This window comes from Oncorhynchus tshawytscha, linkage group LG20 (genome assembly GCF_018296145.1).
Source record: "Oncorhynchus tshawytscha isolate Ot180627B linkage group LG20, Otsh_v2.0, whole genome shotgun sequence".
Classification (NCBI taxonomy): domain Eukaryota; kingdom Metazoa; phylum Chordata; class Actinopteri; order Salmoniformes; family Salmonidae; genus Oncorhynchus; species Oncorhynchus tshawytscha.
In genome coordinates this window covers 28,209,986-28,354,164 of record NC_056448.1, presented here as the reverse complement: position 1 = coordinate 28,354,164, position 144,179 = coordinate 28,209,986, and the positions used below count along the sequence as shown (strand labels likewise).

The 144,179-nt window shown below is 44.0% G+C and overlaps 5 protein-coding genes across 10 annotated transcripts in view; 3 read left to right on the top strand and 2 right to left on the bottom strand.

Moving 5' to 3' along the window:
• Positions 1-7,242: 7,242 nt before the first annotated feature.
• Positions 7,243-18,147, top strand: tbca (tubulin cofactor a). Its single transcript, XM_024382052.2, has 4 exons — positions 7,243-7,422; positions 13,382-13,508; positions 16,799-16,885; positions 17,753-18,147. Exons 1-4 carry the CDS (start codon positions 7,370-7,372, stop codon positions 17,831-17,833), a joined length of 348 nt encoding a protein of 115 aa, XP_024237820.1. The 5' UTR covers positions 7,243-7,369; the 3' UTR covers positions 17,834-18,147.
• A 5,233-nt stretch (positions 18,148-23,380) lies between these two features.
• Positions 23,381-29,521, top strand: otpa (orthopedia homeobox a). Of its 2 annotated transcripts, none has more exons than XM_024381317.1 (3): positions 23,381-23,508; positions 24,068-24,468; positions 28,036-29,521. In XM_024381317.1, exons 1-3 carry the CDS (start codon positions 23,472-23,474, stop codon positions 28,561-28,563), a joined length of 966 nt encoding a protein of 321 aa, XP_024237085.1. In that variant the 5' UTR covers positions 23,381-23,471; the 3' UTR covers positions 28,564-29,521. The 2 variants fall into 2 exon arrangements, with proteins under 2 accessions (XP_024237085.1, XP_024237084.1); XM_024381316.2 differs by having other exon boundaries at positions 23,381-23,547.
• An 11,116-nt stretch (positions 29,522-40,637) lies between these two features.
• Positions 40,638-53,459, top strand: wdr41 (WD repeat domain 41). The gene is made up of 14 exons (XM_024382053.2): positions 40,638-40,844; positions 40,994-41,068; positions 41,303-41,418; positions 42,459-42,507; positions 44,085-44,213; positions 44,293-44,355; positions 49,671-49,782; positions 50,054-50,116; positions 50,228-50,332; positions 51,239-51,423; positions 51,577-51,698; positions 51,901-51,986; positions 52,661-52,794; positions 52,902-53,459. The coding sequence occupies exons 2-14, from the start codon at positions 41,021-41,023 to the stop codon at positions 53,040-53,042; spliced, it is 1,353 nt and encodes a 450-aa protein (XP_024237821.1). The 5' UTR covers positions 40,638-40,844; positions 40,994-41,020; the 3' UTR covers positions 53,043-53,459.
• A 5,097-nt stretch (positions 53,460-58,556) lies between these two features.
• On the bottom strand, positions 58,557-121,541 carry LOC112219932 (high affinity cAMP-specific and IBMX-insensitive 3',5'-cyclic phosphodiesterase 8B-like). Of its 2 annotated transcripts, none has more exons than XM_042302444.1 (22): positions 120,667-121,541; positions 111,469-111,525; positions 104,333-104,523; positions 91,318-91,377; positions 91,021-91,078; positions 90,505-90,593; positions 90,107-90,185; positions 89,830-89,970; positions 89,544-89,632; positions 89,314-89,368; positions 74,914-74,953; positions 74,619-74,696; positions 73,118-73,194; positions 71,504-71,668; positions 70,987-71,044; positions 68,884-69,007; positions 67,710-67,908; positions 63,864-64,081; positions 63,429-63,567; positions 63,069-63,236; positions 60,466-60,595; positions 58,557-59,598 (listed from the first exon to the last, which is right to left on the bottom strand). In XM_042302444.1, exons 1-22 carry the CDS (start codon positions 120,946-120,948, stop codon positions 59,489-59,491), a joined length of 2,607 nt encoding a protein of 868 aa, XP_042158378.1. In that variant the 5' UTR covers positions 120,949-121,541; the 3' UTR covers positions 58,557-59,488. The 2 variants fall into 2 exon arrangements, with proteins under 2 accessions (XP_042158378.1, XP_042158379.1); XM_042302445.1 differs by lacking the exon at positions 120,667-121,541 and adding an exon at positions 111,719-111,945.
• A 17,809-nt stretch (positions 121,542-139,350) lies between these two features.
• aggf1 (angiogenic factor with G patch and FHA domains 1) overlaps positions 139,351-144,179 on the bottom strand; it is an 8,478-nt gene continuing 3,649 nt past the window's right edge. For 3 of the 4 annotated variants that reach the window (XM_024382057.1, XM_024382056.1, XM_024382055.2), the window contains 12 exons: positions 144,017-144,179; positions 143,616-143,747; positions 143,335-143,535; positions 142,014-142,443; positions 141,668-141,779; positions 141,444-141,495; positions 141,244-141,345; positions 140,995-141,166; positions 140,756-140,835; positions 140,294-140,421; positions 140,044-140,143; positions 139,351-139,816 (listed from right to left, as the gene is read on the bottom strand). The exon at positions 144,017-144,179 is cut by the window's right edge and continues 61 nt beyond it. In XM_024382057.1, coding sequence (XP_024237825.1) covers positions 139,601-139,816; positions 140,044-140,143; positions 140,294-140,421; positions 140,756-140,835; positions 140,995-141,166; positions 141,244-141,345; positions 141,444-141,495; positions 141,668-141,779; positions 142,014-142,443; positions 143,335-143,535; positions 143,616-143,747; positions 144,017-144,179 — 1,888 coding nt within the window. In that variant the 3' untranslated portion in view covers positions 139,351-139,600. Of the gene's footprint in view, positions 139,817-140,043; positions 140,144-140,293; positions 140,422-140,755; positions 140,836-140,994; positions 141,167-141,243; positions 141,346-141,443; positions 141,496-141,667; positions 141,780-142,013; positions 142,444-142,852; positions 142,923-143,334; positions 143,536-143,615; positions 143,748-144,016 lie in introns of all 4 variants that reach the window. The other variant, XM_024382058.2, reaches the window with a different exon arrangement.

Genomic DNA, 144,179 nt, shown 5'->3' with positions numbered 1-144,179 from the left:
CTGCCCAAAGGTAGATTAAAATATTACAATTGAGAGTGTGTTAATAAGTACAAATTCACAGCGCCGACTCGTCCAAGTAGGAGAGGAAAGGCTGCCAGATTTGATCAAATGTTGATAATTTATTGTTCAGAATATATCTGATTCTTTCTAAGTGTACAGTGTTTGCCAATTCACTGAGCCATAATTTGGTAGAGGGCGCTTCCCTCCTTTTCCAAAACAACAAGATTATTTTTTTTGCCGAGATGAGACCATACGAGATTAGTTGTTTTTGGGGGTTGGTTAATCCGTTTAGGGACTCAGATACTCCCAGGATTATCAGAAGCAGGTCTGGATCTATTGAAGTCTCCAAAACTTCAGAGAGGATCCTAAAAATTCCACACCAATAACCATGCAAGCTAGAGCATAGGGCAAAGCAGTAGAGTAGTGTACCCTGCGTAGCCTGACATTTATCACATGTAGGGGATGTGTCAGGAAATATCCTATGCAGTTTAGTTTTGGAATAGTGTAATCTGTGTAATACCTTGAATTGTATGAGACGATGTCTGGAATTAATGGAGCATGTGTGGATATACTCCAAGCTCTCTTCCCAGTCTGCCACTGAGATGTCAGTCCCTAGTTCTTCCTCCCATTTTGCCTTGATGGCATCAGTAGAAGGTGTGCTAACAGATTGAAAAGCATCATATAGACGCGATATCAGTTTATCTGAGGTGGGGCATATCTTTATGCATCCGTCAAACATGGAAGGTTTAGCATTCCCAAATGTTGGGAGGTGTTTTCTAACGTAGTCTCTAATTTGTAGGTATCTGAAAAAATTACTTCTGGGAAGATTATAAGTTTCCCTCAGCAGCTCAAAGGAAGCAAAGGTCCCTTCTATGTATAAATCCCCTATGGTACTTATCCCCAACTCTCCCCATCGCTCAAAGGTGTTATCAAGGTTAGAAGGGGCAAAGGAGGGATTCCTGGCGACAGGGAGCATTAATGACATTGGTCTGAGCTCAAAGTGGACTTTAATTTGCTTCCAGATTCAGACTGTGCTATGTATTATAGGATTGTTACAATAAAGTGACATCTCCAGATTGACAGGCGACAAAATCACAGCGCCAATAGAGAAGGGGTGACACTCCTCACGCTCCATACTAAGCCAGCTGGATGCCGGGAGTACGTCATCCAACAGAAACGTAACAATGCGGAGCTTAGCGGCCCAGTAATAAAATATAAAATTTGGGAGAGACAATCCTCCTTCCATCTTGGATTTACAGAGGTGTTTTTTACCTATCCTGTGTGTTTTATAATCCCAGATGAAAGGATTGATAATTGAGTCCAGTTGTTTATGAAAGGATTTAGGTATGAATACTGGGATGTTCTGACATAGGTAGAGCAGTTGTGGGAGGAAGACCATTTTAATGGCATTAATTCTTCCGAGCAGAGAAATTGGGAGAGTTCTCCAAAATAGTATGTTTGCTTTGAGTTTTTGTATCAGAGAGGGGAAATTCTCTTTAAATAGTAAGGAGTATTGTTTGGTAACTACAATTCCTAGGTAGGTAAACTTTTCTGAAGATAACTTAAATAGGAGATGTTCTAGCCAGGAGGTATTTTGCGACCGTATGGGCATTAATTCACTCTTGTTCCAATTTATTCTGTATCCCGAGAAGGTACCAAACAAATTGATCACATCAAGAATAGCTGGGATACTAGCCTGGGGTTCTGTTACATAGAGGAGGATGTCATCTGCGTATAGGGAGATCTTATTTAGAGTATCTTTAGTATTATAGCCGTGTATTGCTGCATGAGATCTAATCGTCTGAGCGAGCGGTTCGATAATTAGGGCGAAGAGCATAGGCGACAGCGCACAACCCTGCCTTGTCCCCTGTTGAGGTTAAATCGGGCGACAATGATTGGTTAGTGAGTATTCTGGCACAGGGGTTCCTATATAAAAGCTGGATCCAATTTATGAACCTATCTCCAATATTAAATTTCTGTAGGACCTTGAATAGATAGGGCCACTCAACTTGGTCAAAGGCCTTTTCGGCGTCAAGAGATATGACGGCAAGGTCCACGTTGGGTAACCTCTGAGAATACATAATATTGAAGAGGCGCCTGAGATTGAAGAATGAGTTTCTGTTAGGGATAAAGCCGGTCTGATCCGAATGGACCAATTTGCCAATTAAAGTGCTAAGCCTGTTAGCCAGAGTTTTTGCTAAAATCTTTTGGTCTGTATTAAGGAGAGATATTGGTCTGTATGACCCTACCTCTTCTGGATCTTTACCCTTCTTATGTATAACTGTAATGAACGCTTCGTCCAAAGTAGAAGGGAGAGCTCCATCCTCATTGGCCTGAATCAACATTTTGTGCAGATAGGGGGAGAGCATGTTGCTGAATGTTTTATAGAATTCAACAGGGTATCCATCTGGGCCCGGGGTCTTGCCACTCTTTAGAGATTTAATTGTTTCTCGGATTTCATCAAGAGATATTTCCTTATTCAGGAAGTTAGAATCTTCCTGGTTCAGGGCAGGAAGATTACAGTCCTCCAAAAATGTTTGCATAATTAAGGGGTTAGGATCCGTGTTTCCCACAATAATGCTGGGGAGGTCTCTGTGTTGTCGTTGGTATCAAAGAAAAATTTAATTTGGTCTTTAAGATATTCACAGAATGTTGGTTCTGTGAGGAGCTGAGGATTCAACCTCCAGACCTTCTCGTTTGGTACAATGTCACCCAATCTCAGGGAGAAGGTGAGTGGACTGTGGTCCGAGATTATAATATCATGATACCTCACATTACAGGTATAGGGGAGTAGTCTAGCATCCAACAAAAAGTAGTCAATTCGAGTGTAAACCTTGTGAACATGAGAGTAAAAGGAGTATTCCTACCCGTAGGGTTAGCGATCCTCCATATATCAAATAAGTTAGAATTTTTTATGTAGGTATTCAAGAATTCGCTTGAATAGGAGGTAGGGGTTCGCCGGGTAGAGGATCTATCCAAATATTGGTCTAGCACACAGTTAAGGTCCCCTCCAATGACCAGGTTAGTATGGGAGATATCTGGAATCAGGGCAAGGACTCTTTTGAAAAAAGAGGGGTTGTCAATGTTTGGCCCAAAGATATTTAGTAGAGTTACTGAGGTAGAGTGAATTTCTCCTATTGCGATCACATACCGAATTCCCTTTATGTAGAAAGGGAATTCCTTTCCGTACCAGAATCGCTGTGCCTCTCGTTTTGGCAGAGAAGTTAGAGTGATACACTTGCCCCACCCACCTACACTTAAGTCTGCTATGAGAGTTATTCTTCAGATGGGTTTCTTGCAAAAATATAATATCAGACGAGAGTGCTTTCAAGTGGGCTAGGACCTTGCCCCTCTTAATTGGTTCGTTTAAACCCTTGACATTCCAGGAAGTGAATGTAAGCCCCGCCCTCCTCTCCTTTGTAGTTCCTATGGTGGCCTGCATACCATGTAACTTGATAAAAAGGTAAGAAAGCGCATCAAACCATCACGATCAGCATATGTAGCACCTACACCCGAGCAGTATCCAACCCACCCCTCCCCCCCTGCAAGCACCTTTACTTCCCACCCTGTTCCCCTAATTTCCCCAACACTTACCCCCCCCATCAACCCACATTTAACAGGCATGTACAAACAGGAGAGGAAAAAAAGGAAAAAAAATAATAATAAACACATTGTCTGGCCGATGCCAAAAAAGCACGGCGCGACCTCGAACAAGAGGTAAAACAAAAATAAAATCCCAACTATACGTTCACCTCTCACTATCCTAGAACTTCTACTAACATATGAACTGAGGAGGCTCCCGCGAGTTAAGTGTTCAGTTAGCATCTAATAAACCTAAACCGAATAAGTTGCAACTTAAACATATTGCGTGTGTATATATATATACATACACACACACATACATATATATACACATACATACACACATATATATACATACATACACACATATACACACATATATATACATACATACACACATATACACACATATATATACATACATACACACATATACACACATATATATATACATACATACACACACATACCTATATATACATATATATACATACACACACACACATCCATACATATACATGTATGTATACATACCTACACAAAAAAATCATATATAAAAATATATATTTAAAGAATATGTATATACATCCATATGCACACATACACATACAAACATTCATACCCCAGAATAACAATCTACACTGATTTAAAATATACACATACATAATACTAAAATGCTAAGAGAAAATAGTCATAAAGTACAAATAGTAATTATATTTACGCACACCTACACAGACATAAGCACTACAGAGGACTGGTGGGACTCTAGTCGGGAGAGAGGCCCACGGCCAGACAAAGGCAGAACGGCACAAAACGTCAACCTGCTAACCAGGCGTCTGCCCCCTCCCAACCATCACCCCCAGTCCCCTGCAAGCAATAAATAAATGGTATGGTAGTAAGAGTGATGTAAGGATTGTAAAATAAATAACGAAACAAAACAAAAGTGGGGGAATATAAGTATATCCGTCCGAAGGTGTCAGTGATCAAACCTGGAAGTAAAAAATATGCATCGCTGAGCACAGCCGGGATGAAAGTGAATTTAACGTTAAATGAGAGCTCTGACCGCCATTCATTGGTCTGCTCAGCGTCTTACATGTTCGGTAGCCCTTGTTGAGCCCGTTTAATACGTTTTCACCCAATATGGTATAGTATGGATTCGAGTCCATGAGCAGACCCTGACACGCAATAACAAGGCACTCTAACCTGTACGGGGGATTGGTGTATATCCCCGGATAAACTTCTCTGCGTCCAAAACCGAGGAGAGCCAAATCTTCTCACCGGAAGGCGGGGTAATTCTTAGTCTTGCAGGGAAGAGTAAGGCTGGGCGAAGATGGAGTTTGTAGAGTTTGGTCATGACATCTCTGTAGTCGGTGCGATGCTTTGCCACATCGGGCGCATAATCCTCATAGACACGGAATGGATGCCCTTTATGTGACAGGTTGCCCCTCATTCGAGCTTCACGCAGGATAAGATCCTTGGTCTTGAAACTGTGACAACAGATTATTACTGGGCGAGGACGTTGGCCCGGTCCAGGCACTGGGACAAGGGAGCGATGTGCGCGGTCCAGCTGGGGATCCGAATCCAAAACATCCGATCCCATTGCATCCTTCAATAGCTTGGCGAAGAAGTCGGTGGGGCGAGAGCCCGCCTCTACCAGACCAACAACGCGAAGGTTATTACGTCTGGATCGGCCCTCCAGGTCCACCACTTTCACAGAAAGCCTCTGCACAGTATCCTGCAATGACGTGCATAGCTTCTCTAACTCGTCGATCCTACCAGCGTTGAATTCAGAAGCTTTCTCAAGGTCCACAATACTCTGGCCATGCGAAGCGACAGTTCGAATGACGCTCTCGATTTTGGTGTCCAGCTCAGCAATAGTGGCCTTAGATCCTCAGCTATAGCAACACGTAGCTCCCCCAGAGCCCGGGTAAGTTCTGTAAGTGTCACGTTGTTGCATGTGCCTCCCGCCATGTCTGTCTCGTTGTTTAGTGGGGAGTAGGCCTCCGCTGTCGATATATTGTCCTTTGGTCGCTTATTACTCGGCATTTTCATATAAAAAGTGACAATCTTGTATTAGAAAGAAACGTTTGTTGTAAAAAGTGCCATAAAGTAGGTTAAATTAGATTATTTCGCAAAAAAGTTGCAGGAGCCTCTCACGCACAGCCGTTCACTCCAACATGCTAGCTCCGCCCCCCGAATGTTTTATTTCTTACATCGTAAACCCAGAAAATGTTGTGTTATTACATACAGACTTATTCTTAATTCCATTCCTTTACTTAGATTTGTGTGTATTGGGTATTTGTTGTGAAATGGTTAGAAATTACTTGTTAGATATTGCTGCACTGTCCGAACTAGAAGCACAAGCATTTAACTATACCTGCAATAACATCTGCTAAACACGTGTATGTGACCAATACAATTTGATTTGATTTATTTACTATTCTGTGAGGGCCTATTTCCTGAACCCGCTACAAGTGGTGTAATAGTTTAAAGTACTAAGTGTTTTTTGGGGGAGGTATTTGTACTTTACTTTATTATTTATATTTTTGGCAACTTGTACTTTTACTCCACTACATTCCTTAAGAAAACAATGTACTTTTTACTCCATACATTTTCAATGACACCCAAATATAGGCCTAAGCGTTACATTCCAAATGATTAGCAGGACAGGAAAATTACCCAATTCACGCACTTATCGTTATCAAGAGAACATCCCTGAACATCCCTACTGCCTCTGATCTGGCAGACTCACTAAACACAAATGTTTCGTTTGTAAATTATTGTCTAAGTTTTGGGGTGTGCCCCTGGCTATCCATAAATAAACAAAAACAAGAAAATTGTGCTGTCTGGTTTGCTTAATATAAGGAATGTGAAATTATTTCTACTTTTACTTTTGATACTAAAGTATATTTTAGCAATTACATTTACTTTTGATACTTAAGTATATTTAAAACCAAATAGATTTAGACTTTTACTAAAGTAGTATTTTACTGGGTGACATTCACATTGTCTTGAGTCATTTTCAATGAAGATATCTTTACTTTTACTCAAGTAAAATGGTTAATGTTTCCTCCACTGCCTGCTATGGTGCTATAGGTGCCAAGGATTCAGACATGTTGCAGCAGTATGTAGAAAGGAGATCCCTCAATGCGAGAAATGTGCAGGAGGACATAGTCTGAGAGAGGGTACAGTTGGGATGGAGAAAGCACTTTCTTGCATTTATAGCCAAGGTGATCAACTGCACTGCGCTGATGGAGCAGAAAAGAACACAAGATAGATGTGGTAGTTGCAACAGCAGATAAATATATGGGTATGAAAGATTTTAGTGCAGAAGATCTACAGGAAGTTTTGAGAGAAGGGATTCCATCCTCCCAGGCCAACGGCCTGGTGTAGTATCGTTTAGGGCCAAAGTAGTGGGATGGGGTGGTGTTTTGGGGGGGGATAGTGTATAGGTGCAGGATAAGATCGATTTAAGATTTTCTCGTTCCTCTTTTACCTTTTTTGTTTGTGACCACAATTTGCAACCATCAATCCGACCTGAGAAAGGAAGCCATACGCAACACGGTCTCGTCTGCCGGAAAGTCAAACAAAGAATATGAAGAAGAAGAAAACGTGCTCAATGACTGTGATGTGCTCTGCTCCTCTCACGCAACACATAGTGCGCATGCTCACTCACAGAAATCTGCCCAGGATTTCGTGATATTATTGTGCTGTGTTGGATAGCAGTAGTTTCACCGTTTTTCGATTGACTATTCACTTATTGTTTATTTTGAGAATATCAGTTAACATGGCAGATCCAAGAATACGACAGATCAAAATCAAGACTGGCGTAGTAAAGCGGTAAGTGCCGTTTTTACCTAATACAATATTTAAAAGATAGCAGGCTAGCTAGTCAGCTTGCTAACTGTCTAACATGCTACACCCATGCTATACCCACAAGGCCGCGGATATCTACTTCGGCTCGAGACAGAAGTCAGACTATGCTTCGAGAGTATTTCGCCGGCATATTTTTAACTATACAACGGTGCTTTAGGGAGGTGCGTGAATTATCAGTCAAAATAAGGCAGTAATGACACAATAACCTGTAATTCATAACATATTTGAACAATCTAAATTGTATGTTGAGTGACATTTTCGTATTTCATACAACGTGTTTATAACAAGTGCGCTTGTGCTATTGTTAGCAAGTCATCCCTGTTGTGTTGCCTGTAGCTGTTAACTTAACAGCTAGCATACAAGCTAACATACAACATGCTTTGCATTCACTTAGCCTCTGCTTATTGCGCACCTGCTATCTGGCCTTATTATACTACTAGCTTGCTAGCTGGCAGGATGGATAGTACTGCTACCATTGTTTTCTCTTGTCACTCATCAGAGCCTTATAGATCAGGCTTTGTTGCTACGTTTTCATGTGAATGTTGGCTACAGGCCTATTAATGATCAGCGACGGTACAGTTGTAAACAGGCCCAAATGCAGGCATTTGATGCACTGAAGCTAATTTTCTGCAATCTCATCTGAGCCAGCCTCTTTTGTTGAAAAGGCAATCATGGTTTTAGCTTAGAGTTGCACAAATCAAGTTGTTGGGGTCACATGCACATTAAGCAGATGTTTGCGGTTGTAGCGAAATGCCTGTCTTCCTACCTCCAACAATGCAGTATTATCTAACAATTCACAAAAATACACACAAGTCTAAAAGTAAAAGAATGGAGTTAAGAAATATCAATATTACGATGAGCAATGTCGGAATGGCATTGACTAAAATACAGTATATCCATATGAAATGAGTAAAACAGTATGTAAACATGATTAAAGTGACCAGTGATTCCATGTCTATGTACATAGCGCAGCAGCCTCTAAATTGCAGGGTTGAGTAACTGGGTGGTAGCCGGCTAGTGATGGCTATTTAACAGTCTGATGGCCTTGAGATAGAAGCTGTTTTTTTAGTCTCTCTGTCCCAGCTTTGATGCACCTGTACTGACCTTGCCTTCTGGATGATAGCGGGGTGAACAGGCCGTGGCTCGGGAGGTTGATGTCCTTGATGATCTTTTTGGACTTCCTGTGACATCGGGTGCTTTAGGTATCCTGGAGGGCAGGCAGTGTGCCCCCAGTGATGCGTTGGGCAGACTGCACCACCCTCTGGAGAGCCCTGCGGTTGCGGGCGGTGGAGTTGCCCAACCAGGTGGTGATACAGCCCGACAGGATTCTCTCAATTGTACACCTGTAAAAGTTTGTGAGGGTCTTAGGGGCCAAGCCAAATTTCTTCAGCCTCCTGAGGTTGAAGAGGCACTGTTGCACCTTCACAACACTGTCTGTGTTGGTGGACAATTTCAGATTGTCAGTGATGTGTACTCTGAGGAACGTGAAGCTTTTCACCTTCTTCGCTACGTGTCGTTGATGTGGATAGGGGCGTGCTCCCTTTGCCGTCTCCTAAAGTCCACAATCAATTCCTTTGTTTTGTTGAGGGAGAGGTTATTTTCCTGGCACCACTCCGCCAGGGCCCTCACCCCCTCCCTGTAGGCTGTCTTGTCATTGTTGGTAATCAGGCCTACTACTGTTGTCGTCTGCAAACTTGATGATTGAGTTGGAGGTGTGCGTGGCCATGCAGTCATGGGTGAACAGGGTGTACCCTTGTTGTTTCCTGCCTTCACCACATGGGGCGCCCCGTCAGGAAGTCCAGGACTCAGCTGTATAGGGCAGGGTTCATACCCAGGGCCCCAAGCTTAATGATGAGCTTGAAGGGTACTATGGTGTTGAAGGCTGAGCTACACTCAATGAAAGCCATTATTACATAGGTATTCCTCTTTTCCAGATGGGATAGGGCAGCGAGCAGTGCGATTGCATCATCTGTGGATCTATTGAGGTGGTATGCAAATTGGAGTGGGTCTAGGGTGTACGGTGGAGGTGGAGGTGATATGATCCATAACTAGCCTCTCAAAGCACTTCATGATGACAGAAGCGAGTGCTGCGGGGCGATAGTCATTTAGTTCAGTTACCTTAGCTTTCTTGGGTACAGGAACAATGGTGGACATATTGAAGCAAGTGGGGACAGCAGGCTGGGATAGGGAGAGATTGAATATTGAATAAAAAGCGGGCAAAGAAGGTGTTTAGCTTGTCCGGGAATAAGGATAGTTTTCCTTTTTGTAATCCATGATTGTCTGTAGACCCTGCCACATATGTCTCGTGTCTGAGCCGTTGTATTGCGACTCCACTTTCTCTGCACTGATGTTTTGCCTATTGATTGCCTTACAGAGGGAATAACTACACTGTTTGTAATCAACCATATTCCCAGTCACCTTGTGGTTAAATGCGGTAGTTTGTACTTTCAGTTTTGCGTGAATGCTACCATCTATCCATGGTTTTTGGTTTGGGTAGGCTTTAATAGTCACAGTGGGAACAACATCCCCTATACCACATACGTCTCTCGTCTGAGCCGTTGAATTGCGACTCCACTTTCTCTGTACTGATGTTTTGCCTATTTCTGACTCCCGAGTGGCACAGGGGTCTAAGACACTGCATCTCAGTGCAAGAGGCATCACTGCAGTACCTGGTTCGAATCCAGGCTGCAACCGGCTATGATTGGGAATCCCATAGGGCGGCACACAATTGGCCCAGCGTCGTCCGGGTTTGGCCGAGGTAGGCCGTCATTGTAAATAAGAATTTGTCATTGACGGACTTGCGTAGTTAAATAAAGGTGAAATAAATAAAAAAATATACTCTTCCTGATGAACTCGGTCACCGTGTCCGTGTATACGTCAATGTTATTCTCAGAGGCAACCTGGAACATATCCCAGTCCATGTGATCAAAAACAATCTTGAAGCATGGATTCCAACTGGTCAGACCAGCTTTGAATAGACCTTACCACGGGTACTTCCTGTTTGAGTTTCTGCCTATAGGAAGGGAGGAGCAGGATGGAGTCGTGATCTGATATGTCTAAGGGAGGGCGGGGGAGGGCCGTGTAGCCATTCCGGAAGGGGGAGTAAAAATGGTCGAGAGTTTTTAATGCACGAGCACTATAGAACTTTGGTAGCGTTTTCCTCAAATTTGCTTTGTTAATATCCCCAGCTACAATAAATGCGGCCTCAGGATATGTGGTTTCCAGTTTCCACAAAGTCCAGTGTAGTTCCTTGAGGGCCGTTGTGGTATTGGCTCGAGGGGGAATATACACCGCTGTGACTATAACCAAAGATAATTATCTTGGGAGGTAATACGGTCGGCATTTGATTGTGAGGTATTCTAGGTTGGGTGAACAAAAGGATTTGAGTTGCTGTGCGTTATCACAACCACACCATAAGTAGTTTATCATAAAAGATAGACCACCACCTTCCTTCTTCCCGGAGAGTTCTTTATTCCTTTCTGCACAGTGTACTGAGAACCCAGATGGCTGTATGGACGGGGACAGTATTTCTGGAGTGAGCCACGATTCCTTGAAACAGAGTGTTAGCTTCTGGGTGCAATTATTATTATATCCTGGGTGCAAATGACTGATGTTTTTCCTTACAGGGCATTCAGTCCCCACAGTCTAACATCTGACCATAATCTGCTGTTTTTTCAGTTGAACAAACAACAGCAGTCAGGATAAGATCTAATTCTCTAATCACTGTTATTATACTTTTAATTCCAGCATATTTTTCTTTCTGTTGCTGACATTTGATATTTTCATTCAGGCTAATCTCCTGAAAGCTACTCAGTAGCTTCTATTAATTGAAAAAATTCTGTCATAACACACTGGGTGTCATAATAGGTCTATTTGCTAATCCATAAATAGTAAAGTAGGTCTAAGTATGAAGAGGATTTATCTCAGTCTTGCTCTCCCCCTTGGTTCCCTCTGTCCCTGGCCCTTTGTGTAAATGTGCTATCGATCTCATTTTGATAAGGGTCACATTACTAACGGGGCTCCCTGATGGGTGTGGGTAATGGCAGTACCGGCTTAGAACTCTCCCTCAGAAGGTGATGTCACAGAGAGGGTGTCTGATGCAGTGGAGAAACTGTAGGCCCGCTGGTGTAATGAGAGGTGGTGCAGGTTCAAACACATCTCCATTCTAGAATGGCTTCCTTTACATTATAAAACATCTCAATTATCATTCCTTTCCCATTCAGAATAGGTTAATTTAATCATTAGCTGTCCTAGAAATGTAATATTTTACTGAGATATAAAGTAAGGAGATATCCATTACCCATTCAGTGGCCTCCAGCATGACCTTGATAAGGGAACCTGCAGCCTCTGTTCAAAGTCAGATGGAACAGACTGCCTTTTGCTCTCTCTGTACTCTACCCTACTATGTCTTCCTGTCTCTCTCTCCCGCTGTCTCTCTCTCCCGCCCACTCTCTCTCATTCCCCACGTTATTAAAACCCTAGTAGCAGCTCCCTGTCTGCTCTCTCCCAGTAAGGCCTGTTCCAGTGGCTTTGTGGCATTGTACATTCCAGTCAGTACCTCTTCTCTGCCCTAGCGAGGCGGATGCCCTTAATAAAATGACAACAGTAATTTGGCTTTGTCATTCGGGCATTGGGCTAGGCCGGGGCTCAAAAATACAGTGCTGTTGGAGGAGGCAGCGGCAGCGGCCGAATGCGTGTCGGATCTCTAATTCCCTTTTCTTCCTTATTTTCCAGAGAGATGCCTTTTCCATTAAGTCCAGGGTGGCAGGTCTATTTAAAACCAGCCACGACCCCACCCCTCATTCACACACACAGCGCTCCTAGAACCAGCCTGAGAGAAATAAAACATTAACATCAGGCCTAGATGAGAGAAGGTGGGGGTGGACATTTTTATTAGACTGTCCTTCAGTTTTATTCAAATTATTTCAATCCCCCCTTCCTCTCCTTCCCCTCTCCCTCATTGCTGCCTTCTTTTCCTCTAAATAACCTCAGAGGTGACATCCTTCATTCGGTGCAAAGCCTGAGAGAGAGGAAAAGAGAGGTGCAGGGCTCCTCTGCTGTTCGTTGTTGCATATGCTGCCCGTTTAAACAGCATCTTGATGGAAACGTATTAAAATGAGCGATAATTGACGTAAAATATGACAGAGTGCCGTTGGCTTCTTCAGCTAAGCAAGGCACCACGGCAACACTGAGGAGAGGTTGTTTCTGGCTAATGGACCTGATTAATGAAGGATTGCACACGAACCAACGCACGCAGCTGATTTTATGAAAAATGAATTCCACGTTGTCATCCCGACAAGCAAAGCTGCAGCCGGAAAAATACTATTAGTCGGGAATCATTATCAATAGCAATATTTTCAAACTCCATTATGCCAATGAAGGTCTGAATTGATTTAATAGATTTAGTTCCATTTGGTCCCTAATTGATAAATAATCAACATTTATCAATGTACTCAAGCCCATTTTCACTAACAATCAAGGAAGAGTGGTCCATTTATCACCTGACTTGGTCCAAATTTGAAACTAAATTGATGATCAATTAATCGTAGGAAGGGCCTGTAGAGTGTGTGTCCTGCTAGAGGTGGCAGTTAAGCGGAGACCGTCAGATAAGCGTGGTGATCAGGCAAAGAAGGAAGGCATGGGGCTTTACCGTAGTAGACCCACGGTTCTATTATACCCACACTGGACACATCTGGAAACAATGGGACATATTGGTTAGGTTACTGTTACTTCACCTGGTGGTTAGTTGAATGAGAACTCCTCCTCCTTGACATCTTGAGGGCTTCAATGATACAGCTTTTGGTGTTGGTGTTTTTCTGTGTTTTTAACTAATCTACTAGGCATGAACTTTGATTTGTTTTTATTGTGTGTTGTGTTTAACTAAACGGTGCTGTGTCTTGTCATCTGTTTATTTACTCACCAGGCTGGTAAAGGAGAAGGTCATGTATGTCAAGGAGACCAGGCAGCAGGAGGAGAAGATTGAACGACTGAAAGCAGAGGCCTGCGACGAAGAGGCCGACTCCGAGGCCAGGTATGTCATCAAGAAACAGGTGGGTGAAAACACAGGAGAATAAAGGATGTTTACATTCAGTTGTAAACATCCTTTACATACATAGGCCACACCATACTTTACATACATAGGCCAAACCATACTTTACATACATAGGCCAAACCATACTTTACATACATAGGCCAAACCATACTTTACATACATAGGCCAAACCATACTTTACATACATAGGCCAACCCATACTTTACATACATAAGCCAACCCATACTTTACATACATAGGCCAACCCATACTTTACATACATAGGCCAACCCATACTTTACATACATAGGCCAACCCATACTTTACATACATAAGCCAACCCATACTTTACATACATAAGCCAACCCATACTTTACATACATAGGCCAACCCATACTTTACATACATAGGCCAACCCATACTTTACATACATAGGCCAACCCATACTTTACATACATAGGCCAACCCATACTTTACATACATAGGCCAACCCATACTTTACATACATAGGCCAAACCATACTTTACATACATAGGCCAACCCATACTTTACATTAAGTTGCTTTGATAGCTGTATAGTAAAGATGTTATAACTATAGTAACGTTGCATTATTAAGTTGTGACATAGTAGTTTAGTATTGTTTTGTGGTTGCATATTGAATGGATTTTAGAGATATTTTTATTATACAAGATGTTCAAATGCTGTGCAATGTTACTGTGTTACTACACAGGAATAAGAGCAACTTAATGGAAAGTGTTAGGAAGTGGTTTAAAAGGGATGCATTATAGCTTAAATCACATTGAATGTTCTTCTTAGTCAACATTTTATTTGTCACCTTCATTGCTAAATGTGGGAGCTTTCTAATGTGCTTTATTTAACAAACCTATTGTCAAATAGAATTCTAGTACAGTAGCGAACAGACATTGCCATTAGCCCTACATTCACTTTAATGAGGTCAGCTTAGTATCATTATGAAGAATTAGTCTTGGAGGTGGGGGGGATCGTTAGCGATTTAGTCATTTGCTGATTTAATGACATTATGTAACTTTGGAGGAGTTTGATAATTACTGACACATGCTGGTAATTTACTGCCGCTAGGAGATCGCTGGTGCATATCCTCCTCGTCTCCCTCACTCTCTTTCGCTCTTAGTCCTTCTCTCCCTCCATCATTTTCCCTGCTTAGATTAGAATGAGAGGGTGATGGACAATAAAGACCCACGGTGGCTTGTGTCCTCTGTGTGCCCTACCTCGCAACCTTTGTTTTAATCTCAGCTATTCCAGGGATTACACCTTGTGGAGAGGATCATCTGTCATGCTTTCATGCACAATAGGCGGATGGATGGATGGAGATCTGGATGAATGGAGATCTGGATGGATGGATGAGATCTGGATGGATGGATGAGATCAGGATGGATGGATGGAGATCAGGATGGATGGATGGAGATCAGGATGGATGGATGGAGATCTGGATGGATGGATGGAGATCTGGATGGATGGATGGAGATCTGGATGGATGGATGGAGATCTGGATGGATGGATGTTGGAGATCTGGATGGATGGATGTTGGAGATCTGGATGGATGGAGATCTGGATGGATGTTGGAGATCAGGATGGATGGATGTTGGAGATCAGGATGGATGGATGGAGATCAGGATGGATGGATGTTGGAGATCTGGATGGATGGATGGAGATCAGGATGGATGGATGTTGGAGATCAGGATGGATGGATGGAGATCAGGATGGATGGATGTTGGAGATCTGGATGGATGGATGGATGGATGGAGATCAGGATGGATGGATGGAGATCAGGATGGATGGCTGTAGGGCAGGGTGGATGGATGGATGGATGGATGGATGGATGGATGGATGGATGGATGGATGGATGGATGGATGGATGGATGGATGGATGGAGGGCAGGGTGGATGGATGGAGGGCTGGATGGAGATCAGGATGGATGGATGGAGATCAGGATGGATGGATTGAGATCAGGATGGATGGCTGGAGGGCAGGGTGGATGGATGGATTGCTGGAAGGCAGGGTGGGTGGATGGAGATCAGGATGGATGGATTGAGATCAGGATGGATGGATGTTGGAGATCTGGATGGATGGAGATCAGGATGGATGGATGGATGGAGATCAGGATGGATGGCTGTAGGGCAGTGTGGATGGATGGAGGGCAGGGTGGATGGATGGAGGGAGGGCTGGATGGAGATCAGGATGGATGGATGGAGATCAGGATGGATGGATTGAGATCAGGATGGATGGCTGGAGGGCAGGGTGGATGGATTGCTGGAAGGCAGGGTGGGTGGATGGAGATCAGGATGGATGGATTGAGATCAGGATGGATGGCTGGAGGGCAGGGTGGGTAGATGGATGGCTGGAGGGCAGGGTGGGTGGATGGAGGGATGGAGGCAGATCAGGATGATGGCTGGAGGCCAGGGTGGGTGGATGGATGGAGGGCAGGGTGGGTAGATGGAGGGATGGAGGCAGATCAGGATGATGGCTGGAGGCCAGGGTGGATGGATGGATGGAGGGCAGGGTGGATTAGTTATGTGTCTTTATCCTGCTGCTGATGGGATCATTCCACTGCACTGGTACTGAGAGGGCAACATGACCACAACCACCTCACCATGTCTGTGTGTGCATCACTGCCTGTGTCTCTCCACCTCACCTCCGGAATTTCTTAGCGGTGTGTCTGACTAACGGTGTTAGCTGAGTCCTCTGTGCTCTTTAGGGTGTCAGTCAGGGGAATTTGCCTTTCCAGAGTATCTCAGACCCAGACATTTCAGGCTCTAACTTAGCTTCCCCATAGGTGTAGTAATACCTCTCCATGCATGATCACTGTGATGCTACCTGCCCTAGGCGTAGTAATACCTCTCCATGCCTGATCTTCATGCCACTACCTCTCTGCTCTGGTCTTCTCCACTCACCCAGGTGTGCTGGAGGCAGAGCGAGGTGAGGACCCCTGCTGCTGCCCAACTCCATGCCCGATCAATAACTATATAACATTTTTCACGCAGGCAGAGAGCTTGTTGTGGGATGTTAACCTTAGCACAGCATATGTGGGATACTAAACCAAGACAAAACCTATTTCAAGGAACTGCACAGTGGAGCTATTGAAGCTGTAACACTTTGTTTTTCAACCTTTAATACATTGCAATCTAATGCAGTGTTTTTCAACTATTTTGCTTGGAGGACCCCTTGAAGAAAATATAACACAAGTGATATGTTTATAAATGGTGTAGGTGAAGACGGTAATGAAGATGGTGGTGTTGATGAATAATCTGTGTTTTTCTCTGTGTGTTTCAGTTGGAGGTGCTACAGGAGTCCAAGATGATGGTTCCAGACTGTCACAGGCGTTTGACCATAGCACACGCAGACCTGTCCCAGATACTAGTAAGAACAGCTCCTTTAGGAAGGAAAAACGTTGAGAGGAACCAGGCCCATCCTCTTTTGTCTTTCTTGCTGCAGGTTTATCCATAATAGTGTTTTTGGCTTCCATGTCGGTGTGTGTGACTGTCTAAAGTGACACACGGATCATGCAGGGGTGTGGATGGGTGTGTGTGACTGTCTATAGTGACACATTGATCATGCAGGTGTGTGACTGTCTAGTGACCGATATAAGAAGCCAGAGAGAGGAACACACACCCCACCTCCACACACATGCATGTCTCAGGGTCCTCACAATTAGCAGAGAGCAGGAGTCAGGCAGCCGTGGCCTCACTGAGAGACACGTGCGGAAGGGAGAGGAGGAGAGAGGAAATCACAGATGACTCCTCTGGAGGGGGGTGACTGGGTCCCTCTCCACCTCCTACCAAAGCCCACTCTCACTCCTTCCAATACACACACTCACACACACACACACACACACACATTACTGTTCATTAGCAGTGCTGTCACTGCGATGGCCACCATAGGAACCCAGCAGCACTCGATTAGCACAGATGTGACCCTCACATTTTTTTTTTTTTTTTTTTTTTTTTTTACAGACTAGAACCGTTCCACTGTGAAATCAATATGTGGATTGTAAATGTTAATTTTTATTAAAAATGGACTATGCTAGGGTTAGGAAAAGGGCTTTAGTGTGATCATTTGGTGAATAGCCATGTGAATTGACTGTGGACTTTTTAATGGCTAGGTTAACTATGGGTTGATTGTAGAAGGTAAGTTAGATTTCGTGTAATGCTATTTGATGGGTTGGTAATTTTAAAAGTGTGTGTGATAGTGTTAGTATTGATATCCTGTATGTGCTTGTGTTTGCAGGAAACAGAAGAGGACTTGGCTGAAGCAGAGGAGTACAAAGAGGCCAGGACCGTATTGGATTCAGTGAAGCTTGAAGGATGATGTTCTCACTCTGTAATGCACTACTTAAATGTCTATTTCATTCATCTGGGCTTGTTTGGAAACACAGACAAACAAAATCGTTCAGCATCTTTTTCTCTTTCTCTCGCTCTTTTTTTTATTTTTTATTTCTACATTTGAAAACAACGTGCAGTCTGATGTCGACATCCTTCTCCTGAGTGTACAATCTCACACAAGCAGCAAATAAAAATGTATTTCTTTTCTTAACATGGGGGTTTGCTTTGTTTCTTCAACTATACAGCTGCAAATTAAGCCTGGTTGTATTGTTTAACTCATATTAAAGCCATACAATAGTACTATAGTGTCTTGCATCAATTGATTTAGAAAGTGTTCCTCAATGTCTTGAATGGAGATATATTCTTCTTGATGATGATGACTGATTCAATATTTAGCCTAGTTTAATGTTTATTTGTTGTTAAGAATCAGGATAACAGTCAAAATAAATGATGGACCGAAGAACATCCGAATGAGAGACAGGAGCTAGCTACACCATATCAAATTACATCCAACTATATATCATCATATAACATCGTCCTAGTGTCTGTGTCATGGGATTGGATAGAGAGAAATTGGCATGATGTCTGTTCCAAGAGGTAAGAATCAGGACACCGACCTCCGCTGGTCAATGAAGTCCATGCAGCCTAGTGATATCATCAGCACTGTCATTGCGAACCAGACAGTCTGCAGTGGATCTGACAGGCTGTCCGCGAATTGACCAGTAGGCCTAGTTGGGCATCAAGTCGCACTGTAGCTTGTCCACAAATTCACACGGCTTATTTTGGTCCGGAAATGTAGACATTTAAAAACTATAATTCAAGATTTTATTTGGGTTAACATACTTTTTATGTTCCACTGTGGAATTTGCTAATAAATAGTTTCTGTTTACCTGACCAAAATATGCCTACCGATATGCCAACCAAATAAAGGAAACACATTAATTTCGTACATGGCCTATTTAAGTTTAATTTAATTCCATTGGTTAAATGAGTTTTTTTTAAATGTAAGTCTTTATAAAACCCTAAACTGCTTGAAGATGTTTGGTGTAGGCCAATATATGTATTAAAGCCGACAAACTTGTATTAGGTTGCTAAGCCTGTGTTAAAATCACTGCATATTAATAATATAATTTGATTCTAAATGTTAAATCTCATGGCCTATTTTTTTCTCTAAATTCACCCTCTTTCGAGGATAAGGCACCCAAGACACCTAAATGCCAGTCTAATAATACAAGACAAAAAACCTGACTGGGCAGACAAATTAAGGTTACATTTGTCTTATTTTACAGATTTCGATAATTATCGGGATCACCCCGAAGTCTTATTAACGCCCTAATGAGGCGCGCGTCTCTCCGTGACATCCAGCCGCTCCATCTCGTTAAGGAAATCGCTCTTCAATGCTGATTATTTTATTTGGAACCATAATTATATTTATTTCGGATAAATCACGGTCTAATCGAGTCCGCGCAGAGGGCAGCGGCGCTAATCGAAGCATGAGATGCGGTGGTGGTCCGCGGGCGCTACCTGGATTTGTGACCAAACATCGAAGCAAAGCGACGCACCTGGTGGATGTAGCCCTGGCAAGCACAGCGCCTCTCGCTTTTCTCGCTCCTCTTTCCTCTCCAGAACTCAAAGACAACAATTTATTACTTCTAATCCCCCGACTGTCACCAAATCACCTGCACGAAACAAGAATCTAATTTGTTAAACTGGCATTTCTGCAAATGGAAGATCGATTTAGAATTCTCTAATTGAGGGAATACAGACGCCCGATGAATTAGATTCACCCTGGATGAAGAGGAGGAGAGGAGAAGAATAAAAAGAAGGGAAAAGAGTCAACAAAAACCATCCTCGGTGTTAGCTCTCTGCACCGTGCGTGGCCCGAGACAAGAATGCACGCGGGAGAGGTGACGGGCATTGGCGGTGGTGACGGGCAAAAGGTAACACGCTGTGTCTCTTGCATGAAACTCCCGGTGCGCCAGCGAAAGCCCAAGGCCCCCGGTGGAAAGAGAGCGGTGCACTGGAAATCTCCAGTTCCAATAGGCCTACTGCGTATAGAATTACATTTGTTTTTCTTGTGGTTTTATTAAAAGTCACTCCTCATCTCCAGAGCGCGTGAAAATGTCTACTTTCCACTCAGATGCGCTGCATTAACTTGCAGGGGGCGAATTGGTTTGTTTGTCTATTTGTATTTCTATGCTGGATAAGATTGATGTGGGCTTGTTATGGGAATCTCAGCCAGGGAGAGAAGCCACTGCTTTGCTCCTTGTTGTTTACCCTAATTATAGCTTATTCAATTCAGCGAAATGAGGACCTTTATCTGACAACACACACACACACACACACACACACACACACACACACACACACACACACACACACACACACACACACACACACACACACACACACACACACACACACACACACACACACACACACAGACACACTGTGTTAAATTATGGGTTACAATTTCATTAGAGAAATACATAGTAAAGGTGTTTACATAGCCTAACACCGAGAATCCTTCAAATTAAAAAAATAAATAAAGTAATAATAACGTCAATAAATACAATCAAAATAATCATGTTTCACTATGGCAGCAAATTCAATTGCCTTATAGGCAGTTGGCAAAAAAATGTATCGGCCTGTTGGCTTTCGAGTCCCTTATTTCAATATTTTGCAGCAGAGGTTGCTGTTTATTTGCTATATTTGTTCGTGATGAACTCGTGATTGTATTCTATAAAATGTACTCAAAGGCTGATAATAAACAATAGCGTAGGCCTATTTGAGATATATTTGATGATTTCTGATGCTTTTGACTGATTGTATTAGGCCTATCATTATTATTATTGTTGTTATTGTTATAGAAAGGGGATATGCCTATGGTTACACAGTGTAGGCCTACTTGCAACATTCCACCGGAGTAAACATATACTGAAAATACCTTTTGTCGCACCAGGAAACCGTTACATTTATTCCCACAAATTACTTTAATTAAAAATAAAAAAATCACCATGTTTCGCCAATAAAGCTTAAAATCCCTGTGCTGAGTTTTGGGGCAGGTATTGTCGTACAGAGATTCAATATATAGGTATTGTACGAAGTAAACTAGGTGAATAAATTGCATTAGAGGGAGCAAATGTGTTTTCAGCCTAGTCGTTGTTTTTCTCCACTGTCTTTGAGCAACAATCTGAAACCTAGTTACAAGAGGAAAATCACTTAATCCGCCAAAACAAATCCATCGTTTGCCCTTTACAGCACTGTAGCAAGATCAGACAATGTGCATCAAAGAGCGTGGAATTCAATATAGGGTCACTTTCAGCACAAAGCATTTTAATAAAGCCTATGTGTATTTTCGTACATGATATATCCTTAAAAGTGCAGTTTTATTCCCATGCCTTGGAGCACCATGCCAATGCGCTTGCCTCTAGACGTTTTCTCGGGTTAAATGTGTGCTGGAGAGCGGAGAGGAGTCATTCACTTTTGTTTGTACAGCCATAAAAGCCGTGAGCTATTGAAAACTCGTAAAATGAAGCGCGCAATCAATCACACCGCGCTATGCTGCTGTTCTGACTGAGCAGCGAAGACCAAACAAAGTAATGATTTTAAATGATCGTTATTGTTTCAGCGCACAACCGAAGACAGCCTAAACTGACACATATAAACTGGTAACATATTCAATAATTTTATAACGCTAATATGTTTACATCTCGTTGATGTTGAATATAGCAAATAAAAGATGTATGCTCTTCAAATAAAAAGTGTGAAAGAACAACACAAACCCGGACATCTTGAATTACGCACACATTCTCTGCTCCGGCGCTTTAATCCACGTTCTGTGACATTTGGGATATGAAAACGCAGAGAAACAGACAATTGTTTCCAAATCGAATCCACACTCTTCTCTCTTTTTTCATTTTCAGGACGCCGCAGTATAATAACCTACCCTAGGGTTGCGTGGCGCGTGAGCGATTGCCAGTGACCCCGTTGTGTCCGAGATTCTCTCGCGCTCCCCGGTCGGTCGTCCCTCCAGATTGCCACTAGATAAAAGATGAGCCGAGCTAATTCAACTCGAGATGGGCTGGGAAAGGACCCCAAAGTGCCCCAGTTTACGCTAGGACGCATCCTTTGTGTTACTTCCAAAAAGGCACCATTCACTCCACAACAAATGAACTAGCTTTCACAAAACCTTCCAACAGCTGTAGGGAGCTTGCTGGATTCTTTTGTGTCCCTTATATATTTTGGGAACATGATGTGTGACAAGAACATAATGTGCTAATTGGTATAATGGCAGTATATTTATAGACTACATTGGATACCTGCTTATAGCCTACCTTCTTGGTCTGACTGAAATGAGTAGGCTTAATTTGGGCAGATTGGATGAAAAATCAATACCATGAAAAGCAATTGGCCAACAGCAAAGTGTTTAAAGCATGATTGTGTCTGTTCTAGTGCAATCCACGCCTTCTGGGAGATCCGCTGTCTCCATGAAAGGGAAACATCCTCAGATCATGTTCAGCCACAACTCAGTTACAACTTTCCGCTGAATTATGCACTTCATTTGCTCACATATCATGTACAATAAGTCCCACCCTGCATGACAGTCGAGCCTAAACAGTAGTAAATCAACACTAATTTATACTGAATTTACTCTAATAATTGTAATAAAAATCGTATAGATTTGGCACGAATTACATAAAAGCCTAATGGTGTTGAAAATTACTCTGGTTAGAAATATATCGCTAATCTAAACTTTGTTGTTGGCTGAATGGAGAGTAAGAGGCATTAGCAGAGGTTCACTTCATCTCCAAAAGACTGACTGGGACACGTTGGATAAAAGAGGTCGAACATGTCTGGGGAAACTAAGACTATCCACAGCCATTCACAGTTTAAAAATGACAAAGGGCCTTGCTATTAAAACAGAAGTCATTGAGCCACTTCAACAGACACTTGATATAAACGTAACCTTGACTTGGTTATAAGATGTGATATAAATGCACACTAAGAGCTTTCATACTCGGGCTATGTAGGTTTTACCTAATTTGAGGCAGTTATTTGTGTAGGAAATACGTTGTGTCATTCACACGCCAGAAACGAGTCTAATGTTTATGTAGCCACAGAGGCTGTTAACTTGGGTAAATTAGTCGTTGTTCAAACCTGGGGCTCATCCATTATAGAGAAAGGCAGCAACAGCACGCACAATTAAACACATACAGCGCTGATCCAGTTTATCAAATGGGTCGAAGCTTTCACAGATATTAAATCAAGTGATTTTATTTGATATAATTTGGAGTTGAAATCAAAGCCAATTACAGAAATGAGGAGAAATGAACTTGTGAATTTGGCTGGATGGGAGAATTTGAGTGGCTGGCTGCTCTGGGGTCTCGAGGTTGTTGACATATCTCGAGCTTCAAATCTGATTGGCTCTCCTTTAAAGAAGCTCATGGGTTCATTGGGTTGTTAGGCGCCTCCCCGTTTCTCTAAAGGACATTATAATGCAAGGAATCTCCTTTTTTAACCACAAACAGAATTTGCTTTTATTTAGGCTATATATATTTTTTAAACAGGTTAAAGTCATAGAGATTTTTTTGAAATAGCATTTCGCACTGGAGAGGTGCGCAATGCTTTCGCACGCCGACCTCCTGGATGCTCGCCTCGGTGAGTTATCGTCGCCAAACTCCGGTCTTCAACTCTACTGTAAGCTGGAGGCACTTCTAATCTAAATCAAGCAGAGAAAATTGACAATTTGTTTCTTATTTTATCTTAATGTCAGTTAAGTGAGATAATTCATTGGAAAAGTAATTATTATATTACTGCGTAATTTGATTTAACCGTTTTCTAAATTATTGATGTGATCAAAAGGAATTAAGGAGTAGCCTAGATTAAACGCTGTAGCCTATGATACTTATGTGCTTGTTTAAAATACAGTTAGTGTCTGGTTTTATCCATAATGTAATGTTCACTTCGATGGTTTCATCATGTTTTTAGAGAGCATTTTGTAAAATGACAAAATGTTCAACCAATTATCTGCATGCATGACAAACTATTATCCCCTTGCCAGACTTCGTTAGCTTCATAAAAGTGTAACTTTCGATAATCTAACTAAACAATGTATTTTAACAATATATCATACTAATTTACATTTTTCCTATGCATTAGCCTATACAGAATAGTTGTGACATTGCCTTTAAATTCTGACCGGGTGTTGTCTATCCAGGGATGAAGGATGCCGCGGCAGAGCTGCTGGGTCACAGGGAGGCTCTGAAGTGCAGGCTAGGTGGTGGAGTTGGACCTGACCCCGGCCACTCCGGCGAGCTAGCCCCGGGGCCAGACACCGTGGAGGGGACCACCATGCTCCCTGGAGACGATATCAACAATGGTGGATCCAACCCTTCCGGCGTGCAGGCCAACAGTAAAGAGCAACAGGACAAGCAGCAGCAGAATAACTCCAGCCAATCCGGAGGAAGTCAGAGTCAGAAACAGAAGCGACACCGGACCCGATTCACTCCAGCCCAACTTAACGAACTGGAGCGCAGCTTCGCCAAAACGCACTACCCAGATATCTTCATGAGGGAGGAACTGGCCCTACGGATCGGCCTAACGGAATCTCGCGTTCAGGTAACGGAATCTCGCGTGCAGGTTTGTTTGTGATATGGATTGGGAAATGTATGTGTCATAGCAAATGATTTTGAACAAGTAGCCTATAATAACACTGTAGGAGTAGTGTACTAGGGAAATGATGTGATGAAATGTGTATGCAATTTGCCCTCTCAACCCTCAAAAATAATGTAAATATGAACCGTCAGTGGGTGTTATTATTTCACTTCACGTGCACAATAACAATATTTCCTCAAGTAAATAGGCACCACGGCTAATTGCAAAGTACATCTTCATTACAGTCTAAATGACCACTCGGTGAAAATATCCAACTCACAGCTGTTCTCACAGAAGTGACAATATAATATAGGCTAAGTAGCTTGAATCTAAAGAAGATGAAGTGTAGACTATTGAAGGGATTAAAATAGGCCTACCATACATCTTGATACTGCGTACAAATTTGGCCACTAGAAATGTATAATAACCTAAAATATTTGCCACTAATAGGCTATTCCCTTGGAACTAAAACTACATTTAATCCATTAGCGATATACTATAGGAGTATAGCATATAGGCCACGCCTTGTGTTCCTCGAGCCAACCATATTTTATTTCCTTGTGTCAAAAATAATAATAGCTTACACCTGAACCTCGATTGTATTTTTTGAGGGCCTTCTTGTTGTTGTTAAAAGTATCAGGAAATACAATATGTATGCTAGACTAACCTAAATCTCTGACAAAAACTGCACTGTGTTATTATTTCACTTCACGTGCACAATAACAATATTGAGCGAGCTGTCCACGGTTCTGAAAATAACGCGCAAGAGCCCGGGTAATAACGTTCTACAGCGATTTGGTTGAAACTAGATGCAAGAAACGTGTCCCAAAATTACGTTATTCAAGACAGAGCTGACAAAACCGGGATGTTATGAGATACAATTGTCCAGAATGAACGAACAGAACTAATAAACAAATCTAATTGGAGATTAAAACAGCTTTTACCATAGGTGCACCTCCGTCACTCTGTCTCGTCGTTGCCATTGTTATCGACATTCTACAGATGCTGCAGAATATCGACGTCTGATGGATGTTTAGGCCTAATGCCAAGTCTTTCTGAGCAGGGGCTAGTGACTGTTTCGTCAAATTTACACTATAGTGGCCTGGAAATAAAATGACATTGCTAACGTAGACAAATAATTAGTAGAAAACAACTTTGCCATTATTATAATGTCGTCATATTTACTTTGCTAGCTCATGGCAACATTGCCATCTCTCTCAAGTTCGTCAGAAATAGCTATCAATGCTAACGTTAGCTAGCTAAAATTTGGTTGCTCTGCCATCAATATTAACTAGCTAGCGTTATACTGCATCTAATGTCAATCTGGAAACATCACAATGATGACAAAAACTTTTCCTACTAATCCTTTTGAAATGCCATCGTGTTTCCCATCCACAGTTATGCATTTAAGATGAAATCTTCATCACCACCCATTGAGACCGCATTGAACAGAATTCTCAGCTGGGCATCATTCTTAAAACGAACGTTCAACACAAGATTGGGATGAAACGTGCAACCCATGCCTACAACGTTGCATTAATACATCGACTTGGATAGTTACTATAATTTAAATTCCATGAGTGTAAGTTTTCATAATATCTGAAAATTACAGATTGTACGTGGACATGTTAAGGGCATCTTAATGTAGGCCTAGGTAGCCGATATAATTCATGAAAATAAACATTTCCTAAATATGAGTGTATTTTTTCCTACTCAATGTATCAAAAACAACATTCAATTTTACATGCATACATTTGACTGAATTATTATGCACGGTAAACTACACAAAGGATAATGTGCAATGTGCATATGCAATAAGCCACACATACAATTCTCAATGGGCCAGATGAAATGATACGAGAGGTAAGGCTATTTTATTAGGCAAAGACTTTGGTACTTAAAATCTAATACCGTTTCGGTTTGTTGTCCTATTGGAGTGGCCCTATATTTGTGCGTTCTCATGCATAATGAAAATGGAATGATAATTTTATCTTTATTATACCCTCACTATTAACCTATCTTTTACAACATAATTACTTCTATATCGATATTGGGTGACAACATGACCAATGGTAGGCCCTAATGGTTTATTCTGTTTCCCTTTACATTCCGTATAGCTCAGTTGTCAAAATAGCTCACGAGATGAATTCAATAATAGCTCGACGTAGCAGTTGGTTTGGGTCCTCTGATGCATCGTCGTTCATTATCATGTAGCCCTTCTCACGATGATAGTGCAATAAAACCAAATCCATTATTATCAACCAATTTCGGAATTATTTATTGCGATAAGGGATTATTAAGCAGCAATGAAAAATGCAGAGGAGTCGTTCACATGTGAAACAGTAACCGCGGTAATCATTATTATTGCACGGATCAATTTGGTTTCAATATCTTATTTACATAAAATAAGAATTAGCGAAATGACGAGCCCTTTATAAAGCGTATAGCCAATGATAATAATAATAGGAAGCCAGTGGGTAAAAATAGCCTACATCTGGGATGTCTCGAATGAGAAGGCGTATTCAGCATGCGCTGTTCTCTTCTGAAATGGGCCTGTCAGAGTTCCACGTCTTAATGGCGGAAGCGCTGAACGTGTACTCTGTCTTTTAAACAGAATGAGAAATAGCATTTTCTTTCCTTTGAAGTGTAATGCATTTGAGGCCTGATTTCACGGCTGGCTGCTCTGGGGGATGGACTGAGATTGGGCCTCTTAATACTACGGCACAGTGTCTCAACCAAATCTTCACATTAATCATCGGCGCTAACCGGGTTAGGCCTACTATGAGATCTATATAGACAGTCTCTCAAGGACCCGCAGAATAAACACTGCTTGTGCCATTTGCAACTGAGGCCTAGGTCACATTAATAACGCCTTTATTTCCGAAATACTAATATTATTGCTGCTTTGTGTAGGCCAAAAGTAAGTGTTTATATCCATGTTATGCAGCAAATTATATACGCTTAGTTTGAATGTACGAAAAAGTACGAAAAAGGTATGCACTCTACTGTAAGTTGCTCTGTATCATTTTTTATAATATTCTAAATAGTAAACGGGTTTCGGATAGCCTATTTAAAATGCATATCAAAATCATGGGCTATAGGGCTCATAACAGTCACAATCACATATTGTCAGCTGGCTGGACCACCTCCCGCACAGGGCTATCGTGTTTTCTGACGTAGACATTTTCTTTTATGATATCCATGGACTAATGCAGGCATGCCAGAGACCATTTACTGACATGGATTTTTGGCGTGATGTCATGTAAGATATCAAATCCTTCGTTTATGGCATATAATTTCATCCGATGTATATCATATCTAGTGTTATTCATGGAATCCGCTGATATAAATAAGATTTGTAATGGAAATATCTGTGTTATTGGCTTCCTGCTCTTCTAAGAACCTACATCTCTTTCCCGTGCGTTAAAGTGACCGTATATATACATGTACAGTAGCCTACTCATTGTGTCTCACATTGATGAAACTGTAGCCAGATTCTAAGCCATCTCTCCCCCTCTCTCTCTACTCCAGGTTTGGTTCCAGAACCGACGCGCCAAGTGGAAGAAGCGCAAGAAGACCACCAACGTTTTCCGCGCTCCGGGAACGCTGCTGCCCACCCACCACGGCCTGCACAGTCAGTTCAACTCTGCTGCTGCCGCCGCCGCGGCCATGGGCGACAGCCTGTGCTCCTTCCACGCCAACGACACCCGCTGGGCCACGGCAGGGATGCCAGGCGTCTCTCAGTTGCAGCTCCCTCCAGCCCTGGGTCGCCAGCACCAGCATGCCATGGCGCAGTCCCTGTCCCAGTGCAGCCTGTCCGGCCCGCCGCCCAACTCCATGGGGCTATCCAACATGTCGTCGAACGGATCCGGACTCCAGTCTCACCTCTACCAGAACCCGTTCCCCGGGATGGTCCCGGCCTCCCTGTCCGGTCCCACCAATGTGACGAGCTCTCCCCAGCTGTGTAGCTCCCCGGAAAATGACGTCTGGAGAGGGACGAGCATCGCCTCCCTGCGGCGAAAAGCGCTGGAGCACACAGTATCCATGAGTTTTACTTAGTAGTAGGCCAACCACCACCAAGCCAAGCACCACGTTTTAAGCGTTTTTCTTTTTACTTTGTCATCTATCATTTTTTGTTTTGTTGTTGAACACATCCAGCCCAATACAGTTGGACAAGGATGAGAATGTCTCCAAGCAAAAAAAGCAAGGCAGCAGCAAAACAACAGCCACAGTTTTGTTGACCCACTAATACTAAAACCAAACGATTTGAAGGTGGATAAATGGGTAAATGTTTAGCTTATTAATTTATGATGTGCATGTATTGATTTATAACTTTTATAACTTGATTTATTTTACATGTAGGCTATGTATATTTATTTATTTGTTTATCATTTTATTTATTAAAAAATATATATTTACCACCTCGTTTTCATTTCATTTGTCTATAACAAAATAGTGCTGATATTTGCTACTGGAGTTTCTAACAGTTTCCACCGGCCGATGGTCGAGGGTGTAAAAACTCTCAAAAAAGAATAAAACTCGTTTTTAATGTCACCTGCTGCACAGCATGTAACCATGATTGGCCACGGGCATGCGTAGTGCACGTGCAGATCTCACACAACTGGGAGTTTTTTTGTTTGTTTGAAAAGCAAAAAAAGATTCATACAACGGAAGAGGAAGACAAGCGATAATCTCAAAGGAATCACACAACATGGAAACGAACTTGACTGCATGTGCTGGCCAAGGTAAATTTACGGAAACAGGCCTACTATAATTAAGACAAGAAAAATCGACTTAAATATAATCTGTTATATAGGATGTTTTGTGTAGAGGAAGCATCCTTGACTTGTTCCCATTTGGTCAGTTTGTGATATGTTCTAAATTATTGTCTGTGCTTATTATCATATCAGAATTTCTTAAATGTTTGATCTGATACTGAACAAACCATTTCGTTTCATGGCCATGTTTTTATCAATTGACTGTAAATGAACAAATTAAAATCATTTTCAATATGTCACATCACGAATCAACCTCCTTTTCTTGAACGTGACGCATGCATCCAGCCTATCAAAATCAAATACTGACCTAATGTTTATTTTTATTTCCCTGAAATGCTTCATACCCGGACTCGGAGGCATGGGCATGAGTCACCGTTCTCCGGTGATATACGGTAGGCCTACAATAAATAGGAAAACCGATGATCAAAACATCAAACTATCTAACAACGAGCTGTAAATAGTCTACAGTTTATCCGTCCAATATGTATTGCTACTGATATTTCACCGACGTAGGCTACTGATGGAATTCCACCCCCAGACCAGAGAAAAGCAAGTGGACAAGAATGTGGGTGTGTTATGGATATGAAAGCTCAAGGCAATGAATAATATATCTTTATATTTATAGATTTCTATGATTTCTATAACAGAAATACGCGTTAAGTCGTGCACATCTTTCAAAACAACAAACGTTTTTGCTGAATCGAATGACACATCCTATCCAGCCAAATATGTCAAGTAAATGCGACCCGTGCCATGAGTTCTGCCTTCTCTTCCCCCCGAGCTCCATTGACGGGTTTGACCTTATATTTGATGGATACTATCGCGCTGTAACGTTGATTGTACAGGCCTATATTTTGTTTCGTCATGTCAATGTATATCACGGATTCATTCATCAAACCCATATTTGGAGCAATCTCGGCTGTATTAACGCACGTCCCTGAGGATAATCTCCCCAACAAAACGGCGACAAGCTCTAAATCGTGGTGCAGCAGCAGCATAATTTATACCGCCTCCGACAGAACATCAAACAGGCATGTGGAGCCAGCTATTAAACTCTACACATATCTTATCCCCCCTCTCTTTCTTTCTCTCTTTCTCCCTCGTCTATGTCTGTCTGTGTGTGTGTGTGTGTGTGTGTGTGTGTGTGTGTGTGTGTGTGTGTTGGAACCACTGATCTATGTGACCTTCTCTGCTTATGACAGTAGGCCTATGTCTATGGTTGGAGCATGGAACTACCTGAAGAGAGGACATAGGACAATGTCTCCACATGAGATGCTTGGTAAATGCAGTAATGTGTTTACAAATGAGTTAATTTAAATAATAATAATCATCATATTAGTAATGTTGTCTGGGGTTGGGCAACAGAAGATTGGTTAACGAAACCCACCTACACCCTGTTTTTCTTTGGCTGCCACTGTTATTTCTTTAGGTCACATTCTCAATAGTATTACATTCAAGATCTACCCATTGTTGATGGTTCTTTACCTGGATCGGAACATCCAGCACACAATGTAGAGTATCACTGTTGATCTGGATGCTCTCCTCCATACAAACTAGCATAAATAAATAATAAAGCTACAAAAAGTGCAACAACTGGCACTCAATAGCCGAGTGAACACCAGTGTGTGTGCGCGCATGTGTCGACGTCTGGATGTGTTAATATTCACAAAGCATCACAAGACAATCAGGAGGGTTGGGGAGGCGTGCACAGGGATAAAGATTTTCCCAGTCCTGGCGACAGATGCGAAATAATATTACATAAATGTAATAATTTGTTTCACTATCACCCAGGTTAATTACTTTGTGGAAATGGGTAACCCATTTCTCATTGGGTAATTTGTCACACACTGACGCGAGAGCCAATCAGTGACCCCACTGTTGGTGGGATCATTTCTCCCAGAATTCTGTGCAGCGAGTGTGTCGCGGAAAATGTGGGAGCGAGCCAATGTTTACCTCCTATTTATTTCACAGAAATAAATGAAATCAGTCAATAAACCATCCAAGGGTGAATATGGCTCTCTTTGTCCAGGATTATGAATGAGAGCTCATTAATTTTCTCTCAGGCTCTGTGTGCGTGCGAGTGTGTGTGCAGGGGTGGGTGAGTGCTTGTGTGTGTATTTAAAAGGGTGAGAGAATGTGTTCGAAAGCTTCCTGAGAGAGTGTGTGTTTATGCATTGATGTACAATAGCTGTTTATGCATATATTGTCATGCATTGTTCCACCCTCATTTACCTACCCATTCATTGGAAAATGTCACTGCAGAAGATTACAGATATCATTACAACTGCTATGCCAATATTCCAACCAGCACATCAGTATGTCCTATGTTTTTAATGCAACATTGACTACCACTCCCATATACATTGACTGCCACTCCCATTCAGCACAAATGGATGAGAATAACTGAGAACACAACAGCAACTCTGGTCACAAAAAATAACATAGCTATTTAATACTAGTGATGTTTTCTATGCACAGTGTGTACCGATGTTTAAATCATTATCACAACCATTGGTAAAATCGGTTGGATCACTCTTAAAAACATAGGGAAGAGCATTAGGTCTTTGCGTTCTACTCTATTCTACTAATGGTGTGATACAACTCTGGATATGTCTGACAATGATGGGAAGGCATGGTTATAATGGAGGAGAGACATCATTTGGTCTGACAGACAGGACAATATCTTGGCCGGTGATTGTTGTTTCAGATGGCGCATGGTGAAGAATTCCATCTCCAGGTTTTATTCATTTCAGTCTAAGTAGTGAAGAGTCTTGCTCTGGCTGTGTTTGGTCCAGTCTGACCAGACTGACTGACACCTAGCAGCTCCCACCATCCGTCATCGTTTGAGAATGTCTTAATTATATTACATGCAAATGAAGAGATTCAATTTTGTGCCCATTATCTATCCATAAGAGCAAATGAACGGAGCATCACTGGGGTCAGAGAGAGAAAGAGAGAGACAGAGAGTGAGAATTAAATATGTTATTTTTTTGTTGTAGCAGTTTTTAAAGGGTATTATTTCATTTTTTTGCTTTATTGAATGGATAGTTAAGTGTCGGATAGACGTTAAAGGGGGGCAGGGTCAAAGGGCAGTGGGCCGGATTTGAACCCTTTACCGACTCTGGCTTACATGTGTGCCAGGGTCATCGGTCGTAACCACTGGACCCCACAGAACACTTAGAGATAGTTGTAATATTTGACATTTTGATATCACCATCCCACATCCATTTTTGCAAAACATTTGAGAGAACAGAGCACTCAAAGTGTGTGTGTGTGATAGGTTAATTATCCAACATTGACCTATGTTGATGGATAAACAGCAATTACAGTTTAACTCATGTGACAAATTGGAGTGACAGAGGCCTGAATCTGGTCATGCTCCTTAGTCTGCTCTTAAAGTTTCTGACCACACTATTCCAGTCACCGTCTATTATATTACAGTATGAATGTGTTGTAACAGTGTCATTGCAGTATATTGTACATTAATATTACAACAATAAATCTGTATACAACACTTTCTTCTTGTCAGTCATGAGATACAGAACTTTAACACTGCCTTGTATTGTAGTGTGAGTGTAGTATGTATCAGTATAGTGTGAATGTTGTGTGTATCAGTTTGAATGTTGTGTAATGTCAGTTAGATTGAAAAAAATGTTTATTTTACCTTTATTTAACTAGGCAAGTCAATTTAGAACAAATTCTTATTTTCAATGACGGCCTAGGAACAGTGGGTTAACTGCCTTGTTCAGGGGCAGAATGACAGATTTTTACCAGGTCAGCTCGGGGATTCAATCTTGCAACCTTTCGGTTACTAGTCCAACGCTCTGAATATTGTGTGTATCAGTGTGGATTTTGTGTGTATCAGTGTGAATGTTGTGTGTATCAGTGTGAATATTGTGTGTATCAGTGTGAATATTGTGTGTATCAGTGTGAATGTTGTGTGTATCAGTGTGAATGTTGTGTGTATCAGTGTGAATGTTGTGTGTATCAGTGTGAATGTTGTGTGTATCAGTGTGAATATTGTGTGCATGTTGTGTGTATCAGTGTGAATGTAAGACATGGCCCTGCAGTGGATAGCATCTGTCTTACGGGCTCCTGATAAATTCTGATATTTTGTGTGTATTTTTTTACGCTGATCTTTTGTACATAATGTCTCTGCCATTAATTGCTATGACCGGAAACAACTTCTGGACATCAGAACAGCGATTACTAACCTCGATTTGGACGAAAATGTCCACTTCAACGAGTCGGCAGCTCTGGACGTTACTCCGAACCAGGCCCTAATCCTCGAAAGAGGAAGCGGTGCCGAAAGACAGGCGGGGGAGGGGAGGCACCCTGATGAGACTATGTCGGCAAACAAATACAGTAGAACACCATTGCCCTCTGTTCTATTGCCAAATGTGTAATCACTGGAGAACAAACTGGATGAGCTCCGTTCGAGACTATCCTATCAACGGGACATGAAAAACTGTAATATCCTATTTTTATCAGTCGTGGCTGAACGAGGACATGGATATACATCTCACTGTTTTTTCTATGTATCGCCTAGACCAGATGACTTAGGCAAGACAAAGGGAGGAGGGATGTGTTCTTTGTTAACAACAGTTGGTGAGCGATCTGTAATACTAAGGAAGTCTCAAGTTTTTGCTCGCCTGAGTTAGAATACCTCATGATAAGCTGCAGATCATACTATTTACCAAGAGAGATTTCATCTGTACTTTTCATAGCTGTTTACTTACCACCACAAAGCAATGCTGGCACTAAGACTGCACTCAACAAGCTGTATAGGGCTATAAGTTAACAAGAAAATGTACATTCAGAGGCGCTGTTTATTTGTCCTGTGATTTTAATGCAGTGAAACTGAAATCGGTTTTAGCTCATTTTGTCACCTCTGCAACAAAACTCTACATCACCTTTACTCCACACACAGAAACACATACAAGGCCCTCACCCGCCCTCCCTTTGGCAAATCAGACCATAACTCCATCCTGCTTCCTGCTTACAAGCAAATGCTCACACAGTAAGTACCAGTAACGCACTCAATACGGAAGTGGTCCAAGGAAGTGGATGTTTCACCAGCACAGATTGGAATATGTTCCTGGATTCATCAAATAACATTGAGAAGTTTATCACATCAGTCACCAGCTTCATCAATAGCTTTGACGACGTCGTCCCCATAATGACCGTACGTACATAGCCCAACCAGAAGCCATGGATTACAGGCAACATCCGCACTGAATTTGAGGCTAGAGCTGCCACTTTCAAGAAGTGGGATACTAATCCGGACGCTGAAATGAAATCCCGCTACGACCTAATCCGGGTAAACCATCAAACAGGCAAAGAGCGTCAATACAGGACTAAGATCGAATTCTACCACTCCGGCTCTGATGCTCAACAGATGTGGCAGGGCTTGCAAACTATCACAGATTACAAAGAGAAAATGAGCTGTGAGCTGCCCAGCGATGTGAGTTTACCAGATGAGCTAAATGCATTCTATGCTGGCTTCGACGCAAGCAACACTGAACCATGCATGAGTGCACCGGCTGTTCCGGACAACTGTATGATCTCACTCTATGTAGCCGATGTAAATAATACCTTTAAACAGGTTCAAATTTACAAGGCCGCGGGGCCAGATTGAATAACAGGATGCATACTCAGAGCATGCGCTGAGGAAGGCCCAACATTTTTTCAAAGACTCCAGCCTCCCAAGCGATAGACTGTTCTCTCTGCTATAGCACGGCAAGTGGTACCATTGCGGTACTATGTCTGGAACCAAAAGAACCCTGAACAGCTTCTACTGCCAAGCCATAAGACTACAAAACAAAGCTGCTAAAAAGCTAATAAAATGGCTACCTGGACAACCTGCATTGACCCTTTTGTGAACTAACTCTCAGGCACTGACTCTACACACACTACACTACACTATATTCACTACATGTAGTGTGTATCAGTATAGTTTGAATATAGTGTATATCAGTGTGAATGTAGTGTATATTAGTGTGAATGTAGTGTGTATCAGTTGTGAATGTAGTGTGTATCAGTGTGAATGTAGTGTGTATCAGTATAGTGTGAATGTTGTCAGTGTAGATGTAGTGTGTATGGGCATGGCGATGCAGAGGTATGAGTGGGTAAAGCAGGACACAGTGAGGAGGTAATGCGGAAGGACAGTGAGGTGTGTTGGTCAGGAATGAGCCTCTCTCCACTACAAGGCTTTTACAGTCACATCACAACTAGCACCGGGTAAATGTGGGAGTGGCTCTTATCGAATGCTGTAGCCAGCTCTCGGTTAAATCACACCTTAAATCCTTTTCCATCATCATAACCATTTGTTTACCTATCAGGCAGGGTGAGATGGGATGGGGGGAGCCGAACAGGAGGGAAGGAGGAAGAGGAGGAACACTTTGCCTCTGATCTCGGTGCTCTCTCTCTCTCACTTGTTAGTGGTAGTGTTTGGTGGTCCTCATTCGTTTTATCATTTCCTCATGCTGCTGATTCCTTCCATTGTTCATGTTGACATATTATGTGTGGACACTGTGTCCTTCTCCCTCGATTCTCCTCCTCTTCCTATTCCTTTATTTTCCCCTCAGCTTTCCTGACCCCTCCTCTTTCCTCCTACAGTATGTCTCCCACCAACTTCCTTCTCTCTCCTCTTTCTCCTTCATATTTTCCTCTTCCTTGCTCTCCTCTTCTCTCACCCCTATCCAAACCTCTGTACATCTAACCCACTCAGCTCTGATAGTCAACAAATAGTTGCACATTCAAGCCTTATTCACCTCTCCTCCCTCCTCCACTTCTTCAACCCACACCCTCCTCCACTTCTTCAACCCACACCCTCCTCCACTTCTTCAACCCACACCCTCCACCACTACCACCAATCCTTCTCCCTCTCTCCCTCTCTCTCTGTCTCTCTCTCTCTGTCTCTCTCTCTCTCTCTGTCTCTCTCTGTCTCTCTCTCTCTGTCTCCCTCCTCCACTTCTTCAACCCACACCCTCCACCACTGCCACCAATCCTTCCTTCCTTCCCTCTCTCTTTCTCTCTCTCTCTCTCTCTCTCTCTCTATCTGTCTCCCTCCTCCCTTCTCCAGCTGCCCTTGAGCTTTTCTATTACCACATGGAAAGCACCTCGCAGCCCCTGACAAGCGCAGCGGATCGACACTAAATCAGAAATCAGTGCCAGCCGCCGATCTGAGGCACCATGAAGGTCACAGACCATCCGCCGCGGCATCTCAATCTGGAGAACAGAACAGAGAAGGAACACAGACACAACTAGAGCACACAGACACCCGACAGAGAGGTAGAGAGGGAGGTAGTTGGGTAGAGAGGGTGATAGAAGTGTAGAGAGGGAGGTAGACAGGTGAGAAGGGGAGGTAGAAGGGTAGATGGGGAGGTAGAAGGGTAGAGGGGGAGGTAGAATGGGAGAGGGGAGGTAGAAGGGTAGAGGGGGAGGTAGAAGGGTAGAGGGGGAGGTAGAATGGGAGAGGGGGAGGTAGAAGGGTAGATGGATAGAGGGGGAGGTAGATGGATAGAGGGGGAGGTAGAAGGGTAGAGGGGGAGGTAGAAGGGAGAGGGGGAGGGGAAGGGGAGAGCATAGGGGGAGGTAGAAGGGTAGAGGGGGGGGAGGTAGAAGGGTAGAGGAAGAGGAAGACAGGGAGAGGGGGATGTAGAAGCGTAGAGAGGGAGGTAGAATGGGAGAGGGGGAGGGGAGGTAGAGGGAAGGGAAGGTAGAAGGGAGGGGAGGCAGACGGAGAGAGAGGGAGGTAGACAGGAGAGGGGAGGAAGGGGGGAAGGTAGAAGGGTAGAGGAAGAGGAAGATGGGGAGAGGGAGATGTAGATGGGGAAGTTAGAAGCGTAGATGTGGAGTTAGAAGGGTAGAGGGGGATGTAGAAGGGTAGATGGGGAAGGTAGAAGGGTAGAGAGGGAGGTAGAAGGAGGAGAGGGAGGTAGAAGGGGAGAGGGGGAGACGGTGAGGTAGATGGGGAAGGTAGAAGCATAGATAGGGAAGTAGAAGGGTAGAGGAAGAGAGAGGGAGAGGTAGAGGGGGAGAGGGAGAGGGGGATGTAGACATGGAGAGGGGGAGGTAGACGGAGAGAGGGGGAGGTAGACATGGAGAGGGAGGTAGACGGGGAGGCAGACGGAGAGAGGGGGAGGTAGACATGGAGAGGGAGGTAGACGGGGAGGCAGACGGGGAGAGGGAGAGGTAGACGGAGAGAGAGGGGGAGGTAGACATGCAGAGGGAGGTAGACGGGGAGGCAGACGGAGAGAGGGGGAGGTAGACGGGAGAGGGGGAGGTAGACGGGAGAGGGGGAGGTAGACAGGAGGGGGGAGATACAGGAGAGGGGGAGGTAGACAGGAGAGGGGGAGGTAGAGGGGGAGGCAGACGGAGAGAGGGGGAGGTAGACGGGAGAGGGGGAGGTAGACGGGAGAGGGAGAGGTAGACGGGAGAGGGAGAGGTAGACGGGAGAGGGAGAGGTAGACGGGAGAGGGAGAGGTAGACGGGAGAGGGAGAGGTAGACGGGAGAGGGAGAGGTAGACGGGAGAGGGAGAGGTAGACGGGAGAGGGAGAGGTAGACGGGAGAGGGAGAGGTAGACGGGAGAGGTAGACGGGAGAGGGAGAGGTAGACGGGAGAGGGAGAGGTAGACGGGAGAGGGGGAGAGGTAGACGGGAGAGGTAGACGGGAGAGGGAGAGGTAGACGGGAGAGGGAGAGGTAGACGGGAGAGGGAGAGGTAGACGGGAGAGGGAGAGGTAGACGGGAGAGGGAGAGGTAGACAGGAGAGGGGGAGGTAGACAGGAGAGGGTGGAGGTAGAAGGGTAGAGGAAGAGATAGACAGGGGGAGGTAGAGGGGGATGTAGACATGGGGAGGGGGATGTAGACATGGGGGGGGGGTAGACAGGAGAGAGGGGGTAGACAGGAGAGGGAGAGGTAGACAGGAGAGGGGGAGGTAGACAGGAGAGGGGGAGGTAGAGGGGGAGGCAGACGGAGAGAGGGGGTGGTAGACCGGAGAGGGAGAGGTAGAAGGGGGAGGTAGAAGCATAGAGGTGGAAGTAGAAGGGTGGAGGAAGAGATAGACAGGGGGAGGTAGAGGGGGATGTAGACATGGAGAGGGGGAGGTAGAAGGGTAGAGGGGGAGGTAGAGGGGAAGGTAGTAGGGTAGAGGGGAAGGTAGTAGTGTAGAGGGGGAGGTAGAATGGTAGAGGGGAGGTAGACAGGGAGATGGGGAGGCAGACTGAGAGGGAAAGGTAGACAGGGAGATGGGGAGGCAGACTGAGAGGGAAAGGTAGACAGGGAGATGGGGAGGTAGACAGGGAGATGGGGAGGCAGACAGGGAGAGGAGGAGGTAGACGGGAGAGGGGAGGTAGACAGTGGGAGGTAGACAGGGAGAGGGGGAGGTAGACGCGGAGGCAGACGGGAGAGGGGGGGAGGTAGACGGGAGAGGGGGAGGTAGACGGGAGAGGGGGAGGTAGAGGGGAGGGGGAGGTAGACAGGAGAGGGGGAGGTAGACGGGGAGATGGGAGGCAGATGGAGAGGGAGAGGTAGACAGGGAGATGGGGAGGTAGACAGGGAGAGGGAGAGGTAGACGGGAGAGGGAGAGGTAGACAGGGAGAGGGAGAGGTAGACAGGGAGAGGGGGAGGTAGACAGGGAGAGGGGGAGGTAGACAGGGAGAGGGGGAGGTAGACAGGGAGATGGGGAGGCAGACAGGGAGAGGAGGAGGTAGACGGGAGAGGGAGAGGTAGACAGTGGGAGGTAGACAGGAGAGGGGGAGGTAGACGCGGAGGCAGACGGAGAGAGGGGGAGGTAGACGGGAGAGGGGAGGTAGACGGGAGAGGGGGAGGTAGACGGGAGAGGGGGAGGTAGACAGGAGAGGGGGAGGTAGAGGGGGAGATGTGGAGGCAGATGGAGAGGGAGAGGTAGACAGGGAGATGGGGAGGTAGACAGGGAGAGGGAGAGGTAGACGGGAGAGGGAGAGGTAGACAGGGAGAGGGAGAGGTAGACAGGGAGAGGGGGAGGTAGACAGGGAGAGGGGGAGGTAGACAGGGAGAGGGGGAGGTAGACAGGGAGAGGGGGAGGTAGACGGGAGAGGGAGAGGTAGGCAGGGAGAGGGGGAGGTAGACAGGGAGAGAGACAGGAAGAGGGAGAGGTAGACAGGAAGAGGGAGAGGTAGACAGGGAGAGGTAGACAGGTAGATGGGGAGGTAGACGGGAGAGGGAGAGGTAGACAGGGAGATGGGGAGGTAGACGGGAGAGGTAGACAGGGAGAGGGGGGAGGTAGACAGGAAGAGGGAGAGGTAGACAGGGAGATGGGGAGGTAGACGGGAGAGGGAGAGGTAGACGGGGAGAGGGAGAGGTAGAGGTAGACAGGAAGAGGGGGAGGTAGACAGGGAGAGGGGGAGGTAGACGGGAGAGGGAGAGGTAGACGGGAAGAGGGAGAGGTAGACAGGGAGATGGGGAGGTAGACTGGAGAGGGAGAGGTAGACAGGGAGATGGGGAGGTAGACAGGGAGAGGAAGAGGTAGACAGGGAGAGCAGGAATATAGACACAGCTAGAACACAGCAGAGCCAGCAGTCACAGAGGGAGAGATGAGGAAAGAGGGAGGTAGAGAGCGTATAAAGAGGGAGATAGAGGGCCAGGGGGAGATTTGGGCCAGTGGTTGTCATGCTAAGGTAATCTACAAATACTACTGAGTCACGTAAACGCTATCACAGAGAAAATAATAAGAGTCTAACAGTGCAGTCTTTGACAGTGTTGTTTTTAGTTCAATGTCCAGAGAGACACAATATTTTAAATGAGATGAATAAACACATTCTGTGCATTCTAGTTCAAGACAGATTTACCTGTCTAAACACTGCATGGGTAAATAGCAAGGCAAACATGTTGGTTCAGCCATAATTCCCCAAACGCTTTCGGTATCTGTTTCCACTGAAGGATGTGCTTCTCTCCAGAGCTTCGAGTTGTTGTACACTGCCATCTAGTTGTCACAGATGAATGTGTATTTACAAGGTAACAAACAGACTGGCTACATGGTGCATATACATGTTATAAAATGTTATTTCATTTTTTAAATTCCTCCCATATCGATGATTTTATATAGCGTGGAAAGGGTCGAGAAAATAAATGATGTATATCTCTGCACAAATTATTGTAAGAATTATGGCCAGTACAAGACCATATTTGCTTAGAGATACCGTAGAGAATGGTTGTCAACCAGGTAACTATAGCATTAACATCACACAAAACAGTTAGCCAGCTATTACTAAGGATAAGGAACAGGCAGAACAATAATATCAATTTGTCGACAGGTCTTTGCGAAGTTGCGTTTGCGTTTTTCACGTTTTCATTAATGTGTCCATCCTGCGCTTCCGTAGTTAGCTACTGTCACATGAATGTTTTGTTGCGAAAGCTCAGCTTGACAGTTTCATGTCAAATTTCACGGGTCTTGGTTTGCCAGCTGGATCTCAAGTGGCAGATTTCCCTACTAAATAACAACGAGATATCCCCGACAGCTATTTTAAAGGCGTCAAGACGACCGTGATCTGGGAACGTCTCACGCCAAATGATTGTTAAGGCAAGATATAATCACATTCTCTGCTTGCTAACCTGAATTAGCTTGTCAGAATTGTTTACATGCAGGGGTCAGCTGTTTGTCATCAACAACAGCAATTGCATATTGTGCCATGGTGCAACTTCTGACATCTGTCGTCTCCTTGTCATCAGAATCTCCTGCATAGCCATTAGCCAGTCATGCTGCGATGGATACTCGGTGGTCGGGAAGCACAGGGGTCTGTCGAGGTAATAGCTGGCTAACTGTTTTGTGTGATGTTAATGCTATAGTTACCTGGTTGTGGTCTTGTACTGGCTATAATTCTTACTATAATTTGTGCAGAGATATACATCATTCATTTTCTCGACCCTTTCCATGCTTTTCTCACTATTCTCTTACCTTCTCTTATGTGATTGAATTCACTGAGTGGCTTTTCAACCTGCTGTCTCTCCTCGTCTCATTTTTATCCCTTATGTGTGCAGAAAAACCCTGTGCTATTCATTGGGGAGGAACAGCCCAAAAACTGGTTCACTGAACTGCAGGTGCTAAAAGGACATTTTGACATTGTTCGATTTCTGGTGCAGATTGATGACTTCAGGTAAGCACCTCTCCTCTCTCTCTCTCTGCCTCTCTCTCCCTCTCCCTCTCTCTCTCACTCTACCATCTGCTGGACTCTATCTCTCAGTGTGATTGACAGCAGATCCTCTCCAAAGCAAACTTACAGAGCGTGACAAGAGCTTAATCATCACCACTGCTGGACTGTGTGTGTGTGTTTGATCTTCTCCGCAACAAATCTTTACTGGGTTGTGTGTATTTTATACTGTATGTGTGCGGTTACTCTATAGTTTATCCCTTTTCTTAACCCCCGCCTCCTACACACCTGCTACCCCACCTGCTCTTCCACCCCCCACTGACCACTGAATACATAGTTAACAGCCTTCACAGGTAATGCATTGCTTGGTGGAAGCATGCTGCGTGCTACTATGGTACAGTGGGTTTGCATAAGTGGTCTCATAAGTGCTTTCTAGCTGATCTGAGAGGTGTGTGTGTGTGTGTGTGTGTGTGTGTGTGTGTGTGTGTGTGTGTGTGTGTGTGTGGAGTTGGGTGGGTCCGGCAGAGCTTCACGCCTCGTCTACCTCAGTAATGACCCCCTCCTCTGGGCCTCGTCCTCTCCAGACAGGCCAGCAGCCGAGGGCAGGGGCCGGAACATTCTCACCAGATTGCTTTTCAAGTCCCAAAATGTATCCTTTTCCAGCCCTCGTTTGCTGGAAAGACAGTTCCTTTTCTCTTCTTTCTTCTATCTCATCCTTTACTCTTTCTGATCCTCTCATCCTGTAGTTTGGTTGTAGATGGGTAGGGGTCAGAGGTCAGGGAAAGGAGCTAAGCCTGAGGACAGGTGTTTTTAAGATCCCAGGGGAGTTAGTGGATTTTGTGGACAGTAAGCTTACTCTCTGTTTCACTGAAACACATCCTTCTGGTTCAGTCATTTGGAGTTGATACATGTTTTTTCTCTTCATACCTGAAGAGTATTGGGTAATTATCACCATCATGCTTTGTCTTTAGCTTTTAGGTGAGTAGCAGGACTGTAAGCAGGACCAGTGTTTTGTCATGTCATAAGTAGACATTGTTGTTTCCCAGGTTTGCATCTGCAGGAGACGATGGTCTGGTGTTGGTGTGGAACGTGGAGGTGAGCCATTTGTCTGGGAGGGGAGATCGAGGGGGGATGTAGGAACATATAAACATCCAACGGCTTTGAGCAAAAGCTGGGTAGACGGAGGGCATGTTGTCCGGTCCTCTGGCAGTCTCTATGGGGGTGCCACAGGGTTCAATTCTCGGGCAGACTCTTTTCTCTGTATATATAAATGATGTTGCTCTTGTTGCGGGCGATTCCCTGATCCACCTCTACGCAGACGACACCATTCTGTATACTTCTGGCCCTTCCTTGGACACTGTGCTATCTAACCTCCATACGAGCTTCAATGCCATACAACACTCTTTCCGTGGCCTCCAACTGCTCTTAAACGCTAGTAAAACCAAATGCATGCTTTTCAACCGTTCGCTGCCTGCACCCGCACACCCGACTAGCATCACCACCCTGGATGGTTCCGACCTAGAATATGTGGACATCTATAAGTACCTAGGTGTTTGGTTAGACTGTAAACTCTCCTTCCAGACTCGTATCAAACATCTCCAATCCAAAATCAAATCTAGAATCGGCTTTCTATTTCGCAACAAAGCTTCCTTCACTCACGCCGCCAAACTTACCCTAGTAAAACTGACTATCCTACCGATCCTCGACTTCGGCGATGTCATCTACAAAATGGCTTCCAATACTCTACTCAGCAAACTGGATGCAGTTTATCAAAGTGCCATCCGCTTTGTTACTAAAGCACCTTATACCACCCACCACTGCGACCTGTATGCTCTAGTCGGCTGGCCCTCGCTACATATTCGTCGCCAGACCCACTGGCTTCAGGTCATCTACAAGTCCATGCTAGGTAAAGCTCCGTCTTATCTCAGTTCACTGGTCACGATGGCAACACCCACCCGTAGCACGCGCTCCAGCAGGTGTATCTCACTGATCATCCCTAAAGCCAACACCTCATTTGGCCGCCTTTCCTTCCAGTTCTCTGCTGCCTGTGACTGGAACGAATAGCAAAAATCGTTGAAGTTGGAGACTTATCTCCCTCACCAACTTTAAACATCTGCTATCTGAGCAGGTAATCGATCGCTACAGCTGTACATAGTCTATTGGTAAATAGCCCACCCAATTTACCTACCTCATCCCCATACTGTTTTTATTTATTTACTTTTCTGGTCTTTTGCACACCAGTATCTCTACCTGCATATGACCATCTGATCATTTATCACTCCAGTGTTAATCTGCTAAAATTGTAATTATTCGCCTACCTCCTCATGCTTTTGCACACAATGTATATAAACGCTTTTTTAAATTAAAAATAAATAAATAATTCTACTGTGTTATTGACTTGTTTATTGTTTACTCCATGTGTAACTCTGTGTTGCTGTCTGTTCACACTGCTATGCTTTATCTTGGCCAGGTCGCAGTTGTAAATGAGAACTTGTTCTCAACTAGCCTACCTGGTTAAATAAAGGTGAAATAAAATAAATAAATAAATAAACATTTGAAACGATAAAGCAAGAATAAAGGGTAGTAGTGTTTTAGTAGCACCGATAGGTGGCAGTGTTGTGAATATATTTTGAATAATACGAATTGTCGTGTATGTGTTTGTGTGTTCTCAGACAGGAGAGAGGCTGCTGGAACTAAGGGGTCACTCCCAGCAGATAACGGCCATGACAGCCTACACACACACCAGTGGAGAGAACACACACACCTCCCTCATCACAGCTTCCTCGGACCGCACCCTCAGTGTATCCTTACACACACACACACACACACACACACACACATAGAACCCTGTTGTTGTGTTTCCTGAGTGTTGTGGTTCAGCTGTGGGACCCAGAGACAGGCAACAGGGTTCAGACCGTCTCAGACCTCCAGTCCTCTGTCAAGGTATGTTCATCTGCTTTTCATCTGTTGGCAAACTTGCAACTCGTTACCATATGTTACCTAGTGCTGTTTTTATTGTCATGTGCACAGTGAAGTACAGTGAAATGCCTTTCTTGCTCTTTCGCAAACAATGCAGTAGTACATATTAGTAGTACTATAAAACAGTCAAGTAGAACTAAAACACACAAGAAATAGAAATAAGAAGAACATGAAAAGTAAGCAAGCTATATACAGGGTCAGTTCCAGGGTCAGTTCCAGGGTCAGTGCCCATACCATATTTACAATGTGCAGGGATCCTGGATCAATAGAGGTAGATGTAACTAGGCATCAGGATATGTGATAAACAGAGTAGCAGCAGTGTATATGATGATTGCATATGAGTGTGTGTGTGAGCAAATGAAGTGTGTGAGTGTATTGGAGCGTGACTGTGTTGAATGTACATAGAGAAAATGCAAAAGGCCAATGTAGATAGTCCGTGTAGCCATTTAGCACTCTTATGGCTTGGGGAGAGAAGCTATCTTTGTTACCGAGTCCCAATTAAAGTCATTTTTTACTGTTATTTAACTAGGCAAGTCAGTTAAGAACAAATTCTTATTTTCAATGACGGCCTAGGAACAGTGGGTTAAACTGCCTTGTTGAGGGGCAGATCGACAGATGTCAGCTCGGGGATTTGATCTTGCAACCTTTCGGTTACTAGTCCAACGCTCTAACCACTAGGCTACCTGCCGCTCTAACCACTAGGCTACCTGCCGCTCTAACCACTAGGCTACCTGCCGCTCTAACCACTAGGCTACCTGCCGCTCTAACCACTAGGCTACCTGCCGCTCTAACCACTAGGCTACCTGCCGCTCTAACCACTAGGCTACCTGCCGCTCTAACCACTAGGCTACCTGCCGCTCTAACCACTAGGCTACCTGCCGCTCTAACCACTAGGCTACCTGCCGCTCTAACCACTAGGCTACCTGCCGCTCTAACCACTAGGCTACCTGCCAGCTCTAACCACTAGGCTACCTGCCGCTCTAACCACTAGGCTACCTGCCGCTCTAACCACTAGGCTACCTGCCGCTCTAACCACTAGGCTACCCTGCAGCTCTGACCACTAGGCTACCCTGCAGCTCTGACCACTAGGCTACCCTGCCGCTCTGACCACTAGGCTACCCTGCCGCTCTGACCACTAGGCTACCCTGCCGCTCTAACCACTAGGCTACCCTGCCGCCCCTCCGCTCTAACCACTAGGCTACCCTGCCGCCCCTCCGCTCTAACCACTAGGCTACCCTGCCGCTAGGCTACCCTGCCGCTCTGACCACTAGGCTACCCTGCCGCTCTAACCACTAGGCTACCCTGCCGCTCCCCTCCACTCTAACCACTAGGCTACCCTGCCGCCCCTCCACTCTAACCACTAGGCTACCCTGCCGCCCCTCCACTCTAACCACTAGGCTACCCCGCCGGCCTGCGTAATGTCTTATGTAATTACCTTTAACATGTAGTGTCTAAAATATCTGGTCATTTCAGTCATTTCAAAAGAAAGTGATGAATGTTTTGTTGCTTAAATATTTTTTTATTGAACACATACAAGAAAGAAAACAAGATATACAGAACAAGTAAACAGAAAGCAGAGGGCAGATGCCACCCCCCATAATTTGGTAGAGGGAACTTTGTTCCTTTTCCAAAACAACAAGATATCTTTTTGTTGCCGAAATGAGACTAAGAGATGAGTTGTTTTGGGGTCTTGGTTAATCATTTTAGGGTTTCTGACACTCCCAGGATGATCAGAAGTGGGTCTGAGTCAATTAAAGACTCCAGAACCTCAGAGAGGATCCTACACATTCCACACCAATAACCATGCAGGTTAGAGCATAGGGCACAGCAGTGGAGTAGTGTACCCTGCACAGCAGGACATTTATCACACAGGGGAGGTATCAGGAAATATCCTATGCAGTTTAGTTTTGGAATAGTGTAATCTGTGTAAGATCTTGAATTGTGTAAGACAATGTCTGGAGTTAATGGAGCAGGTGTGGATATACTTCCCGCTCTCTTCCCAGCCTGCTCCAGAAATGTCAGTCCCTAGTTCTTCCTCCCATTTTGCCTTAATGGCATCTGTAGAAGGTGTGCTAACAGATTGAAAAGCGTCATTTAGAAGAGATATCAGTTTGTCTGAGGTGGGACACATTTTCATGGATCCGTCAAACATGGAAGGTTTAGCATTTCCAAATGTAGGAAGATGTTTTCTAACAAAGTCTCTAATCTGTAGGGATCTGAAAAAGTTACTTCTGGGAAGATTATAGGTTTCCCTCAGCAAATCAAAGGAGGCAAAGGTCCCTTCGATATAAAAAATCCTCTATGGTATTGATCCCTAGTCCTCCCGATCGCGCAAAGGTGTTATCAAGGTTAGAGGGGACAAAGTACTTATTCTTCGCAGTAGGGAGCAGAATGATATTGGTATAAGGTCAAAATGGAACTTAGTTTGCTTCAGATACGGACTGTGCTATGTGTAATAGGATTGTTACCATAAAGTGACATCTCCAAATTGACGGGACAAAATCACAGCGTCAATAGAAGAAGGGCCGCTATCCTCACACTCCATACTAAGCCAGCTGCGTCATCCAGACAAAACATAAGAGCACAGAGGTTAGCGGACCAATAGTAAAATACACTGCTCAAAAAAATAAAGGGAACACTTAAACAACACAATGTAACTCCAAGTCAATCACACTTCTGTGAAATCAAACTGTTCACTTAGGAAGCAACACTGATTGACAATACATTTCACATGCTGTTGTGCAAATGGAATAGACAACAGGTGGAAATTATAGGCAATTAGCAAGACACCCCCAATAAAGGAGTGGTTCTGCAGGTGGTGACTACAGACCACTTCTCAGTTCCTATGCTTCCTGGATGATGTTTTGGTCACTTTTGAATGCTGGCGGTGCTTTTACTCTAGTGGTAGCATGAGACGGAGTCTACAAAACCCACACAAGTGGCTCAGGTAGTGCAGCTCATCCAGGATGGAACATCAATGCGAGCTGTGGCAAGAAGGTTTGCTGTGTCTGTCAGCGTAGTATCCAGAGCATGGAGGCGCTACCAGGAGACAGGCCAGTACATCAGGAGACGTGGAGGAGGCCGTAGGAGGGCAACAACCCAGCAGCAGGACCACTACCACCGCCTTTGTGCAAGGAGGAGCAGGAGGAGCACTGCCAGAGCCCTGCAAAATGACCTCCAGCAGGCCACAAATGTGCATGTGTCTGCTCAAACTGTCAGAAACAGACTCCATGAGGGTGGTATGAAGGCCCGACGTCCACAGGTGGGGGTTGTGCTTACAGCCCAACACCGTGCAGGACGTTTGGCATTTGCCAGAGAACACCAAGATTAGCAAATTCGCCACTGGCGCCCTGTGCTCTTCACAGATGAAAGCAGGTTCACACTGAGCACATGTGACAGTCTGGAGACGCCGTGGAGAATGTTCTGTTGCCTGCAACATCCTCCAGCATGACCGGTTTGGCGGTGGGTCAGTCATGGTGTGGGGTGGCATTTCTTTTGGGGGCCGCACAGCCCTCCATGTGCTCGCCAGAGGTAGCCTGACTGCCATTAGGTACCGGGATGAGATCCTCAGACCCCTTGTGAGACCATATGCTGGTGCGGTTGGCCCTGGGTTCCTCCTAATGCAAGACAATGCTAGACCTCATGTGGCTGGAGTGTGTCAGCAGTTCCTGCAAGAGGAAGGCGTTGATGCTATGGACTGGCCCGCCCGTTCCCCAGACCTGAATCCTATTGAGCACATTTGGGACATCATGTCTCGCTCCATCCACCAACGCCACGTTGCACCACAGACTGTCCAGGAGTTGGCGGATGCTTTAGTCCAGGTCTGGGAGGAGATCCCTCAGGAGACCATCCGCCACCTCATCAGGAGCATGCCCAGGCGTTGTAGGGAGGTCATACAGGCACGTGGAGGCCACACACACTACTGAGCCTCATTTTGACTTGTTTTAAGGACATTACATCAAAGTTGGATCAGCCTGTAGTGTGGTTTTCCACTTTAATTTTGAGTGTGACTCCAAATCCAGCCCTCCATGAGTTGATAAATTTGATTTCCATTGATACTTTTTGTGTGATTTTGTGGTCAGCACATTCAACTATGTAAAGAAAAAAGTATTTAATAAAAATATTTCATTCATTCAGATCTAGGATGTGTTATTTTAGTGTTCCCTTTATTCTTTTGAGCAGTGTAGAACATTTGGGGTAGACAATCCTTCCATCTTGGACTTCCAGAGGTGTTTTTTACCTATCCTGTGTGTTTTATAATCCCAGATGAAAGGATTGATAATTGAGTCCAGTTGTTTATGAAAGGATTTAGGTATGAATACTGGGATGTTCTGACATAGGTAGAGCAGTTGTGGGAGGAAGACCATTTTAATGGCATTAATTCTTCTGAGCAGGGAAATTCAATTGGAAGAGTTCTCCAAAATTTTACGTTTGCAGTTGTCTAAAAAAACAACACTATTTTGCTCAAAAAACATTTTTCTACTCTTAAGTGTTTACATTGCTGTATTTATATGTGGGATATTATTTTTCAACAAGAGAATTAAATTTAAATGTTAATTTGGGAGGGGGTTGCTAGGGGCAACAGTGCTGTTCCATATCTTTCCCTCATCTGTTTTCACCATCTAGCATACTGTTTCTATATATACAGTCAGTTCAGGTTATATTTAGACATACTGTCTCTTTATGTCTGTGAACTCCACTATTAATTCAAAATATTTGCAATTTATTTTTAATTTAATTCCACCTTTATTTAACTAGGTAGGATAGTTGAGAACAAGTTCTCATTGACAACTGCAACCTGGCCAAGATAAAACAAAGCAGTGCGACACAAACAACACAGAGTTACACATGGAATAAACAAACGTACAGTCAATAACACAATAGAAAAAACAAAGTCTATATACAGTGTGTGCAAATGACGTGAGGAGGTAAGGTAATAAATAGGCCATTGTAGCGACGTAATTATAATTTAGCAAATTAACACTGGAGTGATAGATGTGCAGATGATGATGTGCAATTAGAAATACTGGTGTGCAATAATGTAAATAAAAACAATATGGGGATGAGGTGGATAGATTGGTTAGGCTGGTTAGGCTATTTACCATTCTACCATTGTTGCATAAACCCCACGGTTTATGCAACAATGGTAGAATGGTAATTAGTCTCCATAGGTTGATAATGACTGATACCCTTCTCCAAGTGATTCTATTGTTTAGGTGGAGATATAAGTGTGTGGGTGGGTGGGTACGTGTGTACTCTTATCGTTCTATCTCTGTTAGTGTCTGCTGGTGTTGGAGCGGTTATGTGTGTGGGTGTCGGGAGGAAATGAGTTGTGTGTGTGGAACAGAGACTTCCAGCTGCAGTGTCAGAGCCAGCACCACCACGACACAGGTAATAACACCGAGATCATGTTAGGATACATTCATTCATAATGCACTATTCACACATTAACCTCATGGTACACAGAGAAACCAGGATTACGGTTCAGTTGCCACAAAAGGGAGCAAACATTTTTAAAGGAAGGGAGTACTGTCTGATCTTGTCCATTCAGCACCACCTTTTCACTCCATTTGATAAAAGGCTTACTGTCGTTTGGGCTTATTTATGTATTTTAATCTCATATATGAAGGGATTCAATGTTAGTCTTGTGTTGTGTCTCAAGGAATCAGTGCCATGGTGGAGTTGCCTAAGAACTGTATAGCAGCAGCTATGGACAAAGATATAGGTGAGTAGTAATAGTAACCATGGTTGTAGTCCTGTATTCCTTATGAACCTTTGTGTTGTCCATGTATCTCTTTTGATCTAAGGTAAACAACCTCTCCCTCCCTCTGTGTAGTGATTTTCAGGCTGACCATGTCCACAGGGTCCCGGTTGTCTGTGGCAGAGGTCAGACGTCTATCTGACCACCAGGACAGCATCCACGCTCTCATCAACATCAATGGTCAGCCTTTATCTCTTCATCATCTCACATTTACATTTGACATGTTAGTCATTCAGCAGATGCTGTCATCCAGAGCCCCTTAGTGCATTCATTTCAAGATAGCAAGGTGAGACAACCAAGTATCACCGTCGTAGTAAGTACATTTTCCTCACTAAAGAGGTTATATGGATATGACCTAGCAGGTCTGATAGAGAGATCACTTTGCTGATGTCAAATACACTGAGTGTATTTGACATCAGTAAAGACACCTTCCTAATATTGAGTTGCACCCCTCTCCCTCCCTCTTGCCTTCAGAACAACCTCAATTCATCGGGGTATGGACTCTACAAAGTGTCAAAAGTGTTCCACAGGGATGCTGGCCCATTTTGACTCCAAAACTTCCCACAGTTGTGTCAAGTTGGCTGGATGTCCTTTGCGTGGAGGACCATCCTTGATACACACATGAAACTGTTGAGCGTGACAAATACACAATCAAAGTGGTGTTCTTGGCACCTACTACCATACCCTGTTCAAAGGCACTTAAATATTTTGTCTTGGTCATTCACCCTCTGAATGGCACACAAACACAATCCATGTCTCAAGGCTTAGAAATCCTTCTTTAACCTGTCTCCTCCCCTTCATCTACACTGATTGAAGAGACATCAGTAAGGGATCATAGCTTTCTCCTAGATTCACCTGGTCAGTCTTCAGTATGTCTTGGAAAGAGCAGGTGTCCTTAATGCTTTGTACACTCAGTGTATATTTCAGGTTGACTTGGTTTAACTTAAACTGAAACTAAACTTTGACCGGGCAGTCTGGGATTTGAATTTCTGAGGTTCTACTTCACAAATTCAAACTCTATGGTATCTTCCTCCTTCCCCTCTTCCTCCTACTCTTCCTACTCCTCCTCTACCTCTTCCTTTTCAGATGGCCTATTTGCCAGTGGGTCCCATGTTGGCGAGCTGATCCTGTGGGACGCTGTTGATTGGACGATTATGGCCTATGAGCACATCCTGTGGGAGGAGTCTCAGACCGACACCCAGGCTGAGATCCGATTGGCCGCTCCGAAACCCAGTGAGATGTCCATCCAACAGCTGACATCCGATGGAGAGGTGAGTACCCAAAGTGTTTTGACATGGTGAGATTATTTTAGGTTGAAAGTTAGTGTTGTTAATCAAGTCAAGTCAACTGGTATTTAAGGTGCATTATCACAAGGTCTCAATACACTACAAATGAATGATCTTTTATCACCTCTTCCTCCCTAGCTGATGGTGGCTGCAGTGGGCAGTGGTCTGTATGTGTACAGCGTCATCACTAAAAGTGTTGTGGCCTACAGGAAGACAGCCCATGACTCCAACGTACTACACACCATGCTGCTGCCTGATGGGTAATCAAATCACACCTGCTCTTATTAAGAGACCCACTGTTTGCTGTTCCCAAGCTCTTTATCTCAGCCACAACAATGTTATCAAACATAATGGTCTTTATCAGGTTTCACACGTTACCTGTGTTGTTCTCTCTTCTGTAAGGTACATGTGTGTCACACTGCAGTGTTTTTATAGATTTCTTATAGTGTGTGTGTGTTGCAGGGGGCTGATGTCGTGCTCCGAGGATGGCAGTGTGAGGATTTGGGAGATGCAGGACCTCCTGTTACCTGCAGAACCAGCCTCTGCAGGTGAGTCGTACACACACACACACACACACACACAGACCCAGCGGAGTCAGTGTAGTGGTGGGATCAAAGGAGGGCTAGACAGACTATGCCAGTGATGTCACTAGCCTAGGCTAGCGTCTATACTAATCCTACACAGCTGCCTTTGAAGTGGATTGGAGCGCTCCTCTGAGTCTGAGCTGTGGTCCTTTCTCTCTTTCCCTCGCTTTCTTGTTCTGTTCATCCATCACTTCACCACAGCTCAGAGCTCCGAGTCTGTCAGTGTGATGCCTCCTTCTTGAACACTGTGATCAGCCAGCGAACACACACACTCAGCCAAATCACATTTCCTGACTTGGTTTTTCTTTTTGCACGTCCACTGTAATTTATAAGGAAGGGAAATATCATTTTGGTCTTTTGGGATTTTATGCCCTTTTTATTGTCCATATTAAGATAAATGTTTTCATGTGAAAAAATGTGACAAGCCCTTAGGGGCAGGCGGTCTACAGTCACGTCTTATTGGATGGTTGTGGAATGTTTCTCATCCCAGAGCTGTGCCCACTGCTTGACATCTCGTGGTGATGACGTCGTGGCTGATAGAGTCCATGTGCCAAACCTGTCTGGTTGCCGAGTCCATCTGAAAAGTCACAGCATCAGCTTTCTATTAAAATCTCTCTCTCTCTCTCTCCATCCTCCAGGGTTCTTTGGGATGTGGACTTTCGGCAGGTCCAATAAGCAGGCGGGGCCTCCTGTGAAGAAGGTTCTTGAACTCCCCAGTCTCAGAACATTGGAACTGACGGGCGACCTGATTGGACACTCAGGGGCCGTGCAGGTATGATGTCACGTAATAATCAACTGACAACATTTAGACAAATATCCTATTTATACATGTTACCATTTCTGTGTATTTGTGTGTTTTTGCTTGCGTGTCCTCTCCAGATGTTTGTGAGTTTTGGGGAGAAGGGTCTGGTAACATGTTCTACAGACCACCTGCTGATTGCATGGAAGAACAGAGAGAGAGAGTCTCACCTCCGCAGTCTCGCCCTCTTCAGGAAACTGGAGGAGAACGGAGGACTCTGACCCCCCACCCCCACCTGTCAGTCACTAACACAATTATTTATGATTTTACAGAACACTTTCTACTGGAAGTTAAGGTTTTAAAGAGGGGTGGAATGTATTTGTTCCTAGGCGTTGTTATTTCACTGTCTCTGAGGTTCATGGATGTGTCATATATATATATATATATATAATGTGTGTGTGTACAATGTGATGGATATTTCTTTACCATGTTTGTTGGTTTAGTGATTTTACAACGTGTGAAATTGTGTGTTTCAAGTCTTCAATTTTAATCTGATGTTATGTATGCCTGTCTTCAAGTCGGTCACACATTTATTTGCCAAATGTCTGTATGGTTATTTTAACTATTTTTACCCCACAGTTGCTTGTTTTTTAAAGCCTAAAAATGTCACAAATTAAAGATACAACTGGTCACAAACACCATATTGCAGGATATGTATATTTTAAACATGTTTATTGTTTCTCACTAATGCATTTAACAAGTATTGACAAAGATCAGACTTCTTCTGACACAGACCAGAAAAGACTAAACTCATATCAACTCAACTCTGGAGGATCCAACCAGAGCAGCTTTATAAACAACTAAAGCCTCAAACCATAAAATCCTTCCAAAATACATAAAACATTACCATTATACTTTACAGTTGCCTTTTCACGGCCAATAATGACAAAACAATGAATCATTATTTTAAAAAATAGAGCTTGTATACATTAACGCTTGTTGAGTTTCTATTGGTTGTTCTGAAGGAAACAGATTAGCACGTTCTCCGTGTCCAGTGATGCCAGTCTCTGACCAATGACAGAGCCTGGTTAACATGACATCACAGTAGATGTCAGCCATGCTCTCACCTCAGCTGAAACGGGTTGGTTTTGGGGGGAAAAGAGAGGAAAGGAGGTGAAGCATGAGGGTGACATCAGATCTGAACACATCTAACTGAACAACTGAAACAAAAGTCAATCAAAAAACATGGTTCTATTAAAAATAGATGACAGTCCATGGGACACTACATAGTGGGTTGTTGAAGTCAGCAGTAGCTTGGTAGTTTCCAGTGTCATATATCAGTGAAACTATGAAGCCTTGACAGAGTGAGCAATGGGAAGAGGTTTTAAGGCATTTATCTTACCATGTTCTGAAACTAGCATACAGTCATTGTCAAACACACTGTTCTCTCCATAATACCTGTAGTGTTCACCTGTCGAGGGTCAGTCTCAAATGACACCATGTTCACCCACAAAGCACACTTCATTTGTCACTATATGGGGAATAGGGTGCCATTTGGGACATTAATATACTGTGATACTCTGACCAACCAGAGAACGAGGAGTTGAGGAATGTGAGACATGAGCCAGGTTAAAATTCTAACGTAAAATAGGCCTACTCTGGCTTAGTCTAGTGGCTTTGTTCAGCTACTCACTAACCCAAACAAACCACATGAAACCAAACAAATCATTTGAAGCTAAATCAACCACATGAAGCCAAACAAACCATTTGAATCCTAACAAACCATTTGAAGCCAAACAACATTTGAAGCCAAACAACATTTGAAGCCAAACAAACCATTTGAAGCTGAAGTAACACTGTTTCAGAGGAGAGGAGCAAAGTAAGGCACCTTGAAGAAGATCACTGTTCCTTCGGTTAACTACGTACCCCAGTTTAGTTTCTCTTGGTTGAATATACACACATGCAGGCATGCGCAAGCACTTTGAACTCGGAACTTGCCACCCATTCATAACACATCTGACCATAGCTGCAGGAAGATGTTTGGGGGGGGTGTCATAGAATATTTTGGAGGGGCACGCGCTACAGACACGCTAAATATATCGGTCTGATAATATAGGACTAGTAAAGGCCCAGTGCACTACTTCTGTAATTAGTATTATTTTTTAAATAATATCTGATTTTTCAGGGGAGACACCAGCACCCCTACTTCCAGCAGGCTATGCCTTGGACTGCCTGTCTTGTATGTCTACTGTGTAGCTGCACAAGGACATTATTGGAACTGCATTTCCCACTGCCAACCAATGGAGGGAGACCGCTACACAGTAATGTGTTTTAGATGACAGGAAGGGGATGATAATGTCATTTTCAATCTTGTTTTAATAGCAGAGTCGGAGTTGAAAACCCAACAGAACCAAGCAGCAGTACAGGGTACTGGGAGCTGGTCTGATGGTCTCTTTTCCTAGAGAGGATCCAAAGATCGGGTCAATCTAAAATGTCCCCATAGAACGCACTACCATTCTGTACTGCACTTTAAAGGCAATAGGGTGCATTTAAGATGCAACTGTTTAAGCCCCAAAAGCTAAGTGTGCCAGTGTTTCTCACCACATACATCTCTGCCCCAGAAGTAGTGCACTACATAGGGAATAGTTTGAGCCAGAGCCATCCAAGTCTTTCATACTGTGTCTCTCCCATGGTGGTTTCATCAGGCTGCTGTGAGGTGGCTCTGCTCAGACCACACTGCCATGCTACATCATAACGGACCAGCAACACGCTATGGGGACACAGGAGGGACAAAAAGCAGTTGGAAAATAAAATGTACTCCTACAGTCGTGGCCAAAAGTTTTGAGAATGACACAAATATAAATTTTCACAAAGTCTGCTGCCTCAGTGTCTTTAGATATTTTTGTCAGGTGTTACTATGGAATACTGAAGTATAATTACAAGCATTTTGTAAGTGTCAAAGGCTTTTATTGACAACTACATGAAGTTGGTGCAAAGAGTGAATATTTGCAGTGTTGACCCTTCTTTTTCAAGACCTCTGCAATCCGCCCTGGCATGCTGTCAATTAACTTCTGAGCCACATCCTGACTGATGGCAGCCCATAATCAATGCTTGGAGTTTGTCAGAATTTGTTTGTCCATCCGTCTCTTGAGGATTGACCACAAGTTCTCAATGGGATTAAGGTCTGGGGAGTTTCCTGGCCATGGACCCAAAATATCGATGTTTTGTTCCCCGAGCCACTTAGTTATCACTTTTGCCTTATGGCAAGGTACTCCATCATGCTGGAAAAGGCATTGTTCGTCACCAAACTGTTCCTGGATGGTTGGGAGAAGCTCTCAGAGGGTGTGTTGGTACCATTCTTTATTCATGGCTGTGTTCTTAGGCAAAATTGTGAGTGAGCCCACTCCCTTGGCTGAGAAGCAACCCCACACATGAGTGCTGAGTGAACCCCACTCAGGATGCTTTACTGTTGGCATGACACAGGACTGATGGTAGCGCTCACCTTGTCTTCTCCGGACAAGCTTATTTCCGGATGCCCCAAACAATCGGAAAGGGGATTCATCAGAGAAAATGACTTTACCCCAGTCCTCAGCAGTCCAATCCCTGTACCTTTTGCAGAATATCAGTCTGTCCCTGATGTTTTTCCTGGAGAGGAGTGGCTTCTTTGCTGCCCTTCTTGACACCAGGCCATCCTCCAAAAGTATTTTGCGTACAGATGCACTCACACCTGCTTGCTGTCATTCCTGAGCAAGCTCTGTACTGTTGGTGCCCCGATCCCGCAGTTGAATCAACTTTAGGAGACGGTCCTGGCGCTTGCTGGACTTTCTTGGGCGCCCTGAAGCCTTCTTCACAACAACTGAACTGCTCTCCTTGAAGTTCTTGATGATCTGATAAATGGTTGATTTAGGTGCAATCTTACTGGCAGCAATATCCTTGCCTGTGAAGCCCTTTTTGTGCAAAGTAATGATGACGGCACGTGTTTCCTTGCAGGTAACCATGGTTGACAGAGGAAGAACAATGATTCCAAGCACCACCCTCCTTTTGAAGTTTCCAGTCTGTTATTTGAACTCAATCAGCATGACAGAGTCATCTCCAGCCGTGTCCTCATCAACACTCACACCTGTGTTAATGAGAGAATCACTGACATGATGTCAGCTGGTCCTTTTGTGGCAGGGCTGAAATGCAGTGGAAATGATTTTTGGGGATTCAGTTCATTTGCATGGCAAATAGTGACTTTGCAATGAATTGCAATTAATCTGATCACTCTTCATAACATTCTGGAGTATATGCATATTGCATTCATACAAACTGAGGCAGCAGACTTTGTGAAAATTTATATTTGTGTCATTCTCAAAACTTTTGGCCACGACTGTACAACTGCACTGCACACCAGAGAGTAACTGGAAATCAATGGGTTGGTTGTGCTTGGAATATTAACTTGCTTAGCCACTGCTCTCATGTTGCGATACTATAATTTGTTTCCTTCATATTTGGAGATTACAATTGTCTACAGTATGTGTCCACATCAATGTGCCTAGTTAAATAAAGGTTAAATTAAATAAATAAATACAACATGTGCCTTTGATATTTAAATGGAGGACTGGAACTTTATGACCTTTTTAAAGTAATGAATTATGATTAGCTTCAATGCAAGCTGTCATAAATATTACACTTGGCCTACTGTAGGTCAGATAATTCACTTCTTATTTGGTTTATAATTGAACATCAACAGTACTTAATATAGTGCTATTTTTCTCCCACTTGTCGCTAATAGTGTTGTAATTCTGTTCTAATACTGTTCCCACTAAGCCCCAGTGTTGACAGGATAGTTCTCTTTTAAGAGCCATGTGGAGCAGAGTTCCAGAGGGGGCTGAGTGAGCGCTGGTTCTAGCCCCAGAGGGGAGCCTGATGATGAGCTAGCTGCATGTGAGGCATGGCTCTCTGCACAGAGCTCTGGTTCTCCCCCATAGAGTGAGATATTACAGCAGTCAGTTCAGCTGGGGCTGCTGCCAAACACACAAACGCACACACACACACACACACACGCACACACACACACACACACACACACACACACACACACACACACACACACACACACACACACACACACACACACACACACACACACACACACACACACACACACACACACACACACACACACACACACACACACACACACACACACACACACACACACACACACACACACACACATACACACACACCTGTATGATTCTGCCTGACAGGGCTTATCAGAGCTCAATATTCCTTAATACTTTCAGCTGGCGAGAGAACAAGGTAAACGGAGTTACAATTTACAGTTGTCTGTTTAGTTGGAAGAGTGAGAACAGTGTGCATGTGCTGGAGTGAACTGATTTCTCTCTACATGCTTTAGTTCTGTAATCATTCCGTGATCTCCTCTTTTAGCTGTAGAAGTCACAGTATAATGAAGCTTTGGTACCCATCTCAGCAGTACTACATACTACAGTAGAGAAACAGAAAGGTACAGTATGAGAAGAAACAGCAGACTCTTGTCTGAGAGAAGAGAGCAGAAAAACAGACAGGAAAAATAAAAGATTTTGAGAAAGTGACTTTGAGCTGCTAAAGTGCAGTTGGTTGGTTTGTAGCATGTTGGTCCTCACCCCTCAGGCTGGGACTGATTGGTTGGTCCTCACCCCTCAGGCTGGGACTGATTGGTTGGTCCTCACCCCTCAGGCTGGGACTGATTGGTCCTCACCCCTCAGGCTGGGACTGATTGGTGGTCCTCACCCCTCAGGCTGGGGATTGGTTGGTCCTCACCCCTCAGGCTGGGACCGATTTGTTGGTCCTCACCCCTCAGGCTGGGACTGATTGGTTGGTCCTCACCCCTCAGGCTGGGACTGATTGGTTGGTCCTCACCCCTCAGGCTGGGACCGATTGGTTGGTCCTCACCCCTCAGGCTGGGACTGATTGGTTGGTCCTCACCCCTCAGGCTGGGACCGATTTGTTGGTCCTCACCCCTCAGGCTGGGACTGATTGGTTGGTCCTCACCCCTCAGGCTGGGACTGATTGGTTGGTCCTCACCCCTCAGGCTGGGACTGATTGGTTGATCCTCACCCCTCAGGCTGGGACTGATTGGTTGGTCCTCACCCATCAGGCTGGGACTGATTGGTTGGTCCTCACCCCTCAGCCTGGGACAGATGGTAAGGAGGACTGTAGAGTCCAATTAGGGGCCCAACAGGGACCCGAGAGGGGTCTGAAGAGGCTGGCTTCAGCCTCAGAGGGCAAATCTAAAATGTTACCCTATTCCCCATGTAGTGCATGTAGTGCATGTATGTTTGACCAGAGCCCCCCATGCTAAATTTAGCATTGGGCATCATAATGATTCTCTGTATGAAATGTGTTTTTGTAGTTTGAGGCAACATCAGATAACCAAAGATGGGAAATGTGTTTGGGTTGGGGCTCTGGTCAGAAGTAGTCCACTACATAGGGGATAGTGTGTTATTATGTCAGCCAGTATGACAGTCCCCTGGTTTCTTCTCAGGGCTCCAAGCTACAGACTCTGGGGTTTGCATGCTCTAAGGTCTGCAGACTACAGTACAGTCCAATGTGTGTGGAGCTGGGTAGAATCACAGTGGGAGGGGCTTAATACCAGTGCTGGGCTACATTCGCTGTCTCCCCCTGCCCTGAGAGAGGGAAGGATGGATGGAGGGATGAAGGGAGAGAGGGAGGGATGGAGGGGTCACGGAGGAGAAGGCGGACGCAGGCTCTTGCACTTCATGTCGTCCAGACCCTTCCAGTACTTGTAGTTCTCTGACAGGTGCTCCATGAGGCCAGGTAGACTGGCGAAGGCTGGGGGACAGAGGAGAGTGTGAGGTTAACACACATCTGCATGCACACAAACACATGAGCCAGCGGTAGTTTCCACACAAGGAAATGACAGCTAGGGAAATTAGGTCTCAAGCAATTTGTGTTTGTGTGGGTGTTGTTTACTTCCTAGTTTCCAACTCGTTGGTTGCCCCTCTGTCTGAGCCTGACCTGGTAACCACCAGACAACAACCCAGCCCTGACCCTGCTGAATTAAAGCCTGCTGTGTGAGTGTGTTTGTGCGTTATGCTTGTGTGTGTGTGCGCATCTTTGTGCTTCTGTGTGCACTTTTGCGGCTGAATGTGTGTGCTTTTGTGTGTGTGTGTACAGTAGGTTCTGCTTCAGTGCATCTCGACTTAACCCCTCCGGCCCCCCGGATACCCACCCCTGCCCCTCCACCCTTTCCCAGTGGCCTCTGGGAATTTTCCATGACATCACCAGCTTTTTTCACTGTAAACACATGTATTCTCTTCTCTGGGGGGGTAACCCCCAGAAACACCCCAGAGGTCAGGGTTCATTTCATGGGGACGGGGAGATGGAAGTCATTATATCCCTCCCTCCCTCCCTCCCCCTTTCTCCTCTTCACCCCTTCGTTTGGCTCCCATCCCCTTCTTCCTCCCCCTTTCTCCTCTTCACCCCTTTGTTTGGCTCCCATCCCCTTCTCCCTCCCTCTCTATTTCCTCTGGGCTACTGTGCTCTACTGTGATGGGAAAAGGGAGGCTCTACCTCTTTTACAGGGATAGAGGAAGTAGAAGAGAGGAGAGGCCTGGGAAAGTTGGGATTCGTGATCCCTCCCCCTCCCAGTGGATCCCCTGTGCCCTTCTAACCTCGGCACCACGTGTGTGTTCTTACCATCCCAGGCGTCAAACATGTCTGTAATGAAGTAGTCTATGAAGGAGATCTGAGACTTGGGGATACTGCAGGTGTTCCTGTCAAATACAGGCATGACCACCGGTAGAGCCTCTCTCTTCTCCTCGTCAGTCTGAAACACACATGGATTCACACAGGTTAACACACACACACACACACACACACACACACACAACACACACACACACACACACACACACACACACACACACACACACACACACACACACACACACACACACACACAGGTTACCGACCCCCACCACACACTATAGTATTTACAGTATGTACATACTCATGAGAGAGAGAGAGGGCAGATTTATAGGTGTACACGGAAACACTACATGACCAAAAGTTTGTGGACAACTGCTCGTCAAACTATTCATTCCAAAATCATGGGCATTCATATGGGGTTGTTCCCTCTTTGCTGCTATAACAGCCTCCACTTTTCTGGGAAGGCTTTCCACTAGATGTTGGAACATCGCTGCGGGGACTTCCATTCAGCTACAAGAACATCAGTGAGATCGGGCACTGATGTTGGGCAATTAGGCCTGGCTTGCAGTCTGCGTTCCAATTCATCCCAAAGGTGTTCAATGGGGTTGAGGTCAGGGCTCTGTGCAGGGCAGTCAAGTTCTTCCACACTTATCTCGACAAACCATTTCTGTATGGACCTCGCTTTGTGCACAGGGCATTGTCATGCTGAAACAGGAAAGGGCCTTCCCCAAACTGTTGCCACAAAGTTGGAAGCACAGAATCATTTAGAATGTCATTGTATGCTGTAGTGTTAAGATTTCCCTTCACTGGAACTAAGGGGCGTAGCCCGAACCATGAAAAACAGCCCCAGACCATTATTCCTCCTCCAACAAACTTTACAGTTGGCCCTATATATTCTGGGAGGCAGCATTCTCCTGGCATCCGCCAAACCCAGATTCATCCGTCAGACTGCCAGATGGTGAAGCTTGATTCATCACTCCAGAGAACGTGTTTCTACTGCTCCAGAGTCCAATGGTGGCGAGCGTTACACCACTCCAGCCAGCGTATGGCATTGCGCATAGTGATCTTAGGCTTGTGTGCGGCTGCTCGGCCATGGAAACCCATTTCATGAAGCTCCAGACGAACAGTTATTTTGCTTACAATATTTCCAGAGGCAGTTTGGAACTCGGTAGTGAGTGTTGCAACCGAGGACAGACAATTTTTATGCGCTATACACTCCAGTTCTCGGCGGTCCCGTTCTGTGAGTTTGTGTGGCCTACCACTTCGCGGCTGAGCCGTTGTTGCTCCAAGACGTTTCCAATTCACAATAACAGTACTTACAGTTGACCAGAGCAGCTCTAGCAGGGCAGAAATTTGACGAACTGACTTGATGGAAAGGTGGCATCCTATGACGGTGCCACATTGATAGTCACTGAGCTCCTCAGTAAGGCCATTCTACTGCCAATGTTTGTCTACGGAGATTGCATGGCTGTGTGCTCGATTTTATACACCTTTCAGCCGAATCCACTAATGTGAAGGGGTGTCTACATACTTTTGTACATATAATATAGCTGAGTAGGCAGTTGTTAAGGTCAGGATTGCCAGCTGTGAACTCCTATAGCACCAGAACAGTCTGAGCTGCAATGACACACTCCCCATTCCTCATTCTAACCCCTCGCTGTCCCCTTACCCCTCTCCATTCCTCATTCTAACCCCTCGCTGTCCCCTTACCCCTCTCCATTCCTCATTCTAACCCCTCGCTGTCCCCTTACCCCTCTCCATTCCTCATTCTAACCCCTCGCTGTCCCCCTCTCCATTCCTCATTCTAACCCCCGCTGTCCCCTTACCCCTCTCCATTCCTCATTCTAACCCCTCGCTGTCCCCTTACCCCTCCCCATTCCTCATTCTAACCCCTCGCTGTCCCCTTACCCCTCTCCATTCCTCATTCTAACCCCTCGCTGTCCCCTTACCCCTCTCCATTCCTCATTCTAACCCCTCGCTGTCCCCTTACCCCTCCCCATTCCTCATTCTAACCCCTCGCTGTCCCCTTACCCCTCCCCATTCCTCATTCTAACCCCTCGCTGTCCCCTTACCCCTCTCCATTCCTCATTCTAACCCCTCGCTGTCCCCTTACCCCTCCCCATTCCTCATTCTAACCCCTCGCTGTCCCCTTACCCCTCTCCATTCCTCATTCTAACCCCTCGCTGTCCCCTTACCCCTCTCCATTCCTCATTCTAACCCCTCGCTGTCCCCTTACCCCTCCCCATTCCTCATTCTAACCCCTCGCTGTCCCCTTACCCCTCTCCATTCCTTTACCTTCTGCCCTGTTACCCTGTCATCCCACATTTAACATATAGCCATCCCCTCCTCCAGCAGCCCTCTCTTCCTCCTTCCATCCCTGTCATCCCACATTTAACATATAGCCATCCCCTCCTCCAGCAGCCCTCTCTTCCTCCTTCCATCCCTGTCATCCCACATTTAACATATAGCCATCCCCTCCTCCAGCAGCCCTCTCTTCCTCCTTCCATCCCTGTCATCCCACATTTAACATATAGCCATCCCCTCCTCCAGCAGCCCTCTCTTCCTCCTTCCATCCCTGTCATCCCGCTCACCTGGGAAAAGTACTCCTCAGAGATGCGTCCGGCCCATTCTATGCAGAGCTCCAGAGGTCTACAGGGGTTGGCCACATCAGCACACTTTATCATCATCCTCTTGATCAGCAGCCGGTTCTCTGGGCTGTTCCTGATGCTGGCTGGACCCTCGTTGTCACTGCCTTCACTCTGTTACAGAGAAACACACACACACAAGGTCAAAGACACACACACACACTTCTCGATGCACACACAATTAGTCACACACACACACACACACACACACACACACACACACACACACACACACACACACACACACACACACACACACACACACACACACACACATATATACACAGACAAGGGGCTCTGTCTTACATTTGAACTGGACTCCTCGATGGCAGCCATGGGTTTGTTGATGCTGTTGGCAAACTTGTTGACGTGTTCAAAATGACGGGTCATCTCTGTAGCCAGCACCATGTCTATTATTGCCTGCCTCAACGTCCTGAACTGAGTCCTAATATAAACACATAGAGAGGAACTTACAGGACCAGGATAGTCAACTGTCCTCACTGTTTTCCAAGAAGTTCTAGGTCCATAAAAACTTAGAAGTTAATCACATCACATGAAATGTTCCAGGGTAATAACCCAACATGCTCCATATCTGTCGCATGTTAATTCATTATATTAACAAGCACTTAGCCTGGTCCCAGATCGGTCTGTACACAAACAGACCTGGGACCAGGCTAGCAAGCCCTCAAAGCTCCAGGGGGAAACCACTATTTTCTCTCCTAGACTCTCTCCTGACTGTACCTGTCAATGTTTTTGAAGATGTTGCTCTTGATATCCCTGACAGTGAGTTGGAAGGCGAGGGCGGCATGGTGACTCTCCAACACTGCAGTGTCGTTATACAGGATGGCCAGCTCACTTCCTGCATTACACAGGAAGCTGTTGGTCCTCCCTGGGTGGTCCACATCATGGACCGTCGCCGCGATCAACGCAGCCACCTCGTCCAGCTGGTCCAGACTGCCCTGAGAACACATGACACAACCAGGAAGTAGTGTTAGTAAACTAAAACTCTCATGAGTCCCGGGGGACATATAGCAATCAGGAAGTGACATCAGTGTCAAACTTCCACAGAAGCACAGATAATAGAAAAAATGTAGTAGGGAGCTCAGTTTCCTACAACTTTAACAATCTACAGTTTCTCTTAATAAAAAATCATATGCACCTATGAATCAGTGAAAAAAATCATATGCACCTATGAATCAGTGAAAAAAATCATATGCACCTATGAATCAGTGAAAAAAATCATATGCACCTATGAATCAGTGAAAAAAATCATATGCACCTATGAATCAGTGAAAAAAATCATATGCACCTATGAATCAGTGAAAAAAATCATATGCACCTATGAATCACTTTGGGAGTTGGACTTTTAGACTTTTAGACCATGTTTTTTTGTTGTTGAAATTGTGCATAAAATATAAATGGTGCCTAGTCTCCCTCTGTCATGACTTCCTCCGAAGTCGGCTCCTCTCCTTGTTTGGGCGGCGTTCGGCGGTCAACGTCACAGGCTTTCTAGCCATTTCCGCCCCATTTTCTCATTGTTCCATTTGTTTTGTCTTGTTCCCTGCACACCTGGTTTACTTTCCCTAATCACACTGCATGTATTTATTCCTCTGTTTCCCCCCATGTCTTTGTGTGAAATTGTTTTGTTAGTGTTTAGTGTGATGCGCCAGACTGTTTTTCCCCCTGGTATCGTATTGTGACCAGTTGTATGCATTTGTCATACATTTGTATATTTGTGAGTGTTTTCGCACTTATTGACTTTTACCTGGAGGATTTTGGACGCAGTTGCGTCTGTCTTTTGTGCTGTTGCCAAATAAAAGTGCGCCTGATCACAACTCACTGCTCTCCTACACCTGACTTTGTACCATTAGAGCATAACTTGGACACTCTCAGCATAACCTCATACTCAACAAATGAATAATACCAAATAATGCACGCTATTGCAAGCACAACTAATAATAATAATCACTAGCAAATGTTCACTTTATGACAAGGAGAGGAGATATTTATTGGAGTGGAGAAGCAGGGAGAAAAGAGAGGGAAAGTATGAGGATCTCAATGCCCTCAAGGCAAAACACTTATTGACTGAGTCAAATATGAGAACAAGACCGAAGCTATAAAAACATCCCCATTCCAACTCTCACTGGTCACTGACATACATCCACCTCCTGCCAGAAAATAAAACTGATACTCTCCACACACACACACACACACACACACACACACACACACACGGCTGTCGTGGGAAGAAGGTGAGGACCAAAGGTAAGTGTTCATCTTATTTAATGAAAACTGAACACTGAATAACAAACAACAAAGAAACAACGGGAACAGTTCTGTCTGGTGCAGACACACAACGACTGAAAACAACGGGAACAGTTCTGTCTGGTGTAGACACACAACGACTGAAAACAACGGGAACAGTTCTGTCTGGTGTAGACACACAAAGACTGAAAACAACGGGAACAGTTCTGTCTGGTGTAGACACACAACGACTGAAAACAACGGGAACAGTTCTGTCTGGTGTAGACACACAACGACTGAAAACAACGGGAACAGTTCTGTCTGGTGCAGACACACAACGACTGAAAACAACCGGAACAGTTCTGTCTGGTGTAGACACACAACGACTGAAAACAACCGGAACAGTTCTGTCTGGTGTAGACACACAACGACTGAAAACAACGGGAACAGTTCTGTCTGGTGTAGACACACAACGACTGAAAACAACGGGAACAGTTCTGTCTGGTGTAGACACACAACGACTGAAAACAACGGGAACAGTTCTGTCTGGTATAGACACACAACGACTGAAAACAACGGGAGCAGTTCTGTCTGGTGTAGACACACAACGACTGAAAACAACGGGAACAGTTCTGTCTGGTGTAGACACACAACGACTGAAAACAACCAGAACAGTTCTGTCTGGTGTAGACACACAACGACTGAAAACAACGGGAACAGTTCTGTCTGGTGCAGACACACAACGACTGAAAACAACCGGAACAGTTCTGTCTGGTGTAGACACACAACGACTGAAAACAACCGGAACAGTTCTGTCTGGTGTAGACACACAACGACTGAAAACAACGGGAACAGTTCTGTCTGGTGCAGAAACAACGACTGAAAACAACCGGAACAGTTCTGTCTGGTGTAGACACACAACGACTGAAAACAACCGGAACAGTTCTGTCTGGTGTAGACACACAACGACTGAAAACAACCGGAACAGTTCTGTCTGGTGTAGACACACAACGACTGAAAACAACCGGAACAGTTCTGTCTGGTGTAGACACACAACGACTGAAAACAACCGGAACAGTTCTGTCTGGTGTAGACACACAACGACTGAAAACAACCGGAACAGTTCTGTCTGGTGTAGACACACAACGACTGAAAACAACGGAACAGTTCTGTCTGGTGTAGACACACAACGACTGAAAACAACCGGAACAGTTCTGTCTGGTGTAGACACACAACGACTGAAAACAACCGGAACAGTTCTGTCTGGTGTAGACACACAAAGACTGAAAACAACGGAACAGTTCTGTCTGGTGTAGACACACACGACTGAAAAAAGAACACTGCAGACACACAAAACTGAAAACCGGAACAGTTCTGTCTGGTGTAGACACACAAAGACTGAAAACAACCGGAACAGTTCTGTCTGGTGTAGACACACAAAGACTGAAAACAACCGGAACAGTTCTGTCTGGTGTAGACACACAAAGACTGAAAACAACGGGAACAGTTCTGTCTGGTGTAGACACACAACGACTGAAAACAACCGGAACAGTTCTGTCTGGTGTCGACACATAAAGACTGGAAACAACCAGAACAGTTCTGTCTGGTGTAGACACACAAAGACTGAAAACAACCAGAACAGTTCTGTCTGGTGTAGACACACAAAGACTGAAAACAACCGGAACAGTTCTGTCTGGTGTAGACACACAAAGACTGAAAACAACCGGAACAGTTCTGTCTGGTGTAGACACACAAAGACTGAAAACAACCACCCACAAAACACAATGGAAAACAGGCTACCTAAATATGGTTCTCAATCAGGGACAACGATTGACAGCTGTCTCTGATTGAGAACCATACCAGGCCAAAAATCATAGACAAACTAACATAGACAACCCACCCCAACTCACGCCCTGACCATACTAAAACAAAAGACAAAACAAAGGAACTAAGGTCAGAACGTGACACACACACACTATTGAAAACCCTTCACAGTGAATTACATAGTAGATCAACTTATCAATCAATCAGCACATTGATAGGACAGGCGAAATATTGTAATTTTGTCATTTAATTGGTGTTCATAAGTGGTATCCATATCCAACAATTGTCCAACCAGAAGGTCTTCTTCGGGTTGGTGTGGGGTTGTGGTAGGAGTTGTGTGTATGTGTGTTTGTGTTTGTGTTTGTGTTTGTGTGTGTGTGTGTGTGTGTGTGTGTGTGTGTGTGTGTGTGTGTAGAGTATCAGTTTTCTTTGCTTGGCAGGAGGTGAATGTATGTCAGTGACCAGTGAGAGTTGGAATGGGGATGTGTGTGTGTATGCTGGTATGTGTGTTTGGCATACCTTGACCTTCTCCTTGCGTAGGAAGTAGGCAGTAGCGTGTAGGACGTCAGCGGCGTGGGTGGAGTTGTGGTAGGAGTTGGAGGCGTGGTAGTTAGCCTCTATGACCTGCAGCCAGCAGCGTAGCGTAGCCTCACTGCAGCTCAGGAACTCACACACACTGAAGCGAGCAAAGATCTTCAAGCCCAGGTAGGTCAAAGGTCTGTGGGGATGACAGAGAGAGGACAGGGAGGTAGATGAGTGATAGAGGGAGGATGTTCTTTCCCTTCTGTATTGGTGTACACTGAATACACCAAACATTAGGAACACCTTCCTAATATTGAGTTTCAGCCTCTCTTTTGCTCTCAGAACAGCCTCAGTTTGTCGTGGAATGGACTCTACAAGGTGTCGAAAGCATTCCACAGGGTTGCTGGCCCATGTTGACTCCAATGCTTCCCACAGTTGTGCCAAGTTGGCTGGATGTCCTTTGGATGGTGGACCATTTTTGATATACATGGGAAACTGTTGAACGTGAAAAACTCCAGCAGCTCTGCAGTTCTTGACACAAATGGCACCTACTACCATACCCTGTTCAAAGGCACTTAAATACTTTGTCTTGCCCATTCACCCTCTGAATGGCACACATACACAATATAGGTCTAAATTGTCTCAAGACTAAGAAATCCTTCTTTAACATGTCTCCTCCCCTTCATCTACACTGATTGAAGTGGATTTAACAGGTGACATCCATAAGGGATCATAGCTTTCACCTGGTCAGTGTATGTCATGGAAAGAGCAGGTGTTCATTATGTTTTGTACACTGAGTGTATAGTTACCTCTATCTTCCCTTTCCCTTAGCCCCCTAACAACCTATCCCTCTCTTACTCATCACCACTTCCAGCTCCTGTCCTCTCGCTCTCTCCAACCCCCTCTCCCTCTCCTCCCTCTCCCTTCATATCTCATACAGGTGGCAGCCTCCAGCTCCTGTCCTCTCGCTCTCTCCAACCCCCTCTCCCTCTCCTCCCTCTCCCTTCATATCTCATACAGGTGGCTGCCTCCAGCTCCTGTCCTCTTGCTCTCTCCACCCCCTCTCCCTCTCCCTTCATACCTCATACAGGTGGCAGCCTCCAGCTCCTGTCCTCCCTCTTTCCTTCTCTCTCTCCGCCCCCCTCTCCCTCTCCTCCCTCTCCTTCCATACCTCATACAGGTGGCAGCCTCCAGCTCTAGGATGTTAAAGTGCCATTGGTCCTCGTCGTCCAGCATCTCAGCGATGGCCGGAGGGATGTCATTCAGCGTTACTGGGATGGCCAGCTGACTCATATCTGGAGACGCACAAACACACACAGATTGAAAAAACGGCTAGCTGGAGCTTGTTTGGGCTGTTGGCTGGATATGCCCTCACCTACTAGTAACTTCTAGTGATTCACTAAGACCTGTCCACTATAGTGTTGTTCTGTAAGAAAGTGATCTTAACGCCCATTACTGTGCTCTTGTTTGTCACCACACACCAACGTGGACACAGCTGGTTCCATTTGAAGTGGTTTTATGTGTGTTGATATTCGCTGGACACACATACTTCAGTTAGGAACAACATGTGAAAGTCATACACTTCAAATCAAATTGTATTTGTCACATGCGCCGAATACAACAACCTTACCGTGAAATGCTTACGCACAGGCCCTCAACCAACAATGCAGTTCAATAAATAGAGTAAAGAAAAGTGACTATGCACAGATAATAAACAGCGAGCAGCAGCAGTGTAAAAATACACTTCAGTTAGGAACAGCATGTGAAAGTCTATACACTTCAGTTAGGAACAGCATGTGAAAGTCTATACACTTCAGTTAGGAACAGCATGTGAAAGTCTATACACTTCAGTTAGGAAAAGCATGTGAAAGTCTGTCAGCAACACTACTATTTGCCTCTTTCCATGCGACTGCAAACACAGACTAACTAAAGGTGAGGGGAGGGCTGAAAGAGCCAGCCTTGATCCATTGAACAATTACATTTGGGACACTTGAAAGCACAATGCAACAACAACTATTTCCAATGTAGTCCTCATCTGTGTCCCTAAATTACCTAGCAAATGGTCCTTATGGTAGAGGGTGAGATACATAGAGATCATATTAAATGATTTCTAATTCCTAATTCTATGGTCAGAGAAGGTAAGGTAGCTTGACAAGTGGGTTCAGAATCCCGTTCACCTAAAATCACTTCAGGCTCAGCCTCTCAGGTCTACTAAAAAAACACATGCTGCTTCCTACAGACTATCAGGAGAGTGAGCATTTCACTGTTAGCCTACACCTGTTGTTTACGAAGCATGTAACAAATACAATTAGATTTGAGGGGGCTGCACTGAGGACAATGTATTCAGCACTTCTCAGCAGTACCCTTCCACTTCTCAGCAGTACCCTTCCACTTCTCAGCAGTACCCTTCCACTTCTCAACAGTACCCTTCCACTTCTCAGCAGTACCCTTCCACTTCTCAGCAGTACCCTTCCACTTCTCAGAAAGAAGAAGTACATCCATTACTTCTGTATACAATTTGTCATTAACCACATGTCAATATCATATGTCATTACAGCCCAGAACATCCTCTCATTTATCTCTCTCTGTATTGTCCATGATTCATCATGACTTGAACAAATACAAGGGGATCACGCAATGACTGCCAATGACTGCCAATGACTGCCGATGACTGCCAATGACTGACTGCCAATGACTGCCAATGACTGCCAATGACTGCCAATGACTGCCAATGACTGCCGATGACTGCCAATGACTGCCAATGACCGCCGATGACCACCGATGACTGCCGATGACCGCCGATGACTGCCGATGACTGCCAATGACTGCCGATGACTGCCAATGACTGCCGATGACTGCCAATGACTGCCGATGACTGCCAATGACTGCCGATGACTGCCAATGACTGCCGATGGATGCACTTGTAGACTCCAACTGATGAAATGATCTGAGACATTTTCTATCACTCTTCAGACAGGTCCATACATGAAAAGTAATGGTTTCATCAAAACTCCGTAAGCCCCCAATTATGTGTAATGCGAATGAGTGCATTAAGCTTCCAGTGTAATTTAATTAGATGAAATATTACACAAATATACCACTAAAACTTGCTATAACACAATTGAAAACATAATTCAACTCAGTTAGTGTTGTAATTAGGGTCATGTGACCTAATTAGTGTAAATTCTAGGGCCCTAGTTGTAAGTAGCAGTAGTATTCTGGTAAGATAATGAATAAAGATAATATTGATGTCATGAAACAGACTGATGCTTACTTGGAAGGGTACTTTTGGAGAAGACATACTCGTTCCCAGACAGGCTCCGTAAGCCATCCTGCAGAAGGAAAAACACAGCAAAGCACTCTCTTCATCCATGCTGTGAAAAAACATCTAAAAAAGACCCTTTTGGTTTATCTCAAATCTGGCTAATAACAACATATTTCACACTATACAATGACATCAGCATTATAATTCATATGACGAGACATCCCACATAACTCAGGAACTCTCGTGTTTGAGTGTTTTGAGAGAAGAGGAGAGGAGGAGATGGGAGGGGAGAGGAGGAGAGGGGAGAGGAGGGGTATGTGTGTGTGTGTGTGTAGCCCCTCATGAGCCCCTCTATGAGGTCCTTGGTGTGTGGGTGGAGGGGAGTATCCTAAAAACTGGTTCCAGATTTTGATTAAATGGGGCCTGTGAAGGAGTGTGTGTGCATGTGTGTATGTGTGTGTGTGTGTGTATGAGTATGTGTGTCTGTTGGGTGTGTGCGTGTATGCGTGTGTAGCCTCTGACTCACACTCATGAGCCCCCCGACGAGGTCGTTGGTGTGTGGATCGTCTTCCTTGGAGGCCAGCTGAGGAGAGTAGAGCTCTGTGGTCCTCAGGATCTCCAGGACCCGGTCCAGTGCATCCGCTACCGAAACCGGACTGGACTCCTGGGCCGCGTTGATGATGTTGATCACCTGGATATGGGGGAGAGAGATAGAGCACACAGTTACATTCCATTTAAAGGGGGGCTGAACTCTGCGATTCCACATGTGTTTTTCTGCTGCCCATTAAGAAAAAAAGAAAAAGATTTGGGTCTTGGGGGTGTGGTTTGATGTGGGTGTGTTATGTTGTTTGTCCCCCTTGAGTCACGGTAGCAACATTTCACCCTCAAAATAGTCATAGATAAATCCAGAAATCTGTAATTAATTTAGAAGTTTTTGCTGAGGGGGTCTTAGTCACGCAATTTTACTAAGGAGTTTGAGTTTGGTGCAGTGTTTCTCAAGTAACATTTTTGCATTAATACTGGCAGTGCTGCAGACAGTATCGAGTCAGCTGAGCTGCTTCTACGCTCGGGACTGATTTCTGAGAATATGTCTACAACTTCAGCAAACTGTCAAACTATTGTAAATAAAACACAACCTACACTCTGTTGATTAGTGCCCAAAATCACTAGCTAGTTCCATCTCTGTGTTTGTCAATGAAGCTTGCTAGTAGCTAGCAGGCACATTGAGCAGGTAGGCCACGTTAGCTAAATCAGCATAGTCACTGGCGAGTGGCAAAGTGCTTCAGTGCCATTTTGTTTGGACAACTTTCTCACTATCTATTATCAGAGTGTGCATCTGTCTGGCAATGTTCATAGTGAATCATGTTCAAAATGAGTCGCTGCAGGACACATGAGGCTCGCCATTGGGTTTTCATTTCATCATATCAATTCTCATTTTGCCATAAACAATGGCAGACTCGAGTGATCCCTATCAAACATATCGCAAAGTGGCCACTCTATAAAGGGCTTAGGGGCCAAGTGTTCTTTCATCATATCATTGGCCATGTGTTGTCTTATGCAAACAAGTCTGAGGCGCTGCGCAATGTGGACAGCACAGAAATATCATTTAAGTTCTGCCGTATGAATAGACAGAGTGCTATTAGCACAGCTGTTTCTCCGTGCATGACAATTCTCCCTAGGCGTTACCATCCTGTGTTAGAGAGATCAAAATCCAACCCTCAAATATCCAATAGATCTAGGAACATAACGCACGCACGCACACACACGCCTAAGGGACATGTCCCTCTTCAGACAAAAAGTGTCTTTCTTTGAGCCAGTGTCAGGGAGCTCTGCATGTGATGCCATAGAAATCCTGTCTGGGGCCAAATAGATAAAGCACCTAGTCAAGAGTATAAAGGAACATCATTAAGCCAAGAATAACACTAGACTCTGGGGAGGATTTCAGTTATAGCCTTATCCCAGAACTCTCATTAGAGAATTAGATGGAAGAATGGCACTACAATCAGATTTAAGAAGCCGGTGTTTGGATGATAAATTGGCACAGTTGGCAATTGGTGGTATGTGTATGTGTATGTGTGTGTGTGTGTGTGTGTGTGTGTGTGTGTGTGTGTGTGTGTGTGTGTGTGTGTGTGTACTGTACCTTGGTGATGGGGGCCTCTATGGTCATAGAGTGGATCCTGGCTACAGAGGAGTACCTCCGGTTCTGCAGACTGGGAGCTGGAGACAACAAGACTCAGTACTGTGACATACTGCTCTTACAGTACTGTGACATGCTGCTCTTACAGTACTGTGACATACTGCTCTTACAGTACTGTGACATACTGCTCTTACAGTACTGTGACATGCTGCTCTTACAGTACTGTGACATACTGCTCTTACAGTACTGTGACATACTGCTCTTACAGTACTGTGACATACTGCTCTTACAGTACTGTGACATACTGCTCTTACAGTACTGTGACATACTGCTCTTACAGCACTGTGACATACTGCTCTTACAGTACTGTGACATACTGCTCTTACAGTACTGTGACATGCTGCTCTTACAGTACTGTGACATACTACTCTTACAGTACTGTGACATGCTGCTCTTACAGTACTGTGACATACTGCTCTTACAGTACTGTGACATGCTGCTCTTCCAGTACTGTGACATACTGCTCTTACAGTACTGTGACATGCTGCTCTTACAGTACTGTGACATACTGCTCTTACAGTAAGATATGTAATTCTAGTTTATATTAAATTAACTTAATAATGTCTAACGGATGTAACTCAACACACCACTGGGGCTGTGGTGGCAAGCTGCCTGTACAATGATGCAATATGTATGTTCCTTATGAATGGAGTGGAGAAAGAACAGTGGAACAGGAGGAGTAGAAAAAAGAGAAAATAGGGAGGAAATGAGAGGAGAGAGAAAATAACAGGGGAAGAGAAAATACAGAAAAGAAGAATGAAATAGAGAGAGAGGGAGAGAGAGAGGGAGAGAGAGAGGGAGAGAGAGGGAGAGAGAGAGAGAGAGAGAGAGAGAGAGAGAGGAGAGAGAGAGAGAGAGAGAGAGGGAGAGAGGAGAGAGAGAGGGAGAGAGAGAGGGAGAGAGAGAGGGAGAGAGAGAGGGAGAGAGAGAGAGAGAGAGGAGAGAGAGAGGGAGAGAGAGAGGGAGAGAGAGAGAGAGAGAGAGAGAGAGAGAGGGAGAGAGAGAGGGAGAGAGAGAGGGAGAGAGAGAGGGAGAGAGAGAGGGAGAGCAAGAGGTATAGGACAGGAGAAGCGTCACTTCAGCCCAGCTGATGAATATAGCAGCAGCTGCGTCAGAGTGAGGAGGGGGGGCTTAGTGATGTCATCAGAGCCCAACACGGCTCTCTGAGGTCTCTTCTCTGACCCTCCCTCTCTCCTCATCAACCTTTCTCTTTACTTCCTTCCTCTCTATCTTCTCCTCTCTCTATATCCTTCTTCTTGTCCCTTCGTTTTTATATTTCTGTCTTCCTCCATCTCCCTTGGGATCCCTCACTCAGTCTTCCCATACCCCCATCTCACACACACACACACACACACACACACACACACACACACACACACACACACACACACACACACACACACACACACACACAGTACCCTGGTGTTCATTTATACATACTCACCATCACTGCTACGTGAGCTGATTGACCGGGCATCAACAGACTCTTTCCTCCTGTCTCTGTGACGCAGGGAATGGCTTTCTGGGAAAAGAAAACACAGGATGATGGACTATATGACCCAGACAGACAACTGCCTCACTTCTCTTCCGTTGTTTAGTGTTGAACTTTCCAGTTTAAACAAATTGTCTGAAATCTTTATATGAAAAAAGCTCAGTGATTTGTCTCCTGAAAGTTACGTCAGTGTCCTTATGATGACACAGTGAAACAACAAAGAGACAGGGAGTGTACTGGAGATTACCTAACTGGGAATGGTCTCCATCTCTGTTGATCTTATGGACCTGAGAGACAAAGAGAAGAAAGGCTTAGTTTGATACGCACCGTATCAAACACAAACAGAGGGCGAGGGAGAGAGAATTAGTAGATCTGGCTGGTGTTTTGAAAGAAAGAGTTGCTCTTGCAGTTTTATTGTGCAATGTTTCGACCCACCGCTTCCCCTGCAGTGAGAGCATGTAACACAGTGACAATAAGTAACACAGTGAGAGCATGTAACACAGTGACAATAAGTAACACAGTGAGAGCACGTAACACAGTGACAATAAGTAACACATTGACAGCATGTTACACAGTGACAATAAGTAACACAGTGACAGCATGTAACACAGTGAGAGCATGTAACACAGTGACAATAAGTAACACATTGACAGCATGTTACACAGTGACAATAAGTAACACAGTGACAGCATGTAACACAGTGAGAGCATGTAACACAGTGACAGCATGTAACACAGTGAGAGCATGTAACACAGTGACAGCATGTTACACAGTGGCAATAAGTAACACTGTGACAGCATGTAACACAGTGACAGCATGTTACACAGTGACAATAAGTAACACAGTGACAGCATGTTACACAGTGACAATAAATAACACAGTGACAGCATGTAACACAGTGAGAGCATGTAACACAGTGACAGCATGTAACACAGTGAGAGCATGTAACACAGTGACAGCATGTAACACAGTGAGAGCATGTAACACAGTGACAAACAATATGTAACACAGTGAGAGCATGTAACACAGTGACAATAAGTAACACAGTGAGAGCATGTTACACAGTGACAATAAGTAACACAGTGACAGCATGTAACACAGTGAGAGCATGTAACATGTAACACAGTGACAAACAATATGTAACACAGTGACAGCATGTAACACAGTGACAATATGTAACACAGTGAGAGCATGTTACACAGTCACAATAAGTAACACAGTGAGAGCATGTAACACAGTGACAGCATGTAACACAGTGACAAACAATATGTAACACAGTGACAGCATGTAACACAGTGACAATATGTAACACAGTGAGAGCATGTTACACAGTCACAATAAGTAACACAGTGAGAGCATGTAACACAGTGACAATAAGTAACACAGTGAGAGCATGTAACACAGTGACAATAAGTAACACAGTGACAGCATGTAACACAGTGAGAGCATGTAACACAGTGAGAGCATGTAACACAGTGACAAACAATATGTAACACAGTGAGAGCATGTAACACAGTGAGAGCATGTAACACAGTGACAAACAATATGTAACACAGTGAGAGCATGTAACACAGTGACAATATGTAACACAGTAACACACACCGTTACTCAGGACAACCTCTGGCCATGACACACACCACACCGTTACTCAGGACTACCTCTGGCCATGAGACACACACCCACCGTTACTCAGGACTACCTCTGGCCATGAGACACACACCCACCGTTACTCAGGACTACCTCTGGCCATGACACACACCGTTACTCAGGACTACCTCTGGCTATGACACACACCACACCGTTACTCAGGACTACCTCTGGCTATGGCCATGACACACACCACACCGTTACTCAGAACTACCTCTGGCCATGACAGACACCACACCGTTACTCAGGACTACCTCTGGCCATGACACACACCACACCGTTACTCAGGACTACCTCTGGCCATGACACACACCACACCGTTACTCAGGACTACCTCTGGCCATGACACACACCACACCGTTACTCAGGACTACCTCTGGCCATGACAGACACCACACCGTTACTCAGGACTACCTCTGGCCATGACAGACACCACACCATTACTCAGGAGTACCTCTGGCCATGACAGACACCACACCGTTACTCAGGACTACCTCTGGCCATGACACACACCGTTACTCAGAACTACCTCTGGCCATGACAGACACCACACCATTACTCAGGACTACCTCTGGCCATGACAGACACCACACCGTTACTCAGAACTACCTCTGGCCATGACAGACACCACACCGTTACTCAGGACTACCTCTGGCCATGACACACACCACACCGTTACTCAGGACTACCTCTGGCCATGACAGACACCACACCGTTACTCAGGACTACCTCTGGCCATGACAGACACCACACCATTACTCAGGAGTACCTCTGGCCATGACACACACCACACCGTTACTCAGGACTACCTCTGGCCATGACACACACACCGTAACTCCGGACTACCTCTGGCCATGACACACACCGTTACTCAGGACTACCTCTGGCCATGACACACACACCGTGACTCCAGACTCAAACATGTGACCTGACATAGGCAAAGTCAGCACTGCCTAAATGACTCATCGGCTCTATAGTGGGATCATGGCAGTATGTAACTAGCAGGCACTACTAACAGCATTATGCAGACTGTCCATTAGCTACAGTTAGTTCACTGTTGGGTTGCTAGTGGCATCAACTGTCTGATAGTTTGATATGAGCTTGTCTACAGTGGTGTGCTGGATCAGAGCCAGCAGTGGTCTGATAAGTGCTTCGCCAGCTGGGCAGTGATACACACTCTAATGTCCCTGCACTGCTCGCTAAAAAGACAGCAGCAGACTTGTATCTTACAGTTTAGCCTGCTCTATGTCAATCTGCTCCTGTCAGCAGGCACAACAGGACCAATCAGGACACAAGTCAACTGCTCTCAGCTCACTCACAACAATCAATCTCTCTCTCTCTTTCTTGTTCCCCATCTCTCTCTCTCTAATAGGATTAAATCAGTGTAAACACTGCTGATGACACAGGAGGTTGCCAGAATTAGCTGGCTTGTATCTTAATAGCCTCTTGGGGCTGTAACACACAACAGATATGAACTAAAACACAGCACATTGCACTGGCTGTAGCTGCAAGGGAAACATTCAGCAATATGGATGATGACCGTGAGTGGAGAGAAAGGAAGAGTGGGGAGAGAGAAAGAGTGAGAGAAAGAGAGACAGAGGGCAGAGAGAGAGAGAGAGAGAGAAAGTGAGAGAGAGAGAGAGAGAGAGAGAGAGAAGGGGGAGAGTAGAGAGAGAGAGAGAGAGAAGGGGGAGAGTAGAGAGAGAGACAGTTAAGTAGAAATAGGTCAGAGTCCTACATGGTGAAGGTCACATGGTGAAGGTCTACTTAGAGATTCTGCTGCTAACTCAACTAGATTTAAAATGGAAACTATGGACACTGGCCAAGGGTTGTGGTGGGAAAGACAAGCAACAGGAATGATTCTGTTTAGTACTCAAAGCAACCATTCCCAGACAGAAACAGTAGCCTACAACATTGCTGTCTTGACAACAGTTGGCCACAAGCACTGTAAATGAGAAAAGGTACTGTAAGGAATGATAGGGGAATGTCATAAATCACACTGCAATGAAGAGGAGAGGGGTGTGCCTCAATCAGCACTTTCCCAAAGTTGACTTTCCGTTAGTCTGCAGTGCCTAGCACCTCACTTAATTTCTACTTATATTTATTCAAAATATATTTTAAACCGTATAAAGTTATACAGATAGCATCAGGAATTCTGTCACACACAGGAACCAGCGACAACGCTGAGATTTCCAAGGCAAGGAGTTAAGAGAGCGAACAGGACAGTGATAGCTGGGCTTTGACTCAGATGAAAGGCAGCAGCAGCTAGCTAGCTTAGGGTAGTGTCTGTCAGAGTGCAGCTAGTTTGTGCTGTAGGTATTAATAGCCTTGGTGGCGCCTATAGCTTAGCACTAACTTAGCATGAACACTAGCTGTTAGCCTGGAATCCTACTGAGAACCACACACCTGCTCCTAGGCAAGCCAAAACAAACAGGCCACTGTAGACTACAGATGCCATAAATGCCAAAACAATCTTAGCATGCCAAAGCAACTTAAAGTAGGTCCACAGACAGCAGACAACTTTTTACATGGTACTGTACATACAGAGTAGAGTGGACAATCAATGTTTACCACATAGCATAGTGTTGTCTGTCGCACTGGTACAGAACCCTGGGGGCCAACCCTGCTGAAAAAAAAACAGAATTGACCAGCATAAGCTGGCCATGCTGGTCACACGCCTTTCACTGTGTTTTTGCTGGTTCCTTCACTGTGTTTTTGCTGGTTCTTTCACTACGTTTTTGCTGGAGGCAAGCCTTCACTATGTTTTGTACACTGGTGACCAGCATACCAGTATGTGTTTTGGACACTAGTGACCAGCATACCAGCATCAAAGTGCTTTATTATTTAAGACAGTCCATTACATACAGTGAGCACCATAATTGGACAGTGACCATTTCTTTCATACATATTGGATGAACCGTTTAGAAATGACAGCACCTTTTGTACATGGTCCCCCCCATTTTAAGGTACTACAAGTATTTGTTGAATTGGCTTCACAGATGTGTGTTGTTAGGCAGGTGTATTCATTTGTGTCGTTAGTGAATGCAGGAGAACTGTTGATGAAGAGGATTGATTCTAGACTTTGCTATTGCCTTTGGAGGTTGTTGTTGGGGTGTGACAACAAGACAGCAGTGTCGATGCAAATGAAGCTGGCCGTCATAAGGAAAATGAAATGAAATGAAAATCAATCAATCGGGAACCTTGCAAAAACCCTGGGCCCAAGTCAACAGTTTGGTTCATCATTAACAAGAAAAAAACAACCGGTGAACTCAATTATGTCAAAAGACCCGGTAGACTGAGGAAGACCACTGTAGTGGATGAATGCTCTCTATGGTGAAGAAACCCCCCTGACAACAGTCCAACAGATCAAAAACACTCTTCTGGATGTAGGTGTAGATGTGCCAAAGTCTACCATACGTAGAAGACTACACCAGCAGGACTACAGAGGGTACACTACAAGATGCAAACCACTGATAAACCTGAAGAATAGAAAGGCCAGATTACAGTTGGCTAAAAAGCACCTAAAAGAGCCCCAAGAGTTCTGGAAAAAAGTATTGTGGACAGACGAGACAAAAATGAAGATCTACCAGAGTGATGGAAAGAGGAAAGTGTGGAGAAAATAAGACAGGCCCATGATCCAAAGCATACCGCCTCATCCGTGAAACATGGTGGAGGGGGTGTTATGGCTTGGGCCTGTATGGCTGCCAGTGGAACAGGCTCACTTGTCTTCATTGATGATGTGACTGCAGACAGAAGTAGAACAATGAATATTTTATCTGCTCAGATAAAACCAAATGCCTCCAAACTCATTGGATGGCACTTCATCATGCAACAAGACAATGACACTAAACATACTTCTAGAGCAACGAAGGGGTTTTTGATGGCCAAAAAGTGGAACATCCTTGACTGGCCGAGTCAATCACTGGATCTGAATCCAATTGAACATGCATTTTACATGCTGAAGAGGAGACTGAAGGCAATAAGTCCCCGAAACAAGCAGAAACTGAAGATGGCTGCAGTACAGGCCTGACAGAGCATCACCAGGGAAGATACTCAGTGTCTGGTGATGTCGCAGACTTCAAGCAGTCATTGCATGCAAAGGATATGCGACCAAATATTAACAATGACTACTTTATTCTACATTATGTTAAACTGTCCAGTGTTTTTTGATGCCCGAAAATGGGGGGGTCTATGTACAAAAGCTTCTATAATTTCTAAACGGTTCATCCGATATGTATGAAAATACCCTCAAATTAAATCTGACAGTCTGCACTTCACCCTCATTGTCATTGTATCCTTCCAAACTCAAAGTGCTAGTGTACAGAACCAAAATAACAAAAAAATGGTCATTGTCCAATGAATTATGGTGCTCACTGTATAACATAAGCCTTACTTTGTGGGCCCAGTTTTTCCCTAATATAGTGGCTACATCAGGCCTGCAAGTCACACTATGCTGGCTTGTAAAGTGATGTTTAATTCCTATTGGAATCCAGCCAGAGTGGGAATATCCAACAATTTAAAGTTTTATTTACCCACAATCAGCATTCAGAATGACTGCCAAGGTTAAACTACCTAAATCAGGGGTATCAAAAATACAGCCCGGGGGGGGGGGGTCCAATCCGGCCCACGGGTGGTTTGAGTAAAAAAATGAAAAATATACAGTGGGGCAAAAAAGTATTTAGTCAGCCACCAATTGTGCAAGTTCTCCCACTTAAAAAGATGAGAGAGGCCTGTTTCATCATAGGTACACTTCAACCATGACAGATAAAAAGATTTTTTCTAAATCCAGAAAATCACATTGTATGATTTTTTATGAATTTATTTGCAAATTATGGTGGAAAATAAGTATTTGGTCACCTACAAACAAGCAAGATTTCTGGCTCTCACAGACCTGTAACTTCTTCTTTAAGAGGCTCCTCTGTCCTCCACTCGTTACCTGTATTAATGGCACCTGTTTGAACTTGTTATCAGTATAAAAGACAACTGTCCACAACCTCAAACAGTCACACTCCAAACTCCACTATGGCCAAGACCAAAGAGCTGTCAAAGGACACCAGAAACAGAAAGGCTGGGAAAAATCTGCAATAGGTAAGCAGCTTGGTTTGAAGAAATCAACTGCGGGAGCAATTATTAGGAAATGGAAGACATACAAGACCACTGATAATCTCCCTCGATCTGGGGCTCCACATAAGATCTCACCCCGTGGGGTCAAAATGATCACAAGAATGGTGAGCAAAAATCCCAGAACCATACGGGGAGACCAAGTGAATGACCTGCAGAGAGCTGGGACCAAAGTAACAAAGCCTACCATCAGTAACACACTACGCCGCCAGGGACACAAATCCTGCAGTGCCAGACGTGTCCCTCTGCTTAAGCCAGTACATGTCCAGGCCTGTCTGAAGTTTGCTAGAGAGCATTTGGATGATCCAGAAGAAGATTGGGAGAATGTCATATGGTCAGATGAAACCAAAATCTAACTTTTTGATAAAAACTCAACTTGTCGTGTTTGGAGGACAAAGAATGCTGAGTTGCATCCAAAGAACACCATACCTACTGTGAAGCATGGGGGTGGAAACATCATGCTTTGGGACTGTTTTTCTGCAAAGGGACCAGGACGACTGATCCATGTAAAGGAAAGAATGAATGGGGCCATGTATCGTGAGATTTTGAGTGAAAACCTCCTTCCATCAGATGAAATGTGGCTGGGTCTTTCAGCATGACAATGATCCCAAACACACCGCCCGGGCAACGAAGGAGTGGCTTCCGAAGAAGCATTTCAAGGCCCTGGAGTGGCCTAGCCAGTCTCCAGATCTCAACCCCATAGAAAATCTTTGGAGGGAGTTGAAAGTCCGTGTTGCCCAGCATCAGCCCCAAAACATCACTGCTCTAGAGGAGATCTGCATGGAGGAATGGGCCAAAATACCAGCAACAGTGTGTGAAAACTTTGTGAAGACTTACAGAAAACGTTTGACCTCTGTCATTGCCAACAAAGGGTATATAACAAAGTATTGAGATGAACTTTTGTTATTGACCAAATACTTATTTTCCACCATAATTTGCAAATAAATTCATTAAAAATCCTACAATGTGATTTTCTGGATTTTTTTCTTCTAATTTTGTCTGTCATAGTTGAAGTGTACCTATGATGAAAATGACAGGCCTCTCTCATCTTTTTAAGTGGGAGAACTTGCACAATTGGTGGCTGACTAAATACTTTTTTGCCCCACCGTATATACAGTGCCTTCAGAAAGTATTCACACCCAATGACTTTTTCCACATTTGTTTGTGTTAAAAAATAGATTAAATTATATTTTTTGGCCTACACACAATACCCCATAATGTCATATTTTTAGAAATGTATACAAATGAATAAAACTTGAAAAGCTGAAATGTCTTGGGTCAAGTACAGTATGCAATCCTTTTGTTATGGCAAGCCTGAATAAGTTCAGGAGTAAAAATTTGCTTAACAAGTCACATAATAGATTGTTTGCGTGTATTCATTGATATGTAGGCTACATGTGCCTTTAAAAACAAAGTATGTAGTTCTGTCCTTGAGCTGTTCTTGTCAATTTATGTTCTGCATTATGTCATGTTTCATGTTTTCTGTGGACTCAAGGAAGAGTAGCTGCTGCTTTTGCAACAGCTAATGGGGATCCTAATAAAATACTAAATAACAAAAAATAATAAGTTGCACATACTCACTCTGTTTGCAAAAATAGTGTTTTACATGATTTTTGAATGACTACCTCATATCTATACCCCACACATACAATTATCTGTAAGGTCCCTCATTCGAGCAGTGAATTTCAAACACAGATTCAACCACAAAGACCTGGGAGGTTTTCCAATGCCTTGCAAAGACAGGAACCCATTGGTAGATGTAAAGAAAAAAAAACAGACATTGAATATCCCTTTGAGCATGGTGTAGTTATTAACTACACTTTGGATGGTGTATCAATACACCCAGTCACTACAAAGATACAGGCGTCCTTCCTAACTCAGTTGCCGGAGAGGAAAGTAACTAATTTAAACCGGTTACATAGTTAAATGGCTGTGATAGGAGAAAACTGAGGATGGATCAACAACATTGTAGTTTCTCCACACTACTAAGCTAATTGACAGAGTAAAAAATTAAAGAAACCTGTACAGAATAAAAATATTCCAAACCACGCATCCTGTTTGCAACAAGGCACTAAAGTAATATTGCAAATAAGTGGCAGGGCAATTAACTTTTTGACTTGAATACAAAGTGTTATGTTTGGGGCAAATCCAATACAACACTTTACTGAGTACCACTCTCCATATTTTCAAGCATAGTGGTGGCTGCATCAGGGTATGGGTATGCTTGTAAGTGTTAAGGACTGGGGAGGTTTTCAGGATAAAAAATAAATGGAATGGAGCTAAGCACAGGCAAAATCCTAGAGGAGAACCTGGTTCAGTCAGCTTTCCACCAGACAATGGGAGATTAATTCACCTTTCCACCAGACAAAAACTTAAAACACAAGGCCAAATCTACATTGGAGTTGCTTACCATGAAGATGTTCCAAAGTGGCCGAGTTACAGTTTTGACTTAAATCTATGATAAGACTTGAAAATTGTTAACTAGCAATGACAGAGCTTGCAGAATGTTGAAAAGATGAATGGGCAAATGTTGCACAATCCAGGTGTGGAAAGCTCTTAGAGACTTACCCAGAAAGACTCACAGCTGTAATCGCTAATAAAGGTGCTTACACAAAGTATTGATTTATGTAAATGAGATACATCTGTATTTAATTTTCAATATATTTTTTATAAATTAATAAAACATGTTTTCACTTTGTCAAAATTAGGTATTGTGTGTAGATGGGTGAGAATATATATATGTTTAACCAATTTGGAATTCAGGCTTTAACACAACAAAATGAGGAATAATTGAAGGGTTATGAATACTTTCTGAAGGCACTGTATCACAGGAGGCTGTTGAGGGAAGAACGGCTCATAATAATGGCCAGAACGGTGCAAATGGTTTCCATGTGCTTGATGTATTTGATACCATTCCACTTATTCCGCTCCAGCCATTAGCACGATACTGTTCTCCTCGATTAAGGCCCCACCAACATAGTTTTGATGTCTTCGATATTATTCTACAATGTAGAAAATAGTCTTGAATGAATAGATGTGTCCAAACTTTTGACTGGAACTGCATATAAACTCAGCCAAAAAAGAAATGTCCTCTCACTGTCAACTGTGTTTATTTTCAACAAACTTAACATGTGTAAATATTTGTATGAACATAACAAGATTCAACAACTGAGACATAAACTGAACAAGTTCCACTGATGTGACTAACAGAAATGGAATAATGTGTCCCTGAACAAAGGGGGGGTAAAAATCACAAGTAACAGTCAATATTTGGTGTGGCCACCAGCTGCAATAAGTGCTGCAGTGCATCTCCTCCTCATGGACTGCACCAGATTTGCCAGTTCTTGCTATGAGATGTTACCCCACTCTTCCACCAAGGCACCTGCAAGTTCCCGGACATTTCTGGGGGGAATGGCCCTAGCCCTCACCCTCTGATCCAACAGGTCCCAGACGTGCTCAATGGGATTGAGATCCGGGCTCTTCGCTGGCCATGGCAGAACACTGACATTCCTGTCTTGCAGGAAATCACGCACAGGATGAGCAGTATGACTGGTGGAATTGTCATGTCAAAATAAGCCTGCAGGAAGGGTACCACATGACAGAGGAGGATGTCTTCCCTGTAACGCACAGCGTTGAGATTGCCTGCAATGACAACAAGCTCAGTCCGATGATGCTGTGACATTCCGCCCCAGACCATGAAAGACCCTCCACCTCCAAATCAATCCCGCTCCAGAATACAGGCCTTGGTGTAACGCTCATTCCTTTCGACGATAAACGCGAATCCGAACATCACCCCTGGTGAGACAAAACCGTGACTCATCAGTGAAGAGCACTTTTTGCCAGTCCTGTCCGGTCCAGCGACGGTGGGTTTGTGCCCATAGGTGACATTGTTGCCGGTGATGTCTGGTGAGGACCTGCCTTACAACAGGCCTACACGACCTCAGTCCAGCCGCTCTCAGCCTATTGTGGACAGTCTGAGCACTGATGGAGGGATTGTGCGTTCCTGGTGTAACTGGGGCAGTTGTTGTTGCCATCCTGTACCTGTCCCGCAGGTGTGATGTTCGGACGTACGATTCTGAGCAGGTGTTTGTACACGTGGTCTGCCACTGCAAGGACGATCAGCTGTCCATCCTGTCTCCCTGTAGCTCTGTCTTAGGCGTCTCACAGTACGGACATTGCAATTTATTGCCCTGGCCACATCTGCAGTCCTCATGCCTCCTTGCAGCATGCCTAAGGCCCGTTCATGCAGATGAGCAGGGACCCTGGGCATCTTTCTTTTGGTGTTTTTCAGAGTCAGTAGAAATGACCATTCCACATGTGCATGCTCATTGTTTATGGTTCATTGAACAAGCATGGGAAACAGTGTTTAAACCCTTTACAATAAAGATCTGTGAAGTTATTTTGATTTTTATAAATTATCTTTGAAAGACAGTCCTGAAAAAGGGATGTTTCTGTTTTTGCTGAGTTTATATATATATATATATATATATATATATATATACAGTATATCACAAAAGTGAGTACGCCCCTCACATTTTTGTAAATATTTGAGTATATCTTTTCATGTGACAACACTGAAGAAATGACACTTTGGTACAATGTAAAGTAGTGAGTGTACAGCTTGTATAACAGTGTAAATTTGCTGTCCCCTCAAAATAACTCAACACACAGCCATTAATGTCTAAACCGCTGGCAACAAAAGTGAGTACACCCCTAAGTGAAAATGTGCAAATTGGGCCCAATTAGCCATTTTCCCTCCCCGGGGTCATGTGACTCGTTAGTGTTACAAGGTCTCAGGTGTGAATGGGGAGCAGGTGTGTTAAATGTGGTGTCATCGCTCTCACACTCCCTCATACGGACTGGTCACTGGAAGTTCAACATGGCACCTCATGGCAAAGAACTCTCTGAGGATCTGAACAAAATAATTGTTGCTCTACATAAAGATGGCCTGGGCAATAAGAAGATTGCCAAGACCCTGAAACTTAGCTGCAGCACGGTGGCCAAGACCATACAGTGGTTTAACTGGACAGGTTCCACTCAGAACAGGCCTCGCCATGGTCGACCAAAGAAGTTGAGTGCACGTGCTCAGTGTCATATCCAGAGGTTGTCTTTGGGAAATAGATGTATGAGTGCTGCCAGCATTGCTGCAGAGGTTGAAGGGGTGGGGGGTCAGCCTGTCAGTGCTCAGATCATACGCCATACACTGCATAAAATTGGTCTGCATGGCTGTCGTCCCAGAAAGAAGCCTCTTCTAAAGATGATGCACAAGAAAGCCCGCAAACAGTTTGCTGAAGACAAGCAGACTAAGGACATGGATTACTGGAACCATGTCCTGTGGTCTGATGAGACCAAGATAAACGTATTTGGTTCAGATGGTGTCAAGCGTGTGTGGCGGCAACCAGGTGAGGAGTACAAAGACAAGTGTGTCTTGCCTACAGTCAAGCATGGTGGTGGGAGTGTCATGGTCTGGGGCTGCATGAGTGCTGCCTGCACTGGGGAGCTACAGTTCATTGAGGGAACCATGAATGCCAACATGTACTGTGACATACTGAAGCAGAGCATGATCCCCTCCCTTTGGAGACTGGGCAGTATTCCAACATGATAACGACCCCAAACACACCTCCAAGACGACCACTGCCTTGCTAAAGAAGCTGAGGGTAAAGGTGATGGACTGGCCAAGCATGTCTCCAGACCTAAACAATATTGAGCATCTGTGGGGAATCCTCAAACGGAAGGTGGAGGAGTGCAAGGTCTCTAACATCCACCAACTCCGTGATGTCGTCATGGAGGAGTGGAAGAGGACTCCAGTGGCAACCTGTGAAGCTCTGGTGAACTCCATGCCCAAGAGGGTTAAGGCAGTGCTGGAAAATGATGGTGGCCACACAAAATATTGACACTTTGGGCCCAATTTAGACATTTTCACTTAGGGGTGTACTCACTTTTGTTGCCAGCGGTTTAGACATGAATGGCTGTGTGTTGAGTTATTTTGAGAGGACAGCAAATTTACACTGTTAAGCTGTACACTCACTACTTTACACTGTAGCAAAGTGTCATTTCTTCAGTGTTGTCACATGAAAAGATATACTCATATTTACAAAAATGTGAGGGGTGTACTCACTTTTGTGATATACTGTTTATATATATATATATATATATCAGTATATGCATGAACAAACAAACAAAGTCAATATGGTTACAGGAAATGATAAGGGAATGTGCCCTAGTGGGCTAAACCGGCATCGCGGCTTGGTGGACAAAACGGGGAGTGGGGGTCAGCTGAGAAGTCCCTGCAGAGTTGATAATTATAACAATTGAAATGCTAATCCTTTATACATGAACGCTCACTCTTTCGGGAACAATTGCAAACAATATATATATTTACGCTCAGTGTGTCGTCTTGATCGCTGTTGAAAAGTTGTTTATTTTGTAGAATTGTCTGTCTCTCTCTCTCTCTCTGTCATGGTTATAGTGAATAGTTCAGAGTGACATTCATTCATGTTGTTGTAGAATGGATGTTTCGGTGGTTGTCGTTCTTCGCGTTCAATGATACCTTATTACTAGCTGCAGACTAGTAATTAATATCAAAGACTTGTTCTTATTCTGTTGGTATCGATAGTCTAAACGTTTAACCACTTGGTATGGTTAAAAGATTCAGCAATGGTCTGCAACCTTTGTACTCCCGTGATTGAGAGACACATGGTCTACTTGAGAATTTCTCAAAGTTGGATTTTATTCGGAATTGTAGAAAAGGGGCTGTCCCAGGATGCCTGACCCTAACTGGCTCATGGGCGGTCCTCTGATTTAGTTCAACTCAAAAGGGAATTGGGAGTTTCCTTCATTAAACAGTCCAAAATCACATTCCACAATTTTGCAAACAGTATCATACTCACTCATTCATCTTATACAACAATTAGATGTAAAACTCATATCTGAGGCTATTATATAAACAGCGTTATGGTAATGTGGCCACACCGTCTCCCATGAGCTTCCCCAAGTTGTAACAAACGGACCAGTTCGTAGCTGGATTCTTCACCGATCTTTTATACCTTCTCCGGAACATGAAATTTGTTCGGACCTCCAGTTCTGTGAGGTGGAAGAAATTCCTTTGTTCTCTATGAAACTTCACTCTCTATACTGTGTGGCCATGAGGCAGGGTCTTCTCCTCAGGAATATATGACCTCTCTCTGACCACAGCAGCCTAGTTGAAGGAGGCAAGGGGGAGGCAGGGAGAGGGGGATGGGGCTTGCTGTACCCAAAGAGGGCAACGTCACGACAGCATCACCAGCATAAACTTGTCACCAACATACCAGCATGAGCTGATCACCAGCATCACCAGCTTGACCAGCTGGTCGGCCAGCCTAACCAGCTAGACCATGCTGGTCCGACCAGTTTGAACAGCATAGACCACCATGGACCAGCATGGGCCAGCTTGAAATTTAGGCTGGTCTACACGTTTTTTTTTCAGCACGGAACATACTGTACAAGAAATAAAAGGTCTTGTATGACTATTCATCATACAGTAGAAGACAAGTGGTCTTCCCATGGCTAGGCCAGGGCTGTCTCTGAACCACTTGAGGCCACATATTTACCATGAAGCTACAATTCTGGCAAACAAAGCAGACACCACATGCCTTCCATACAGCATAGAGCTGTCATTGATCAACAACACCTTGAGGCCATACGAGTTACATCATACTGGAGTTATGTGATACTTGACAGAAAAAAGGAGGAAAACAATAAATGTTTTTTGATTGACAGGGTATTCATTTATCTTACGTAAGTACAGTTGAAGAATAGATCATGTAACTATCAAATCATTAAGACCACCATGACTGCTCTTCTTACATGAAACATAAAAATAACTTCCATGCCTGCTCACCTGTTTGTTGTTGTCACTGTGGGGCCTCTTGATGGAGACAAAATGGCGGATTTTACTGTAAAGAGATGGAAAACAAAGCATATTAGATTGGGAACCATCTTTGAGTAACTACCAGTTGCACAAGCAGTTATCAATCCAAGGCGGAAGACCATACAATAGCCTGCCAGTCCCCAGTGCAATAACGTTAAGATGCCTGGCTGCTTATAGAGGAAGTGATGTCAGTGATTTACCCTCCCTGGCCAATCACAGGCGTAATCTTGACGTGCTGCTGTATGCTGTCACCTGACTTCCTCCTGGCGTAGTAGATCCCCTGCCACTCCTAGAGACAACATAGTCGGAACATACAGTCAGACAACAATATAACATTCATACAATGAAGAAATGACAGTCAGACAACTGGACAGAAAACATTACACAAATATAAAGAATGGATGGATGGTCTTCAACCAGGTGTTGAGGTATTGGGTCTCTCACAGGATCTCTCACCTCCACTGTGGCTCAGTTTCAGAAGCTCACCTTTCCTTTCTTGATGCAGGTGTTGATGGTGTCTAGAAGATCTGCTCGGTTCTTGTCACTCTTGGGGAGTTCTGTCAGCTCTTTCCCTATTAACTCTCCTTTGTGGTATCCCATCATGTGCTCAAACGCTGGGTTCACGTACTGGTGGCGTGGGAGCGAGATGGATAAGAATGATTTGTTTTTATTTCACAGATTACCTAAACAACCCATAAATGTCAAGAGATACATTGTGTTTCAGTGTGGCTGAATGACTGTGTGTTTGTGTGTGTTTGTGTACCTGTATCACATGGTCTTCACTGGTGATCTCCACAGCCTCCTGACAGTGGTCCAGAGCAGTGAAGACTGAGTTACACGCCCTGAGTGAGAGAAGAGAGGTATATCTGTTTAATCATACTATGTGTGTGTGTGTGTGTGTAGGTTGGTTCTTCTATCCTTGTGAGGACCTAAAATCCCCACAAGGATAGTAAAACAAGGAAAGTTCTCCTTCCTGGGGATATTTCCTAAGTCCCCATGATGACAATGGCTATTTTAATCTTAAGGGTTAGGTTTAGGGTTAGAATTAGGGTTAGGTGTTAGGGAAAATAGGATTTTGAATGGAAAACAAGGATACGAGGATAGAAGAACTTAATGTGTGTGTGTGTGTGTGTGTGTGTGTGTGTGTGAGGACCAATGTACCTGAGTTTGAACTGGCAGCGCACCTCTCCATGTTCTATCTGGAGCAATTCGTTATAGCAGGCAGAGACACTAATGTTCTCCTCATACCTCTGACCAGAGCGATAGATAGAGAGAGAGAGAGAAACATGAGCAACACAGTGTACTGTACAGTGTGTAGTCTGCGGATGTGATCTCTGCCTGGGTTCTGAGCTCTGAGGTCTTTCACCCTACATATCTTGGAGGTAGGGCACGTGATGAGAACTGTGACCTGCTGTACAGTACAGTACAGTACAGTAGGTAAACACTGCATGTGTTTATAAGATGAGCCAGCTGACTGACTGACTGATTCAGCAGATGGATGATAGGATAGCATGCTGAGTGTTTTAAGTTGCCTGGCTGAGTTCACTTTACAGAGTCACAGAGGAGTTGGTGGTGGCAGATGTCATGCCATATAAAGGCATGTCCTCTTTTCCTCCTATAGTACATAGAGAACATATAAGGAGGAAGAAGGGAACATAGGAGGAGAAGAGTACATACTCTGCTGAATCCAGCGCAGAGGAGAGGACGAACAGACGGCTCCTCCTGATCTAAAGGCCTATAGAGAAAGAACAGCATAAACAGCACACACTACATTATCATCATCAGCCCACATAAGATATACACCACATATCATTATAGAATACACACACGTGTATGACATTATCATCATCAGTGAGGAAACATATCTGTGTTTGTTTACTGTTGTTTGGTGTTTGTGTATGTAACTTGAGTTGTGGGAAAAAATCCTCTTGAAGGGCAAATAAACACCATCAATCAATTACGATGTATACTTACGTCTGTGGCACAATGGCCAGAAGGACTGTGTGTTCTGAGGGCTTTGTGGCACGGACCAACCTGGATCAACAACACAATAGAAAAACACATCAAAATATAACAGATTGATAAAAAGAAGCATTCAAAATCCTGCAGGTGGTGAGAACAGCGTTATCAAATACAGTGTCTTCAGAAAGTATTCACTCCCCTTGACTTTTTCCACATTTTGTTGTGTTACAAAGTGAGATTAAAATGGATGTAATTGTACTTTTTTGTCAACGATCTATACAAAATACTCTGTAATGGCAAAGTGTAAGAAAACTTTTTTTAAACATTTATGGAAAATAAAACTCTAATATATCTTGATTAGATAAGTATTCAACCCCCTGAGACTTTGGCTGTGATTACAGCTGAGTCTTTCTGGGTAATTCTCTAAGAGCTTTGCACACCTGGATTGTACAACACTTGCCCATTATCCTTTAAAACATTCTTCAAGTGCTGTCAAGTTGGTTGTTCATTGCTAGACAGCCATTTTTATGTCTTGCCATACATTTCAAGCTGATTTAAGTCAAAACTGTAACTAGGACACTCAGGAACATTCAATGTCGTCTTGGTAAGCAACTCCAGTGTATATTTGGCCTTGTGTTTTAGGTAATTGTTCTGGTGAAAGGAGAATTCATCTCCCAGTGTCTGTTGGAAAGCAGACTGAACCAAGTTTTCCTCTAGGATTTTGTCTGTGCTTAGCTCTATTCCATTTATTTTTATCTTAAAAAACTCCCTAGTCCTTGCCGATGACAAGCATACCCATAACATGATTAAGCCACCACCATGCTTGAAAATATGAAGAGTGGTACTGTCACGAATCCCGCCGAAGATGGTGCCTCTTCCTGTTCGGGCGGCGCTCGGCGGTCATCGTCGCTGGCCTACTAGCTGCCACTGATCCCCTTTTCTGTTTCATTTAGTTGTGTCTGATTAGTTGCACCTGTTTTGTGTTTAGGTTGTGGTTGTGGGCTATTTAAACCCAGTAGGCCCGCCGGCTTTTGTGCGGGCTTGTTTTTCTGTTTATGGTGTGTGGTTATTTGGTGGTATTTATTTTTCCGGTCAGTTGCGTCCTGTTGTTTGGACTGGGTCTTTACGTGCCCTTGTGTGTGTGGCGTGACCGTCTCTCTGGGTTTTGGAAAATAAAAATCCACATCTTGTGAACTACCCTGCTCTCTGCGCCTGACTTCTCCACCCACTACTCATAGAAGCCGTGACAGAAGCCCGCACCAGCTATGGAGTCAGCAGGAGCAGCGACCACCCATCTTCCATCAATGGAGGAGCGCGTCCTACATCACACAGTCATCCTCCATCGGATCGGTTCAGCGATGGACCAGATGATGGAGAGGATGGAGCGATGGGAGAGGAGTGGTCTCCCGACATCCACCCCAGCTCCCCCACAGACGACGCAACCCACTCCTCCCACGTCATCGTCTGGTTCCAGCTCGTTGCGTCTCGCGCCCCCGAGGGAGTACGACGGAGCGGCGGCTGGGTGCCAGGGTTTTTTGCTCCAGCTTGAGCTCTACCTGGCTACCGTGCGTCCGGGCCAACGCTGGAATGGGCCAACGCTGTCTGAAACAGCCCAGATTCGGCTCCGGACCACTAACCGGAGTTCACCCGGTGAGCGACTGTTCCACCTCATCTTGTGAACTACCCTGCTCTCTGCGCCTGACTTCTCCACCCACTACTCATAGAAGCCGTGACAGGTACTCAGTGATGTGTTGTGTTGGATTTGCACCAAGCATAATGCTTTTGTATTCAGGACAAAAAGTTAATTTCTCTGCCACATATTTTGCAGTATTAGTTTAGTGCCTTATTGAAAACAGGATGCCTTTATTCTGTTTTTATTCTGTACAGGCTTCCTTCTTTTCACTCTGTCATTTATGTTTGTATTGTGGAATAACTACAATGTTGTTGATCCATCCTCAGATTTCTCAAATTCACCATTGGCCTCATGGTGAAATCCCTGAGTGGTTTCCTTCCTCTCCGGCAACTGAGTTAGGAAGGGTGCCTGTATCTTTGTAGTGACTGGTTGTTTTGAGACACCATCCAAAGTGTAATTAATAACTGCAGCATGCTCAAAGAGATGTTCAATGTCTGTTTTTTTTTTTACCCATCTACCAATCTCCCACTATGATCAATTGGCTACATAGCTGATGCCTGCTGGACTGTCCATTAATCACGGTACTCCATTCTGTTTATTTATTTTTTATCTGTCGGCCCCAGTCGCAAACTCAGGCTCTGTGTGTAATTAATCCGACCCTCTCTGCCTAGTCATCGCCATTTTACCTGCTGTTGTTGTGTTAGCTGATTAGCTGTTGTTGTCTCACCTGTTGTTTTAGCTAGCTTTCCCAATCAATACCTGCGATTACTTTATGCATCGCTGTATGTCTCTCTCAAATGTCAATATGCCTTGTATACTGTTGTTCAGGTTAGTTATCATTGTTTTAGTTTACAATGGAGCCCCTAGTTCATACCTCTGATACCTCCTTTGTCCCACCTCCCACACATGCGGTGACCTCACCCATTATAACCAGCATGTCCAGAGATACAACCTCTCTTATCACCCAGTGCCTGGGCTTACCTCCGCTTTACCCGCACCCCACCATATCCCTGTCTGCGCATTATGCCCTGGATATATTCTACCATGCCCAGAAATCTGCTCCTTTTATTCTTTGTCCCCAACGCTCTAGGCGACCAGTTTTGATAGCCTTTATCCGCACCCTCATCCTACTCCTCCTTTGTTCCTCGGGTGATGTGGAGGTAAACCCAGGCCCTGCATGTCCCCAGGCACCCTCATTTGTTGACTTCTGTGAAAAAAGCCTTGGTTTCATGCATGTCAACATCAGAAGCCTCCTCCCTAAGTTTGTTTTACTCACTGCTTTAGCACTCTCTGCAAACCCTGATGTCCTTGCTGTGTCTGAAACCTGGCTTAGGAAGGCCACCAAAAATTCTGAGATGTCCATACCCAACTATAACATTTTCCGTCAAGATAGAACTGCCAAAGGGGGAGGAGTTGCGTTCTACTGCAGAGATAGCCTGCAAAGTAATGTCATACTTTCCAGGTCCATACCCAAACTTCTAATTTTAAAAATGAATCTCTCCAGAAATAAGTTTCTCACTGTTGCCGCCTGCTACCGACCCCCCTCAGCTCCCAGCTGTGCCCTGGACACCATTTGTGAATTGATCGCCCCCCATCTAGCTTCAGAGTTTGTTCTGTTAGGTGACCTAAACTGGGATATGCTTAACACCTCGGCAGTCCTACAATCTAAGCTAGATGCCCTCAATCTCACACAAATCATCAAGGAACCCACCAGGTACAACCCTAAATCCGTAAACATGGGCACCCTCATAGACATTATCATGACCAACTTGCCCTCCAAATACACCTCCGCTGTCTTCAATCAGGATCTCAGCGATCACTGCCTCATTGCCTGTATCCGCTACGGGTCCGCGGTCAAACGACCAACCCTCATCACTGTCAAACGCTCCATAAAACATTTCTGCAAGCAGGCCTTTCTAATCGACCTGGCCCGGGTATCCTGGAAAGATATTGACCTCATCCCATCAGTTGAGGATGCCTGGTCATTCTTTAAAAGTAACTTCCTCACCATCTTAGATAAGCATGCTCCGTTCAAAAAACCCCCCAATACAAATCAGCTGGGCTTGACAATCTGTACCCTCTATTTCTGAAACTATCCACCCCCAATGTCGCAACCCCTATTACCAGCCTGTTCAACCTCTCTTTCGTATCGTCTGAGATCCCCAAGGATTGGAAAGCTGCAGCGGTCATCCCCCTCTTCAAAGGGGGAGACACCCTGGACCCAAATTGTTACAGACCTATATCCATCCTGCCCTGCCTATCTAAGGTCTTCGAAAGCCAAGTTAACAAACAGATCACTGACTATCTCGAATCCCACCGTACCTTCTCCGCTGTAAATCCGGTTTCCGAGCCGGTCACGGGTGCACCTCAGCCACGCTCAAGGTACTAAACGATATCATATCCGCCATCGATAAAAGACAGTACTGTGCAGCCGTCTTCATCGACCTGGCCAAGGCTTTCGACTCTGTCAACCACCATATTCTTATCGGCAGACTCAGTAGCCTCAGATTTTCTAATGACTGCCTTGCCTGGTTCACCAACTACTTTGCAGACAGAGTTCAGTGTGTCAAATCGGAGGGCATGTTGTCTGGTCCTCTGGCAGTCTCTATGGGGGTGCCACAGGGTTAAATTCTCGGGCCGACTCTTTTCTCTGTATATATCAATGATGTTGCTCTTGCTGCGGGCGATTCCCTGATCCACCTCTATGCAGACGACACATACTTCTGGCCCTTCCTTGGACACTGTGCTATCTAACCTCCAAACGAGCTTCAATGCCATACAACACTCCTTCCGTGGCCTTCAACTGCTCTTAAACGCTAGTAAAACCAAATGCATGCCCGACTAGCATCACCACCCTGGATGGTTCCGACCTAGAATATGTGGACATCTATCAGTACCTAGGTGTCTGGCTAGACTGTAAACTCTCCTTCGAGACTCATATCAAACATCTCCAATCCAAAATCAAATCTAGAGTCGGCTTCTATTTCGCAACAAAGCCTCCACTCACGCCGCCAAACTTACCCTAGTAAAGCTGACTATCCTACCGATCCTCGACTTCGGCGATGTCATCTACAAAATAGCTTCCAATACTCTACTCAGCAAACTAGATGCAGTTTATCACAGTGCCATCCGTTTTGTTACTAAAGCACCTTATACCACCCACCACTGCGACCTATATGCTCTAGTCGGCTGGCCCTCGCTACATATTCGTCACCAGACCCACTGGCTCCAGGTCATCTACAAGTCCATGCTAGGTAAAGCTCTGCCTTATCTCAGTTCACTGGTCACGATGGCAACACCCACCCGTAGCACGCGCTCCAAAAGGTGTATATCACTGATCATCCCTAAAGCCAACACCTCATTTGGCTGCCTTTCCTTCCAGTTCTCTGCTGCCTGTGACTGGAACGAATTGCAAAAATCGCTGAAGTTGGAGACTTTTATTTCCCTCACCAACTTAAACATCTGCTATCTGAGCAGCTAACCGATTGCTGCAGCTGAACATAGTCCATCTGTAAATAGCCCACCCAATTTACCCACCTCATCCCCATACCATACTGTTTTTATTTATTTTCTTTTCTGCTCTTTTGCACACCAGTATCTCTACTTGCACATGACCATCTGATCATTTATCACTCCAGTGTTAATCTGCTAAATTGTAATTATTCGCTCCTATGGCCTATTTATTGCCTACCTCCTCATGCATTTAGCACACAATGTATATAGACTCTTTTTTTCTACTGTGTTATTGGCTTGTTTATTGTTTACTCCATGTGTAACTCTGTGTTGTTGTCTGTCCACACTGCTATGCTTTATCTTGGCCAGGTCGCAGTTGTAAATGAGAACTTGTTCTCAACTAGCCTACCTGGTTAAATAAAGGTGAAATTTAAAAAAAATAAAAAAAATAAGTGTCCTTTTCAAAACATTGGAAAACCTCCCTGGTCTTGCTTGAATCTGTGCTTGAAATTCACTGCTCAGACCTAATTGTATGTATATGTGTGGGGTACAGAGATGAGGTAGTCATTTAAAAATAATGTTAAACACTATTATTGCACACAGAGTGAGTCCATGCAGCTTATTATGTGATTTGTAAAAGGGTTGAATACTTATTGACTCTTGGCATTTTAGCTTTTCATTTTTAATGAATTTGTAAACATTTCTATAAACATAATTCCACTTTGACATTATGGCGTATTGTGTGTAGATCAGTGACACAACATCTCAGGTTGTAACAAAGCAAAATGTGGAAAAAGTCAAGGGGTGTGAATACTTTCTGAAAGCACTGTATATGTTTTTGACCACATATGAGGACTTGAAGTGCTTTTGTGCTTTACCTTACAAACTCCCTAGCTCATGAGGCAGGTTTGACAGTAATGTGTGATTGAGTTTGACTTGATAGTTTCATTTGACACACACACACAACATGAAAGGTGGCTTTCGAACGAGTGCCAGACTAAACATGTGGGCAGTGGAGGAGTGATGTCATTGGCATATGAGAGAAGAGAACATTTCTCTACTTTACACAGGCTCACCATGGACACACTGTACTGGAGAAAGATGGGAAGCAGGGAGGGGGGAGAGAAGTAGAAGGAAGGGAAGGAAAAGAGGTGGAGAGGAAGGAGAGAGGAATGAGAGAGAGGGAAAGAGAGGGAGGAGGAAGGAGAGAGAGAGAGGGAAGAGAGAGAGGGAATGAGAGACCGGGAAGGAGAGACAGGGAAGGAGGGAAGGGAAGGGAAGAGAGAGAGAGAGAGGAAGAAAGAGAGGGAGAGAGGAGAGAGGGAAGGGGAAGGACAGGGAAAGAGGGAAGGAGAGAGAGAGAGGAAGGAAAGAGAGGGAGCGAGAGAGAGAGAGGGAAGGAGAGACCGGGAAGGAGAGACAGGGAAGGAGAGGGAAGGAGAGAGAGAGGGAGAAAGAGTGAGGGAGAGAGAAAGAGAGGGGGAAGGAGAGAGAGGGAGTGAGAGAGGGAAGGAGAGATAGGGAGAGAAAAGGGAGAGAGTGGGGATAGATTGAGAGATTTACAATTTCTGATTTTTATTAGGATCCCCATTAGCCTGATGCCAATGGTGACAGTCTTCCTGGGTTCCGGCACATAACGAAAAAGACGTTACAGGCAAAAATACTTTACAATTTCCACACATTTAAAACATAGACGTTACAGACTTATATATTCACTGAGTATTCAAAACATGAACACTGTCTCTTTCCATGACATAGACTGACTAGGTGAATCCAGGTGAAAGCTATGATCCCTTATTGATGTTAAATCCACTTCAATCAGTGTAGATGAAGGTGAGGAGACAGGTTAAAGAAGGATTTTTAAGTCTTGAGACAACTGAGACACGGATTGTGCATGTGTGCAATTCAGAGGGTGAATGGGCAAGACAAAAGATTGAAGTGCTTTGAACGGGGCATGGTAGTACATGCCAGGCGCACCAGTTTGTGTCAAGAACTGCAGCGCTGCTGGGATTTTCACGCTCAACAGTTTCCTGTGTATATCAAGAATGGTCCAACACACAAAGGACATCCAGCCAAAGGACACAACTGTGGGAAGCATTGGAATCAACGTGGGCCAGCATCCCTGTGAGTGACGGCAAAAGCCTCTTGGCTGGCATGAGACAGGGAGGGAGGGAAGGAAGGAGAGAGAGAGAGAGAGAGAGAGAGAGAGAGAGAGAGAGAGAGAGAGAGAGAGAGAGAGAGAGAGAGAGAGAGAGAGAGCAACAGACAGACAGCGACATGTGATGGGTCTTTATTGAGAGAAAGCGACTTACTCTCTCTCTCTGCTTCTGGGAAAATATTACCATGCATGACCAATAACTCATAAATCACTAGATACTATACGAAGAAGCATATGATGGTCTGGCCACATGATAAATACTGGGTGGGATTATTAGGACAGTTTAAGCTTTGAGTGTATCTAAGTAGAATAGCAGGGAGAGGGTATGCTGCAGGCGCCGAAGGCTATATATAGTAAGCTAGTTAGTGGCTGGTACATAAGAGTAAAAGTAGAAATCAGAGGATACTAGCACTATGCCTGTAGAAACTGTACTAGACACAGATGTATACATCAACACCAGCAGGTAACTAGAGAAGCCAAAAATAATGTGGAACTTGAATGAAAAAAAAAACAGTCCCACTACACTCTTAAAATAAGGATTCCAAAAGGTTTATTTGGCTGTCCCCATAGAAGAACACTTTTTGGTTCCAGGTAGAACTCTTTTGGGTTCCATGTAGAACCCTCTATGGAAAGGGTTCTACATGGAACCCAAAAGAGTTCTACATGGAACCAACAAGGGTTCTTTAAAGGGTTCAACAGCTGTTAGGTGAAGGATGGAGCGAAGGCGGGAGGGAGGCCATGTGTGTGTTGGGCAGTTATTAAAACAAAGACTCAATCCAATGTATTCTAAAAACAAGTCATGGGTGACCCCGATACACACACACACACACACACACACACACACACACACACACACACACACACACACACACACACACACACACACACACACAAAAAGGTCAACAGTGCGTGATGTGGAAAGTAGCATCCGACTAATAGAGACCTCTAACACTAACCTATAAATAATGAAGTGACTGATTGGAAAGTGGAGAAAGTTAAGTAACTCAATTTGTCCTTATAAGTAGGGAAACTAGCTAGGCCAATTGATTATTATTATTATATATATATTTTTTTTTTTTTTTGGGGGGTATATCAGCTTTAATATTGCAGATAGATTGTAGCTTCCATCAATGTAGACTGCATCATTTCCAATCCCCCACATATTTCTGTAAATATATATTTATATACAGTACCACTCAAAAGTTTAGACACACCTACTCATTCAAGGGTTTTTCTTAATTTTTACTATTTTCTACATTGTAGAATAATTGTGAAGACATCAAAATAAATAACACATATGGAATCATGTAGTAATCAAAAAAGTTGCCACCCTTTGCCTTTATGACACTTTGCACACTCTTGGCATTCTCTAAACCAGCTTCATGAGGTAGTCACCTGGAATGCCTTTCAATGAACTCTTGTGCCTTGTTAAAAGTTCATTTGTGGAATTTCTTTCCTTCTTAATGTGTTTGAGCCAATCAGTTGTGTTGTGACATGGTAGGGGGGGTATACATTAGATAGCCCTATTTGGTCAATGACCAAGTACATATTATGGCAAGAACAGCTCAAATAAGCAAAGAGAAACGACAGTCCATCATTACTTTAAGACATGAAGGTCAGTCAAATCGGAACATTTCAAGAACTTTGAAAGTTTCTTCAAGTGCAGTCATCAAGCACTATGATGAAACTGGCTCTCATGAGGACCGCCACAGGAAAGGAAGATCCAGAGTTACCTCTGTGGCAGAAGTTCATTAGAGTTAACTGTACCTCAGATTGCAGCCCAAATAAATGCTTCACAGAGTTCAAGTAACAGACATCTCAACATCAACTGTTCAGAGGAGACTGCGTGAATCAGGCCTTCATGGTCGAATTGCTGCAAAGAAATCACTACTAAAGGACACCAATAAGAAGAGACTTGCTTCGGCCAAGAAACATAAGCAATGGACATTAAACCGGTGGAAATCTGTCCTTTGGTCAGATGAGTCCAAATTTTTGATTTATGGTTCCAACCACTGTGTCTTTGTGAGATGCAGAGTAGGTGAACGGATGATCTCTGCATGTGTGGTTTCCATCGTGAAGCATGGAGGAGATGTGATGGTGTGGGTGTGCTTTGCTGGTGACACTGTCTGTGATTTATTTTGAATTCAAGGCACACTTAACCAGCATGTCTACCACAGCCTTCTGCAGCGATACACCGTCCCATCTGGTTTGTGCTTAGTGGGACTATCATTTGTTTTTCAACAGGACAATGACCCAAAACACACCTCCTAAGGGCTATTTGACCAATAAGGAGAGTGATGGTGCTGCATCAGATGACCTGGCCTCCACAATCCCCCGACCTCAACCTAATTGAGATGGTTTGGGATGAGTTGGACAGCAGAGTGAAGGAAAAGCAGCCAACAAGTGCTCAGCATATGTGGGAACTCCTTCAAGACTGTTGGAAAAGCATGCCTCATGAAGCTGGTTGAGGGAATGCCAAGAGTGTGCAAAGCTGTAATCAAGGCAAAGGGTGGCAACTTTGTAAAATATCAAATACACTTTTTTGGTTACTACATGATTCCATATGTGTTATTTCATAGTTTTGATGTCTTCACTATTATTCTACAACTTAGAAATAGTAAAAATCCCTTCAATGAGTAGGTGTGTCCAAACTTTGACTGGTACTGTATTTTAAAAATCCTGCATATCTTAATTTCCATAATTAACAAATAATATGCAGAATAACATAGGCAGTTCATGCAAAGGATTGTTAGCTTACTGTGTTTCATCCTATATTATCCCTAAAATCAGCAAAATATGTGGGAAACACACACACACACACACACACACACACACACACACACACACACACACACACACACACACACACACACACACACACACACACACACTCGACCCCTTTCCCCCACAAACAACCATAAACTCAGATGCTGAACAGTTGCTCCATCCCTGAGCCAAACTCAAGAAAGGACATGATTTACGAATGCATATACAGTTGCAGCTGTTTCAGAAGGCATGCAAAATTGAGAAAAAATGGGGAGATTTGATTAACCATTGTCAAGTCCTAGCTGATGGAGATCAGATACACCCCCTTCCCCTTAAACACACACACGCCGGTCCCCCGTTGTGACCATTTTCACAAGCCTCTCAGTGAAGACAGACCTTTGATTACATTGTGCCACCAGGGCCACAATAATAGAACAATTGAGTTGATTAAGCATTAAATGACTTATATTGAGCTGGAATCTCACTTACAGTACATCGAACAGTTAGGCCTACAGAGGCATGATATATTCTGTAGAATAATTTTCGTCCATGAATGTCTTGGATGTCAGAGTAACTGTGTGACAGTTTGTATTACCATCATCTCAGACACACACACAGACCGTTTGTATTACCATCATCTCAGACAAACACACAGACAGTTTGAATTACCATCATCTCAGACACACAGACAGTTTGTATTACCATCATCTCAGACACACACACAGACAGTTTGTATTACCATCATCTCAGACACACACACAGACCGTTTGTATTACCATCATCTCAGACAAACACACAGACAGTTTGAATTACCATCATCTCAGACACACAGACAGTTTGTATTACCATCATCTCAGACACACACACAGACAGTTTGTATTACCATCATCTCAGACACACAGACAGACAGTTTGTACTACCATCATCTCAGACACACAGACAGTTTGTATTACCATCCTCTCAGACACACAGACAGACAGTTTGTCTTACTATCATCTCAGACACACACACAGACAGTTTGTATTACCATCATATCAGACACACAGACAGACAGTTTGAATTACCATCATCTCAGACACACACAGACAGTTTGTATTACCATCATCTCAGCCACACACAGACAGTTTGAATTACCATCATCTCAGACACACACAGACAGTTTGTATTACCATCATCTCAGACACACAGACAGTTTGTATTACACTCATCTCAGACACACAGACAGACAGTTTGTCTTACCATCATCTCAGACACACACACAGACAGTTTGTATTACCATTATCTCAGATACACAGACAGTTTGTATTACACTCATCTCAGACACACAGACAGTTCGTATAACCATCATCTCAGACACACAGACAGTTTGTATTACCATAATCTCAGACACACAGACAGACAGTTTGTATTACCATTATCTCAGACACACACACAGACAGTTTGTATTACCATAATCTCAGACACACAGACAGACAGTTTGTATTACACTCATCTCAGACACACAGACAGTTCGTATTACCATAATCTCAGACACACAGACAGTTTGTATTACCATAATCTCAGACACACAGACAGACAGTTTGTATTACACTCATCTCAGACACACAGACAGTTCGTATTACCATAATCTCAGACACACAGACAGACAGTTTGTATTACCATCATCTCAGACACACAGACAGTTTGTACTACCATCATCTCAGACACACAGACAGACAGTTTGTATTACCATCATATCAGACACACAGACAGACAGTTTGTACAACCATCATCTCAGACACACAGGCAGACAGTTTGTATTACCATCATATCAGACACACAGACAGACAGTTTGTATTACCATCATCTCAGACACACAGACAGACAGTTTGTATTACTGTCATCTCAGACAGACACACACAGTTTGTATTACCATCATCTCAGACACACAGACAGACAGTTTGTATTACCATCATCTCAGACACACAGACAGACAGTTTGTATTACCATCATCTCAGACACAAAGACAGTTTGTACTACCATCATCTCAGACACACAGACAGACAGTTTGTATTACCATCATCTCAGACACACAGACAGACAGTTTGTACAACCATCATCTCAGACACACAGGCAGACAGTTTGTATTACCATCATATCAGACACACAGACAGACAGTTTGTATTACCATCATCTCAGACACACAGACAGACAGTTTGTATTACTGTCATCTCAGACAGACACACACAGTTTGTATTACCATCATCTCAGACACACAGACAGTTTGTATTACCATCATCTCAGACACACAGACAGACAGTTTGTATTACCATCATCTCAGACACACAGACAGACAGTTTGTATTACCATCATCTCAGACAGACACACATAGTTTGTATTACCATCATCTCAGACACACAGACAGAAAGTTTGTATTACCATAATCTCAGACACACAGACAGACAGTTTGTATTACCGTCATCTCAGACACACAGACAGTTTGTATTACCATCATCTCAGACACACAGACAGACAGTTTGTATTACCGTCATCTCAGACACACAGACAGTTTGTATTACCATCATCTCAGACACACAGACAGGCAGTTTGTATTACCATCATCTCAGACACACAGACAGACAGTTTGTATTACCATCATCTCAGACACACAGACAGACAGTTTGCATTACCCTCATCTCAGACACACAGACAGTTTGTATTACCATCATCTCAGACACACAGACAGACAGTTTGTATTACAATCATCTCAGACAGAAAGACAAATGGACAGTTTGTAGTACCATCATCTCAGACAGACAGACAGACAGACAGACAGACAGACAGTTTCTATTACCATCGTCTCAGACAGACAGACAGACAGACAGACAGACAGACAGACAGACAGACAGACAGACAGACAGACAGACAGACAGACAGACAGACAGTTTGTATTACCATAATCTCAGACAGACAGATAGACAGACAGTTTGTATTACCATAATTTCAGACAGACAGACAGACAAACAGTTTGAGCTCACCGGCAGACAGCCTCTGCCTCAAAGTATTGTGAGTGGCGTCCATCAATGACCACGATCTCGTGGTTCTTGTCCAGGAAACATTCGACAGCGGACTCGGGCGTTCGGGCAATGTTACACCTGAAACCCGCCCGGTCACACGCCCACCAGAAGGCATCGCTCTGACCATCCTCCTTCGCAAACACCAGCAGGACCTGGGATGGAGAGAGAGAGATTGAGAGAGAGAGAGAGAGAGATGAACCTGGAGAAGAGTCCCCTAAGCAAGCTGGTCCTGGGGTTCAGCCACAAACAGACCCCACAGAGCCCCAGGACAGCAAAACAATTAGACAAAACCAGATCATGAGAAAACAAAAAGATATCTACTTGACACATTGGAAAGAATTAACAAAAAAAAACTGAACAAACTAGAATGCTATTTGACCCTAAACAGAGTGTACGCAGAATACCTGACCACTGTGACTGACACAAACTTAAGGAAAACTTTGACTATGTACAGACTCAGTGAGCATAGCCTTGCTATTAAGAAAGACCGCCGTCGGCAGACCTGGCTCTCAAGAGAAGACAGGCTATGTGCACACTGCCCACAAAATGAGGTGGAAACTGAGCTGCACTTCCCAACCTCCTACCATGTGTATGACTATATTAGAGACTCAAATTTCGCTCGGATTACCCAGATCCAAACAAACCCGATGTTGATAAACTCGCATATCTACTGGGTGAAATACCACAGTGTGGTACCACAGTCTCACTTTTGTTAATTATTTATTTCACTTGCTTTGGCAATGTTAACATATGTTTTCCATGTTAATAAAGCCCTAAATTGAATTGAAATTGAATTGAGGGAGAGAGAGAGAGAGAGAGAGAGAAAGAGAGAGAGAGAAAGAAAGAGAGAGAGAGAGAACGCAGATGGTATGAAATATCTCTTACCTGACAAAGGTAGCTTGCTGACAAAACATTGCTGATTATACAAACATGAAGCTAGGACCGGTAGACAAATAAGCTTATCAGTGCTTGTTAAGTGCTGATATACGGTACAGCACTTAATATTTCAACGACACAGCTTCACACCACTTTCCCAGGAATTTCCTCGTCCAATGAAAGCCTTCTATTGTTCCTTAAGAAGAGTACCCAGGAGCCAGGTAGATGGTAGTTTATTGATGATTGATGAGAGCTGTATTTCACACCAACAGGTGTCTGGCCTGAACTAGACTGGCCTCATCTTGTATGGAAGCTTTACCTATACTTAGAAGAGCAGTACGAGACAAGAGAGAAGAATGGATGGACTTGTTTACACAGCTCAGAGATATATAAAGAGAAACAGAGAGAGCAAGAAGAGAGGAGAACGGATTAAAGGGAGCCGCCTCGCCAGTCATGCGCTGCTGCTGACAGAACAGACTGGCAGGGGCATGAAGAAAAGAAGGGAGCAAAGGATGGAGGAGACGAAAGGAAGATGAGAGCGGGAGAACAAGGAGCTGGCATTGGTAGGAGGCTGTGAAAGGTCTACACCGTTTGATCCCGACCAGGGCTGTGGAACCATGGTTCTGCTCTGTGTAACCATGGAGCTGCTGTGTGACATTCCACACACACACACACACACACACACACACACACACACACACACACACACAGACCACACAGAGACCTGATGCCGACCCACCCTGCACCCACACACGGGCCAGACAGGGGTCGCCACACGTACGCACGGCTCTGTGTGTGTGGCACGCTTGGCAACACAGGCACATACAGTATGTGACATACCTGATCCCACTGCCTCCAAAGTGGATGTGGTTCAAGATTACCTTTATCATACCTGCTAAGCAGTGTATATGTACAACCACATAATATTGATTAGTCACAGTGGTTTCCTTAAGTGATTTACATATAATAATAATAAACTCAGCAAAAAAACAAATGTACTCTCACTGTCAACTGCGTTTATTTCAAAAAATATTTGTATGAACATAAGATTCAACAACTGAGACATAAACTGAACAAGTTCCACAGACATGTGACCAACATAAATGTACATAAATGTAATAATGTGTCCCTGAACAAAGGGGGGGGGGGGATTGAGCAGTATGGCTGGTGGCATTGTCATGCCGGAGGGTCATGTCAATATGAGCCTGCAGGAAGGGTACCACATGAGGGAGGAGGATGTCTTCCCTGTAACACACAGTGTTGAGATTGCCTGCTCAACAAGCTCAGTCCGATGATTCTGTGAAACACCGCCCCAGACCATGACTGACCCTCCACCTCCAAATCGATCCCGCTCCAGAGTACAGGCCTCAGTGTTTTTTATTTTTTATTTTATTTCACACGCCCTGACCTTAGAGATCCTTTTTATGCCTCTATTTGGTTTGGTCAGGGCGTGAGTTGGGGTGGGCATTCTATGTTTTGTATTTCCATGATTTTCTATTTCTATGTTTTGGCCGGGTATGGTTCTCAATCAGGGACAGCTGTCTATCGTTGTCTCTGATTGGGAACCATACTTAGGTACCCTTTTTCCCACCGGTGTTTGTGGGAACTTTGTTTGATGGCACATAGCCTTAAGCTTCACGGTTGGTTTTGGTATTGTTTATTGTTTTGTTGGCGACATCTACTATTAAAAGTATGTACGCTCACCACGCTGCACCTTGGTTCAGTTCTTCCTTCAACAGCTGTGACAGGTAGGCTAGTTGAGAACAAGTTCTCATTTGCAACTGCGACCTGGCCAAGATAAAGCGTAGCAATTCGACACATACAACAACACAGAGTTACACATGGAATAAACAAACATACAGTAGAAAAGGTCTACATACCGCAAGTGCAAATGAGGTAGGATAAGGGAGTTAAGGCAATAAATCCAGCCATGGTGGCAGAAGCACTGATGGAGGGATTGTGCGTTCCTAGTGTAACTCGGGCAGTTGTTGTTGCCATCCTGTACCTGTCCGAGGGGTGTGATGTTCGGATGTGCGGACGATCAGCTGTCCGTCCTGTTTCCCTGTAGCGCTGTCTTAGGCGTCTCACAGAACGGACATTCCAATTTATTGCCCTGGCCACATCTACAGTCCTCATGCCTCCTTGCAGCATGCCTAAGGCACGTTCACGCAGATGAGCAGGGACCCCGGGCATCTTTCTTTTGGTGTTTTTCAGAGTCAGTAGAAATGACCATTCCACATGTGCATGCTCATTGTTTATGGTTCCTGCGTTTTCATAACTGTGATCTTAATTGCCTACTGTCTGTAAGCTGTTAGTGTCTTAATGACCGTTCCACAGGTGCATGTTCATTAATTGTTTATGGTTCATTGAACAAGCATGGGAAACAGTGTTTAAACCCTTTACAATGAAGATCTGTGAAGTTATTTGGATTTTTATGAATTATCTTTGAAAGACCTGAGTCCTGAAAAAGGGACGTTTCTTTTTTTACTGAGTTTATATGTCATTTAGCAGAAGCTTTAACCCTCAGCGACTTACAGTCATGCATGTATATATTTTACTTATGGACTTTCCCTGGAATCGAACCTAGCGGCATGCTCTCTATCAACTAAGCTACAGAGGACACACTGTTATACACTGTTACACTCAGGGCAGGACAAGCAGAGAGATGGGCCTCTACTCCTAACTGTTCTACCACGCTGACTCAGCCAATCACAGTTCAGAGGTTAAGCCTCCATCTCTGCACACCCATGGCCAGACAGACAGATAGAGGGATGAACATACGGAATGGACAGGAGGCTGAACAGACAGGAGGCTGAGGCTCCTAGAGAGAGAGAGAGAGAGAGAGAGAGAGAGAGAGAGAGAGAGAGAGAGAGAGAGGTAGGCAACATCTAGCTGACTGGCTTTAGACCAAGTCTTGCTAGTGTGACTCCTCTTGGTGTAGAACCAATGCATACAAAAATGTCCATTAATTATAATCCACACAATAATTCACATTTCCTGTTGCTGCAGGATTATTTTCCTACTGTAGCAAACTGTCTCAAATTAAGATTCTACTTTATAGAGACCTACTATGTCTCCTTCATCTCCTTTCCAAGTCATCAATCTGATGGATCGATCAATGGATCATTCCTAATAGGCATGGTTTACTCCTCGCCTCCAAAACACTAGGTAATGCTTCACCTTCACCTTTTCAAGTGGTGGCTGTGTTTCTCGATATGGTTTCTTAAATTCCCAGTCCAAAGTAAGAGCACTACTGCAGGGGTCCCAAATGTGTTGGCCCGCCACTCGATTTTGATTTTTTTTAAATGTGCGACCCCACCATGTAAAAATAGTGATGTAATCAAAGGCCAATGTTTACTTTGGGGCTATGACAGTCTATTACAAATCAGCCTGACCGTACTTTTGACAGTATTCAATCTGAAGGAAGTATGGTTGGAAGTAACTGAAATGCATCAGAAAGGTATTGGGATGTTCAGAAGATCATCAGGCAATCATTTTGTATGATCTTCTGTGTCATCATTGATGAGGTTCTTTTCCCCCTCTGATTTAGTGGCTGGTCCTGTCCACTCTGTTCTAATGAGCCTTGAACAGCTTGTGGTCATTGTAGAGGGAAACAGAAGACACATGTGTTCCTGAGAGTCTTATCTTTTCAGTGATGGGGTCATAATATGTTGTAGCATAGCATACCTTTTCTGCAGTCAAATGACCTAGTGGCTTCATGGGTGGAATGTTATTCATATAGTTCATCATTAATAAACTTTTTTTTTTAAATGTACGCTGAAAATCTGGTCAAACGGTGTCAAACGGTTTTATTATATTTCAGTCTTCTGTGATGTACAGTGTATAAAGTGTAATATTGGGATACAAACTCAAAGTACATTTCAACTCTATATCTGACATGGTACAGGTCTCTTCTTCTTTTTAAGCCCATAACCATGTGTGTGACGTGTATACTTTAGTTTCAAAGTAGATTTGTTGAAGACTACCAAGAATCACTCTGTGTGACCCTGATTTAACCCACTGCAGTAAAAAGTTAAACCATTCAAAAGAGTCACATTTGTAGGAATAAAACAGAAACCACTGTTTATTACAACCGCATCTACCGGCTATTGGAGGTTACTGATGTAACCCCAGTTCTATGAACCAAGCGCAATTATTGTAATTTTCAGAGATTCTCTCCTGATCCCATTTTCAAATAAGGCAACCCCGTATGGTGTTGCGACCAATGCTTTGGGAAATGCCGGGCTACTGTCTTATACAGCCTATAGTTAACTACAGTACACCCTCTGAGCCCTCTGGTAAATCATTTCTCTGATATAGGCAAAGTACTGTGACAGTGTGCAGAAATGAGCTACAGAGTCTTTCCAGGGCTCAGAGGAAATGGTCAACGTCAGGAGGAAACTTTTAGCATGGAACTCTCTCTTCCAAAGAGTTTTTCTCTTTCTCTTTTCATCTATTTTTCTCTGTCTGTTCTAATGGGAGGGAGGTAAAAAGGGAGGAGGGAGTACAGTAAAGTGTGTGACTGTGTGTGTGTGTGCGTGTGCTCCCTTGCGTGTGTCTGTGTGTGTGCGTGACTCTTCGTGTGCGTGCGCTCTACGATTTTAGGAGAGTAGTTCAATGTTTTTATGGAGCGTGCGTTGAGGGCTGTATGGGGCCTCCTGCAGACGCTCTTACACAGCCTGATAGAGAAGAATGGACTAGGGCTGGATATGAGGTTTGAATGAGGGCTGTAGGGATGGATGAGGTTTGGATGAGTTTTATTTGGCACAATAAAGAGGAAGGGATGCGGGGTAGAGCATTTCAGTATGACCTTTCTTTCAAATACTTTTGAGTGTTTGATTAAGCCGGCCAGATGATGGGCGAGGATTGCACTTTTGGGACTATTCCATTTCTCAATCAAGTGCAATGACAAAGAAGGTAAAAAACAGAGACCTATGTCTAGATGAACTGTTCCACAACAAACAGAACACACCCCTGACCTTGAGTAACTAACTCTCCCTTTCCTTAGTTACACAACAGTATAAGGAGCCTGGGAGCTAATCTGGCCTTCTAAAAGGCTCACACTGCCTTAATCCCAATCCACAGGACACACATGCCCCAACCACATCATTAACCCCAGCTAGCAGCTGGTCACTGTACAACTGAAACCTGTCTCAGCTCTGTACACAAGGCCTGGACACTAGAACCTCCACCCACACACTTCTATTAGGTTCAAAGTGTTATATAAATGCGCTGTCCTTATGCCATGTTGTGTCATGTGGTGTGTCCTTAAAAACACCATGCAATGATAGATCACATCCCATTCAGATACAGCTAAATCACATCCCATAGAGATACAGACACAGTCACATTTTCTGTAGATAGAGAAACTCCACTGGGCACAGACGACAATTCAACGTCTATTTCACACGTTGATTTAACCAGTGGGTGCCTAGTGGGACTTGTTTACAGACCTGGCTTCAAATATATGTATTTGATTATGTGTTATTTAAATGCTTATTTTCTGTATATTTTAGTATTTTCAAATAATGTGGTCAGAATCAACTACTTCCATTGGAAGTATTTTTAAATAATTTGCTATAAATAGCCTACTATTTCAAAGTATTTAACTACTTATTTCAAAAATTATTTCAAATACCTGGGTTATTTAATGCTTAGGAGTGTATTTGAGTATTTTCATATACATGCCAATACTTTCCAAGCTTATTTCTAAATACATTCCAATATTCAACTACTTGTGTTTTCATATAAAAAATATCTGAATACTTAATACGAAATGTATGTGAAAGTAACATTATTTGAACCCAGGTCTGCTTGTTTTATGCATTTATAATCCCAGTTTTATTCTGGGATTATGAACACTAACAATGACTGGTTGTTAGCAGCTCTGAGCAACAGCATGCCAAACGACTGAAATTGAAATGTAAATTTACAGGCCCCAAAAGTCATTATAGCAAATTACTCTGATTAGGCTTCCTAATCACATCCTGTTCCGTGCCAATCAAAATGGCCACCACTCCAATGCCTCTTGTAGCTTGAAGAAGAGAGAACCTGCCCACGATGGGCTCTACCCCTGAACCCCTGAACCCCTGAACCCCTGAACATGTAACTTCACTGAATGCATAACAAAATACAGCAGACTCCTGATCATTGACAGAGAGTGGGCACTAAACTGGAGCATGCTATTATCAGGAGAAATACAATGTAGAGTGCAGTTTTACCTGAATAGGTTCTTGGGTCAGTCTCATAGGTCCTACACACTCTTCTGTGGCTGATACCTGGAACACAACCAGAGTGAGAGAGAGAGAGAGAGAGAGAGAGAGAGAGAGAGAGAGAGAGAGAGAGAGAGAGAGAGAGAGAGAGAGAGAGAATTAGTTCATGTTCAAAGAAAGCAATGAACACCAAGAGTAAACAAAGAGAGCAGAAGTAAAAACTGAAATGTAGAAAACAGAGAAACAGAGCACTGCTTACCATTTTACCCTCTCCTTCGAGTACCATACATGCCCTGCACCTCTCTCTCGCTATTGCTTTTCCTCCTCTCTCTCTCTCTTTCTCTCTCTCTCTGATGGTCTCAACCCATTAATACTCCATACTGTAGATACATCCATAGGCAGGTATTCCTCAGTAAAAGACAAAAGCTCCACATTCCCGGGAAAACCTTCTTTAGCTTACTGAACTCTGTTACTGTATCACCTAGCAGGAAGGATTTCTGGCTACTGAACTGTTGACTAACGGAGCGGCTTAGGACGTCCCACACTCAGACACACACACGTACACAACGTATTAGTGACGCAGCAAGAGCAGGTCCATTACAAGCCTATTTACAGAGTATTAAGGGCTGTACAGGCTGGATGCAGACAGACAGGTGTATGTCAGTAATGCCATGTGGAGGAGCAGTACTAACACTGTTGATAGACTGTAGCTAACGCAGCTTCAAAAATGACATGTACAGTACATCACATCACAGGCAATAACATCTCACGACAATACCTCACCCAATGAGATCGAGTTGACAAGTCTCTACATATGCAGAATGTCAAAATGACCCATATCTGTCTCTGTGCGTCTTTGGACATCAGTCATTAACTGCTTATGTCATCATCATCACAGCTCAATGACTCACTAGCTGTGAGTTAATTGTCCCATTTGGCCCCCATTACAGAGTTGAGTGGGGCCAGCTCTGGTCTGCTGCGGTCACATCAGATGGATGAGGGGTTGTTTGTGTTTGTTGGATGTTAGTTAGGATCTGATGTATGGCCAATGTTGTATGGTGATTATTACCAACAACGAGCTCACTAGGTCTCTGTGCCCTGTCCCAGTCTCTGTCCCTGTCGCTGTCCCCGTCTCCGTGCCTGTCTCTGTGCTCGTCCCCATCCCCGTTCCTGTCACCACCTCTGTCCCCGTCCCCGTTCCTGTCCCCATTTCTGTGCCCTGTCCCTGTCGCTGTCCCCGTCTCCGAGCCTGTCTCTGTTCCTGTCCGCATCTCTGTCCCTGTCGCTGTCCCCGTCTCTGTCGCTGTGCCTCCTCTGGTCCCTGAACTATGTAGGTGTAGCAGGACGGTGAGGGGCATAGATGGGTGTATAGAGAGCCTGAAGCAGTGACGGCTTAGAGCATAAAACTCTCTACGACCTCTCTCTCTTTTAAACCATCCCTCCCTCCCTCCTCTCTTATGTCTCCCTCTCTCTTTCCATTCCTGTCCTATTTTTTTTACCTCTCTCTCTCGGTCTCTCTCTTTTCACGTAGTGTCCAATCATTTCCCCTCTCTCAGTATGCACCACAGCTAACAATGGCCTATGTTCTTCCACAGTGCTGTGTGTGTGTCTGTGTGTGCTGCAGCTCTGGCTCAGATAAAAGACTATGGCACCCTGAAAGCTCTCAGATACATTAGCTAACCCCTTAACACACATACATATACATTACACGACACGTGCACACACACTCTCTCACACAAAAACAAAAAACTCTTGCATCCTTTCCACTTCAAATTCTCTTTTAGCCTTTCATCAGACCACCTGGTAACTGAGACCTGTCTGCCTGCCTGCCTGCCTGTCCGTCTGTCCGTCTGCCTGCCTGCCTGCCTGCCTGCCTGTCTGTCTGTCTGTCTGTCTGTCTGTCCGTCTGTCTGTCCATCTGTCCTGAATGTAGAAGAGGCCAGGTACATACTGTAACAGAGAACGCAAGAGTACCATCTACCTGTGTGCGTATGTGTGTGTGTGTGTGTGTATGTGTGTGTGTCCATAAGCATAACAACAGGGAAAGGGAGATGCCTAGGTCACATATAACATGTCAAAACAACAGGTACACATCACTCTCTTTCTGCATTCAGGACAACATTCAGTTGAACAACAGGTACACATCTCTCTCTTTCTGCATTCAGGACAACATTCAGTCGAACAACAGGTACACATCTCTCTCTTTCTGCATTCAGGACAACATTCAGTTGAACAACGGGTACACATCTCTCTCTTTCTGCATTCAGGACAACATTCAGTTGAACAACGGGTACACATCTCTCTCTTTCTGCATTCAGGACAACATTCAGTTGAACAACAGGTACACATCTCTCTCTTTCTGCATTCAGGACAACATTCAGTTGAACAACGGGTACACATCTCTCTCTTTCTGCATTCAGGACAACATTCAGTTGAACAACAGAAAACAAATGCAGTGAGACTCAGTGAGTAACTTACATACAGTACATACTGCTCATTATGGGTTTACCTGCTCTAACTACAGTATCAGCTACCAACCAACCATACCTTCCATTTCCATAGAAATATATTACCAATATCTTAGGCTTCTGTAAAGCAGAGAATACGCGTCTGTAACAATGTTAACGACTGGTTCCTAAAATGTCCTTTTTTCTCACCACATGTTGAAATGAAGCACTGAATATCTCTTTTATTCTAATATGATTAAAAGTCTCTCATTATCAGTTCATGTTCTTCATCATGATGAACAGACTTTGTGGGACTTCCTGACTGTGAGCCATAATGGAAGTAACATTATCCAATGTCTTCTTACCATGCAGTGTGATCTAACACGGGGAATTACGGCCTGGACACACTTAGATAACACTCTACATGGTCTGCATGAAACAAGACACTTATCAACATGTAGTAAGTCCTAATGAGACCACAGTATGAATTAAGCATTAGAGACCAAGAACGTTTATAAATTGTCCCAGTAATTCACAGAAGTGAAGTAACAGAGGAACCAGGAATTGGGAATACAATGAGGGTTAATTCCCTAAACACAGCAGAGTCATTTTCCACAGTCTTGTCCCATAAAGAACAACCAGTTATACTCATACACTCAGAATCATCTGACTGCTGCTCCTGCTGGGTGAGGGCATTTTAACACGCACACACAAACACATGCACACGTTTGTTTTACTATACTTGTGGCGATTTAAATGTATTCCCATTCAAAATCCTATTTACCCTAACCCTTAACCATAACCTTAACCCCAAACCCTAACCCTTAACCTTAACCCCAAACCTAACCCTAACTCCTAACCCTTAACCCCAAATCTAACCCTAACTCCTAACCCAACCTTAACCCTAACTCCTAACTTCTAACCCCTAACCCTTAACCTTAACCCCACACCTAACCCTAACTTCTGACTCCTAACCCTTAACCATTAACCCCAAACCTAACCCTTGACTCCTAACCCTTAACCATAACCTTAACCCCAAACCTAACCCTAATTCCTAACCCTAACCCTTAACCCTTAACCATAACCCCAAACCTAACCCTAACTCCTAACCCTTAACCCCAAACCTAACCCTAACTCCTGATTCCTAACCCTTAACCCTTAACCATAACCTTAACCTTAACCCCAAACCTAACCCTAACCCTTAACCCCAAACCTAACCCTAACTCCTAACCCTAACCCTTAACCTTAACCCAAACCTAACCCCAACTCCTAACCCAACCTTAACCCTAACTCCTAACTTCTAACCCTAACCCCTAACCCTTAACCTTAACCCCAAACCTAACCCTAACTCCTGACTCCTAACCCTAACCCTTAACCCCAAACCTAACCCTAATTCCTAACCCTAACCCTTAACCCTTAACCATAACCCCAAACCTAACCCTAACTCCTAACCCTTAACCCCAAACCTAACCCTAACTCCTGATTCCTAACCCTAACCCTAACCCTAACCCCAAACCTAACCCTAATTCCTAACCCTAACCCTAACCCTTAACCATAACCCCAAACCTAACCCTAACTCCTAACCCTTAACCCCAAACCTAACCCTAACTCCTGATTCCTAACCCTTAACCCTTAACCATAACCTTAACCCCAAACCTAACCCTAACCCCTAACCCTTAACCCCAAACCTAACCCCAACCCTAACTCCTAACCCTTAACCCCAAACCTAACCCTAACTCCTAACCCTAACCCTTAACCTTAACCCCAAACCTAACCCTAACTCCTAACTCCTAACCCTAAACCTAACCCTAACCCTAACCCAACCTTAACCCCAAACCTAACTCCTAACCCTAACCCTCATCCTAACCTTAACCCCAAACCTAACTACTAACTCCTAACCCTTAACCTAACCTTAACATTAACCCCAAACCCTAACTCCTAACCATAACCCTCATTCTAACCCTAACCTTAATTTATACCCTAACCTTAAACCTAACCCCTAAGCCTAAAATAGCCTTTTTCTTTGTGGGGAGTGGCAAAATGTCCCCACTTGTCCAAATGTTACTTGTTTTAATATCTTTGTGAGGACTTCTGGTTCCCACAAGGATAGTAAAACCAAATCACACACACACACAAACAAAATATATGCACGGACACACACCCTTATCACCATAGCAGTCCTATTGATGAATATTAGTGTGTGTTTATCTTTCACCCAAAGCTTAATACCAACAAGCACACTTCTTTCCACCTCTCAACCTCTCCCCAGATGGTTAGAAGGAGCCAAAGCACGGAGATCCAGTGCACAAAAAACAACTAACTCTCTGCTCTATGACACATTTGACCCCAATAAATAAACATATGATTTGCTTTTCTGTATAGGTCTTTGAACTTAATTTATTTGAACCCCCCTTAAAGGACATCTATTTCATAATAGGCCTAATTTAATGGCCTTCATATAGTTGGTAGACTTTGTCCAGAAGGGCCCCCCATAACATTAGCTTCTCAGAAGTTCTAGTTTTTGTTCACAGGACCCTGTGACTGGGGTGACCAGGGTCTGGGTCTGGGTCTGGGTGTGTGTGTGTGTGTGTGTGTACACATACGTGTATGTGTTCCAGGTCAGCTATATTATTAGTGGCCTAGTTGTGACCCGCTCATGGGTTCTGCTCTAAGCACACTGACCCACTTCCTTTATCCCTCGTTTTGAGATGGACAGACAGTAGTGGAGATAAAATGAAGGAGAAAAACAGCCTTGGCTCCCTGCCAGGGGCCCTCGAACCCCCTCAACTGACACTATTATTTGTCTGCTACACAGAAATACTGTGTGTGTGTGTGTGTGTGTGTGTGTGTGTGTGTGTGTGTGTGTGTGTGTGTGGGGCTACACAATCAGAGATGATGACGATACTCATGGCAGTGTGTAAATAATGAGTGGTTTGGATGATAATGATAAACATGCATTTTGAGGTTGGAATTAGAACATTTGTAGTACAAGAGCTCTTTAGAAGCACAGACACATACATCACACATACATTTCTCTCTGAATACTCTGCCTCTTTTCCCTCTCTTTCTCTCTCTATCCAGTGTCAGCCTTTTAATTCTCTCCTCCTTGTCTGTCTGTCTGTCACACAGAATACAGGTCCTACTTGTCTGATTAATTGCTGAGACAAAGGGCACTCGCCATGCTTTCCTAAGCTAAAATTGGAATCACTTCAGGTGGAGTGGCTCTGTGCGTGTGCGCGTGCGTGTGCGCGTGTGTGTGTGTGTGTGTGTGTGTGTGCGTGTGCAGAAGAATCTCTTTGTCTTCTTCTACATTGAGTCATGATACGAGTCTAGGTATAAATGGGTTAAATGCACCGATCAATGCCATGTCATTGGTGCTCTCTGCTTTCTGCTCAGAGAAAAAACACCCAGCTTCCAGTGCAGCTAATGACTAGTAATGGTATTCCATCTAACAGCCTTCTGGAAACTAAGCGAGGATGGAACGGTCTCTCTCCAAGTGCAGATGTACATGACACGCCTCTGAGTCTGACCTGTGGACAATGACAACTATGTCCACACTAGAATGATTACAATGTTGATTTGGCCTCTCTCTAACAGTTTCTTATTTGGTGGAACATGTTCTGATTGCAAAGCCTCTTGAATGAATAATACTACATAATTATTTATTCAACTTATATAGCGCTATTCATTACATAAAGAATCTTTAAAGCAACAACAAAAAAGACAAGTAATTTAGAAAAAAAACATAATTCATGAAAAAGGTCATGAGAGGGTTGGGAAAGTGATGGGGATCTAGCTGAGTTCTATGGAGGGTTTGTGTTAGTGATATGTTGTACTTGTGACAGAGGTCATGAGAGGGTTGGGAAAGTGATGGGGATCTAGCTGAGTTCTATGGAGGGTTTGTGTTAGTGATATGTTGTACTTGTGACAGAGGTCATGAGAGGGTTGGGAAAGTGATGGGGATCTAGCTGAGTTCTATGGAGGGTTTGTGTTAGTGATATGTTGTACTTGTGACAGAGGTCATGAGAGGGTTGGGAAAGTGATGGGGATCTAGCTGAGTTCTATGGAGGGTTTGTGTTAGTGATATGTTGTACTTGTGACAGAGGTCATGAGAGGGTTGGGAAAGTGATGGGGATCTAGCTGAGTTCTATGGAGGGTTTGTGTTAGTGATATGTTGTACTTGTGACAGAGGTCATGACCCAAAAGACCAAGAGTCATTACTTATGCAGATATTAAGAAAAGTAAACAAAAATGTGTTACACACCGTGTACACACAAGCTACAGCAAAAAAAAAAATCAACTAATCAGCGTTTTCCGTTGTGACCTCGATTATTTGAATTAGGTTTGTTAGTGCTGGCCTGTAACAAACAAGACTCTGCCAGATGGCCTGACGACACAGGCTGTGTGAGAAGCCCTGGAGGAGAGAATATACAGAGTACAGGGCAACATGATCAGCCCTCTCACATGTGACTGTTCACACTGTTCACATCACAACCCTGCTCTGCCCTGTCCGCCTGGGTAAACAACCACTGTAGCAACACAACAAGACACAGACACATGGCCGGGTTTTGGTGACCAATAGCATCAATGATACCTTCTCATCCCAAGAAGACAGAGAGAGAGAGATCAAGAAAGAGAGAGCGAGCGAGAGACAGAGAGGAAGAGAGAGAGGAAGAGAGAGAGTGTGAGAGAGGAAGAGAGTGAGAGAGAGAGAGAGAGAGAGAGAGAGAGAAAGAGAGAGGAAGATAGACCACATTCTTACATCTCTATCCCTCTCCCTCATCTCTCCTCAACTCATGATACAGTTATATAAAGGCCATTAAGTTATTAGGCCATAGTGGGATGTTACTGTGTGAGGTTTGTGACCACTCAGTCATATGGCCTACATAGCACTGTCTCAAACTGATGACATTAAAGATGAGCAATATCAGTCTGTTAGTCAGTCAGTCAATGAATCGGTCAGTCTGATTCACCCTAATCCCAACCCTTCAAAAAATAAGTTGGGGCGGCAGGGTAGCCTAGTGGTTAGAGCGTTGGGCTAGTAACCAGAATGGTTGCAAGTTCAAATCCCTGAGCTGACAAGGTACAAATCTGTCGTTCTGCCCCTTAACAGGCACTGTTCCCGAGGCTGTCATTGAAAATAAGAATTTGTTCTTAACTGACTTGCCTAGTTAAATAAAAGGTTAAAATATATATTTTTATTTTTATCAATTAGTCAATCACTGTTTATTTGTATAGCACTGTATGTACACCTATACATTTGTACATTTGTCACATAGTACTTATCAGCAACCCAAAGTGCTTTATGATACATGACTGAGACCCAGATGGTTCAAGTGTCACTAAACTATTTTGAACAATGAAGTTAAATTATAAAGTTAATTATCTTGGACTACACTTTCACCATGGTGCTACTCTCACTCACTCACTCACTCACTCACTCACTCACTCACTCACTCACTCACTCACTCACTCACTCACTCACTCACTCACCCTAACCCCAACCCTTCAAAAAAAATTGTGTTTATGACACCAGAACTTCCATCCCTATCTTCTATGAATGTATGATTAATCCTTCCAGCTACCTAGGACTATGCCCCAAACCACATGCTATGCCCCAAACCAACGCACGCTATGCCCCAAACCAACGCACGCTATGCCCCAAACCAACCACCCTAACCAAACCAACCCTTCAACGCAAAAAAAATTGTGTTTATGACACCAGAACTTCCATCCCTATCTTCTATGAATGTATGATTAATCCTTCCACCAACGCACGCTACAAACCTAGGATGTGTCTGGGCTATGCCCCAAACCAACGCACGCTATGCCCCAAACCAACGCACGCTATGCCCAAACCAAAACCTATGCCCCAAACCAACGCACGCTATGCCCCAAACCAATGCTATGCCCCAAACCAACGCACGCTATGCCCCAAACCAACGCACGCTATGCCCCAAACCAACGCACGCTATGCCCCAAACCAACGCACGCTATGCCCCAAACCAACGCACGCTATGCCCAAACCAACGCACGCTATGCCCCAAACCAACGCACGCTATGCCCCAAACCAACGCACGCTATGCCCCAAACCAACGCACGCTATGCCCCAAACCAACGCACGCTATGCCCCAAACCAAAACCAACGCACGCTATGCCCCAAACCAACGCACGCTATGCCCCAAACCAACGCCCCAAACCAACGCACGCTATGCACGCTATGCCCCAAACCAAACGCTATGCCCCAAACCAACGCTATGCCCCAAACCAAAACCAACGCACGCTATGCCCCAAACCAACGCACGCTATGCCCCAAACCAACGCACGCTATGCCCCAAACCAACGCACGCTATGCCCCAAACCAACGCACGCTATGCCCCAAACCAACGCACGCTATGCCCCAAACCAACGCACGCTATGCCCCAAACCAACGCACGCTATGCCCCAAATGCTATGCCCCAAACCAACGCACGCTATGCCCCAAACCAACGCACGCTATGCCCCAAACCAACGCACGCTATTTATATCTTTCTACCTCAACACGCTGATGGATCACAAACAATCCTAATAAATTCCATGAACACAAAACAATCACATTATTCATGAATGATATCAGACTAGCTATCCCCCATGCAAAACAGAATGAGATTCGTGTAGAATTGGTTTTAAAGCAGATACTTGATAAGACACTAGAATATAATGGCCTTCTGAATATCTTGATTCATTCCTTGTGATTGTGAAAAAGCAAACCCCTATCTACCTTGCCACTGGTGTGACTGGTCTGAGTCTCGGCCTCGATGCAGATGTGTCCCCCGCAGTTCTCTCTCCTCTCTCCGTGAGATTTGTTCCGGGACTGCCTGGTCTGGTAAGTGATTACCGAGGGGATGGTGTCGGCCGCGTCCGTCTTGATGAACAGCCCATGGAGGGTGGCCGCGGTGCCCTGGGATATAGTGGTGGTCTGGTGCGGAGAGTTGGACTCGTCCGAGTCTCGGCAGTAGATCACGCCGCTCTGGGAGACGTGGATGCTGGGAGCGCAGCCCATGCCTCACCGCTGGTCCGGAGCCAGATCTCAGATGACAGTAAACAGCGCTCTCTCTGAGTTATCACTGTCCCGGATGCCTGCCGCTGCGCTGTGGCCGCTGTTCTCTCCGATCATCGGCTGCTCCTGGTTGTCTCTCACCTCTCCCCCGCGGGCTGGTTGAGTACATAAAGAGAGAACGAGAGGTGTTTCATCTCTTTAATATCGCCGCTGAGTTTATCCGCTCCGTTAATTCATGCATGCTCTCCTCCATCCGTTATTTGGAGTTGAATGTAATTTCCGCTGTGATATTCCCTAGTGCTGCAGCTTTCAAATCCAGTCCTTTTAGTGAAAAATGATCACCATTGACGTTATTATGTATTACAGCATACAAGCCTAGACGTTATGTCATTTCATGGCTCGCAATGTCGATTAATGATATGATCTTCTCTAGCTTATATGGCTCAGGCTGTGCGAACGTAACCATTTGCAACCATCAGGCTATCCTTATGTTGGTGTCGTAACAAAGACGCTATTCTTCTCCTTCTCCTTTTCATCATCATATTGATTGGATAAAAAAAAACGCCGCGTGAAATCGCTGGATCACACTGGCTCATTTCCTCTTCATCTGGCCATCGCATTTTATTGTCGGAGGTCTCTCTCTCTCTCATCTACACATCATCGTAGGCTGCTGTCACCCAATCCAGGGCTCGTCGCAGTTGGTCACCACTGGTCAGCAGGTTCCTCCTCGCATTTCCTGGCGGTGTGAATGGATCCAAATAATTTCCAAATTTGAAGAGTGAGCCTATAGGTCAACTAGAGACATTATCTATTATCTGACTATCTAGGAGGCTATTCATCAATTTGGCTATTTCACGTGCCACTGCAATTATACAAACACAGAAAAGAGACGATAGACAAATCATTTGTTTAAAAAACGGTGTGTGCGTGTGTATGCGAGAGAGACAGAAAAATAGAGAGATATGGTTGTAAGAGATTGTGCTTGTGTGTGTGCGCGCATAGTCCGCACACACGTCAGACATCACACACATCTCAGAGGTGGCATCCTAATGGTAACCTGGTAAAACTCTGGAACCTAGTTGTAACAGGGACCTTAAGGGTTTCCCTATTTCACTGAGCAGTCGGGTGAGTTGAGCCTGCTCTAAAGTTGCCCCAGGTGAGTTTGACTGAAAACAACAAAACTGTACACTGTTAAAATAGTATAGCCATGCTAAGTAGTACACATACACTGAGATCTGGTGTTTGAATATAAACCCAATGTGAATGTTAAAATACACTGACTGTATTCAAACCAGAATGGAAGTACTCTGAAATAATTATTTTATACTTTAGTTTATTTAGTATATATTTTCTAAACTTTATTTCTTGAACTGCATTGTTGGTTAACGGCTTGTAAGTTAGCATTTCACGGTAAGGTCTACCTACACCTGTTGTATTCGGTGCATGTGACATACAATTTGATTTGATTTAAAAGTACTTTTTCAATCTGAATATTGGTGGGGGGTTGTCTTGTAAAAACAATTGTTGGTGTTTCAGTGGATGTAAGGTAGCATCAAAACAAAACTGTGTACTTGACCAATAAACTTTGTGTCACGTTCTTCAAAATGAGGGGACCAAGGCGCAGCTGCATTGAGTTCCACATCTTTTTAATACAAAGTCAAACTAGAAACAAAACTTACAAAGACCGTGAAGTCGTAGTGCCCAAACACACTAACACAAACAATATCCCACAAAGCAGGTGGGAGATAGGGCTTCCTAAATATGATCCCCAATTAGAGGCAATGATTACCAGCTGCCTCTATTTGGGAACCATACAAAACCACCAACATAGAAATACACATTCTAGAACACCCCCCTAGTCACACCCTGACCGAAACCACTATATAGAATCCAAGGGCTCTCTATGGTCAGGGCGTGACACATTGATTTAATTTCATGTTTTGGCAGACTGTCTCTCATACAATCCAATGATTTTGAAATGCCAATGGTTATAGCATAAATGGCTCATAATGTCTGGAATCAAACACGTGGTTTCCATGTGGTTGATACCTTTCCATCGAATCCATTCCCAGCCATTATTATGAGCCGTCCTCCCCTCAGCAGCCTCCAGTGATGTAGTTGTCTGTCATATTGAGATATCTAGCTATAAATTAATCGTGATCAATCAAATGGATAGTTATAAGAAATAATGGGATTTCCAAATGCCCTTAACTAGGTGTCTTCGCTAGACAGACAGAGACAGGGGGGAGAGGAAGAAATGGTGAAAGATGGAGAGAGAGAAACAGAGAAAGTTATTTTGCAATGTTTGCTTTACTTGACTACAGCAGAGTTCAATATTATAGATTGTGTGTCAGTATTCTTACAAATATGAAAATCTGTATACTGTATGACACAGATACGGGTAAGAATAAAGTAATCTTCTCTCGAACACTTTAAATGTTTGGGGTGGACCTCATCGGACCACTTTGAATGTTAGGGGTGGACCTCATCGGATCACTTTGAATGTTAGGGGTGGACCTCATCGGACCACTTTGAATGTTAGGGGTGGACGTCATCGGATCACTTTGAATGTTAGGGGTGGACCTCATCGGACCACTTTGAATGTTAGGGGTGGACCTCATCGGATCACTTTGAATGTTAGTGGTGGACCTCATCGGACCACTTTGAATGTTAGTGGTGGACCTCATCGGACCACTTTGAATGTTAGGGGTGGACCTCATCGGATCACTTTGAATGTTAGTGGTGGACCTCATCGGACCATTCACGAAATCCAGGAAAAGTAACAGCTGGTTTCTGATGGCGACTGATCACTTTACCAAGTGGGTGGAGGCAATACCCATTAAGGTCAGTAAATGAAGACTATGTGCTTAACTCTCAATTCCCTTCTGTAACCCATTAAAAAGAGTGCTTGGAACGAAAAAAATATTTTTGTTTTGTATGATACCCATCAAGGACGAGACTGGCGAGGCCACCTCCAAGGCGATGATGGACATCTTCAACCCACAGTTCATCCAAGATTGACTTAGTGGTGTTTGTCTATTGATATTAATATATAACGTACTTTCAGATCACGGAAACCCCACCTGATGTGGTTGAAGTTGAGACATGTACTGAGAAGGATGTGGAGGTTTTTGACCAGGTAAAAATGATTGTCCACTCTTCATTTATTTTCTGGCCCTCCCAGAGATATTTAAGAAATGTATTTGTAATATGAAATATAATTGCATTCATTCCTGTTATCAATCAAGTTGAGACTGAACATTGACAAGGCGCAGGAGAAACAGAAGGAGAAATACCTGAGCAGAATCACGAAGGGGACCATGTGCTACGACACCCGGGCAAATTACTTGGTTTGCAAGAAGGACGAAAGGAAGACGAGACCTAGGAAACCGCTCTGCTCCTAGCTGGGGTCACCATCTGTTAAGATGAATATAGAAAATCTCATATAATAACTATTTGCATTTTCACACAAAATAACCTGAAGCTAGTTTTAGTTTCCCTAACACTGATATTGTTCTGTCTTCCTAGGGTTACCTCGGTGGAAGCCACAATCTTCTCCAGTTGGAGCAGTTGGACGGTCGACCACTGAAAGCACTGACGCCCTACACTTCAGTGAAGCTCAATAGACAAAGTATGTTAAGCTTTGGTTGGCATTTGAGAAAGCAAGAACTGGGAGTTATGCCGAGCTTATAAAAATGTACCTCTTCAATTTACCTCTCCAAATGACTTTAGGACCTTCGACTGACCGAGCCCCCAAGGAGGTATCCCGCCCACCAGAACTAGTGAGTTCGGATCAGTCTGATTTTCTGTGCTCTGAGTCGGAGAGGGATCAGCTTGAGGTAGGCTATACCTTCCAAAAGTGTTGAAAAGTACATATCTCCCTATTATAACACTGCACTAAACCATAAAATGTTCTCACGTTGATATAGCATCAGACGCTAACAGTTTATCGAATCCCATTGTGACGCAGAGGGTGACACTTTTTGGTGGAAGACATTATTTGGCATCCGTGTAAGTAAGCATTTCACTGTTTGTCCCCACCTGTTGTTTACAAAGCATGTGATGATGAACATTTTATTTGACTCAGGTCAGAGACATTAGCATGATGGATAACTGGTGGATTGCATTGAACCCTGTGTTTTGAACCCTGAAGTTTTGTATATATTTAACTAGGCAAGTCAGTTAAGAACAAATTCTTACTTACATTGATAGCCTACAGGGGAACAGTGGGTTAACGGCCTTGTTCGGGGGCAGAACGACAGATTTTTACCTTGTCAGCTCGGGGATTCAATCCAGCAACTTTCGGTTACTGGCCCAACACTGCCATGTACAAGTTCGTATAAGTGCTCCACCTAACATTAGCAGTCATTGCCTGTCCTTTTTTGATCATGTGAAATAAAATGCCATATTTCCCTAGATTTAGAAGAATAACAAATACCTTACAGATCTTTGAACTGCCTTTATCATTGTAAAAAAAGCGAAACACCTGTTAATGTTTTGTTGTCATTTAATAATTAGCAAAAAAAGGATAACGCATCTGAAGCTTCACAATCATGTCTTCAAAAGGTAATATTGTACTCATTAATTATTATCCTGGACAATCTTCATAATTAGTATTTTCACAAAACTATATTTTCACTTATATTTTGTTTGAGCATAATACTGTACATTTGACCTTTTGGAATTACCAATGAGGAGTTGATCAGCACACCATAAGAATAATAAACAAAAAGAGGGACTCACATCTACAATATTTGGAAACTCCAGAAGAAGGGTTGTTATGTTACACTAGACAGGATGTGAACACCAAAGTGTTTAGGAGCATTTGAGAGAGGAAACGGCACCAAAAGAGAAGGGATCTAACTACATGAAACAGGACTGGAAACACCATAATAGTGTTTTCAACTTTTCCGGTAGGGCTCCCAGTCTTCTGCAAGGTGTTGCACGACTCTTGATCAAGTGGTGTTACGACACACGATGTCCTGTTTCAGAACACCTTAGGATGAATGTTTCAGAACACCTTAGGATGAATGTTTCAGAACACCTTAGGATGAATGTTTCAGAACACCTTAGGATGAATGTTTCAGAACACCTTAGGATGAATGTTTCAGTACACCTTAGGATGAATGTTTCAGAACACCTTAGGATGAATGTTTCAGAACACCTTAGGATGAATGTTTCAGTACACCTTAGGATGAATGTTTCAGAACACCTTAGGATGAATGTTTCAGTACACCTTAGGATGAATGTTTCAGTACACCTTAGGATGAATGTTTCAGAACACCTTAGGATGAATGTTTCAGTACACCTTAGGATGAATGTTTCAGAACACCTTAGGATGAATGTTTCAGAACACCTTAGGATGAATGTTTCAGAACACCTTAGGATGAATGTTTCAGAACACCTTAGGATGAATGTTTCAGAACACCTTAGGATGAATGTTTCAGAACACCTTAGGATGAATGTTTCAGTACACCTTAGGATGAATGTTTCAGAACACCTTAGGATGAATGTTTCAGAACACCTTAGGATGAATGTTTCAGTACACCTTAGGATGAATGTTTCAGAACACCTTAGGATGAATGTTTCAGAACACCTTAGGATGAATGTTTCAGAACACCTTAAATCTGTCTCATAACCCCTTACACCCATGTGTTCAAAACTCAAGCAAAGTTAAGATTTTCTCCTTAATGTTGTTGGCAGCTCAGTTGCCAGTAGTTGTAGTGTTACATTGTTAAAATGAAGTGTTAAGACATTCTAGTAGGTGAAGCCTAAAACTAATCTTTCTGGTTCATCCCCATTGTTTAAGTAAAATATTTAAGTCATTTTTGGCAACCTGGAAAGTTGAGCCTGCTCTGTGCTTGTCCCATTAAGCAGGAGATGTTTTCAAACTGAAAACAACCAAACTGCAAAGAATCACAGTAGGTGTGTCGCAAAATAATTGCTACACTGAAAGTGTAATTTTTGGTCAGGGCGAACAGAGTGCAGTACACCTTATCCTATTGCTCCGTCGCCTAGCTACGTTAACTTCCCCCGTATGTAGGTAACAACAAGGTAGCGGCCAGGTTTTGTTGAAATGAATAGGAATATCCCACTCTGCAAAAGTTATGCGTCCAATGTAGCAGGCCAGTAAAACTGTTTGTCTGCTTCCTCCCTGTTTAATTATGCGACCGAAAAGTTATGGCATTTCTGCATGTAAACAAATATTTTCCAATTTTCGGGCAAGTGACCATAATCTTCGGCCAACCCAAAAATACTGCTGACTTGGCCGATGGGTAAGTGCCTTTCAGACTTTAAAGTCAATCTCTGTGTAGGGTATGACATATTGATTAATCAGTTGCAAAAGGGTTTTATATGTGTTATGATGAGAACAGGGTTTTTCAACTCAGGTAACATAGTTTTCAACTCCTGGAAAAATTCCTGGCCCTATAGAGAGGATGAAAACCCTGTCAAACTGCAGCAACCTTGTATTTGTTCATATAAAACTAGACTAACAGGGGGGGGGGGCTTATGTTACACTGACAATAGAATACAATATAACTAACAGGGCTGAGCTTGCTTTATGCAGGGTTGCATCATAAGGCCCAGTATTGGAAACGGCCAGTGACCAAAATCCTTAAATTCCAGCCCTGTGTAGGCTGTATACAGAACATATATAATTAAAACGTTACAGGCACATTAACACAGTCTAGCCCAGGGTTCTCCAACCCTGGTGAGCTACCCTCCTGGAGGTTTTTGCTCCAACCCCAGTTGTAACTAACCTGATCAACCAACTAATTATTAGAATCAGCTGCACTAGATTACAGTTGGAATGAAAACGTACAGGAGGGTAGCTCTCCAGGAACAGGGTTGGAGTGAAAACCTACAGGACGGTAGCTCTCCAGGAACAGGGTTGGAAGGAAAACCTACAGGACAGTAGCTCTCCAGGAACAGGGTTGGAATGAAAAGCCACAGGACGGTAGCTCTCCAGGAACAGGGTCGGAGAGCGCTGGTCTAGCCCATGTCATCACTATTTGTTTATTTGATGAATTCCAGTCAATTATTTTGATTCAAAAAGTCCTAGGTAGCCTAGCCAACCGAAGTTTGAATATACACCAAATTTGATCACATTCACATGTTCTCTTAAAAGAAACAAATTGGCTATAAATACATAACGTTACCTCTTGGTTTCCGTAGCCAGATGGGACAGGACACATAGAGGCTAGTTCTACAGTTGATCAGACTGATACAGCATGTCTTTCTGTAAAGAGTTTTTGCTTTGTCTGTCCGGACAAAGCAAAGTGGCGAGCGTGCTCTGCTCTCTACAGGCATGCCGACCTGTGATTTCCGTGAATCTGATTGGTCAAGACACACACACACACAACCTGCAGCACTCTGATGAGAAGGACATAGTGCGCGAGTTGACGAAATGACTACTGTAGCTGGAAACGTCTGGTGTTTAATGGAATATCTACATAGGCATACAGAGGCCCATTATCAGCAACCATCACTCCTGTGTTCCAATGGCACGTTGTTAGCTAATCCAAGTTAATCATTTTAAAAGGCTAATTGATCATTAGAAAACCTTTTGCAATTATGTTAGCACAGCTGAAAACAGTTGTTCTGATTAGAGAAGCAATACAATTGGCCTTCTTTAGACAAGTTGAGTATCTGGAGCATCAAATCAAATCAAATCAAATCAAATTTTATTTGTCACATACACATGGTTAGCAGATGTTAATGCGAGTGTAGCGAAATGCTTGTGCTTCTAGTTCCGACAATGCAGTAATAACGAGCAAGTAATCTAACTAACAATTCCAAAAAAAAACTACTGTCATACACAGTGTAAGGGGATAAAGAATATGTACATAAGGATATATGAATGAGTGATGGTACAGAGCAGCATAGGCAAGATACAGTAGATGATATCGAGTACAGTATATACATATGAGATAAGTATGTAAACCAAGTGGCATAGTTAAAGTGGCTAGTGATACATGTATTACATAAGGATGCAGTCGATGATATAGAGTACAGTATCAACGTATGCATATGAGATGAACAATGTAGGGTAAGTAACATTATATAAGGTAGCATTGTTTAAAGTGGCTAGTGATATATTTACATCATTTCCCATCAATTCCCATGATTAAAGTGGCTGGAGTAGAGTCAGTGTCATTGACAGTGTGTTGGCAGTAGCCACTCAATGTTAGTGGTGGCTGTTTAACAGTCTGATGGCCTTGAGATAGAAGCTGTTTTTCAGTCTCTCGGTCCCAGCTTTGATGCACCTGTACTGACCTCGCCTTCTGGATGACAGCGGGGTGAACAGGCAGTGGCTCGGGTGGTTGATGTCCTTGATGATCTTTATGGCCTTCCTGTAGCATCGGGTGGTGTAGGTGTCCTGGAGGGCAGGTAGTTTGCCCCCGGTGATGCGTTGTGCAGACCTCACTACCCTCTGGAGAGCCTTACGGTTCAGGTGCAGTTGCCATACCAGGCGGTGATACAGCCCGCCAGGATGCTCTCGATTGTGCATCTGTAGAAGTTTGTGAGTGCTTTTGGTGACAAGCCGAATTTCTTCAGCCTCCTGAGGTTGAAGAGGCGCTGCTGCGCCTTCCTCACGATGCTGTCTGTGTGAGTGGACCAATTCAGTTTGTCTGTGATGTGTATGCCGAGGAACTTAAAACTTGCTACCCTCTCCACTACTGTTCCATCGATGTGGATGGGGGTGTTCCCTCTGCTGTTTCCTGAAGTCCACAATCATCTCCTTAGTTTTGTTGACGTTGAGTGTGAGGTTATTTTCCTGACACCACACTCCGAGGGCCCTCACCTCCTCCCTGTAGGCCGTCTCGTCGTTGTTGGTAATCAAGCCTACCACTGTTGTGTCGTCCGCAAACTTGATGATTGAGTTGGAGGCGTGCATGGCCACGCAGTCGTGGGTGAACAGGGAGTACAGGAGGGGGCTCAGAACGCACCCTTGTGGGGCCCCAGTGTTGAGGATCAGCGGGGAGGAGATGTTGTTGCCTACCCTCACCACCTGGGCACTTGTGGGCTCGATTGCAGGCTCAAAATGGCCAGAAACGAAGACCTTTCTTCTGAAACTCGTCAGTCTATTCTTGTTCTGAGAAATGAAGGCTATTCCATGCAAGAAATTGCCAAGAAACGGAAGATCTCGTACAAACACGTGTACTACTCCGTTCACAGAACAGTGCAAACTGGCTCTAACCAGAATAGAAAGAGGAGTGGGAGACCCCGGTGCACAACTGAACAAGAGGACAAGTACATTAGAATGTCTAGTTTGAGAAACAGATGCCTCACAAGTCTTCAACTGGCAGCTTCATTAAATAGTACCCGCAAAACACCAGTCTCAACGTCAACAGTGAAGACGCGACTCCGGGATGCTGGCCTTCTAGGCAGAGTTCCTCTGTCCAGTGTCTGTGTTCTTTTGGCCATCTTAATCTTTTCTTTTTATTGGCCAGTCTAACATATGGCTTTTTCTGTGCAACTCCGACTAGAAGGCCAGAATCCCGGAGTTGCCTCTTGACTGTTGACATTGAGACTGTATTAACATTGTCTACACTGTATTTCTGATCAATTTGATGTTATGTTAATGGGAAAGATATGTGCTTTTCTTTCAAAAACAAGGACATTTATAAGTGACCCCAAACTTTTGAACTGTAGTGTATATACAGTGGGGCAAAAAGGTATTTAGTCAGCCACCAATTGTGCTTAAAAAGATGAGAGAGGCCTGTAATTTCCATCATAGGTACACTTCAACTATGACAGACAAAATGAGAAAAAAAATCCAGATAATCACATTGTAGGATTTTTAATGAATTTATTTGCAAATTATGGTGGAAAATAAGTATTTGGTCAATAACAAAAGTTTATCTCAATACTTTGTTATATACCCTTTGTTGTCCAAGACAGAGGTCAAATGTTTTCTGTAAGTCTTCACAAGGTTTTCACACACTGTTGCTGGTATTTTGGCCCATTCCTCCATGCAGATCTCCTCTAGAGCAGTGATGTTTTGGGGCTGTTGCTGGGCAACACAGACTTTCAACTCCCTCCAAAGATTTTCTATGGGGTTGAGATCTGGAGACTGGCTAGGCCACTCCAGGACCTTGAAATGCTTCTTACGAAGCCACTTCTTCGTTGCCCGTGCGGTGTGTTTGGGATCAAAAATACATATTCTTTTTCTACCACCATCTTTGAAATGCAAGAAAAAGGTCACACTTCTAGCCATCACTCTGGTTGCAATTCCGATGGTGTCCACAAGATGGCAGCGGTGTATGTGCAAAGTGTCAGATGGATAACTTGAAGTATGAGCGAACTACATGACATTTAGTGTGAAGTCACCCAGGTACATTTGGGCAAATCGTGAAGGAGACATTTGCATTCACATTATATTTTTCTGCATGAATATCGTCAAATCTGTATACTTGGACTTTGATTTAGCTTTTCCAGTATTAGTAGCCATATTATAAGTTCAACATTTGCAAAACAACCAGTTTTCAGAACTTCATAACTCTGAATATTCTTATAATTTTTGTCCAAAAGGAAAAGGCATGTTGTCGCAAAAGTTTGGCAGCTAAATTTTGCAACAGATACAAGGTTTCCGGATACTCCCGTAAGGCCCAACTCATTGGCTATCTAGTTAGCTTTGTTTGACCCCAATTGGTGCTTATTTGACAGAGTTAGAGTCGATCAAGTGAAGACCGCCCTAGTCATCGGTGTTCCATGAAGGCGTCGCTCTCTGACCATATTTGGTGTCCTATAGGATATACTACACTCCTAATGATATAGTGAAGTCTGGTTACATTCTACGATCTCTGAGGAATACATACAAATGTGATTTGACTGGTTGAAACAACGTTAGGGTTAGATTTTCACAGATTCCTTTCTTTGCAAATTGAACAACTGGAAATACATCATCGATCTTGCATGCTATATGGACCTTTTTAGGATATGAAAAATGATTTTATTTAACTAAATGACACTTCATGTTATCTCCAGGACCATTTGGATGATAAATCAGAGCAAGATTTCATAATGTAAGGACACATTTCCCCTGAGAGGGGAATTTATCAAACCTATTGCAGTGAAAAAGGGCTTTGTTGTTAGGAGCTCTCCTCCAACAATAGCATGGCATTTTTTCACAGTAATAGCCACTGTAAATTGGACAGTGCAGTTATATTAACAAGAATTTAAGCTTCCAGCCGATATAAGACACTTATGTACCGACATTTGTTGTTTCTCTAAAATCTTCGATCGTGACACAAGGCGCTGCATAATTTACAACTGTCCCGTTGACGGAACGCCTATCCCTAAGAAATAACCAGCCAGCTGTATGTTGTCGTTGTTCAGCTACAACTCCGTGAAGCATAAGATGTTACAGTTTAATGTCCAGTTGGTAGTTTAATCTTCTGCGTAACTCATCGATTTTATTGTCCAAAGATTGCACGTTTGCTAGCAGAATGGAGGGAAGTGGTTGTTTATTCGATCGCCTACGAATTCTCAGAAGGCATCCCGAACTTCGCCCCCTCTTTCCCCGCATCCTATTCACGCAGATCACGGGGATCGGGGCCTGTTCCCGAGGAAGCTGTGTCTTTCGCATCGGGCTCGTCACAGTCGTGAAAGGATAAAGAGGATTCTGCTAGTCCGTGGTGAGCTCATGAAGCTGGTTGAGAGAATGCCCTGAGTGTGCAAAGCTGACATCAAGGCAAATATATTTTGATTTGTTTAACACTTTTTTGATAACTACATGATGTGTTATTTCATAGTTTTGATGTCTTCACTATTATTCTACAATGTAGAAAATAGTAAAAATTAAGAAAAACACTTGAATGAGTAGGTGTTCTAAAACTTTGGACCGGTAGTTTATATATATATATATATATATATATATATATACACTGTGTGTATGCATATATTGTGTGTATACATATACACATTTAAATTTATATATATTTTTTACTGCAACCGCAAACACCAGGAGCCTGCCCTCAAAGACTGTAGATAGCCTGCTGCTGCTCTGCTAACCATCAGATGGGAGAGGAGGTAGGGGACCCAACGTGGGTAACTGGGGGAACTTGCCTTGGCTGGGCCTATGATTTGTTAATCCAGCCCTAGCCACATCAATATGTATAGAAGAGGATATCAGCTAAGACTGCCTAGTAATAAACAGCAGTGGTAGTATAGTTACTTCCCACTCTGGGCCTGCAACTGCAACTGTTACTGCACTAATAAATGCAACGGCTTGCAACTGTCGTGTCAGTGTGCACTAAACCGGATGCAATAAAAGTGAATTGGGACTACTGGAAAGCTGTTGGGCACCCAAACAGAGTTTGTACTGTGAGTTCCTGGAAAAGCCCTCCATAAATCCAATTAATTAATTCATTGATTGAGGAGGAAATGTTGGGTAATCTACGCTTTCTAATCTAATCTATATGCGTGTATCGTGTATGGGTGATACAGAATAGCCTACACCTTTAAAGTCTAGAGGTAATACTTTATATTTATGAATGGTGAATACCTGACTTGTTCGGTTTCAAATCAAATCAAATTTTATTTGTCACATGCGCTGAATACAACAGGTGAAGACCTTACAGTGAAATGCTTACTTACAAGCCCTTAACCAACAATGCAGTTTTAAGAAAATACCTAAAATAAAGTAAGAGATAAGAATAGCAAATAATTAAAGCGCAGCAGTAAATAATTGTAGTGGGGCTATATACAGGGGGTACCAGTACAGAGTCAATGGGTGGGGGCACCGGTGTCGAGGTAATTGAGGCAATATGTACATGTAGGTAGAGTTATTAAAGTGACTATGCATAGATAATAACAGAGAGTAGCAGCAGCATAGAAGGGGGGCAATGCAAATAGTCTGGGTAGACATTTGATCAGCTGTTCAGGAGTCTTATGGCTTGGGGGTAGAAGCAGTTTAGAAAGAAGCCTCTTGGATCTAGACTTGGAGCTCCAGTACCGCTTGCAGTGTGGTAGCAGAGAGAACAGTCTGTGACTAGGGTGGCTAAGTCTTTGACAGTTTTTAGGGCCTTCCTCTGACACCGCCTGGTATAGAGGTCTTGGATGGTAGGAAGCTTGGCCCCGGTGATGTACTGGGCCATATGCACTACCCTCTGTAGTGCCTTGTGGTCAGAGGCTGAGCAGTTGCCATACCAGGCAGTGATGTTACCCATCAGGATGCTCTCGATGGTGTAGCTGTAAAACCTTTTGAAGATTTGAGGACCCATGCCAAATCTTTTCAGTCTCCTGAGGGGGAATAAGTTTTGTTGTACCCTCTTCATGACTGTCTTGGTGTGCTTAGACCATGTTAGCTTGTTGGTGATGTGGATGCCAAGGAACTTGAAGCTCTCAACCTGCTCCACTACAGCCCCGTTGATGAGAATGGGGGCGTGCTCGGTCCTCCTTTTCCTGTAGTCCACAATAATTTTCTTCGTCTTGATTACATTGAGGGAGAAGTTGTTGTCCTTGCACCACATGGCCAGGCCTCTGACCTCCTCCCTATAGGCTGTCTCATCGTTGTCGGTGATCAGGCCTACCACGGTTGTGTCTTCAGGAACTTAAGGATGGTGTTGGAGTTGTGACTGGCCGTGCAGTCATGAGTGAACAGGGAGTACAGGAGGGGAATGAGCACGGATCCCTGAGGGGTGCCTGTGTTGAGGATCAACGTGGAGGATGTGTTGTTACCTACCCTTACCACCTGGGGAAGGCCCGTCATGGAAGTCCAGGTGTTTAGTCCCAGGGTCCTTAGCTTAGTGATGAGCTTTGAGGGCACTATGGTGTTGAACGCTGAGCTGTAGTCAATGAATAGCATTCTCACATAGGTGTTCCTTTTGTCCAGGTGTGAAAGGGCAGTGTGGAGTGCAATAAAGATTGCATCATCTGTGGATCTGTTGGTTCGGTATGCAAATTAGAGTGGGTCTAGGGTTTCTGGGATAATGGTGTTGATGTAAGCCAATACCAGCTTTTCAAAGCACTTCATGGCTACAGATGTGAGTGCTACATCTCGGTAGTCATTTAAGCAGGTTACCTTAGTGTTCTTGGACACAGGGACTATGGTGGTTTGCTTGAACCATGTTGGTATTACAGACTCCGACAGGGAGAGGTTGAAAAATGTCAGTAAAGACAATTGCCAGTTGGTCAGCGCATGCCCGGAGTACACGTTCTGGTAATCCGTCTGGTCCTCCAGTCTTGTGCATGTTGACCTGTTTAAAGGTCTAACTCACATCAGCTATGGAGAGCATGATCATACAGTCGTCCCCAGATTAGACACTCGTCGCCTGATCCTCACATGGTACCCTGATATTTTTCCGCAAAATCTGTTTCCTTCTACAGTGAATGCCGAGGATCTGGGAGTGGTCAGGCGTCTTTAGTATCTCCTTCCCGTCTGACTTATGGAAGAAAAATTATTTGTCTAATCAGAGGTGAGTAATCACAGTTCTGATGTCCAGAAGCTCTTTCGGTCATGAGAGACGGTAGCAGCAACATTATGTACAAAACAAGTTACGAACAAGGTGAAAAAACAAACAAAATAGCATGGTTGGTTAAGAGCCGATAAGACGGCAACATCTTGCACACTTGATTTGTGTTCAGGGACTTGAGAGAGTCTTTCAAAGAGGGAAAGAGATCAAGTAAGTAAATCAAACAATACCAAGGACAAAACAATCAAATTCTTGGCACAGTGGGGAAACACTGTACACTGCACGATTCCCTTAATCTGATTAGAAGCAAATAGTGTCATATGATCTGATTATATCCCGATTATAAAGTGTGACAGTGGGGTTACATCCACCCATAAAGACCATAAAATATGTCCTTATTATGATACACCCATTGGATAACTTGGTGGAAAACAACCCCCTTAAGAGAAATGTCTATTTTCTGACAGAAATAAGCTACATTTGGTAAGATTTAGATATGTGCATCTGGCTATCCTTATACAAACACATTTTGAAGGGAAATAAGAGGGCAGAATATTTTGTTTTTTTGTTATTCAATAAAAACAAAAACTTTAAAAAGGGGGAAAAACACCCCCCTATATGGGGCAAAATGCCCCCTGAAGATTAGTGTGTCAAAATTCATTATATATGTTTTATTGTGGCATTTTTGAGTAATTTGAGTAAAGTCTTAGTATCTTATTTTAAATAAATCAAACATCGGAATAGAATGACATTGCACATCTCATGATTAATATATTTTTATTTTTGCCTTTCCTGTCCAAATCATCCTAAAGTATCTCAAAATTGTGTAACTCAAAGAAGTTACATTTAGATTATTTGAACCAATGACTTGCATTGATTGACCTGGGGCATTTTGCCCCAAACATACTCACTTTAAATGTTACTATTTTATTAAAAAGTGATTACAATTTATTTCTAATAAAGTTGACTATTTATCTTTAGACTCCCATACTGGTTTATGTAGAAAAAAAAGGTTATAGATCTAACTTCATTAGATTATATATACACTACCAGTCAAAAGTTTTAGAACACCTACTCATTCAATGGTTTTTCTTTATTTTTTTTATTACAATTTTCTACATTGTAGAATAATGGTGAAGACATCAAAACTATGAATAAACAAAGTGTTAAACAAATCCAAATATATTTTATATTTGAGATTCTTCAAATAGCCACCCTTTGCCTTGATGACAGCTTTGCACACTCTTGGAATTCTCTCAACCAGCTTCACCTGGAATGCTTTTCCAACAGTCTTGAAGGAGTTCCCACATATGCTGAGCACTTGTTGGCTGCTTTTCCTTCACTCTGCGGTACGACTCATCCCAAACCATCTCAATTTGGTTGAGGTCGGGGGATTGTGGAGGCCAGGTCATCTAATGCAGCACTCTAACACTTCCCCTTCTTGGAGGTGTTTTGGGTCATTGTCTTGTTGAAAAATAAATGATAGTCCCACTAAGTGCAAACCACATGGGATGGCGTATCACTGCAGAATGGTGGGGTAGCAATGCTGGTTAAGTGTGCCTTGAAGTCTAAATAATTCACAGACAGTGTCACCAGCAAATTACCCCCACACCATAACACTTCTTCCTCCATGCTTTACGGTGGGAAATACACATGCAGAGATCATCCGTTCACCCACACCACATCTCACAAAGACACGGCGGTAGGAACCAAAAATCTCCAAGTTGGACTCCAGACCAAAGGACAAATTTCCACCGATCTAATGTTGATCGCTCGTGTTTCTAGGCCAAAGCAAGTCTCTTCTTCTCATTCCTTTAGTAGTGGTTTCTTTGCAGCAATTTGCCCATGAAGGCCTGATTCACACAGTCTCATCTGAACAGTTGATGTTGAGATGTCTGTTACTTGACCTCTGTGAAGCATTTATTTGGGCTGCAATTTCTGAGGCTGGTAACTCGAATTAACTTATCCTCAGTAGCAGAGGTAATTCCGGGTCAACCATTCCTATGACGGTCCTCATGAGAGTCAGTTTCATCATAGCACTTGATGGTTGCAACTGCACTTGAAAAAACTTTCAAAGTTCTTGAAATTCTCCAGATTGACTGACCTTCATGTTTTGGACTGTCGTTTCACTTAGCTTATTTGAGATGTTCTTGCCATAATATGGACTTTGTCTTTTACCAAATAGGGCTATCTAATGTATACCACCCGTACCTTGTCACAACACAACTGATTGGCTCAAACGCGTTAAGAAGAAAATAAATTCCACAAATTAACTTTTAACAAGGAACACCTGTTATTAAGTTAAATGCATTCCAGGTGACTACCTCATGAAGCTGGATGAGATTAAAAAATTTAAAAAAAATGTATATATTTTTTTACCTTTACTTAACTAGGCAAGTACCAAGAGTGTGTAAAGCTGTCATCAAGGTGACTACTTTGAAGAATCTCAAATATAAAATATAAACACTTTTTTTGGTTACTACATGATTCCATATGTGTTATTTCATAGTGTTGATTATCCTTGAATGAGTAGGTGTGTCCAAACTTTTGACTGGTACTGTATATTAGATCAATGTAGCACAATCGTTTTGTTGTACTGATTTAAAGAGTTGAGACAGATTAAATTTTTTTGTTGAGCATTTTCTTGGGTGACAACGTGGTTTCTGTGAGAATTACAGGAGGGGGGCGTTTAACCCTGGGGGGCATTTAACTTCAAGCCACCCTATAACCTGAGCCTATGGGTCCACTCTGCCCCAATAATTAGTTAAACTGCAATCTCCTGCAAAACTCTTCTCATAGGCTACAGTGTATAACACCAAATCAGGCCAAGGGGAACAATTCTTCCCATCATGACAGATTAATTCGTCAGTCTAGTCATATGGAGCTTGTCTAAATAAATTATGCATATGGATGCCTATAGTAAATAGGCTAAATAACATTAGATAAAATACTATACGTAAACTCACCAAATTAATGTCTAGGTCATATCAGCAGTTTCTTATCAAGGGCAATTCGTGATAGGCCTGTATAAAAATCCCGTCATGGGTTGAAGTCGCATGATAAAAATGGCCTAATCAAGTTGTAGTGTTGGAATAGTGTACTTGTACTGCATAGTGTTCTCTTCATCATTAATAACTCAAGTTGCCTTACCTTTCGCGGTCCATTGGACAATTCACTTTCTACTGTCGAAATCCGACTCATTTCTTGAACCTGGGTTATGTCCTTTGCGAGTGGTAAAACGTTGGGATTATTAATTTCGGTCTAGAAAAGCGCGAAACTGCATCCGCGGTTCTCGGTCGTTGTCTCCATCGAGTTGAGGAATGGATGGCCGGGGACCCGAGAAATGACCGATTTTTAAGTCAGTTAAACTTTTTCGGGTCCTCTTCTAGGCGTGCAACCGAAGTATGTCCATGCAGTCCTAGTGCCGCCGGATTTGAAGTTGGTGCTTGTTATGGCCATGGAAAAGTGCACGTGCATTTTATATTAGCTATCTAGCTAGCATGCTCTTCACCCCCTGAAATAAGGAGTTGATTCACTTTCTTTATTTAATGTAATGTCAAATTAAATAAAGGCCTAAAATAATTACCTTTTGTACTGCAGACAAAATCAAAACAACTGTTTAAGTATGAATGTACAGTTTCGGTGGATATCACAGGCTGCTCAAAAAACTGTTGCTTTACATTCGTTTTTCTTCAAGAGTAAGACATGTCACACATTTGCAGGAACAAGGTTCTTTAGCATATTAAATTATGCAGAACCCAATTCTGCTTCTGCACCATCCCTCTCTTGGGCAGCAGGGTAGCCTGGTGGTTAGAGAGTTGGATTGGTAATCGAAAGGTTGCTAGATTGAATCCCCGAGCTGACAAGGTAGACATCTGTCGTTCTGCGTACTTAAACCCACCGTTCCTAGGCAGTCATTGAAAATAAGAATTTGTTCTTAACTGACTTGCCTAGTTAAATAAAGATAAAATAAAAACCCCACACATTTAATGTTCACACTGCACAGTTCTGAATGACTGGACAGATGGCGCTATGCCACTTTATTGCGGTTGGAATCAAATCTGAGTACCAGCACCATACTCACTCCACTCCATCCTCATTCCAAGAAGTGGATTCAGTCAGTAAAGATAATGCAATTAGACCACCCTGTGTGTCCGTCTGCAGTCAATTACCCACTTCTCCACGGTGGATTGGGTGACTGGCCTTTCTGAGATATAGACTAGAAACATTGGATGTCACTCAGCCACTTCTCCTTTAACCCAGGGTTTGGGTGCTGGGCTCTGCTCCTTCTTGACTGTGGGTGTCTCTGTCTGGCATGTGTCATTAAACCGCTCCCTGGCCTTCTCCCAGTTCCTCTGGGTCTTGGTCCTACTCAGAGTCCCAGCCTCGTCCACCGACACAGCAGCTCCTGCCCCAAAGCCTGACTGGGACTTCCGGATCTTTAACTGGATCTACGGGAAAACCAGAATGGTAGGAAATATCAGATCAGATGTGTGAGCAAAGTGAGAAAGAACTGGGATGAAATCACAACAGGTGGAGGATACTGGTCTGAGGTTTGGTCAACTTAAAACTATAGCTATTCATTAATCCCTAGTTAAATACTACAGAATAACTCCCATCTCTGAACACTGGGAATACTAGGAGGACTCCAACAGAAAGGGGGAAATGTTAAGATTACCGGGTCTTTCATTCCAGCTCCATCTTTGCCCAGGCCTTCTCCTTTCTTCCAGCCCATCTTCTCCAACATCTTCCTTCCCTTGTTGACTTCACTGATCTCACTGGACAAGGAGGGAAACAAAGTACAAAAAGAGACAAAAGACAACTTCAGATCAGTCTAGGACGTGGGAACCACTAGTTCTTACTACATACATGTGCATACGTGGCACACACACACTTGCAATGACTCAACCAATCAGATGGCTACGTACACGTGTACAGAGGCGGGTGCGTCATCCCGTTGAAAGACTCCCTCGCTGCCCACGGTCTGACGGCGAGACTCGGCCCGGTCCACATACCTGGGGTTCCTCAGGGCTTTATCCTCCTCATACTCAGAGCTCTGTTGGAACAGAGGGAGACAAAGGAGACACTTACTAAACAAAGTAATATACTCACTGCTGTTAGCGACAAGGAAAGAAGGTAAACTATGGGACTGCTCAGTCTCTAGTAACTTACATTTCAACAAGACTTGCTTGAGCAAAAACAGAACAGTTTAATTGGATGAAAACTTCTGTCAGATAACATCTTTGTATACTCAGAGAAGCTAGGTGGAGATCTGATTGACAAGGACATTTCCAACAAAGGATTACCAATGGACCTTATTGAGCAGTAATAAAACAGCAGACGGGGACAACAGATGAAGTTGTAGTGGTGGTGGAGAACCAGTCACTTACCTTCAGGCCATATTTAACCTTCATCTGTTTCAGTTCTTTCTGTCGGAGCAGCTCCTTGTCCTCTTTGGTTGGAGCTGGACCTGAGGAACAACACATCTGGCTAGTTAGAGACTGGGCCGTGTGTGTGGCATGGGTAGCTAGGTGTGTGAGCATTGCATTAGTGTTCGGTCTTATACAGACAACGTACAAAGACGGATGCAACACATGAGTGTCCGCAAATTAATCAGGTTGTTCTCTACCGGTCTGTAGTGGTTGGTTCCTCTGGTGTTTGCTGAGGTGAGCCATGACCTGTCCAGGTTCACAGCCGTCACAGGTGTCTGTCCCTGCGTGGATGTGGAAGGACAGAACAGTCTCTCCCATCTTCACCTCATCCCCATGGGTCAGAGGGCAAGGGTCACACTTAGCGTTGGGCTGATGGGAGGGAAAACAATCCTGTTACTACTTCACTTTCCAACCAAGGTGTGTGAGTGAGTGCGTGTCTGACCCACCTGTAGGATTCGGTTGCCATTGAGGACAGTTCCGTTCTGACTTCCCTGGTCCACTAGCATGTAGCACTGTTGGTCCTGGTCAAAGTACACCTCTGCATGGAGCTGGGATTTAAATAAAATATATAGAACCCATCAAAACCATTATGATTTAATTTGATGGCCTGCAGAATCTAACAAATAAATGAAATAAGTTTTCATACCTTACTGACCCCCATTTCAGATATACTAATGGCATGGTTCATATCCTTCTCCCTGAAAAGATAGACTTATGTGAAAACAGTACCTCAAAATGTCACAGGTAGTTTAAACTTAATTTCAGAAATAATGATCTGAGCTCTCATTCCCCCTGGTGGTTAAATAGACAAACTGACCACGCATGGGCCGTTCAATCGAAACAAAGCAGAGTCTACAGCGCTGTACTGACCTGCCAATGGTGGCTGGAGAGTCAGCTGTGATGATGAAGAGTGTTCCTGTCTGTAACACTGGAGATCTGACCACTGTCACCCTCACACAGGGTGGCCACACCTTCTCAGCAACTGGGGACACACATACACACAATATCACATACACTGACATGACAATTCTGCTGAGCAATATTTTAACTACAGGAAACATTTAGGAAAACAGATGAACAAATATCAGGTGATGTTAGATTTTTGACACAGTGCTTTGTTTCATTCTGCCTTCACCTTTAAAGAAACTCAAGCGAAAAGTGCATAGAAAGCTGACAGGCTAAATAACTCTAAACTGTGTCCGTCCTCGCCTCTCACCTTCCTGACTCTCTATCTCTGACTCTGAGCTGTATTTGGTGGGAGGAGGGGAGGAAGAGGTAGACTTCCATTCTCTCTCCGACTCAGTGATCTCCCCCTCCTCAGGATCATTGTTCCCACTCGAGTCATCACTCTGTGACGCAGACGCTGCTTTAGCCTTCTTTTTCTTGATGAGTTTATCTGATTTAGCCTTCTTCTTCTTCCTCCGCCTCGAGCTGCTCGCATCATCGGAGCGCAACCCGTCCTTCCTCTTCTTCCTCTTCAACGAGCGTTCGGCACTCTTCGCCTGGCGAGTCTTCAAGGAGCGTTTTTTTTGCAGATGAGTGTCTGGAGTAAGAGACCGGCCCCTATGCCTGCGCGAGCCTGTGCCCCTCTTCGGGATTCGCCGCTCCATCCATTCATCAAGGTCCAGCTCCTCCTTTACAAGGCCCTGTCGGCAGACAGGCAATAAATCAGAGGGGAGGATGCACCTGAAGCATCTCTAGAGAACTCCCTTGGCAGACACAGGACACAAGAGGCTTTCTAGGAATTTGGACAGTGAGCTCTCTGCATCAAAACCTCCCTGTATTGTTTTGTGGTCCTTTTTGGATATGGGTCTCAGTTCTCAAAGACAGTAGGCCTGTACTGCATCACAGCAAAGTCAATGTATTGACTCAAGCTTCAATACAATGAAAGTGATCCTCAAAAACGTACTCTTGACCAGACTAAGCAGCCAAATCCCTGAGCTCTGAAACCAGACTTTTTTTTTGCACCAAAGCTGTGTTGGCTATACCTCATGTCTGCATGGGGGTCTTTCTGCTGTTAAAGAATTGTTCTAAGTATCTATGTGAGACGTGTACCTCTACGGGAAGCTGAGTTCCAGAAATAGGAAATCTTCATGTTAGCCAGTGAGTTAGTCACGTCTTCTACCTATGACCAGAGGAATAGCATTCAGTCAACTAAACAGCAACTGCAAGCAATAGCCAAAACCCTGTACTTGACAAAAATGTATCAGACTCAAAAACAAAACTATAGCGGCTGCAGAAAGTCTAAAATCACCCCTGCAAGTATTTGACAACTGAGACCACATAGATCATGGTTAAAATGGATCCTAAGAAGTCAATTACAATCTCTAAACTACTGAAGGTGAGATGCTTCAGGAGCCTCATGTCAGCACAAATCAAAAACAGTAAGGATAACAGGTCAGTTGTATACAACAATGAGAAATGTTTAGCTAGTTAAAACATATCAATTATCCCTTCTTAATCATTTTTTTTATTTTTATGAATTTGCTGTAATCCTCTTGTAGTGTTTCTGGTTCATCTCTGGTATAGTCACCCACCTTATCATCCTGACGGGCGGTTCTCTCTGGAACTTTCTTCCACTTCCTTCCTTTCTTGTCTAGGCTCTTTTTCACCTGGCTGGTCTCTGAGACAGGCTGTACAGTAGGAACCTCTATCCTGGAGTGGAACTGGTACTTGCCACTCTCTGCATCGTAATAGTAGTACATGCCTGTGTTGTTATCATAGTACAACTGACTGGCCTAGGGGAGGGAGACAGTGACACAATTAAAAAGAGTGTTAAATAATGACATAGTGATCGTGTGTGTGGGTGGTTTAGTACCGAGTCGTAGTAAAAGCCAGTGCTGTGGTCGTAGTACATCCCTGTGGTCTCATCAAACACAAAGCCAGTCTGTGTCATGGCCTGCTCAGCTGTGGCTCTCAGCATGTCTGCTATGGAGCCCGTATCCACTTCCTGCTGGAACAAACACAAGCAAAGAAAGAAAGTTCCCAAACCATTTTTGCACTGTGTCGGTCATCGATCTTCTAGTATTTCTTGTGCTCTTCCAAATAGACATCATGATCATGTTTCAAATAGTCTTCTTTAGCCACGGCCCATGAAGGAGTGATTGTTGTCACGTGTTAGGAAGATCAGCACAAAAAAAAGGTAGTCTTTTGGAAGACGAGACACCTCACTGTCCTCAATCAGACTAGATTGAGTGGAGGGACGGTAATCAAACTCGCCTCTGGTTGAGCGGCAGTAATACCACCCTCTACAGACACATCTGTAATCATCGCTGTGGCGTTGTCTGTCGTCATGTCTGTAGCTGTGTCAGTGGTTGATTCTGCAGCTGTCATCTCTGAGGCATCAGTGGCTTCCTGCCCCTCAGGTGTCACGGTCCCCTGG

Coding starts and splice junctions, on each gene's coding strand:
- wdr41 (XM_024382053.2), top strand. CDS start 41,021: ATGCTGCGATGGATACTCGGTGGTCGGGAAGCACAGGGGTCTGTCGAG. Junction 50,117..50,227: donor AGCTATGGACAAAGATATAG/GTGAGTAGTAAT, acceptor CCCTCTGTGTAG/TGATTTTCAGGCTGACCATG. Junction 51,699..51,900: donor ACCATGCTGCTGCCTGATGG/GTAATCAAATCA, acceptor TGTGTGTTGCAG/GGGGCTGATGTCGTGCTCCG.
- LOC112219932 (XM_042302444.1), bottom strand. CDS start 120,948: ATGGGCTGCGCTCCCAGCATCCACGTCTCCCAGAGCGGCGTGATCTAC. Junction 91,378..104,332: donor GAGGCAGAGGCTGTCTGCCG/GTGAGCTCAAAC, acceptor TTGTTGATCCAG/GTTGGTCCGTGCCACAAAGC. Junction 89,369..89,543: donor CCTGTGATTGGCCAGGGAGG/GTAAATCACTGA, acceptor ATCTCTTTACAG/TAAAATCCGCCATTTTGTCT.
- tbca (XM_024382052.2), top strand. CDS start 7,370: ATGGCAGATCCAAGAATACGACAGATCAAAATCAAGACTGGCGTAGTA. Junction 13,509..16,798: donor GGTATGTCATCAAGAAACAG/GTGGGTGAAAAC, acceptor TGTGTGTTTCAG/TTGGAGGTGCTACAGGAGTC. Junction 16,886..17,752: donor CAGACCTGTCCCAGATACTA/GTAAGAACAGCT, acceptor TTGTGTTTGCAG/GAAACAGAAGAGGACTTGGC.
- otpa (XM_024381316.2), top strand. CDS start 23,472: ATGCTTTCGCACGCCGACCTCCTGGATGCTCGCCTCGGTGAGTTATCG. Junction 23,548..24,067: donor CTCCGGTCTTCAACTCTACT/GTAAGCTGGAGG, acceptor TTGTCTATCCAG/GGATGAAGGATGCCGCGGCA. Junction 24,469..28,035: donor TAACGGAATCTCGCGTTCAG/GTAACGGAATCT, acceptor TCTCTACTCCAG/GTTTGGTTCCAGAACCGACG.